The sequence below is a fragment of the Hirundo rustica genome, chromosome 1 (assembly GCF_015227805.2).
Source record: "Hirundo rustica isolate bHirRus1 chromosome 1, bHirRus1.pri.v3, whole genome shotgun sequence".
In the NCBI taxonomy this organism is placed as follows: domain Eukaryota; kingdom Metazoa; phylum Chordata; class Aves; order Passeriformes; family Hirundinidae; genus Hirundo; species Hirundo rustica.
Window position 1 is genome coordinate 96,703,253 of NC_053450.1, and position 105,841 is coordinate 96,809,093.

General features: G+C 40.8%; 2 protein-coding genes across 7 annotated transcripts; one reads left to right on the forward strand and one right to left on the reverse strand.

Moving 5' to 3' along the window:
• Positions 1 to 235: 235 nt before the first annotated feature.
• Positions 236 to 21,079, forward strand: ADNP2 (ADNP homeobox 2). Of its 3 annotated transcripts, none has more exons than XM_040078910.2 (5): positions 236 to 374; positions 5,521 to 5,681; positions 7,545 to 7,664; positions 12,764 to 12,853; positions 15,763 to 21,079. In XM_040078910.2, exons 3-5 carry the CDS (start codon positions 7,557 to 7,559, stop codon positions 18,730 to 18,732), a joined length of 3,168 nt encoding a protein of 1,055 aa, XP_039934844.1. In that variant the 5' UTR covers positions 236 to 374; positions 5,521 to 5,681; positions 7,545 to 7,556; the 3' UTR covers positions 18,733 to 21,079. The 3 variants fall into 3 exon arrangements, with proteins under 3 accessions (XP_039934844.1, XP_039934853.1, XP_039934862.1); XM_040078919.2 differs by having other exon boundaries at positions 5,521 to 5,677; XM_040078928.2 differs by lacking the exon at positions 5,521 to 5,681 and having other exon boundaries at positions 275 to 374.
• A 9,775-nt stretch (positions 21,080 to 30,854) lies between these two features.
• RECK (reversion inducing cysteine rich protein with kazal motifs) lies at positions 30,855 to 81,329 on the reverse strand. 4 transcript variants are annotated; one of them, XM_040073154.1, is made up of 22 exons: positions 81,234 to 81,329; positions 78,974 to 79,032; positions 74,559 to 74,633; positions 72,537 to 72,573; positions 62,274 to 62,359; positions 60,561 to 60,608; positions 59,480 to 59,521; positions 51,605 to 51,638; positions 50,573 to 50,770; positions 49,892 to 50,159; positions 48,286 to 48,465; positions 47,134 to 47,346; positions 46,248 to 46,384; positions 45,636 to 45,776; positions 43,492 to 43,680; positions 39,638 to 39,760; positions 38,996 to 39,167; positions 36,805 to 36,997; positions 35,415 to 35,625; positions 34,097 to 34,170; positions 32,882 to 33,037; positions 30,855 to 32,091 (listed from the first exon to the last, which is right to left on the reverse strand). In XM_040073154.1, exons 1-22 carry the CDS (start codon positions 81,313 to 81,315, stop codon positions 31,873 to 31,875), a joined length of 2,937 nt encoding a protein of 978 aa, XP_039929088.1. In that variant the 5' UTR covers positions 81,316 to 81,329; the 3' UTR covers positions 30,855 to 31,872. The 4 variants fall into 4 exon arrangements, with proteins under 4 accessions (XP_039929088.1, XP_039929096.1, XP_039929113.1 ...); XM_040073162.1 differs by lacking the exon at positions 59,480 to 59,521; XM_040073179.2 differs by lacking the exons at positions 59,480 to 59,521; positions 60,561 to 60,608; positions 62,274 to 62,359; ... (1 more) ...; positions 78,974 to 79,032; positions 81,234 to 81,329 and having other exon boundaries at positions 72,537 to 72,559.
• Between the last annotated feature and the right edge of the window lie 24,512 nt (positions 81,330 to 105,841).

The following is a 105,841-nucleotide window of genomic DNA, read 5'->3' on the forward strand; positions in this document are numbered from 1 at the left end:
CTCTCCCCATTGGCTGGCCACCTGGCATGCAAATGAGTCCCGACGTCACTTCCTCTGCCAGATCAAGCGCCATTTTCTCTTTCTGGTGGTTGATGCCGTGCGGGCGGCAGCGCGGGCGGCAGGCGTTAAGAGACTCGAGCCCTGGGCGAGGCGTGCGCGGGGTGCCCGGGCACGCACTGAGCGGGGCCGGGCTGGGAGGCGGGGCCGCGGGGCGGGACCGCGGGAACGGCGGCAGCTCCGGGGTCAGCGCCGGGGGCAGAGCCGGAGCCGTGAGCGGCGGGTGGTGGCGGCCGCAGAAAGAGGAGGAGGAGGAGCGGGAGCAAAAGCAGCAGAAGGAGCAGCAGCGGCGGAGGTTCCCTCTGCAGCCCGGCTGGGTACGTGCAGCGGGGCGGGGCGGAGGGCGGCGAACGCCGTGGTGGCTACGCGCTTTCGGTGGGCGTCGCGAGCTGGAAGCGGCGTCCCCACGGTCGAGGGGAGGGACGGCGCGGGGCGGGTCGGGTCCGGCCCGGCCCGGCCCCATCGGATGAGGCGTTTTACGCGGGGGCGCTCCCCCGCTGCCTCGCCGCCGCTGCGGGCTGGGGACAGTTCGTTATTACCGCGCTTCTTGAGTGTTGGTTACTTAATTCCAGGTCGCACTTCAGCTTAATAGCTGGCTTTGAAGTCGGTGGATGGATAATTTTAATTACTATTAATTAATTGTTTTAATTTGAAACAGTCCGTAGCAAACTGTAGCATGGGCAGGAATGGCACACTCCAGCGCTTCATCACCAATTAATGGAATAAGTTAATGGAATTGCAGTTAATGGGATGCAAAATTACGTTGAATATCCTTGTGGTGCCTCAACAATTCATACGTTTAGGACAGAAGTTTATGGGTAATGTAAACAAACACAACCCACACAATGCAATCCATGAAAACCATTTGAGTGCACTTGCTTTGTGGTCGAGAGCAGATAATGAGGAGTTCCAGTTGTCCTGGTTTGTAAACGGAATAAAAGATACGTGTCTGACGACTCGTGCAGCGGTTCAGAGTCCTGTGCTGTCAGAGTTATGAACAACTCACTTTCAGCTGATAAAATTCTGACGGGTAAATTACTCGGGAAGAATTGGTTGTTGCCCTTAGCAGTTTTCTGTGTTTGTAAAAACAATTGTAAAGAGCTGTAATGAAATACTTAAAAAGATTCTTGGGATATTGGATCTATGTTCTAGAAATCGTAGTGCTCCTCTTAATAAACTTTCTCTTTAATTTTGATTTAAAAAAGGGAATTTCTTTAGCACAATATTTAGAGGAACTGGATAAGAAATAAAGTATATGATAAGCTGTAATAAGACTTATAATAAGGTACGTTGTATAGCATAAGCTGTAATAATTTCTGTGGTTTGTTTAATGGAAGTTTTGTAAAAAGGAACATCCCGCACAAATTACAGCAAATCTTTAGCAACTAGGAGTGCACACAGTTTTGTCATGCCTTATGTTTTTCCATTGAGAACTCCTGGATTTGAGCTAAGTCTTACTGAGTGCTGGTGGGGCTGGTTTGTGGTTGAACACTTTAGTCTTTCTGAAACTGGTTGCGCAGCGCTGGGGTGGCGGTTTTCAGTTCTGTCCCCTTTCTTATTAGGGTTTTGGATTATTTATGCTGTGGACTGTGCATATGTAAAGTGCAAAGTTTTGGGGTCATGCCGAGGTGATGATTGCAGCACAAATGCAGTGGAATTCTTCCTGGAATAGCTGTGCTCGGGGTGTGACTCTTCTGCTCACATAGATATGCTGCTGACAGATTTTGCAGGATCTGCGTGGGCTCCGTGCAGATGCTTACATCACCTGGGATGAACTTGGAACCCTGCTGGGTTCAGGTTCTGGCCAATGCCTGGAAGGGACTTCCAAAAGAGTCAAAGCATTGTGTGAGTTAGTGCATTAGGAAGGCTCCATGAATTTAAATGGTAGTTTCCCTTCATGGTAGTGTCACTTTGTCTCTTCTCACCAGTCTTGGATAGCAGGAACTTCATTGTGTGTTCATGAGCAATTACAATAGTTTTTTAAACCACAGTAGCTGAAGTTAGTGAAATAAATTTGCTTTGATTTTTTTAGGTAAGATGCAGGTTGTTGTGCTGCATCTTCATCTATGTCATCACATAGATGAAGATCTTCATTGTTTTAGCAGCTGTTGAATGATGGGAATCTTGGTGTTGGGCAAGATGACCTTTTTAACAGATATGTGATTTATAACTGTGAAAAGAGCAGAATTATTGTGACTCTAAGAGATCTGTGATTTGAAATGCCCAGAGGTTTCTGATATAGCTGTACAAAGTAGAGTTAAATTTTTCTGTTACTGAGATTTCTGTTAAGTTGCCCTTGGATAGAAATTTGAATATATGACTACAAGGAGGAACAACTTTATTGATCAGAACTGCTCTTCATAAATTTTATTAAAATATATTTTAAATTGCAACAGATTAAACAATGAACAAGAATAGCATCCATTCTAACCAACTTTTCAACTTTTTTTCTTTGGAAGCTTACTTCTCTCTCCCTCCATAGGTTGGATAGGCTTTGATGGTGCTGACGTACTTGTAAATCTGGTAGATTTCTGTAGATCTCTTTCAGAAGGCAGAGATAAGAGTCCAGGAAGTTGAACTGACTATGTAATGGGTAGTTGAGCACATACTTAGGTGTGATTTCTTAGAGGACTTGTAAGCTTATCAGAAACAAAACAAAATTGATGAGGGTGAAATGTGACATTGCCAAGCCAAATTCGCATTCTCCTAAGGAGTTTCTTAGTGCGCCTGTCCTCTTAGCTGCTTTCTGCCATCCAGTGTTCTTGTTCGTTGTATTAGAAATAGATTACATGCTTTCATTCCGCTTTGAGGAGTGAAGCAGTTTTTCTTGTTTTCTGAACTAATACTGAATTGTCAACCTCTAATGAGTTTACTATCATGAAAATAATTCTTTATCAGTGCTTGTAAGTTCTGATAACCACTGAAATACAAGGTGGTAAGCAGACCTTCAAAATACTCCAACCCAAGTGTTCCAAACCTATAAACTTTTATAAAGGTCCTATAAAAGGTACAAACCTTTTAAAAAGATCAAAGTCTTTACAAAAATATCTTTCTCAGTTACTAATGGCAGTTACTAGATAAAAGTTGAATCTAAGAATAATTCAATTTCCAAGGTGGATACTACGAAAGGACAAAGGTCCATAAGTCTTCCATAATTTCCCTTCTAAAAATAGTTCTTTGAGCAACAGACTAGAGAAGGCTAGCCACTTAGGAACACATCAGGAGATCTTGCTTCCGTACGGATTATCTGGTGTCCAAAAGGGTTACATTACAGCCATTTTCTCTGTGGATCTTCTAACATGCCTCTTTTCCTGAAAACTCTAGAAATGCCTGATTATCTAGTTGACTGGATTTTGCTAGAAGTATTTGCATGCCTATTGAGGGCACATGTGTGCATATTCCTTGTGCCAGCTCCATACCAACTCAATTTTAAGTTGCTTGCAAATGCCTTCTTCCTGTAGGAACACAAAGGAGTGGTGCAGATTTCATGTAAGAAGAGAACCTCTCAGTGTGAACACAGTCTGTCACTGGAGGGGGTTGCCCAGGGAGGCTGCCAAACCTGACAGGCCAAAGCAGAGTGCCCTGGCTGCAACTAATGGTTGAGCCTGCTTAAAGGAAGCTGGACTGGTCCTCTGGAGGCTCCTTCCAAGGTGAATGAGAATGGTTCTAAGAAGTAGAATGAATAGGAATTTGGCATTTTGTGATGACTTCTCACTTTGAAGAGGTGCAGTGTTAGTGTTTTTGCATTTTTTAATGCAGAGAAATGATAGTAAAAGATAGTTTGTAAGATGGTGTCTTTGACTACTTAGATACTGTGCAGACTGTTACTGTCTTTTAGGCTAGTACTGCAGTGGTTTTGGAAGGGGAGAGTTGCATTTGTGATCTTTGAAAAGCCAAATGTTGTTAGTTGGCTGTTACAATCTATGATAACAAATGTAGAAACGCATGGCACCTTTAGTGTTTAATAAAGCTCCACTGTGTATATCATTATGGAGATGTTACCTGAACAAGCAACAAGTGCAGGAATGGCTTGATGGCTAAAATGCCTGAGCAAGAATTGAATGGCCTTCTCAGAACTGAATTTGAGACATCAGCTGCTAAAATTATTCTTTTATTTTGTTAAAAACTTGCATTGCTTCTGTTTATGAAATGGCACTGAGTCTGAAAACTCAGTGGATTATCAGTTTTTTTTGGAAACAACTATTAAAAGCAATGAAGGATAAATTTTTGTCTTTTAGATAGGCAGCACGATAAAATGATCAAGACTCTTGGTAACCCTAGTTCAGTTTTACTGTAGTCCTTTCATGTTGAATTTGCTGGTTAAGAATGGAACATGGACCAACAAATGTGTGGAACCAAAGTGCAAACTAAAGCTAGAAGAATGTCTAAAATATAAGAAAAATAAATTATTAATATGAAAATGTGGATAATAAACTGCATAATAATCAAGAAATTAAACTGAGTGCTTGAGGGAATAAGCTTGGAAGGTTGATCTTTTGTCACCTTTATGGTGGTGCTGTGCTGGTTTAATGGATAGAGAGACTCCAAGAGGGTGGATTTAGATTAGATATTAGGAAGAGATTCTTAACTGTGAGGGTGGTGAGGCACTGTCAGAGTTTTTCCAGAGAAGCTGTGGATGCCCCATCCCTGGAAATGTTCAAGGTCTGTTTGGATGGGGCTTTGAGCAACCCGATCTAGTGGGACGTGTCTCTGCCCATGGGAGGTGGTCTGGAACTAGAATGTCTTTAAGGTCCATTCCAACCCACACTGTTCTGTCATTCTTTGGATTCTGGTGTGAGATCCTTTAGGATCCTTCCTTCCAGGAAGGTTGTTTAAATACCTGCTGAGTAACACTGCACATGATTGCATGTGGTGGCCTTTGGATTGAAGACCAATTGCTTGAAAACTGGAAAATAATTTATATTCAGGTTTTTTCTGTTGTGGTGGGGGTTTTGGTGTGTTTTTCTTTCTCCTAGAATAATCATTTCATGATGAATAATTTTATTTCATTCTTTCTCCTGCATTAATAATTTCAGAATGATTACTGGTTAAGAAAACTGTTGAGGTCCATGAATGTTGCATACTGCACCTTGTAGACTGTTTCTTATTTATGAACTAGACACTCCTCAACAAATGCATGCTTCACCTTCTTCAGTAGCATCTGTTTATAAGTTGAAAGCCTGAGATGGAGGAACTGTTTCCAGTGGAATCTAATGTATTGAACCACATCTTCTGGGTGATCTGGCCATGGTGGTGTCCAGTCAGCTCTGTTGTTAGTTGCGCTGGAATGTGGGGTTGATGTGCATAACCTGTTGTCACAGAGAGACTGATCTTGAAGCTTTAACTAAGAGACTGAGAATTCCTGGTGGACTTCACTTTGAAAAGAGTATTTTATGTCAACTTGCGCATTGCATTTTGAGACAATGCCAAACCAGTTACTCTAACTTACTTCATTCTTTATAGGTTCCTGTTCTACACCCACCCCAATGGTATCAGAATGTCTTCTGGACATCTTGGTGATAAAAACCATTAGAAAACAAGACTAGCATCTGTCAAATGGGGTTCCCTCTCCATTTCTTTCTACACATCTTTCCTTTTGGGGGAGAAGAAGCGAAGAATAGTATGTGAGTTGTTTGAATTTGAATTATAACCCCTTCACTTGCATGTTTGTACATAAATTAAGGTTTAAGGGGGTTACATACGGACCAGAACATTTTTTAATACAGTTGGTGGGGTGTGGTTTTTTTTTTGTTTTTTGTTTTTTGTTTTGTTGGTTGGTTGGTTGGTTGGTTGGTTGTTTTTTTTGGTTTGTGGTTTTTTTGTGTGTGTTTTTTTTGTTTTGTTTTTGGGGGGGAGTTTGAGGCTTAGCTTGTAGCTGATTTCTTGTGTGGAAGTGAATTTTGCAACTATTGCATGAAGGTCTTATGATTCAAAGTAGAGCTTTTGTGTTGGAAAGAAGCTTTCTTTTTTTGGTAAAGTACAGCTTTTCAAGACATTTCAGACTGTCCCTGCTGAAGTACTGTCTGGGGATTTCCTTTATTTCTATTTTTTTCTTTTTACTGTTCAAGCGTGTCCTGGATGGATGTTTAGCAGTAGGGACTAAGGTGCTGTAAATGCTCCTGGATCCTCTGTCAGCTATATAAACACCAAATACTGGAGAAGCTTCCCATGATCTTTTTCAGTGCAGGCTTAGGGTTAGGTTTTGCATTCTGTGTCCATTGTAGTTTCTTAAAGCTCAGTCTAAATTGCATCTTGCTGTAATCTAGGAAGGAGTTGACAAAGGCTGATATTTTTCTAAAGCTGAGCCTGTGGGGATACCTTACAAGTTTACAAAAGTACAAAATTCTGCAGGAAATCTAGATTTTACTAGCAGTCATATTTTAAGCATGTACATCCATGACAGCAAACAAAATTACAAAATTATCAGAGACTTCTCATCTTGATGCTAACATTCAAGTTGAAAGGTGTTGAATTTCTCCTTCCTGAATGATAATGATAGTTATTTTCTGAATAGAACTTAACAAAATTCTGGTGTTCGTGTTCTTTTACAAGAACTCTACAAAAGCAGTGTTTCTGCCATGTAGATACAAGGAGATCTGATAGAAAAGTTTGGAATTTTCTGTAGATGAAAGAAAAATATAAAGGATTTTTTGTCCCCCACATTAGATTCTGTTTCCTTTAAAATCAGTCAAGCTGGGAAATATTCATGAGCCCACTTCTTTGGCTTAAGAATTTTGGGTTTTCATATTTAAGAAATGGCATCCTGGCCCATATCAGCCATAGTGTGTCCAGCAGGACTGGGGCAGTGATCGACCCTGCACTCGGCACTGGTGACGCCTTACCTCAAGTCCTGTATCCAAATTTGTGTCCCTCAGTACAGGAGGGACATTGAGGAGCTGGAATAAGTTCAGAGAAGGGCAGTGAAGCTGGGGAAGGGTCTGGAACACAAGTCCAGTGAGGAGTGACTGAGGAAGCTGGGGGTGTTTAGCCTGGAGCAAAGGAGGCTGGAGACCTTATCACTCTCTACAACTATCTGAAAGGAGAGTGTAGCCTGTTGGGGGTTGGTCTCTTCCGCCAAGTAACAGTTGAGAGCAAGTTGCATCAGGGGAGGTTTAAATTGGATATTAGGAGAAACTTCTTCAGAAAAAAGGTTGCCAAGTGCTAGAATGTGCTGGCAAGGGAAATACTTCAGTCCCCATTCCTGGAGGCATTTAAAAGACACATAGGTGCAAATGAGAGTCATAATTAATGGTGCACTGACTGTGGTGGGTTAATGTTTGGACTCAATGATCTTAGAGGTCTTTTCTAACCGAAATATTTCCATTCTATGACTTTTCAGATTTTAATTCTTATTTTAACACTGTTAAATGCAAATGCCTGTGTTCAAGTATTTCTTCCTTTTTTTTAGTAATTTTTTTTTCTCCTCTTAATTTTTTTTCTTTTTTTTCTTTATCTTTTGGTTGTTGGTTTTTTTTTTTTCTCCCCAGGAAAAGTGCAAAATGTTTCAAATTCCTGTTCAAAACCTTGATAATATAAGGAAGGCTCGAAAAAAGGTGAAGGACATTCTTGTGGATCTTGGGCTTGACAGCTGCAGGCAATTGTTGAAGGTAAAGCATTTGAAAGAGTGTAAACCAATCTGAAATGTAAACTCCTGACAATATTTCACTTTCTGTTGTATATATGATGCTCCATAGATCTTTTGGGGGGGGTCCTTACTTCAGGGGTTACTCATTACTGACTGCTCATAATGAGGACAGGAATTTAGTGTGTTAGTATATAACAGTGCAAGAGGGTGTATTTCTTAAAAAGATGTGTCATGGATGGTGACGCATATTCTCTTAGTAATGTTTCTACTAAAGGAAACAATACAGCTTCAGGAAAAAATACCACAGACTAATGAGTTGTTATTTGTGTGCTATGCAGTAACTTTTTTCAATTCTTTTAAAATTTCAAGCAGATGAGGACTTGAGTCTCCTCAAAGACATCCCATCACATATCAAGGGCAACCTTCTGAGGGGACATACAAATCATCAGCATTTCTGAAAACGAATAAGCCTTTAAACTTTGTGGCAGATGAAAAGTACCAAAATGGTCTTACTGAGTTTTAGTTTGTTCTGCATCTTAAAAAGTCTATGCAGGTGTACTGGGGCAATTAAGATAAACCTAGTAGCACTGTTGCCACTTTCAGAAGAAAATTCTGTGCATCAGTCAGGAAGAATGCACACTGTCAGATTGGCAATCCTTGTACCAGAAAAGGTGCAAACACAGCAATGTAACTCCATTTCTTAACAACAGTGTATTTCAGTGAGCTGCTGCACAGGTGCTTTTTTTTTTTTTTTGCTGTTGAGTGTATTCACAACTGGATGTTGACCAAAGTCAAGAGATTGATTGCTTCTGTATGGCAATACTAAAGTAGGTTTAACACTCTATAAGGGTATTGTTGTGTCTTTTGTGGCGATTTCTTTCTGCAACTCTGTAAGTAATTGGAAAAAAGATAATTCAAGACTACATGCATAACTGATTTTGGAACACTTTGTTATTGCAGTTGAACAGTGTTGTATATATCTAAATGTGATAATAGCTCAAGGAAAAATATAATATCTAGTAATTTCCATTTACTTGCTGTTTTTGTTTTGTTAATACTGTTCTGTAATCACACTTCTAGCCAGAAGCTGGGTTTGTCTTGACCATTTGAAGTTGGAATGTTTTGATGGTGACAGGTTTTTACTATGAAATTGCTTGTATCTCTTTGATTGTTGCATAGACTTCAATGGTAAATAAGTAAAAAGTTGTTTTGTATTTGGTTGGGTTTTGTGGGTACATATAATAAGCATTTAGTTGGTTTAGCTTCATTTTTAATAACTGGTGGTGGTGGGAGACTGGGCAGACATTTCCACTGTGGAAAAACTTCTTTGAGATTTGGGCCAAAAATACTGTATTACCTTTTTCTGGCAAATAATTCTCCCTCATAGAGGGTGGCATCCCTGCCCATAGTGAGGAAGCTGGAACTAGATGATCTGTAGGGTCCTTTCCAACCCAATCCATTCCATGATTCTGTTCTATGATTGTGTCATTGTTTAAACACTCAGCTTTTTGTGGTTTTGTTATGGAAAACAGTGATAGTTTTAATATGGAGGGGAGAACAGTTCTTAGTTTAAAAATGTTTTTCTCTTCAACTTAAAAATATCTATTATGCGTCAGGATTAGTCAGGCTTCTCGGATGGCTTTGTTCCTTTCTTGTTAACTTTCTCTTCTTTGGTTTTCGTCCCCTCCTGGAAGTGAGAAATGTTGGAAGGGCATAACTGATGAGTGGATCTCTGTTTAAAGCAAGTGTTCACAACAGCCATTTGCACCACTGACTAATTGTATTGATAAGAATGGTTATTAGTAGATATTCCTCTGTAGGACATAGCAGTTTCAGCAAAATTATCTAGACATAATTATGTGTATTTTGTGTGTTTGACTTGTGGGAATTTGGTGTTTTAAGTGCAGGAGCCTGTCTCTCAAACCAAAACCAGAACAGATAAGCCATAAACTTTAAGAAGCCTTTTTTAACAGCATGTAATTCACTCCAGCATGTTAAGCTGAAAAAGTTTTAGTAAATCTCAAGTCTCCATTTTCTCTATCAAAAAAAGTTCTCTTAAAGTTCTTGGATTTCTCTTGTTCCATGGAAGAGTCCTGAGATTCCTAGAGTTTTTGTGTGGTTTTGTTTGTTTTTGTGTTTTTTGTTGTTGTTGTTTTTGGTTTTTGTGTAGGTTTTTTGTTTGTTTGGGTGGTTTTTTTAGGATTGGTTGAAGGGAAAATACATGACTCATTCAGTGTCTAGGTGTTGATTAGATTGCAAGGGATTTGTTTATTACTGCCCTGAGCTTTTCTGGATTCTCTTAGCATACTTGACAGTTGAAAAGCTGGACAGCATGTTGCAGACACAGCTGCATTCTTGAATAGTTAAATTAAAATCAGATTATCACTGGCATGATATTCTGGTTTACTGTAATCGGCTGAACACACGGGAATGCTCATATTTGCGTGGTGCAAATGGACAAGAGCCTAGTGTAGACATAGCCTGCATTAAATAGGATTCTGTATTTGTTTGACTGTTGAAGCTTTGTTTCTCCTTGTTGCTGACTATATTGTGTTACTGCTAAATTTCACATTACACGAACTATTAGATTTATGAATTCCACTCCTTTTGTAAGGTTATCTGATCTTAAATGCTATTTATTATCTGCTTCTGCTGTTGCAGTGGGCTTTGGTGCAGAGGTGGAAATCATGCCTTCTCTGAGTATCTACAGAGTTTTTAGTGAAGAGGGATTTGTGAAAGGGAAGAATGTGAGGGGAGAAGAGATGCAAGTTTTCTGTGGGTAAAGCCTGGATTTGTAGCCTGGTTTCATTCAAGGCATTCTGGTGTGCTGTTTAATTTAGTTTAGGGTCTTCAGAAATGCCCAGTAAACAGGCATCTAGTTTGGTGGGTTGGTTTGGTTTTTTGGGGGTGGTTTTTTTTTGGTTTTGTTGTGTGGGTTTTTTAAATTTTTTTTCCTTTGGTCCCATTTAGTTTGTGTTTAAATATGTGTGGGTCTTAGAAATCTGGAGATGAACTTAGTATTTTTGGGATAGCAGCTGTCTTTGACTTGAGGGATGTGAACTGCTCTGATGGGATTAATTAGAAGAAGGCTGTAAGGACAGTTGCTTTCCCTGACGCAGGTGATGCAGACACCGTAATATTGTTGCTTTTGCAGCTTTAGGAAAAGTAGCTCTTGGAAATCAGCTTCTGTGAATGTGTTTTGGTTTTGCAAATTGTAGAGGGGTTTTAGTATTTATTCTTTTTCTGTGGGAGGGAGAGATTAGGAGAAAAAACTAAGTAGGCTTAAGCTTAAAAATGAACAAAAATAGTTTTACTAACACACACTAAAAGAATGAAAAAAGTTGAGAAAAAGAAAACCTAAACTAAAACAGAATGACACTTTAAAACACATTTCTCTCCTCTTACAAACTATTAACTTTCTTATTGAACAACATGGAAAGACACAACTTGAGATTTTCAGTCAGTTTCACTATTTAGACATAATCACTCATTACTTTAGGAGAAGAGTCTAAGATCTTTTATGAAGATGTTTGTCATAAGACGAAATAGTCCAGTGCTCTTAATGTCACGCATCTGCTGCCGCCCGAAGTTTTCGCAGACTGTGATGGTCTGTCAGCAAAGCTTCTCAGTGTGTCTGGGGTACTATTTACAAGTACTTCTTCTAGTCTAAGATCATCTTTGTCTCAAAGGCTGAGACCTCCTTTTGACCCAGGAGTGGGGGCTTTAAGGTTCTCAAATCAGTCTCAATTACTTCAGTCCTCAATTTTGATCATAATTAGCATTCTCCCCAGCAACACTAAAATGCTACAAAGCAGTCCATTTCTCCATAGTTTACCTTAGAGAAGTCCAGTTAAGAATGTCCACTTCTTCAATCCTATTCCAATATTATTAGTTCTTTCACTTCTATTCTACTGACTTCATTTAGTGTTTGTTCTGTGTACCCTCTGTTTTCTTTCTTCTTTCTCTCAAGGAAGAGTTTTGCTTTAAAAGTTCCATGTTGCTAGGAAAGGGTTAAATCTGCCCGGGCCTGCAAGGGTCCAATGCAGGCCCCGGGCTGCATGAGGCTGAAGAAAATGCAAAGCTGTGCTGATGGAGGAAGCTGGTAGATGTCCTTTTTTCCACCCTTCAGTCTCATGCAGGGCGGCTCAGTTTAAAGTTGTTAGGAAGCTGCAGGCTTGCTTTCTCTGCTGCCAGCGGCGATTAAGCCCATGGGCCCTTCTGCCGTGGTCCTGAGCACGTGGTCAGCGCTGCCAAACTGCAGCCGCCCCTCTTCCCTGCCGGCAAGCAGGGGAAAGGGGCTCAGCCGGCCCAGGCCCTCCCCATGCGGGCAGCGGCCCTCAGAGGCCTGGCCGGGCCTGGCCCGGCCCGGCTGCCCAGAGGCGCAGCAGGGCCCGACCTGGGCCAGCCCACCTCCCACAATGTTACCTCATTGCTGATTCCAAAGCGAGAGAGAGACCGATCTGCTACAGATTAGTTTTAAATGTCCTTTTCCAAAGTCACATTGACATTCTTTATTAGTCAACCTAGCTGCCAATATCTTTGCTAGCTTTTTGATAGGTCCCTGTCCTCCCCCCCCAAACCACTCCACGGTCATGGCGAGGAAAAACATTTTACGTTTCTCTATAACCAGAAGACAAAACTGTGCCAACCCATGATACAAGTTAAAAGTATAACAATGCTATGCATATTTAATACTAAAACCTGTTGCAAAGTAAATGGTAGTGGTAAGTTAATAAATGAAATTAAGCAGTGAAATATTACCAGTGAGGGAGGAGGAAGGTAGAGAGGGAAAATACTTTGAGTGTTCACTGTGAATTTGGCTGGAAGCAGTGGAATTCAAGTGTAAATATTTTCACTCCCTATATTATTTTCAGTAACTATGAAATGTTCGCAATTCCTACTCTGTTACCAGGCAGTCATGAACAAATATTTGAGGTAAAATAAATCAAAGATGGCTAAAGAAGTAATTTCTTTTAACAGAGTTTTGGGACTTCCAAGCGTCCTCTCTTTGTGTGGGTTTTTCTTTTTTTTCTTTTTCCTTAATTCCTATTGAGAAATTCTTTATATTCAGAAAAGACTGCAAAAGCCTTGTTTAATTTCTTGTTTTTATTTTACTTTTAGAATCTTAAAAGTTTTGATGCAGGTGAAAACTACTTTTGTAACACTTCATGGAGTGATGTCTCTCCTTGGGAGCCTGTGGGCAGACGGAAGGTACGTATGTTTGTGACACAAATTCTGGGTGAATGTGTCATGTAGAGTTGCTGAATTTCACAGTTTTTAGAAATTGGAATGCAGGATTTTTTATGAAAAAAATAGCTTTAATATTTGTTTTCTAAGTGCTGTTAGTCAGGGAATAATCTTACATTTCCTGCTTGTTTTTCCCTGTAATGCAGCTTGTTATGGGGACTTCAGTTACCATTTGTAGACTTTAAGGATACAACCCTGAACATCAGTGTTTAAGATGTCACACTAATGTTCTGCCTTTTTAGCCTAACCTAATATATAGTCTTAGCATGGTCTTGTGTACACCATGGCTCCTGTTTCATTGGAAGGGTGAAAATTTGATTGTGTAGATGCAAGCAGATTAAGATGAAATTATTATTTGTGGCTTGGTATGGGGTGTCAGTGGAAAACTTTCTGGTTAAATTTGTGTTTGTGAAACAGCTTTTAGTTCTGTATAGCTGGACTCTACAAGAGCAGCAGGATTGAGGTGAACAATTCTATGATTGTATATAGTAGCAAGTTTCTAAGATGCTGTGTATAGAGCAGAGGAGTATGTCCAGAAAAAAAGGTAGACTTGTCGAGTCTTGCTGAAGAGTCTTCGGGCCCCTCATTGCCTCCTTACAGAACACCTGTGAATGAAATTGAGGGTGGAGTTGATAATACGTTGCTGTGGAACATATTTGCCAAACTGTGTCTTTTGGATGCTAACTTTGTGCCTATCTGTTGTCTTCAAACTATTTTGGTTTATTAGTGTATGTCATTCGCATACCATGCTGCCTAGCTTTGGGAGAAAAGAAGTTGGTCCTTCAGGATGTTCTATTCCAAAGTTGTTGCCATGAGGGGAAAATTAATTCTTTCCTCCTGTAAACTCAGTAGGCTAGAGAAGATGTCTATGTAAGTAAAGTTGGTGGTTTCCACTGTTCGTACTATTTTTAGGGAGACATTAACAATTCTGGAAGAACGTTGGTTTTTGGAGGCTGTCCTGTCTTTCTGCATGAATCTAGGTTGTGGGGAGTGTGGAACTACGCAACAGAAAGTGTTACTATGTTCTATGAAGGAGGACTGACTGAGTTTACCACAAAAACAAAGTCTCTAATAAGCCTTTTGGATTCCATTTTTACAGTTGAAGACTGTGTTGGTCAGTCTCCAAGATGCTTTATTTTTCCTGAGTAGCTTGTAATTCTTGTCACATTTTCTATAAAACTGGCACGCCATTGTAGACTGTGGTAGCACTTAGGAACAGAAAAAGCAGATGAGCAGGCAAGGAGAACATGCTGGTGGAATGGTTTGTAATGTGTTTGTGTGGAAGAGCTCTGTTTCATAGAGTATCAAAGCAGCATACTTCCACATGCTTCTGTTCTGCTGAAATTGAATTGTTTGGAATTTTTTTTTTTTTGGTCATTTTACTCTTTCAGAGGTAGTGAGGCATATCTTCTAGTAATGTTCTGTGTGCTTCATTAGTTCATTAGTGTCAGTGGCCTTTCTCCAGGTGGGATACTTCAAGACTGATGTGTCTCTTAATTTGCTTTGTTACTATTTATTAGCTGCTGAGATTAGACACCTAAAGGGTATAAATAGAAGATAATTCAGTGTGCTTCTTTGTCACCTTAGCCAGCCAGTGGCATTGTCTGGCCCAGTCTTTTGAATTTGGAGCTTAGATTTTGGTTATCATCAGGAATCTCTCCTAGTACTGCTAGTACATGGCTGTCTGGGCTGTCTGTTGATGGCTGACTGTAACCTGCATGGTGGGTTTTTTTTTGCATGGCAATGAAAAAAGCCTTCGCGTGTTGTGTTACTGTTCTTCATGGTGTGTCAGTCAGTATGTGGGTGATCTAACTGGGCCAGTTGCTGTAGCGACAGAACAGCTTGTTCCCTTTGGGTTCTGTTTCTCGAGAGCAGAAATCAGTGAGGTGAAAAACATGTCTGAGGAAACAGATTCCACTAGATTTTTGAGAGTGCAGATTTGTTGCATGGATGTTGTGACTGATTCTGTAGTTTTTGGCAGGAGTCAGAGTTAACTTCCTAGGAAGTTGATCAGAAAAAACAGTTGATGGGGCTGCCAGTTTTTCAGAAAGAACAAATAATATTCATATGGATATGAAAAGCAGTGCTGTCATGTGACATATGACTGAGGGAGCTAACCACTGCTTAGAGCAAGGTAGATGTGTTCTTAAACAGTTAAAATGCTTTCCTGAGGAGAATGTGTATGCTCTATACTGAGCTTTTTTGAGGAAGTTTCCTAAAAAATTACTGTGATGGGATGCCCAGTATATGTGAGTTAATACATTGCTGCTTTATCATAAAAGGGGGTTTTACTACTTTCTGATACTATTTTGACTCCAAAAGAATGTTCTTAAAGAAATCAATTGTTTATGGCTTTGCTGGGAAGGTACATCTGGAGAGTTTTCAGTGAAGAATAGGCTGTTGAAATACAGAAAAAAAAAAAAGCCTGTTCTGTCTTTCCTCTATTTCTGCAGTGCATAGGAGCTTGCCCTGAGCTAAAAAAAGCTTTGTAAGTGTCATATTAAAAGGGGTGCATTCCTAATTCCTAAGGCTTAACTTCTGTGTGCATACAAGTAGAAATACAAATTCTTCCTGGCTTGTTCTGTGATTCCTGTGTTTAAAAACAGGCAGGCTTTAGAATTAACTTGTGAGCTAGGGTAGAAGTAAACTCACTTAAGGCTTCTTAGTAAGTTACAATGAAACAGAAAAGGCACAAATGTTTCTCCCCTTAAGTGTGTAATTTTTAAATCTGCTTTTCAAAACCAGAAGAATCTGAGAAGATACATGCTATACATCCAGTGAAGGCATTTTTGACAGGTGATAGTGCAGATTTAAACAAATACCAGTGAGTAGGAACTGGCATTTCTAAGTGGATGTTTTTCTTTTGTTTGCAGAGATACAGAGCAAAGCCATACTGCTGTAGCTTATGCAAGTTCTCGTCCAAATTGCTTACTTCTTTCAAGAATCACTTGCATCGTTATCATGAGGATGAAATGGACCAAGAGATGGTGGTTTCTTGTCCAAAATGTGCGTTTTCTTCTCGTCCCAAAGTAGTGAGAGAACACATCTGGATGTTTCATTCATCTAATAAACGAATACAGAATTATACAGTCAGCATTTTGGATGGCATGAAACAATTTAGGAGTGACATAATAAACTTCACATGTCTAAAATGTCAATTCACAGACACCTTGTATTACAATATGAAGAAACATGTGCTGATGAACCATTTTAAAAACTTATTAAGTGTATATTTCGGCGAGAAATGTGATGAGAGTACACCAAATTCAGTTGAGTTCTACTGTAAAAAATGTAATGCTCCTGCAAACAGCCCAGATTCTTTAATGTACCATATCTTGACAGCTGAAACACACAGAGACCTGGAGAACAAACTTCGATCTCTGATTTCAGAACATATTAAGAAACCTGGATTTGTGAAACAAATGTATATTGCTCCAAAGCCTGTCCCAGGTGTAGCAATGGCTGCTCCATCTGCAGGACCTGCTGCTGTCCCAGCAGGTTCTGTGACAGCTCCAGCTTGCATCCAGGTTGCATTTCCACAGAATAATCAAAACCAGAGCATGGTGCAGACACAAGCAGTTCAGAGCACAGTCCGACCAGTGACCGTCCTAAGTGCCTCTGGCAGCCTCTCCCAAACCACCTGTGCTCCTGCTGCTACATCCTCACACGTCGCTCTTGTACCCAGCAATCCTCCCTTGGCTCAGAACAACCTTGGTATTCAGCCGTCACCTTCGCAGCCTGTCATTGTTTCTCATGGGCTCCCTCTTCATCATTCTGTTGGGACCATAAGTAGAACTGTGGCCCCTGCGGTTCTTCCTCTTAACCAGCCCATCAGGCCTGCGCTCCTTCCTGTTAATCAACCCATTGGTACTATAAACAGTCCGGTTCCAGCTGGAACGCTTCCTGCTACTCAACCTGTTGGCTCTGTGAATCAATCAGTTGCACCAGGAGTCCTCCCTATCAATCAGCCAGTTGCTCCAGGAATTCTGTCTGTCAGCCAGTCACTTGAGAACATGAACAGACCCGTCGATCCCAGGGTTCTTCCTGTGACGCAGACAGTTGGGTCAGGTGTCCTCCAGCTTAACCAGCCTGTTGCCCCTGGGGTGGTTCCTGTCACACAGCCTGTTGGACCTGGGTTCCTTCAGCTTAATCAACCTGTTGCCCCAGCAGTTATCCCAGTAAATCAGCCAGTTCAACCTCCGGTTTCTCAAAGCACAACTTTCGTGGCTTCGGGCTCTATACTGAGGCACTTGATTCCCATTGGCAAGCAGCTTAATGGGGTACCTGCTTTCACACTGGCCCCCATCTCGGTTACTTTGCCTGTACCTCCTGGTGGTGGAGTAGCAACTGTGACACCTCCACAGGTGCCTATCCAGCTCATGCAGTCGGGGTCAGTGCCTCAGCTGTCCCAGTTACCAACCAATGCTCCCTCTCCTCCTGTGGTTCTGACCTCTGAGAATGTATCCTTACAGGCCTCCCCACCTGCTCCTGAAACAAGCCAGGCTGTCAGACAGGCCAAGCAGTGGAAGACTTGCCCTGTTTGTAATGAGCTTTTCCCATCAAATGTCTATGAGGTGCACATGGAGGTGGCCCACAAACCACGTGAAGTAAAAGTAGAAACCTCAGAACCTCACAAACTTGCAGCTTGTGCATCCTTTCTTAGGATGACAGCAACAGCGATCTGGTGTTGCGCTTGTAAATGTTTTCTCTGTGAGGAAGAGATTATGAAGCATATCTTCATGCATGGCTTATCTTGCTTGTTTTGCACAGGTACTTTGTTTGACTTAAAAAGTCTCGTGGAGCACGACAAAACTGCACACAATGGGATAAGGCAGTTGCATGCAAGTTACAGCAACAGAGGAATTCAGTTAGTTAATGATGCTCAGGGTGGCCTTGTGTTTCCACACTTTGATTTCAACACAGTGCTACCGGATGAAGATATGGGTGAAAGAGAAGTACATTTGGCAGTGTTTGTTGGACTAAGTTCAACAATTCTTGTCCCTGTTTACATCAAAGTGAAACCTCAGACAGCACAAGTGAACAGGAGATGCACCAGAAAAATGTTTACCTGTCCCTTTTGCTTAGGTACGTTTGCTGGTAGAGAAACCTATGAAAAGCATTTAAAAGAGAGGCATCATATAATGCCAACTGTGCATACGATTTTAAACTCTCCTGCTTTCAAGTGTATCCACTGTTGTGGTGTGTACACTGGAAATATGACACTGACAGCTATTGCAGTACATTTGCTCCGTTGTAGAAGTGCTCCCAAAGACACCAACTCGAGCCTGAAGATGCAGCTTGAGCGCACTGAGAGGAAAGAGCTGATGTTTGTGAATGGTGAGAAACATGTTCCTGTGGTACTGAAAAGAAAGCAATCAGATTCCTGCTTTGTTGCAGAAGATCAACGGAATAAGGAACAGCAGCCTCTGAGCTTAAATACTGGCATAGCTCTGTCTCAAGAGAATGAAGTGAATTCAGGTGTAGTGCCTTTCAAAAGACAAAAAATCAGGACTGAGATGAGGAAGCTTCCTTCTAGTGAGGATCTCTGCTTTCTAGCGGTTGATCCTAATCAGTATGATCACAATTCATATGAGGCACAGAAACAGTTTTTGTCAGACTACTTTCACAAGAGGCCATATCCTTCTAAAAAAGAGGTGGAATTACTTTCCTTGCTGCTATATGCATGGAAAATTGATGTTATATCATTCTTTGGAAAAATGAGGAATACATGCTTAAAGGCGATAAAACGTCACAAACCATCTGTGCTGATGGGTTTCAGTATGTCTGAACTAAAAAACATTAAGCACAGTTTGAATTTAAAAGATGGACCATTGGATATGTAACCCAGCCTTTTATAACAGCTAAAAGCAATCCATAATTGCATACTTACAATTTAGCAGTTCCTTATATTGTTTGCTTTAATTTGTAGACTGGCCTGTTGAAGGGTGCAGTAATACAAAAAGTATTGTTCACTTGTGTTATTGTGAAGGGCACACGTAGTTGTGTATTTTAAAAGCTAAAACCTTAATATTTAAACATGTGGAAATTGTTTTAGCTTTTTACCTTCCCAGGGGTAGTGTTTTTTTAGTTTGTTTGGTTTTTTGGGGGGGTTTTTTTGGTTTGGTTTGGTTTTGTTCCAGTTCCATTTCTTTTTCTTCCCCTCCATTACATTTTTTATACCACCATGTAAAAACTCTTGTGCTTGTTAAAACCAAATTTTATTTTATTTTATTTCATTATATTTTATTTTATTTTCTCTGTGGTGTTATCTTTTCTGAGTAATAAAATGTGTAATGTTGGTTAAAATAACAAGGTAAACTATGTGAAAAAGATGTATTTGATTATTTGTATTTTTAAGTCCTGATATTTTTGACCTCTCTCTGGTTTATGTACTGAAGAAGTGATTGCGACCATTACATCCATTGCCCTTTCAAACTCCCAGTGCACTGGTAGCAGTGAAATACATGGCATGGTGGTTTTTTTTCTCAGTCAGGATAGCTGTTCCAGTTAAGTCTGGTGATCTGTAGTTCCACTGAGTATTAATATGGTGAGGACTGAGGGTCTTTTGGGTGCCCATTGAAGTATTACAGTGAGCTGACTTGAAATGGTTGTGTTATCTGTTAAATAGATCTTGCTAACCAGAAGTGTTTATCCCTTTCATTTGGTGTTGAACCCTGGTTGTTTACCTATTGTTCAAACCTTGGCAGCAGCATTTGTTTATTGCCTTTTTCGAAAAACCAAGCTGCTTTGGAGAGTGTCAAATTGCTTTGATATGTGGAGTATATGACCTCTGTGCTCGTCACTTATATGTAGAAGCCAAGTATCACCCAAATTTGTTGAAAAATCTGACATTTTAAATTGCTGTTTTATGAGGTAGTAACTGAGCAGAGCCTACTCCCCAGCAAATTAGATCCCCAGCTTGAAGTCCCTTGGGTCAGAAATGGTACAGACTGAACCTGGATGGAGTGGTAGCATCAAGACTTTAAACTGTTGGGTACCTGAGCCAATGATATTCATGTAGTGATTGGTTCTTGTTGGCCTACAGAGAGCATCACAGTAGTATAAAACCCAAACAGACTTACCTTGAGTATGGACCAACATCTCTGTTGCAGATTACAGAAAAGCTGTTGGGAACGTTCACTTGAGTTGAAGCACAAGCTGGTGGCCACATCGGGGTTTCAGTTTATTGAGTACTGTCCTTTTTGGATATCCTTGTTTTTGTCTGGCTTGTCAGAGACTGCCTCCAATATCAACAGCCAGTTAAAGAATAAATAACCTGTAAGAAGCATTGGTTTTATTTCCTCCTCTTCATCCTGCTCTCCCCACCCTCCTTTCTAAGAAGAAAAAAATAGAGTTCACTTGTGCCAGTGTTAGAAGGAAAGGGTAATATGCCCAAGCTTATTTCTATTTTTTAAGGTAGTGTGTTGACTTTTGCCCTGTCCTATAATTTTTAAAGCAGATACAGAATGTTTTATTGCTGTTCCTGAAAGGGCGTCATGTTTTTAGCAGAATTTGGCGACTTCCTGACTGAGGTTCTACAAGGTGTTTGGAGTTATATTTTGGATAAAATCTTAGTATTTTCTTATTGATTGCCTCAAAGAGTTTTAAGGTATATGTAACATACAGTTACTTAAAGAGAACATGCTATTTGGAAAAACCTAGTAATTTAATAGCAGTGTTAAACAAGCATAAACTATATGGGATCAGTAATCACCCCAGAATAATTAAGAAACTCTGTGTTCTTATAGCCTCATAGCTTGTTAAAAATTAAAAAAATAAAATATACTTGGCCATAGCACACAGTTCATGAAACCTTCAGAGGGCTTTGGGGAAGAGGGATGCTCTCTAGAAGTCCTGAAATGGAGGTATTTACTCTTGCTCTTACAGCCTCTCCCCTGTGAGCCCTGTCATCTTTAGGGCAGTACTGCTGGTACTGGTGAGACTCCAGCTTGGGGGTGTTTGGCAGTGTGCATCTGGGGAAGGCTTGCCGTGAATGGGGAAGGATTGTAGAGAGAACAGTGTGGCTGTGGGGAGCTGGGATGTAACTTCATGGTTCATCTGTGGTTGGGGGACCAGGGGAACAATTCAGTCTTACCAGAGTTTTCCTACAGGGTCCAGTGTTGATGTTAAACATTTTATTTATTGGATTTTGATTTCATATTTTAAAATAAAACCAGATTCTTAACTTTCTTCTTAGATGTGTGTGCAAATGATTGCCTATCCTATTTCCTCTTAATACATTCAGAGAACTTCCTGTGAATGTTTCTTTTGGTTCAAAATGGCTGTTGAAAGAGACAAGAGGAAAGTAAGAGAAAGTAAGATGTAGAACTTGGATCTAGATGCTCCACGTAGATCTTAGTGCATTATAGTAAGTATGTATTATCTCAAATATTGATAACTGTGTTTTTTCCTAGAGACTGATATTCCTAAATCTTGGTACTAATTTGCTATCACTAAATGCTTGTGCTCTTGTTAAGTAGGTACTGTAGAAATAAAAACCCGATGAATTTTGAGATGTGAAGATGGTGACTGAGAATTCAGTATGGTTTTCAGGAAAGCCAAGGAGCTTAAAAACAGCTAAGTTAAAAATCAGTGGCTTTGACTTAATCAGGCTTTTTGCTGTAGGTTTTTCACAGGTGAAGTCATTCAGATAGAAAGTGTTAGGAAAGACACTGCTGCCCCTGCTTTGGGCTCCACATGGGCAGTGTGGTAATTGCCTCTCTGCACTTCTCTAATGACAGTGATCCCTTGCACTACTTGGATATGGGAATGGGAAAACAGTGGAGCTGCCCTCTGCAGCAGACTTTACTAATTCAAGTCCTTGAAGCGTGTGAAGGGAGCTCTGGTCCACTGTGAAAGAAGGCCATTTGGGCAGAGTGCAAGTTGGCTTGCAGGATGATTGTTGCAAGCGCTTGTTTCATATGGGACTAAAAAACCCCAGATCTGAGTGTATTCTGCTTCTGAAATACATTGGTGTGGAGAGGTGTCCATGTTTGAGCAATAATACTTTGTTATGGTGCCTTGAGTTTTTTGCCTGTGAAATAGTGTGATAACTTACTACTTGAATATGTAATAGGAAGGATTATTATTATTATTATTATTATTATTATTATTATTATTATTATATTGGTCAGTTTCTTCTGTATATGCTTATGTCTGTATACATGATAACTTACCACATACACATGATAAGTGAATATTGTGTGGTAAACTGACATTTTGGATGGGACCAATAACCAAAACACCTTTGTGGTGGGTTTTCAGTATTGTGTTCCTTTGTGGAATGCTACGTACTTTCACAATCGCATCAAACTTTTTTCCCTTCATTGTTTAAAAATCAGAAAACCTCAGATGCTTATTCAGGTAGTTGTTGAATATAATTTTTGGGTGTGCAGTTCTCAAAATTATCTATAAAGCTATAATTCTACTGCAGCAGGCTGTGCCATTTTGAAACATTTCTCAAACTTGAAAACTTGATTTTGGACACCTTTTTGTGGGAAAGATACTTGATGCTAAGTAGGAAAGTACAGATACATTAAAAAAAAGTTGCAATCTAATAGCAAAGAGGATGCCCACCCCCAAAATTCCCCCAAACAAATAACTGCCCCCCGCCAAAAAAAACCCAACAAAAAGACCCCCAACCCCAAAACCTTAAGAAAATGAAAACATTCATGGCTTTCTTTAAAAGTCAGGCGACCTTTGACTCCTCTGCAGTGTGCGTGTGAAAAGGACAAATTGAATATTCATGAATGAAGGAAGACTTTGTGGTGCTGCATTTAAAGTCTTGACACCTCACTTTAGTGCCTGCTATCTCATTCCGTGTCTCCTGTCTCATTCCAGCTGTTCAGATCTGACAAGCAGCCTGCAGCTGTGACTGTTTCTCTTTCTTGGGTACCAGATCCCAAAACGTGTGCGACATTGTTCTTCTTGCTCGGCACTTGCCCATTTTAACATATTGAGTGCAAGGGGGTGTTTGTGGTGTGTGTGTGCTTACGGTGCTGCCCGGTGTGTTTGAGGAGCATGTTGGTTCACAGATAGCCAGGATTACGTGCGCCGTGTTCCCATCCTAAGTCCACAACAGCTACTGTTCATCAAGGTTTTATCTAGTAGTATGTTTCAGAGCAGCTTGTAATAGAATGAGGGGAAGTAGAAATGTGAAGAATCTTTGCAGATATCATTCTTATTTTATTTTGTCTGCTTGTCCATGAAGCAGGAGTGAGTGCAGTTCCTGCCATCCTTGAAGGCTGAGACTGGCAGGTGGGGTGTGGATTGAACTGCACCAAGTAAGCCAAAGATGGGACAGCTGACTGTGTGTGTTGTTGAAAACCATCAGGCTTGGACATTTCTGGAGAAAGGTCTGATTATTTTTATTAGAGTCAGTCAGTCTGTTTTGGAAATGAGAAATCACTAAATTTTGAGCGGAGTGAGCAGTCTGTAAAGCAGCATTGCTGTCCATTTGCTGCATGGGTGTGAGGTAGAGCCTTGCTGAGGAACACAGCTGCTCCGTGGTTCTCGTACTGCCTGCTGCTGTGTGAATAGCTGAAGAGGAATGCACACTTACGGGTGGATGGGAAAATGCCAAGACACCAACTCAGTCACAGTCCAGAACTGTTAATAAATGCAGCAGAAGAAAGATTACACAAATGTGATACAGATTTTTAGTTGTTCTTTGCAGAAAAATGGTCAAAAGTATGAGAAATTCCCTTGGCAGTTTCCAGTGTCTGCTGAGATGTGGAAGACGCTCTCCTGTGGACTGGGCTCATTAGCTGTGCTGTCACACGAGGTATGTATGCCAGCAGCCTCACCTTTTAGAAAAGGTGATGCAGAAAGGATGCTGTTGAAACCTCTGTGAAATACTAACTTTCGGCACTTTGGCACCTTTTTCATGTGTTGTGAAATTGTTTCCAGGTCATGAGGGACAAGTGCCCATAGCAATTTAATGGAATAAGTCAATTGTGTATCATGTAGATACAATGCCATCCATCTGCCAGAGGGCTGACATCCTACACTATGCTGGAGAGCAAGGGCTGAATTACAAGTTTTTCAGAGCTCTCAGTGTCCCCTCCTGATCTGCTTAAATAATTAAGGTTGTAAGGGCATTATGTGACCCAAACCCTTTCTTTTGAAGGCATTGTCAGTCTGCTGTACATGTGGATCTCTGTGTGCAAAAGTTTGGCATCATCAATCAGATGCTGTGGTGGCTGCACAGGATCTTCAGCAGCGCTGAAGGCGTGAGGTGGGTTGGTCAGCAGCAATCCTGCAGCGCTGTTTTGTTAAGAGTGTGAGTGGTACAACTAAATCTGCCTTGTATTCTTGTGCTTGTTTCCATAGACTCGTAGGCTGGTTTGGGCTGGAAGGGACCTTAAAGACCATCTAGTTCCAATCCCCTGCCATAGACAGGGACACCTTCCACTAGCAGGTTGCTCAAAGCCCCATCCAACTTGGCCATGAATGTTTTCAGGGGTGGGGCATCCACATCTTCTCTGGGCAACATGTTCCAGTGCCTCACAACCCTCACAGTAAAGAACTTCCTCCTGATACCTAATTTCTTTCTGTCTGAATCCATTCCCCCTTCTTCCTTCACTACATGCCCTTTTAAAAGGTCCTACTTCATCTTTCTTTCCACTCCTTTCACGTACTGGAAGGCCACAAATACACCACCCATAAGCTGAACAATCCTCTCAGTCTTTCCTTGTAGAAGAGGTGCTGCATGCCTCTGATCCTTTTGGTGACCCTCTTCATTTTGGAATAAGAATTTATTTTAAGGTAGCTGTCTGGACTGAACTTAGTGATATTAACTAATGCTGTGAAAAGTGAAAGTCTGTTACTTGAAAGAAAAGCTGCTGGGCAGCATTGGTGCAGAGAAGAACCAGTATTGTACGTAAAGAACTTGAGTGGTGGGACTTCATACAACAGCATCATGATTTATAAACTCATGGATAAAGGTAGCCCACTGGTGTTCCAGGCCAGGGATAGCCTTGGTGCAAATGGAGGGTGATGTGTGACCACATGTGTGTTCTGTGAGGGATCGTGCAGACCCAGTGCTGGGGCCGGGGCTGTGAGATTGAGAAGGATCGAGTGTGATTGGAGGACATTTTTGGGTTGAACTTCAGCTGAGGGGAGGTGCGTGAGGTGGCTGCTCTGGGTACAAAGGGACTGCCACCCACCAGCACAGCCCAGTGCTGGGCAGTCTCTGTAGGAGCCTGCCAAGTCCTGCAAAAATTTATGTCCTGGGAGCAGACCAAAAGCCCAGTTAACAGGGTGGGACTCCTGCTGGGTCAGAGCATGGAATGGCGTTTGGAAGTGGAGTGGCTGCTGCCTGTTAAATGCTGCACCAGGAACGGCTGCTGTATGTGAATTCCCAAAACACCTCTCTGTGAGGGCAGTGGCTGTGCCTTGCACTCTGCAGTTTCTTTGTAAAGGCCTGGGTTTTGCCGAAGGTGGCTTTGACCAGGTCCCTGCAGGAGTGAGGAGTGTGAAGAGGATCTTGGAGTCTCTGGATGCTGGGGTGCTGTGGGAGTGGGGTTTGGGGAGCCTCTCCAGAGCCCCTCTGATCATGAGACCACGCTGGTGCTGCTGCACCAAAGAGGCTGGGGCTGGCAGGCCCGTGGAGTGTTGGACAGAGCAAAGGTCCATCTCATAAGTGACACTTCTGCCACTGGATTCTTCAGACACCATTTTTGTTCTTTAACAGATGAATTAGCTTGGCCTGGAGGCTTTCTAATAAAAATTGTTCAACTAAGAAATAAAATGTCAAGTATTTCTAAAATAAAATATTTTTAAAATAGTATAGATACTAAAAAAATTGCACATACTGTTCTGAATGCTTTCATTTTGGAGAAGGGGAGGGAACGAGAACAACAGCAGCAGCAAAGACCTCTTACTAGTGCAAGGCTCTTGTGGAAACAGAACTTAGCAAAATATGATATATTAATAGAAAAAAAAAAATTTCTCAGAGCAGATGCTTCCTACTGTTTCTGTTGCCCTAAGATGCATGTTCCTTTGGGGTCAACTGTCACAGAAATACCCAAAACATTGAAATACCCCACAATCTGCAATTTGTCTAGTTTTGGAGTAGGTGGAAGAGAAATTAAGTGGCAGATTTCTGTTACTTGCACTCTGTGGTTGAGCATTGTTAGATCTGGTTGTGGGTTTACTGGAGTATTTGTGTCATGCTGAGGAACACAGATTTCGCTTTGGCCATAAATCCTTTAAATACAGTGACATTACTATTAGATGTTTAGCTGGTGGGCCCAGTTCCCTGTTCCCGCTCTGTGGGTGGGAGGAGGTGGATTCTTAAGGATATAGGAAGGCAAAAATTTAGACAGGCAGCTTTAGACAAAAGAATTCACAAACCCTATAAGCAGACCCAGCCAAGGGCAGAGGAATGAATTGGGCTTGGAAATACTCTGTTGGTGAGAAGTCCTGTGAAGGGTGATAAACCCTGCAAGCAGGCATTACTGGGGTTTTCCTTTTTTTTTTTTTTTTTTTCCCCTTCTCACTTTCATCCATACTGCTAATTAAAAATACACAATTTTCCTATTCTGCTTTGTATGGTAAGTCAGCTGCAAGGGAGAAGCAGAGCATCAGGGTCAGGCATCAGTCAAGGCTCAGCCCAAAAGCACCCCTGCCTCAGTTTACCTCCTTTTTCTTTTCAATGAGAGATTATATACATTGTGCCTGGGTGGTCACACATCAAGCAAACCAGTATTGCTCTAATTGGAGAGAGGGGCCCTGTGGTGGTCACAGGGTGGTCACTGTGCCCTGATGGTCATTGCTGGGGAGAGGATGGCCGTGTGGTGGACTGGAGGTGGGTCCTGTCTGTGCCTTGGACTACTCGCTGGTTTTCCCAGTTCTCCCCTTGTGGAGGCCCCTGCTTAAAAATGGGGCTGACATCTACTGCTAGTTGTTTGGATATTAATGTACTCATTTACTTTTCCCTCCTCTTCTGAATTAAGACAATAATGCTGAATTTACTGTTGATTATGATAATATCAAGTCTGCACAGGAGTTCTTTGAACTATCTGGGTTTTCTTAAATAATCTTCAAAATAGGAATTTCTTTGTTCACAAGCACTGAAACCTTGAGAGTGTGTCTGTGTATGTGCCTGTGTCTGATTCATCCCTGAAGTACCCAGTTAAATGAACTTTTTTGATTGCTGGTGACAAAAGTTATGGTTGTGGGTTTGACTCATTTCCATGCCAACAATTTAATACATTCATACATGTCCTTGATGTCAAGTATCCTTCTCAACTGGAGAATTACATTCTTGGGGCAGCCCTGGTAATGTTTTGGTAGGCATCTGCAGGAGGAAATAAATTTACATAAAGGAAGAGATACTTAAGCCTGTGCAGATTTGATCTTGAGAATGAAGTGACACAGAAAATAGAACTGAAGTTGCAGGAAAGTGTTAGCTTTAAACAAAAACAACTGAAAAATAAAAATCACAAGGCAGCTGCATTCCTTCTAAATCAAAAGCAGCTGAAATGTAATTTCCTTTGTGCTGTGATGCCACCTGTGGGATTTCTATGGGGAACACAACTCTGGCCACAGTGTTTAGATTTTTAATCTTATTTTAAAACCACAAGAGCCCGATATCCTCCCGAGTTTGTGAAAACAAATATTTCCCACTCTGTACTTAGCTATTTCTGCACTGAATTTCAGGAAAATTGAATTTCTCAGAAACTTTGGTGTCAGCAGTTACAGACCTGAGCCCAACACCTCATATACTTCTGGTCCACAGAGGCATTTCTAAAATGCTTAGTTCTGGTGGTAGGAAACTTCTCTTCTGTTAAAAATCAGAGCATCAAAGGATGGCACATCCATGCTGCCAATGCTTTTAACTCCACCTGGATCAGTTCATGCCTGATGGACAGCACTGCTGTACAAAAGAAACTTGAGTGAACTATTCAGTTTGGGAAACTTGGCACTGAGAACAAGCACTGAACAATTTTTTTATTGCAGAATGTGGTTTAGTGGTCAGTCTGCTTATAATTGTGTGGATTTGCTATTTATTTACTCCTTGAGTGCAAGGGTGCTGCTTCTGACTAAGTAACAGAAAATGAACATAAGATGTGATGGCTCATGGGTGACAAAGTAATGGTTAACCTTTTGTGCGTCTGTGCTGCACCTGCCCTCAATGCAGCAACAATGATGTGAAAAGTTCAAAGAGCATTTCCGAGGCTCTGGCCCTTGCTAACATCCGTGTTTGTCTCTGAAGTTTTTTAAACAGTTGCCAAGAGAAACTTCTCCACATGAACATAACAGATGCTTGATACCGGATTGTAATCAAGCCTTTGCATATTTTTGAGTGTGCTTAAACTTGACTAAAAATCCTTCTCAGAATAATGAAAAGCATCTCAGTTCCAAGTATCACTGATACTACAATCTGGACTGTTTGCTGCTTTGCCATTACTGACCTGGGAGAAGGGTAACTCAGCTCCCCTCCACAGGCCACAGCTGCCTGTTCTGTTCCCAAGCTGTGGTCACAGCACATCCTTATTACATCACTTCTGGATGGAAATAGTTTCCATCTCTCTTTCCTGCTAGTCTATGATAAGCTTTCTGTTACATGGTTTCATTCCTCATGACTCTTTCTGCCTGTATAGTTTCTCCTGTTGAAACCTTCTAAAGCCAGGAAGGAAAATATGATAGACTTAATTTTTTTCTACTTTGGAAATGTGTATTTGCATTTCTCATATCTCTTTTGATTCATCTGGGCCTTGAGTGAGGTCTTAAAGCTGTGGTGCGGGGACACAGTAAGTCCTGCATTAAGGATATGAGCAGCACTTCAGAATGTACTGAGCCATGAGAAGGTGCTGATACAGAGTTTATGTTGCCTCTTCAAGCCTGTTAAAGAAGCAAAACGCACAACCTGCCATATTCAAGACATGCACAGGGAATGTGTGTATGAAAGCGTTTGTTTCCCAGCATGAAAGCCAGTTGGGCTGCTTTGTTGTATCTTGTTTTCTGGCAAGGATCTGTCCCTGCTTCTAATCTGGATGAAGCTGGTGGTGCCCACAGCCACTGCTAATGACAATACAGCCATAGCCTTGTTGGCAGCAGCTCAGTTGCTGCATGGAATTAATGGCAAATATTTAAACTTTGTTATGCCAGAGGTCCCGAACATGATGCAGCGGTTGGGTGTTGATGCCTGCTCCTGACTCATGCCAGCAACTACTCTGGTACTTGGAAGCTGCTCTTACTGCCCTGAGCAGGAACGACCAGAGTGAAAAGACCAGAGGGAACTCAGAGGAAAATGAGCTCCTGCAGCTGAGTGCACTTGAGAATGAAACCATCCAAAGTTACCTTTTTAACCTTTTTGTATGCTTATAGCCAGACAACCTTGTGTATAAATTATGTAATAAGTCAGTGTCATCCTGCATATTTGATTGCCATTTGTACTTGAAATTCAAATCTAAAAGTATTAACCCCTCATATATGGATTCTTGACTAAAATAAATTGCTAAATTCTCTACAATGGCCAAATGTGCTCTTCCTGAAGAGGCTGATATGGAGCCTGATACAGAGCACTCTGATATAAATATATTTATATGCATATATATGTGTGTTATGTGTATACATGCATATATGTACATATGCATATATCTTTATTTATATTTACTGAATGTTGGTCCTGCTGCTGCAGCTTAAAATTTGGCTAAAAAGTAAATTGATACACCAAGCAGTCAGTAGTAACAATCCATCCACTCCTTCCACCGTCAGCAAACAGTGCAGAATCACAGAACACCAAGCTGAAGAGCAGGCTTTAATTTGAAACCTCCCCCATTAGCACTGGTGAGAACTTCTGTTCTGCTGTATATAATAACCCACTGACTGAATCATTTAACCCCCTAGGACTATTCAGCACTGTTGGAGAGAGAGGAATGCTGGCTTAGAAGGAGTCAGAACTGGATAAAACAGATGGAAAGCTTTTGTATATATTGCAGCTCATGCTGAGAACTGAGCACAAAGACGCAAATTGAGAAGCCTTGCCAAGGACAAGAGAAGGCATTTGGAAAAACACAGGGGTGGCTCTTTACAGCAAGAAGCTATGGAATTATGAAGGAGTATCAGAATTACAGAGGCATCAACACCCTTTGACTCAGGTTGCTCTCCTTACTGGACCTGACCAAATGAAACAGAATCCAGCTTTGAGGAAGGCAAATCAGACAATACTTTGGGGGGAAGAATAGATTTATTCTGTTTAAAGAAAGGACTGAGATCTAATTAACAGTTATGTATTACTACAAGGTCAAAAGTAATTCATAAGTTCACAGAGGCAGCTTTTTGTTATAATTTCTCATTAAAAAAAAAATTCAGACTTATAGAAGTAAATTCACTGTATATTCTATTCCACCGAAAGTATGTTTTTAAAGCTCTTTACTAAGTTTTCCAGTGTGGTACATCTATCTATACACATGTATGTATAAATATATATATTTATTTTTTTTCTTAACACATTTATAATTCCTTTCTTTTTACTAGGCATCAGATTTGCTTCAGCTAAATGCTAGGCAAGCTAACAGGCTGCACAGTGAAGAGATATTTGCTAATGATTTGTAAAAAATAAACAATATGAATTGTTTAAGTTTCTGGGGCTATCATCTGAGTAATTTCAGTTCAAAAAGCTTTTCAAAAGTGCATCCATTCTATTTCTGTGTCCAAGTCTAATGAATCCACATAACAAATTTCAGAAACAGATGGATTATCAACATACTCAAGTTTTTTGTTTCAAGGCTTGGATAATTATGTGCATGAGTCTTCCTCAAGGTATGTGGTAAGAACACTTTCACCCTTGAGAGCCCCTTGACATCTCTTTGGGAACATTATCTGTGTGAGTCATGTATGTATGTTAGTGAAGTTAGTTTTAAGTGCTTATTCTGAGAGAGAAAGGAAAAGATATGCAATGTTTCTGAATCCATAAAATTACATGCATTCTACAAAAGGACACAAGACACAAGTGTTTATTAAAATAAAAAGCTTTAATGCTTTTGCATTTAAAAGATTTAGCATAAAATGATTGCTACAAACGTGCTACAACATACATGTTCAAAAAGTTTTCAGTGCTTTCTTTCAAAGATCAGCATTTTGGCAAAATAAGTTTTTCTGTATATACTTCAAAACTTGGCTATCATAATACTGATATAAAATACTTCATGTAGAGTATAGTCAGGTGCATAAAATACAGTAAGTAATAAAACATACTGTTTGTATAAACATTTAAAGTATAAATTTCTTTAGATAACATGCAAATACTGCAATATTTTAAATGGCACTTAAATATAGATACTGAGATTCTTTATAATTTTGCATCCAATATGAGATTCTGAAATGTACAAAACTATAAAAAGAACACATCTCTTCACTGAAGTCAGGTACTAGCATAGAGCTTGATTGTCATTTTACAAGCAGTGAGCCAGAAGTCCTGCAAGTCTTCATTAGTCCAAGGAAAGATGTCTACTGAAATAGACCCAGGGCTAGTTAGTTTTCTTCATAATAAAATATGAAAGTATATTTACATGAGAACAAACTCTTAAATTTTTGGTAAGATAACTAAGTAGCAGCAATCTGTTTCTTCCAAAAATGATATTTAAAATAGGTGCATGCTTTTGTTGTCAGTGATATGCATCTGAAAATATAAAAATAGCATTCTTCAGTAAACTCAAAACACTGTTTAGGTCATTGCTGAAAAAACCCTGTAAGATCCCTTCTCCTCAAAATCATAAATCCGTAATGCCAGAACCTTCCAGAGCATATTTATTTTTCCAAGATCCATGGAAAACAATCTAATTGTGCTGAAATAGTAATCTGACTAGTTATGAACAAGAGAATCATCTTTTCACATTATTCAAATACTTTCAGTCCTTCATTGAAAAATGTAAGTTCATTGAATCTTGTATGTGTTTTGTTTCCTGCTCAGTGACCTCCAAATGTCCTTCACAATACAAATGCCACAATGCTCCTGCATATTTCCCAAGCAGTTACATGTAGCATGTCAGTGCTGATGCCAAGGTGAATAGAAGGCTTATGAACGGGGATGTCAGAGCAGGCACCACTTGAGCAGAAGCAGAAGAAATGCTAAAGGAAACTTGTACTTGAGATGCAATTAGAGCTGACAGTGGCACATGTGATGCTAATGTTGGGCTGTCTGAGTTGATCAAGGACTCGATCTTTTCTGCTTCTTTATTGCAGGCTTCAATCTAAAGGATAAAAAAAAGTTACTGTTTCTCTTCTTACCATGTAAAATGCCAATGCAAAAATATTCCCATTAGCACATAAGATTTAGATACTTTTGGGGAGTACTAGGAAAATAGATCAGATGTCTCATCATAGACTTTGGTACTATGAAAACTCCTGTGGAAGTCCTGAGTAGTAGAAAAGGAAAAGGAAGGAAACTGGAAACTGTATACAAGTTATCGTGGGGTGATGTGTTTTGAATGTTGATGCAAAAAAGCCCACATTGAATTATCACTTATGAAAGTGCCTCTAAAACTGAGGACTTCCTTCCCGATTAAACAACTTATTTCCTTGAAGTCTGCAACAGTGGAAAAATCAAGATTTTCTCCTTCCTGGGCTTTTTCTTCCAAATCAGAGAAAACTGGTTTCACTTATGGGAAAGGGAGAAAAGAATGGAAGTAATAGAACCGGAGAAACTGCAGGTTTCCATTCCCCCACTGGCATGATGATATTAATGAATTTCTGTTAGGAAATTAATTTCTTCCACTTCACTTTCTGCTGCATCTCAGAAAGGAATATAGTAATACCTCTCTTTAAAAGCACTGGAAGCTGTCTCTGGTGAAGTTTAAATTTGACAAACTTAACATCTGGAGGTCCAAAGCTTGGAAAGTTGAGGAGTGTCTAGCTCAGCAATAGGTGCAAACCAGGTAAGCAGTGGTAGCCTCTGATTTCAGAGTCCTCCTCCCCCCAGGAATCTGACAGCACCTGCTGCAGATGGAGTGAGAGCTGACCAGGCATAATAACATCATCTACCTGCAATGGTTTGGGGTTCTGATCCACAGGAATGATGAGAATCACAATTTCTGATTCTATGCTTAAGTATCCAAACACATCACACTGTGGCACTGACACATGCAGGCGGATTTTTTCAAGTATGTCAAGTACTGTTATCGGCTTTTTATTTGTTACCTGGAAGAAAACAAAGAACTCTGCGGATAATGTGATATTACGGAAAATTCTCCTCCTCAGTTTTAATAATGTTACGTGTTTCTGTTTTCAGAAAATGTGTTTCAGCCATTAAACTACTCAGTTCTAAACTCTACTCCAAATGCTAGCAAAAGACCTAAAGGATTCATTCTTTCTAAAACATCATTCTAAGAAATGATTCACTGATCAAAAGGAAGGAAGGCGGAAAAATTTTTACTTCTTAAATTAACCATGGTTTTGATATGAGTTCTCCTTCATGGTTAGCGCGTCTATGTATCATATACCACAAAATAATGTGAATGGTTATCTGTTACAGTGGTTTGCACTTCCACACTGGGAAACAAAGAGGCAGAACAGCCCTAGATTTATGGAACTGTCCAGTATTTGAAGCAGTTTCTTCTTACATGAACCAGCTCTTTGAACTAGAAGAGGCAGACATTACAATCCAGGTATCAGGGTGCTTAGCAGGTGAGAGTAGTTATCAATAACTACTTGAATAAGACCAATAAATTTCTTTAACTAGAATGCCTTCTTCTAACAGAAACTAAAAATTCTTCCTCACGGTCACATTTTGTAATGTATGAACTGAGAAGCTGCAGTAGCCACTGTGTCCTGGATACCATTAGAGGTGACAACTGGACAGCACTCCAGGATGCAGTCATGACCCAACAGACACTGTTACCCAGCAAAATTGGTCAACAGACACACAGAGCACCTACAAACACATAATTTCTGACAGGAAAGCCGTAGAATCATAGATGCTGTTCCTATATAATTTGTCTGCACAAGTCATATAAACTGCAAACCTGAGTCTGCTTGTTTGTGCCTACTGTAATTCTGTTTTGCTTTGCACTCTAATTCAATTTATGACTCAGATAAAGAAATGAAGTGTAAGCAGTATAAGGGAAAAAACCACCCGACAATCACAAGTAACAACTTAAAAATAAGGGCTTTTATAACATGTCAACCTTTCAGGAAGAAGTGCACTGTAACATGACTTTTCATATACCATTTAACATTAGGCATGATTGAACTGTTTACCCTTGCAAAATTATCCAGCTTGTCTTTGTCATATAAGATTCTCAGCATTCCAGCACATAGGGGACAGCAGGCTCCTAGGTGAATTAAAGAAATCTCAGTAATAAAAACAAGTAGTCTTTTCACTTTTAAGTAAGCAAGAGCCAAAATTTGAATATTAACTGAGAATGAAAATAGCAAAATTACAAAAGCAAATGTTTCAATTTGACAGCAGAGTTGCACATTTCTAATACTTTTTTAAGATTTAAAACATAATGCAAAATCAGTCACCTTTCAACACACATTTACTACTATCAGAATGAAGCAACAAGATGAATTTTCATTCGTTTTAAGATCCTTCATTACGTAAGCTAAAAACTGGAGACACTATGTGTACCACAAGCCAAGATTTTGTATGGAGGCATGCATATTAACTACAGAAATTATGGATTTCAAGAGCTGATACAGCTAGGACATGACAGAAGCATTTATGCACATTGCAGGCATTAATTTCTGCAGTTGCACCATGCTCGAGCTTAAAATCTTTAGATAATAAGGGAGAAGTGCTTGTCTGACAGATACAGCATTTCTCCTACTGTTTTTCCTCACCATGTCAGAAACCAAAGGGATAATATTTCAACTTCCTATCCATGCCTGTGTATTTAATCTCCAACTTATATGTAATTCAGATGCAGAGAGTGATGTTTACAGTACTAAATGTTATTACAAAGCATCAAGACCCTTTTTCAAAGGGGGTGAGAAAGGAGAAAAATTAATGAAACTCTTGTTTAAAGAACAAAGCTTTTCTTGCTCTGTGTGTTACCTGTGATTAGTTGTTGTTTCATAAAGAAAGCACTTGTGAACACAATAAAAAACTGGTTCAAACCAGCAACTGCAGAACTACTCCTGATGTCTTCCACAGTACTGTGAATACATACGGTATTTTGCTCTGTCTTCTAACTAAATACCATCTTGTCCTTCTGGAACTCTATACTGATGACAGCTCAGCATTCCGCTGTGGTATCTGTCCTGCCACTTCTGAAAAATTACTGGATTCCTAGAAGCATCCTACCCTGGACACCACAGACCTCATTCATTTCTCCCAAACCCAGCTGCCAGTCTCTAAAATACTGAAAGGAGCATGCCTCCTAAAGCCACAGCCTTTCCAGTTCAGGTTTACTTATCTTAGTCCTGATACTGGCTTGTTCTAGCCCTAAGTAGAGTCATTACTTTATGCTTTCTGTTAATATAACATTTTAAAGCCTATGTTTTGTTCCAAGTATTGCCCTATTTATACCCAGAGCCAGGAGAACTCTCTCGTCCCTGCAGTGAGCTGCCCCACCTGGCGCAAGGAGCGGTTTGCAGCCCATGGCAGAGAGCCGGGGACACTGGACGAAGGCACACTCGGAGTGGAAGCCGTTGTTGGAGAGCACGCCCACAGCCTGGCAGTGCCCGTGGTAGTCCACGGCCACGCGCTGGGCGTAGGCGGCACAGACGCTGCCGTAGGTCTGTCCGTCGTGCCCGCACATGGGCTCCGCCGACCTGCAGAATGGCTGGAACACACAGCAGCCCTGAAACATCACTTCAGCCCTGCTGCACAAACTTCCAAGTAGTTTCAACATGAGGAAACCCAAAATGAATGGGAATTCACTGCTAATATTGTCAAACCTTTGAAAAGGTAGGAAATCCAGAGGAAATAACCTGCCAGTTTATGAATGGGCCATAAATGAAAAGGGTAAGTACTTCAAGAAGGTGACAGAGTCTGAGAAATGCACGGTAAAATATATTTCAGAAACCAAATACTCTTCTTCTGTCCTAATGCTTAAATAAAATGACCATATTTAAATTAACTTATTAAATCAACTAAAATCATTATAGTTTCATTATACCCTAAAATAGTCTACTAATAAAATTAATTTTAAACAACTCATTAGTAAGTTATTAGTTCATCTTAGTGTGGTTTTGTGTGCTTAAAATTTAGTGTGTGTGCACATGTATTTCTAACATGATTCTGTATTTTTATATATCATGTATTTACCTATATTACTTATATTTGTCTATGTGTTACTGTAAGGTGACAAAAGCAGCTTGTCTAACACCACCATAGAAAGTGGTGGGATGCAAAAACTAAACCTAATTTTAATCCTTCTCAAGGATTAATATGAAGACTAATCCAATGCAGACTAACTAGAAAATCATTACAGACTGCTTAGTCTGTAAATAGATCCTGAGCAATGAACTTGGTAAGCCTGGGGTACAATCACACAAAAAGCTAAAGACTTTCTATGACTGGGTATTATTTTATATTTTAACAAGTTAAAATTGGTAAGAATTAGCATTTAAGTAACCAAGGAACTGCACTAATTACTGCAAACACACCTCAGTGTGCAAGCTTTAATAGCATATAAGGAAAGATATAAATATCAAGAGTATTACACCCAAGACAGCATAAGTGGAGCTTTTGATTGCCTTTGAGGCAACTGTTAACTAAAGCAGAGAAACACCTGACAAAATTCTGAAAGTTGTGAGATTATTTTTTATACTAGTTAAAATTAAAAATTCTAAATTACTACTTTCCATTAGAACATTTTATAAGCGATAAACCCCCAAAAGAAAACTTAAAAACGACCCAAACAAACAAACAATATTGAAAAAAAGAAAAAGAAAAATTGTTAAGTTGAACACCAAGAAACAAAGAAGATTTGATACATATTGCTAGAAAAACTTCCTACCTGGCATGGTCCTCGGTATGCCAAACTTTTTCCTTTTTGGTACAAAGTACACAAGTTAGTGTATTCCAGGTTGTCTGTGTCACAAACAGGATCCCGTGTCTGGTCACAGTTTAACTGCCTTGGCACACATTCATGCTGGCTGCATTCAAACTTCTCAAAACTGGTCAAGCAAACTTGTTTCTTTGGTATGCACCTGCAGAAAGTCATAATAATTTCATGTCATGTAAGGGGGGTTTTTTAAGTCTTAAAATATTGAGGGAAAATATTTTCAGTGAAATTTTCTCCAGTGCTTTAGAGCTAACTGTGGTTCAGTAGAGCTGCAGGAAATACAAGTGATAAAACACTCTGAATAGCCCGTTTCAGATCTCATCAACAAACCTGGAACAGTTTCACACCACGTTTACTCAATGTATGTCAACACAACTACAGTTTCCACTAACATTTATCTTTCACCAAGTATTTTTCAATGGATTATTTTCAAAGGCTTGGATAAACTTCCTCCCTACTCCTGTCCTTCATTTTGTAAAGGAATATTTAAGAACAGCTAGGCTAGAGAAAACATGGAAACAGCAAGAAAAAAAGAGTCTATTGCAGAGGTCTAGTCTCACCCTTCTCTGAGGAAGGGGTGAAAACAAGACCCACAAGATTATATGCTTTCAATTACAAATATCTAATTGGATTCTAGCTTTGGAGGTTCAGAATATTGTACGACATCCCATCTAGAGGATGACTGCAAACAAGCAGAAAAATCTTGTGTTTACATTTTCTTGGGATCCTGCATCTCTGCAGCCTTCACTGACAAGTACAGACAGAAAAACAGCACAAATTCTTTTCCCTTTATATTAAACATGTACCTTCTATGATCTTATCTGCAAAACATTTGGCACAGGCCCTGCAAGGCATCCATCTGCTAGAGAAATGCCAGCCAATGCAGTCTGCTGAACAGGCTGATGAAAGGTCTCATGGCCTCTCTGGACAACCCCCTCCTTCCATAAATACAGCAGTACTGCCACCACTGGATAATGCACAATATGTCCTTATTCTCTCTGAGTGCTGCACTCCCATGCATTACAGACATGCCTTTGATATTAGGGAAGGCTCGGAAATTCTGAGATTTAAACACTTCACAAGTGGAATGTAAGATCCTAAATAGATTTCGAGTGCATTGGGAATTTTTAGATGAGCATGTTCAGTTTGGGCTACATTATCAAATGGACCCAGAAAAATGTATTGTGTACGGTCCTTTACTGGAACTACAAGTTGAGGTTCTAAGCATAATGGTATTTTGAAAAACTGGAAAGCTTCTATGTACTCTCCAAATTTCAAACATAAAAAGTAAAAAAATGTTTATCCACAATGCAGCTTTGAAATTCCAATTTTGAATGCCATTGTGGCTGTAACAGCTACAAAACTACAGTGTTTTCTCAGTATTTTTCTGCATCATGGCATTTTAAGTGCAGAAAAAGGAAAAAAACCCTAAAATTGCTACAGTCAGCTTTCATGAGAGCACAATATTACACAACTTATTTTGATGGCTTTCTTTCAAAACAGAAAAATGCATTAACTCAAAGGAGACTGTAGTATTACACAACTCTGAGAAAACTGAAGACAGAGACCAATATTGTGAGCCACATACTTTGATCTCTGTAAGATAGGTCAGATTTTTTTTGCCTGACACTAGTACAAAGCGTATTTTTGTTTTAATGTACTGTCTATGCAGATTTTGCTTTTCTTGATATTGAAAAACGAGATTGTATGGTACAGTTTTCACAAGATTTCAGTCTAGGAAAAAGAAGGGTGATTGATATTTTCCTATTTTAGAGACAAAAGCACAGATTACTTGACTGAATAAGCAAGACTGACTCCACGTCTTGAATTCAGACGTGTAAACTAGTAAAAGGTGTGAAACAAAGTAGTAAAATGACAAGTACTGCCATTTTTGACAAAATCTGATTATCCCACTTTTGTGGGAGCTGAACTGAGATCTGTATAATGAATTTAGCTGACATAGCACTACAAAAATGGAACCAAGAACTGGCAATTTTTACAGTCCAATATTATTATGATAAATAAAAAGCAGCTACTTTTATTGGAATAGCCCCAAAGTAGAACGTTACAATATGCAACACATGTAAATCTGCCTTATGAGTGGACAAAGCCAAAGAAAAGCTGAAAAATGTTCTGCTTTTACCTTTGATTTTTAGTACAAGGGTTTGGCTTGCAAGGATCCTTGGAAATACATGATCCAAATTCAAACTGGTTGTCCTGAAGCCCAACGCAGCGAGCTATGCATGCGCTGGGATATGTGCGCCCGTTCTGGCCACAGACTGGGACAAACTGGTCCACACAGTTACAGGGCAAACCTGCAAGAGCAACACACACAACAGGGGCTGGGTGCACAATCATTTTTCATGACACATGATACAAAAAGGTGTCTCTGCCTTCAGCCCTTTCCTCCCACCTGTCAGTTAGCAATGCTGGAGCACACAGGTACTTAGAAGGAGCTTAGAGGGGAAGTTTGCATCCTGCCTCTTTGCTCATTCTACTCAGCTTTCTCCATTTTCCCCCTAAACTCCTTATCTCTCATCCCTAGTACACCCTGTCTCTACTTATTTTTATGTATTATTGAGGTTTTATTTTTCAGTATTGATTTTCTTTTTTAAAGTATGTGCTTTTCCTACAGCGCAGGTTGGACATGAGAAAAAGAAATAGCTAAAAATCAAAGTAATACAAATTACTGGGTGTTCTCCTTTAATACTGTAGAAAGGATTTAGTTGATAATCCCTGCTCTAAAAAGACTCAACTCACAGTTTCCATGGTTTGGAAAGTTTACCTGTAAACTTCCGACGTTCATCCTCTGAGCTGTGCTCAGTTAGACACTGACGTGTAGAACAAATCAAGTTTCCAGCAAAACAGGAACAGACATTGCAATCTATATTAAAGGATGTTCCATGGCCTTAAAATAAATTAAGTGAATACATACAATTAATGTAAATACACCAGAAGATGACATATTCATATGCACTACATAGATACTACATTCTCATTAATTGTTTCAGTAATTTCCCTTTTCAAATTTTGCTTTATTCTCTTAAAAGAAAAGTCTGTTCACATGTGGTTTCGATTAATTAATTAACCACAGAAGCAAGCACTTTGTCCTTTCAAAGCCTGTATAAATTAGGTTTTCCATTTGGTTTTTTTAAGAACAATAACTTCTGGCAAGCAAGTTTCATGTTTTCTTAAAGGTAATGTGTTGCCATATTCTATTAGCCTTCTGATATATTTATACTTCTGTAGTGTAGTTTCTCACGCTTATAACATTAACAAAGAGTTGTTTTTCATGCTCCTCTCTGATGAAGGAGAATTGATTGACTTCTAGCCTGACCAGTGGGATGGAGAGGTAGTAACCTTGTTCTCCAATCCCTGGTTATTGTCCAGAATCTATATAAACGAGGTAATCAAAATAAAGTAGCCTTCTTTTGTTCTGGACAACTTGAGTATGAGTATCTTTTCTCTTCGTGTCCTCTAGTGACAGTAAAGCTTTTATAAAGACACATTCTTCTAAATTAAATTTACATAATACTCCTAAACTTTTAGTCTTACATGCATAGCATAACTTGTATGTGTTTGTCAAGAGGTAAAAGTGCCAATGCTTCATTCCAGCCTTCATTAGATTGGAATGTATTTTAAAAGTTAGTAACATTTTTACACTTGAATCTAAGAATCAAGTTGCAAACTTAGGGGATTTTTCTTCAATTAAGCAACTCCATTTAGGTTTTCTGAACTGTCCATATGACTGCCCTTCACTGTGATGTACTTTTTGTATCAAATCAATTGATGTTGCTGACAGACTCTGATCTATCCATAACCAAACTGTTATCAAATACTACCAACAAATACACAGCTCCTGAGGAAAACATAATAGTAATCGTGCCTTAGAAAATAAGGCAATTCCCTCTAATCTCTTTTCAAATGGTTGAGATTGAGAATTAGAACTTTTAAGAGAATATTACATAGGCACAAGGAAACCCCTCAGCACTGGAGCAATTCAGAAGAGATGCTCAGAGACAAATGAAGGCAGAACAAGAGAGGGTAGGAGAGAAAGTCTCTGTATCACAAAAAGCTCTCTATACCACAGTACTACTCAAAGGACCAAGGAATTTGCCAGCAGGGAAGAAGAAAAGCTGAAATGGTAATGCCAAACACAGGATCTCAGGTGAAGCTTCAGAGTACCTGACTTAGGATCCACCTGAAAACTGTGCAGGGCTACTGTCTTTCACTGTCAGAGTGCACAGAGCAACCTCTCCTCATCAGTAATCATTTAACTGGCTGGAGTCAACTCACAACACAAAAACCCAGCACCATTCAAAACATTCAGGGTTGTTTTCTTTATAGAGAATAGTTTTAAAAACACAGTTCAGATTTTATGTCTAAATCCTGGCTTTTTACAACTGACATATAAACCAATTAAATACAGTTACTGCAAAATATTTACATGGTGACCATAAACTTTTAATTTTTAGCTTTCTAACATCTAACACATCATCTAACAAATTTGGAACCTAGTAGTTTTTAACTTTTATTACATAATACCTAAAGTCTTAATCACCAGAAATACTTCATGATTCACTATGGCAAAAGAGGAAGCTATCTGGTTTTGGAGCTGTGGTAGTTTGTTTTTAAATGGACAGCACTTACTGAAAACCTACAGCTACACCTATTGTAATGGTTACCGGAACAAGTGAGGGCTGTACACTGTGCAACCATAAAATACAAATACAGCATCAGACATTTTTGTGATTATTTTCACTAATAATCTGAAAAACTAAGTTTCCTGGGATAGAATGATCCACAAAAGTCACCATTTAAAAACTCTTATTTGTTAATAAGGGCATCTTAAAAATATCCACATTCACCCGACACTTTCTACAACTGCCCATCAAATATATTATTAATGTTAAGTTATTTTCAGTGTTCTGCTTCCATGAACAAGTAGTACCAATTCTGGGGGGGAGGGGAAAAGGAAAGGAAAAGAAGAAAAGTTTTAAGTATGTCTGGCTGCCTTTTATAGTCTTTGTACACACAACAACAAAAAACCAAATTCCAAAACTTCCCATTCCATTCCATGGAATACTGCAGGCAGACTTTCCTGAGTGATGAAAATAATTGTACAATTGATTATATAGCTTGACTTAGTATCTTTTGTGAGGAAAAATTATCCAAATTTCCTGCTCTTTCATCATTTAAGGTTTGGTTCCCAATCTGAAAATTATGTTTGTGACAAATGAAACTACAAGAAGTGCCTTGCTTCTTAAGTTTTACTTAGTGTGAAAATAACTCTTACCATATGGTAAAAAAACCCCTTAATTATTTTGGACTCATGAGATATCTTTAACTTGTTTTAGCTTTGCTTGGACAACAGTCTGACAGTAGTTTAAAAGGGCTTTAAGTGATTTACAGTCACTAAACAATGTCCAGTTTATTAACATAAATATTAACATATTTAACTGCTCATTAGCAGAAAATCTCTTGCTTGCTGATTCAGAGACACCAACTTCAGACAGGTCACAGCTCAGCACAGACTCCATTTTATATTTAAGATCTTTCCTAAGTTTTCCCCCACCTTAGTAGAAGCTTTTCTTTCTGTTTTCTTTTTCCAAGATTATAACGCTAGTTTGCATGACAAAAATGCACATTTAAAGCTGTCAAGCAAAAGGTAAATCTGAAAATAAATCAATATAATCTTCTAAGAAGCATCACCTGTCACATCTCCTTGAACTGCTTTGACTGTCAGATTAGGTAGAACCTAATTAATCCTTGTTACCCATGCCAGTTTGAACTCTAAACAGGGAGCTGCCTGGTGAGGAAGACTTGTGTTCAGTACACCTTCATCATTATCAGGTATTTGCTTACATGTTTGTTTTTATGTTAGCGCCATTGATAACTATATTAAACTTATAATTCTTATTTAATGTTGAGACTGTGTAAAACTTATTAGGGGATGTTTAGTGGAAGAGCCAAAGAACAGGAAAAGGAGGAATTAAGATGATTCAAACAGGAGGATGCGTGGAAAAGCAAAGGGAAGAGGGGAAAAAGAGAACGGTTCAGTGTAGACAGATAGCTGGACAGTCTGCCTTTCTCACTTAATCACCACAACCTATCCTGTATTTTTATCCAATCCTATTTTCATACTTTTAAGATGTGTGCTTCCTACTCTGAACACATGCATGAGCACTAACAAACATTAAGCTGGATGAAATCAATAAGTAGGGAAAAGGTCTTTGTGCCAGCCACTGGAGTGGAAACACAAACCTTGTGAGTTCATGAGTCCAGATGCCACAAGCCACTGGAAGGAAGGAAAAAACCCCAAACAAATCCAAAACAACTCCCCACCAACCATTTGGAGCTAGTAAAGAAACCACTCCACACTAAAAAGAAATGGTGTACTGAGAACACCCTTCACACAGGACTGTGATTGACTGAGACTGGCACATTTCAGTACTCATTTCAACAATGGAACCCTCCAGCATATATAACACTTAACCCAGTATTAAATAAAGGGATGCAATCATCAGTTTTTGTATTTTCTGATAAACCCTGAATTCAGATCCTCTGAGTCTTCTCATGTAGCTCAAAATTCATTAGGTAAGGAGCAGGTTCTGGATGCGTCACTGCTCTGTTACTTACTTTTCCTTTGTCCTCCAACAATGCATGACTTCTGGAGGTCAACACAACGCATTTCCATACAGTTCTCCAGCAATCCACTGTGTCCACAGGTACAAATCTTGTAACACCCAACATCACCAGCTGAGGATGGAACCTGAATAAGTGTACCTCGTCGGACAATAAAATCAGAGGCTTCTCCCAGTTTGCAGCCTGCATACAAGAAAAAAAATAAGCTCATAAGTAGTAAACATGTGGGCAACTGCCACTACTGAAATTAATTATTACACTGATTTGCAAAAAACATAAGGTGATCTTGAGCAGCCTTACTCTTGCCCTTAAATTCACCCATTTCACAGAGGCAACAAGCAGCAAAAATAGAAGATAATTGCTTGAGACAAAGTTCTGAAGGACCTGTAAAGATGTTACTTTTGAGAAATAGACTTGAAATTACAATAATTCTCAAGTATTTTAATTTTCCAGCTCTTCAGTAGTATGAAACATGTTATATGACAAATAATACACATGCTTCACTCTCTCCAATACAGAATTGGAATTAAAGGGTCTCACAAGCAAAGCCCAGCCATTTCCCCTCCCTCACATATTTTATTGTGCCTTTCTTCTCTACTTGTACCTTTTAAGTGAACACTGAAGGATTCTTACAAGTAGATGTGAAGAGGGGAGAACTGGAGAAAAAGCAGAAAATTGGATTTAAAAAAGAGGAGAGAGAGGGGAGGGAAGGGAGGGAGGGGAGGAGAGAGGAGAGGGAGAAAAGAAGGTTTTAAGACTTGCAAGGAAAAACAATAAAATAAATAGCAGATTGAAATAACCCTACAAGGGGTGAACTGCAACAAACCTCCTGAAACTTTCAGCCAATAAAAAGACTGAATTGAAACAAGAAAGTCACTTTCCAACCTTCAGAGGAAGCAAATTTTCTCTTCGAAAGCTCTATGTGAGCTTGTTTTCAGATGACTTTGAAAGACTATTGCAGCAAGTGAAGACAATACAACCTCTATAGTAATAAGGCTCAGCTTTCCAGGAAAGCAAAAATATTTGTAAGGGTCATAGAAGCATAACCAAAACAATGTCCCTAGGCTCACACAAAGAATGAGCTGAAGTCTATCCTTTTTTAAAAAAAGCTTTTAACAGAGCACAAGTAGAGCAGAAGTATGAGCGAAGCAAAATCCAGCTTTCCTCTTTTTGATTAGGAGCCACTGGGGAAACTGCTGATCAACCACTGAACTGCTGGAAGAAAAGAGGGTCAGGGAACTAATGTGAGACAGCTACAGCAATGTTCTCTATCACCTCCTCTAGAAAGGAGGCTGCTGCATGCAATTCAGTGTAAAAATCAGTGTTGCTTTCACTTGCTCAGTCACACACGTTCAAGTGGTCACCAAATTCACACTTTCTGCTCTGCTTCAAGAACCACAGCAGACCTATCATGTCACTGAATGGCAGCTTCTGTTTTAAAGGAAAGGGGAAAATTGTTGCAAGCACTACCAGTGCCTAGGGCAGAACAATGACGGGGTTGTAGAAACTGGACATTGCACAATCTCACAGCTCCTTTTGTAGGTTTGATCCTTGTTACTGACACCACCCTGCCATTTCAGTTAGGTACCTGAAACTTATTCTGCATGAGGCTCTCTGCCCAGTCAGCTCTCATTTACACATGGTGCAGAGATTAGACAACACAAGTGTCCTAAAAAAGCAGTTCCCAAATGACCACAAGTGTCTTTCTGGTGAGGTGCAACCACATTAAAAGTGTCACTGAAAGGAGCAGAAACAGAAACTCTGTAAGCTGCACATCCACGTGTCTTTGGAGGGAGGGGCTGGGTGTTGGGTCAGTGGGAGGGGAGGTGTGGCACTGTGCATCTCTTGGTTCCTCTGGATTGTATTCCTCTCTTTTTGTTATCTCACTTTTCATCAGCAGCACCATCACTATTATTATTATTATTATTATTATTATTACTATTATTATTAGCAACTTTATTTCACTGACTAAACTGTTCCTCCCTAGGCTGGAGGGGAAAGTGAGCGAGTGGCTGTGTGGTACTTGGGGGCCAGCTGGGTTAAATCATGGCACAGCAATTCACTTTAAAACCTTCCACAACATTTCAATGACATGTTTACCAGCAAAATTCAGTAAAGAGAAGCTTAAAAAGCCTTACCTGGCACACACAAGTATGGAAGACACAGCTCTCCAGATTGACATCCTTTTCTATTTACTTCACATAGCTGATTAGCTGCACATGGGTTTGGATTACATGGATGTGTAACATCTTCTACAATGTTGCCTAAAGAACTTGGGCCTGAAAACAGAATATACATCATCTACACTGATTTAAATGAGGTTTATTTTTCTTCAGCAAAGCATGGCATATCTTATGTCCAGTAAAATAATATTGTTGACAATTCTATGATTTTTTTTTACTTTAATTATAGATGTAGAAGCTTGATATGACCAGGTAGTTAACTTATTACAATAGTTTAATCCTCAGTCCTGCAAATAATGACCCGGATGATCCTTCACATGAAAAAATATATTTCATTTATGTTGTCTGCCCAATAATTTTCTTGTCACATGTGCCCAACACAAGAAGGAATAGAAGCAATGAAGTATGGCAACTTTAAAATTCCAATTTTCTCTAATATACTAAATAAAATGTCTCAAATTCAATATAATTTTCTTTAAAATAAATAATTAAGATTATTAAAAGTAATGACGAGCATTCAAAATATCCTGGATTCTAATTTTGCTGCATAGGTATGTTAGTACTTACTCAGGTAAGTATCCAAGGGTATACAGTTCTCCAAGTCGTCTGTTGGAGATAAGAGTTCACAAATACTCTCAGCTGAGTGGCCTTCAGGGAACCTATTATGATCTCCACACTTCTTCAGTATTTCCACACAATCTGATCTACAGATAAATAAAGAGACAGAACTTCATGGAGACTACTTGAAGAAAAAAAGGCTTATATGAAAAAGATTTCTTTCTATGTTATTCCTTTCCCTGAATCCACAACTTTCCCATTATGCCTCACAGCAGAGTGTTTATATATATATATATATGCTACATTTCACGTAGGAGGGAGGAAAAAATTTGTGACACAAAGATAGGAACCACTGCTTGTACTACTCCTCTTTGACTTTGGGCTTGGTGATCTTAATTTTCTATGGCATCATATGCATGTGTCTTCTAAGACCAAGCATTTCCTTCATTTACTAATGTCTAATATAGGTTAAACTCTACCTCACTACCTGCACTATTAACGGCTATTTTTTCTACTCAATCACCTACTTTCAAAACTTACTTAAAAAAAAACCCAACTTTTTTTTCAGACCTTTCTGAGAGCTGAAAGTCATCAGTAGATCCAAAAACCAAAAAAGAGGAAAGGTTTAGGATACCACAGAGAGCCAAAAAAACCCTTCAATAAATCTTTTTTCTTTCACTTTACAATGTAAGCATATACACCCATCTCATTAACAAGCAAATATCTTAATTTACAGTAATTCAAGCAATGGTAACCATGCACTTTCATATTCCTTCCATGCTTGCCTTGCCATGTCTTCCTAACACAGTATACACAGTCCTACAGCTTTTTTAGATTTCATTAAAATCCTTAGTAAAACCTCTAAAATGGTTTTTGTTTTCCCCATAGTACTTACTTGCAGATAATACTTCCTCTAGATTTGCTGTGACAAGGTTTAATCTGCAGGGAGCAGGCAATTGCCTTCCACATTTCTGGTTGGCATTTTTTAATATCAAGCACAGGAATATTTATGAATGGCATCTTAATACTCCCTTTTTCCCACAGCTTCATGTCATTCATGGCTCCCTGGTCTGACTGAGTATTACAGCTTCTAAAAAGTTCTGTTGGTCTTAAAAGGAGAAGGTAAGATATAGCACATATAAAAGAAAAAGAAAGTACCATGCATTTTCCCTTTTCATCGTAAGGGCTCTACATCCTTCATATGGGCTTGCTTTTTATGGTATACAAGCAAATAATCTCTCCCACAGTTAAGTAAGAACAGTATCAATTTCAAATCTGTCTTTAAGGAAGACAAGGTCTTTAAGACTCAAGGCTGAAACTTCCTTCACACCTCTATCTCTTAGATCAAATACCACTTTAATACTTCTAATCTGAAGTTGACTTAAAAGCCCAAATATCTATGTAAATGTTTCTTGGTGAATCACTAATGCAAGTTGATTTATCATTTATATTTATTCAGGCCTGGGATTCTCCTACTCATATAACACTCATGCCACTACATACTATTAAAAAAAAAAAAAAAAAAAAAAAAAAAAAAAAAAAAGGCAGCAGCCCAGTGATCTCTAATAGCTAAGAAAATTTAGGGTTTTTTTTTAAATCTAACTGTAACCTTGTAATTACTTTCAGACACCACTTTTAATTAATTTTGTCCTTTAGAGTACAAACCCACAGAAACATCTCTACAAAAAAGGAATTTTGAAAATGAGTACATTTGTAAATTTAACAAATACTTTAACCTTATTTATAATATACAACATTCCAGTAACTTACTTGTCTATGCAGTGGAATATGCAGAGGTAATACACTGTGACATTTTACAAGTTCATGGGTTAACCTTTATTCTTGTAAGTTTTGTTACTTCTGTTGCTAAATACGTTTCCAAAAGTTCATTCTAAAGAAAAACTACTTCTTTTCAAATTAACTAAAACCGTATTTGCAGAAAGAAAGCTACATACAATCTCAAAACAAGTCTTAAAAATATTTCATTTTATTTTTGAAATCAAAGCATAGGAATTCCTTTATAAAATATTCAGTGTCTCTCTCCTACCTGTTATTAAAATTAGTGCAGTAAGTAAGATTTCTACAGCCCAGCTGACAAGGTTCTCGTACATCTGCTAAACAGGTCAACATGGAAACTTCAACTGCATTATACTCACAAAAGCGATCAAATTCTTGCCAGCTTTGTGAATTGCCCCAGCTCGTGCTATAAAGTTTAGTGCAGAGCTCTCTAAAAACAAAAAAGAAATAGAGATGAAGAAAATAAAATTAAAAGAATAACAGCCATTCAGATACAACTCATCACTTCTTTGCTGCTCACAACAGTCTGTGCTCACCACAGAGGATAGAGCCCACAAAGTCTGCAAGGGTACCCAATAGTAGTGCTCAAAGCAAACAACCCATTTTGCTTGAGAATGTCAGCACATTTTTAAGTAAGACTGAAAGACTTCAGGATATAAAACTGCAATATCCAATAAAAATGTAACAGCTGGAAAAATGAAGGTACAACTTTGAGATGAAAACTATCACAGCTAATTTACTGGCAATAAATCTAAATTGACATCCCAATGAACAACTTCTAATCCCATCCTTCAAATCACACTTTCTCCTCCTACAGAAATGACTGTCAAGCAAAATACATTCCTTCTTCCTTCCTCCCTGATGTTTGAAACAGCGATACTGTTTGCTGCTTTTGCTTGAGATGTTTCCTGGTGTGAGTAATACCCAGTTCATTTTGTTCATGGCAATGTCCTACAAACTACAACTGTTCAAATCCCAAGGTATGGAACTTCACTGTACTTCTCCTGCCTGTTGAAAAGTTGATAGAAGGATCCATTTTAGAACTGATTGTCAAAGCAAGGAACTAAAAGATACTTTACTTATTATCCTATGCTACAACATTTTAAGAAATAATGTAACTCCAGGGCTCTACTACTAAACTCATTAGAGATCCTGCTGTATTCATGAGATATCCTTACTGGAAACTTTGATATAAAAGGAAGTAACAGCTTAAAAATGTTTGCCATGTATTCAGACATATTGATGCATTTAAAATGCAATCATCATCTATTTTTAAACTGGACAGAAAACCACACTAGACTAAAAATGCCTCAATAATTTGCAAGCATGCAACCTTTTGCTGAAAAACTTTGTTTTTCTAAATGTCAGAAAGTTAGTTCCCTTATTTAATTACTACATAAGTTATTTTTCACTGAAAAAAACCAGATCATCTAGAAAGGAATACTGCCAAGGTTTTAACATGAAGCAACCAGGCACTTGAGAGTTGGTGGAGTTCATTGTCCTTTTGTCCCTCTTTAGCATCTCGTTAAGACCTCTTAACCAGAGGCAATAGCAATATTGGCTATTATAACCACAAGTATGGTACAAGTTTCATTAACTTGCTGTGTCTGCTACAATAAGCCAGTGTTAAATGTGAGAAAAGGTTGATTCCTCTTATAAAACAGTATGTTTTGAGATACAAAGTATTGGACAGAATAGATTACCCAACAGATTACTATCTGGTTACCTGAATCTGTATTTTTTCTAATTCCAGAACTTCCTATTTGATGTACACAGCAAGATACAGGCAAAGGCCAGAAACAAGACAAATTCCTAAGAACTTTCACAATTGGAAACAAGGTTAGAGAGGTACTGACCTACATGTGGAAGAATTTGCTTTAGAACAGCAATGGAGCTTAGCTCCATCAAGGCCAGTTGAAGGTGGGGGGTGCACAGTGACTCCTGGGTGAACAGATCTTGAACTCTCAAGAAAACATTGCCAAAGTGGGTCCTGAGGGAGAGGCATGGTTTTACAACCTTCTATAAGTCCATCAACAATTTCAAGCTCTGTTTTCATTGACATTAGAATTCTTTTACAAGCAGTCTGACACGCATAGTCTTCTGCTCTATCACAGCAATACAAACCTGTTAACAAAATAGTTAAGGGTCAAGCACAAACAACATTAAAGATGTACAACATAACAGCCCTGAGAAATAAAAGTACTGTAAGGTGCTGTCTCCTCCCCCAAACAATCTCAAATAACATTGCTTCTCCTAAATAGATACAGAATCAACTCTGGAAAAAAACTACAAATCCAATATGTAAAAATAAAAAGTAAATAAAAATTAATAATGCACCTAAACCCAAAAGTTATTATCATATAAACCCATATAATGATTGCACCTAAACCCAAAAGTTATTATCAAATTCATATAATGAGAGTAATCCAATTTATACAATAGACTTCTACAATAACACATTTTATATAAAATGTACATGAAGTACATTTTCAGTATCTTCGATAATTTTCATTAAAGAAGGATTTATTTGTACTTACTGTCTGTAGGGTTTCTCATTGGATATGACTGTGTGTAGTTATTCACACAGTGTATAAGCTGAGGGCTGATAGATGCACAGTAATTTTCAACTGCTTTAATTTGTGACGGACCGGGAGAGGAGTCTGTCCGAAAAATTGCTTGGCAATATTCCCGGCAGTTCGTGTGGTGACCTGCATAACTGCAACAGACTGACCCCACTGGGGAAGCAAACAAACAAACAACATCTATGGGTTCCTACATAGAGAAATGAAGAGACGAGCATGTCTGTATAACACAAAAGGATGCTCAAGGAACCGGAAATCTGCCTCCCCCTCCAAATTTTCTATGCTCTATTGAAATATCGCTGTCTACAGAATGACTGGAAATATCTGTAACTAGCCAAACTACATTTGTTTGTCTGGCAGGAGAAAAAATTCAGTACTAAAGCTGCCTTGAACCCAAGTTCAAAATATGAACAAGCCAGCTGAATTTCATTTTCAGCTGTTTTGTTCTTAATTTATGTAACCAGACATGTCCAATAATTGAATTATCAGAGAAATACTACTAAAACCCAAACAAATATGAGAGTAGTATCATTCAAAAACCCCAGACAGATGGTATTGGCGATTCCCCCATTTTTACTATGTTGTTAAATACATATGGTAGTTCTTGAAAACAACTTCTACTAGAATTAATTCTAAGACATTGATTTCATTTTATATAAACATATCAGGCAACAAAACATTTGCACGGTTCTTCAAAATTTCAACTATGCATTTGATTTTGCTTAGCACACATCAAAGGAACAAGTAGAAGGAAAAGATGACAGAAAAGACAAATACGGATACACAAATTAAAAACTGACATTAATTACACAAATAACCAAATCCCTTTATTATTTGAGTAAGACAGTTTACTCATGTGGCTTATGCTTATATGGGTCTGAAATCCATGTGTTTGTGTATATGTTCACTCACAGAATCTCTTTAGTTTAGAGAAAAAAATGAATGATATAAATGAAAAGCAAAATAAAGTATTTGTTATATACTTACTTTCATTTCTGTTAATACAACTAAAGAGAGCATTCTGAAATCAAAACAAAAGCAGAGTTACAAGTCAGAACACTTCAAATAAATATTTAAGTATCCAGTCATTCGTTATAATGAGCTAATAAACTTTTAGTATTACTTGCTTCAATTAGATTACATTAAAACAAAAACACTATAGAAACAGTGAAACCAAGAATTTAAGAGATCAAGGATCACTAAAGTTCTGTGTGTACTCATAATAAAATAGATAAATATTCAAGCAAACAAGTAAATTGAAAGATTTTCCTGGGCTAACTTAGAAACAGGGTAAACTGCTATAATAGGGTGTCCCAAAATGTTGGGATTTTTTTTAAGGACAATGATTTTAAAAATTCTATTTAGAGAAAAAGAATTCTGCACAGATGTCTACACGCAAATAGTAAATCTCAACAAAATAACTCCATGACAATGTACCTTAAAAGCTAAAGCATGCAACCATCTCCCTCAAACTGCAGCTGAAAGGCACAGCTGGGGGATGTACATCTTAAATGTCAGAAGGGAAACACACACATCCTGCTGCTTTGTTTCAGAGGTCTCTAATCTGCAGACCAGTCATGGAATGGTTTGGGTTGGAAGGGACCTTAAGCTCATCTAGTCCCCAACTCCCTGCCATGGGAAGGACACCTTCCAGTAGACCAAGTTGCTCAGGGCCCCACCCAACCTGGCTTTGAGCACTTCCAGGGATGAGGCAGCCACAGCTTCCCTGGGCAACCTGTTCCAGTGCCTCACCACCCTCATCATAAAAAAAACTTTCTTCTTTGTATCTAATTTGAAACTACCCTCTTTCAGTTTACAATCATTAAGCCTTGCTCCATCATAACAAGCCCTGCCAAAAAGTTTATTCCCAGCTTTCTTGTAGACCCCCTTTGGGCATCAGAAGGTGCTGTAAGGTCTCCCAGGATCCTTTTCTTCTCCAGACTGAACAACCCCAGCTCTCATAGGAGACTGTCTTAGTAGGAGACATGTTCCATCTCTCTTTGTGCCTCTTCTCTGGACTCATTCCAGCAGGTCCATATCTTTCCTGAGCTGAAGACTCCACACCTGTATGTAGCACTCCACACCAGAGCAGAGGGGCAGAATTCCCTCCCTCATGACTACTGAACTCTTGCCAAAAAACCCATAGTCTTCCCAACACTGAATAAGCACATTTCCCATTAAAAAAAATTAGATACTGCTATAAGCTGTCTGGAACTATATGAAAAGGTGAAGTCATGAGGTTGAAATTCCAAAATGCAGTTGCCAGTTATCAAAGACAAAAATCATATGATCATGAGAAAAGAGAATTTGAACCTCCTCCATATCTAACCTCTACAACTGTCAGAACACCAGATTATAGAACATGGTCAAATAAATCAATATGGTGACAAAACACAATCCCAATCTTCAAATAACTCCTGATCTCCATTTCCCTTATCCCTATAATTAGACAAATTTGTATTTCACACAGAAGAGAATATCTAGAGAAGAAAACAGAAACACCATCAGACTGTTCCCAAATCATGTGGGATAGTCTTGCTTCAATACTGGAAAGCAGCAGATGTGCTACTGTCTCTAAGACAAGGAAGAGAGCTCAAAATGCAGCTCTAGTTCAAACTCAGTAGTTCACCAGATTCTTCATCTATCTTAGTTACTAGTTATTTACTGGATACCAGAGAAGTGGGTAACCCAAATAATCTTGGGGCTATTTTTGTGCAGATCTGTACTGCTGCAAACAGATGAAACTACAAATGTGTCAGGAATTAACTTGATTTTATTTTTCCTTTTGTCTTAAATACTGTTTTGTGAGCAGGAATTTGGTTTTCATTCATATTTTCTACTTGCTTTCTTCTGAACGCAAGATTTTAAACAGGACAGTCCTGATACTGTAATGAGCACCATCAAATTCCTTCTGTTAACATTCAGAAATTAATTTCAACCTTGGATAAGCCATGGCAGATGTGGCAACAAAAGACCCTAAGAGAATAAACACAAATCTAACTTGAAAATGTAAGTTATTTTTCCACAAACAGCAACTATTTATAATTCTAGTGATCACAAATAAAGGCACAGATCTCTTGGGACACCTCACACAAAACCTGAAAAATCTGCCTTACGTAAAACAAAGCCCCAAATCTCATAAAGTAGCAATTCACACATTTTATTTTCATGCCAAAAATACCCTCTACAATATTTCAGATATTTTCACCCAAATCCATAGGTACTGCATTATTTCTCTCAGATTAAGATGAATTTGCAGTGACATTCCTCATCCCAGAAGCACGTTTTCACGTGATTAACTTTAGATTCTCCCTTCTTTCCTACACACAAACCAAATCCTGTTACACATCCATTTGTATAATACAGATGAGGGACAAGAGAATTAATGAAGAAAGAACACAGAGATGGGGTCACCATCCCACACCTGTAAAGAATAGATTTATACTGCTGCCTAAAGGCTCATGACATTTTTGTAACACCATATATCCTTCACTGTGGATGCCAGGCACAGGTTACCAGAAAGGCCCTGTTTCCATGTGACCACTCAGTTTCTTTGGGACCTGCCACACACAACACTCTGCCCCTTCCTCAGAAGCTGCTGAAATTTGACTTCTCCAGAGCCACCCTGCATGGACTACTGGAAGGTAGCACACAAACCAACCAGGTAGAATGAACACTGTAACTTTATTAATTAATTCACTGGGACAGCAGAGGCTGCTGGAGAGTCTGAAGTCTGTCTGCCATGGTTATACCCAAGTATTTGACCTTACTGTTAGCACAAACAATACTTAGAATCATACTCTAATGCTGTAATAAACTCAGATAAAAATTGTCACATTATTTAGAAGTTGAATGATACAAAAAAGTGATTGTAAAGCAGTTCATGGATAATAGTGTCACTTGGCCTGCTCAGAGGACACAAAAGGAGAATGTTGAGAGGATTATGGTATCTACTAATATTCCTCCTCTAAAGAAGGGCTCAAATTGAGACAAAGTTATCTTCTTACAGCAATTTCACAAACCAATTTTATACAGGCAGGAACCTAACCTAATAATAAATCTTCCTTCTGTATTTTGAAACTACAGTTCCACAGACTGCTGAATCACTGTAATAATCCTTACATTTCTGTTAAGAGGAGATGGTCTGGCTTCTCTTTTCCATGTTGTCCCTGCTCCCAGCTATATAGTCTTGTGTATGCCCTTACACCATCACCTTGTCATGACCTGATCTTTCTCACTAACCCTGATGAAAACTAATTTTTCTCATCCCCTAGGATTTAAGTCAGTGATATCAACAGGCATAATATTATGTTAGAACAGAATAGAACAAGCATTTTTTTAGATACCATCTTTTAGAAGGACCTGCCAGATGCCAGAGAGAGTGTAAGGCAAGGAGGAGGAGGAAATGTGTGTGGAAAAATGGCAATTGCAGGAAGGCACAGGAAGAACTTTAGCTGCACTGAGCTGCTACAGCAACTCACCATATTTCACAAAACTGTAAGGATCTGTAGCCGCCACAGAATACAGCACTAGTGAGGGTGCTGACTTTGTTTTTTGGGTAGATCTCATTCAGTTGATGTGTATGTATATACCCCTCACACACGAGAGCAGTATAGCTACAGAGATATGAGATAATCTTAAAAAAAATATTACAAATTAGTGCCTAATCACCTCTTCGTAAATAAAGCTGTTAACAGCATTAGACAGTCTGATTTGAATTACTAATGGCAACTTCTTTTCAGAACACAAGGTTCATGTCCATCTCTACCAAATTAACTCCCATATTTAAGAAGTCACCAGCTTTTCTATCCACTCAAGGCTCCTTCTGAATCTTTGAGTGAACTGGCAGTGAAGGAAGACACAGAAAACAAAGCAAAAGGCAAAAGACAGATATAGGTAAGGAAAACCAAAACCAAACCAGCCAACCAACACAAACCAAAAGAGGAGAAAAGTATGAAAAGTATTCTTCTTTAAAGGAATGATCAAGTCATCAAGATTTGGGAGAATGATGGTACAAAGGCAATACTGTGTACACCCACTGTCTGATACTCCATTTTTAACTAGTGTGGAATACTAACTTAAGTGAACAAAGATGGGAATATCAAGAGTTCTGAAACACAAACACAATGATTTGTTTTACTTGTGCACAAGCCTCATCTTTCAAACTTCTCATTTTTTTAAAGCCTGGTGTTTCCAAGCCTGGTGATTAAAGCCAGTGAGACTACAAGCAGGAGGAGTGGAAAGTAGCAGGTGGACACTGGCAACACAACCAAGTACAACTTAAAACAAAGACTCTCAAAGATTTCTTTTTGGTGTTATGGAAATTGAAAAGTCTATTGAGGTTTATGGAGCAGAGAACATTTTTCAATCTTCCTCACCAGAACTCCTGTGAAGGAAGATTTTAGCCAGTACTGCAGGACCTAACTGGTTTCGCTCTTTTTGGAGCTCATCAGCTGCAGGTAACGGCTCAAAACCCAAAAACGCATGCACCCCGACACAAACAGAGCAGAACATTTTGCTCAAGGAAGAAGTCCTCTGCATTTTGAGGCATGCTTTCATATTATAAGCACATTTTTTCTAAATGGCTGCCTCTTGTGTCTTGAATGAAAGGCAACAGTGAAGCTCTTGTTTCACACCAGAAATTAAGAATGTTTTGCAAAAAACCCATAAAAATTATTTTCCTCCCTAAAAATTACCATGGTATCTATAGTCTACTAACTTTGTCAGAAAAATAAGTTCAGTACAATTGTCTTGGGCAGCCCAATCATGACAAGTATTTGAATCTAGATCCTATCCAATTAAGGCCATCTTAATTTACATCTTAATTTACCTACAGTTAAGTAATTTACCTACAGTTAACAAATACAACAGTAAAATGCTTAACTTGGTGCAGTTCAGCACCAAGAGAAAACCTTCTTGATTTCTCCTTGACTTAATTTAATCTTTGAATTTACTGAGAGAAGATAGAAGTCAGAAGGTAACATACTAGTGGAATCAGCTGAAGTGTCAAATGATGGTGCACATCTGTTAAAAACTTGCAGTAATAAACAAGTAAGGTCAAGATTTTCCTCTATTATGTAAACCAGTAAAGAACTGAGAACACTTGCAGAGTGAGGTAGTACAAAATTACTGGAACTCAAATTTTGGCAAGCTCATTTTGAGTGTTCTATCAACCTTCTTTGAACAGTAGAGAATAGAGACAAAAAGCACCAGCAGATGACAATAACATTATCTACAATGTGTAGTGTATGGCCAGAATCCATCCTGAATCATTAAGCAGTACTTCCAGAGGCCACACACAGTCCTGTGCCTTAGGAGTTTATTAAAACTGTTTAAGAACCTTTAGCTAAACAATGTCCTAAACAGTTCCTTGAGTTATTATCTATTGTCTTGGAGTAATCCACACAAACAATTACATAAGAGCTAAAAACTGATGACTGCATTTTTCAGCAGGGGTAATTAATAGACAGCATTCACTAAACTCTCAGCAAAAGCAGGATCATATAACCCTAGAAGAAAAAAAACCCCAAACCTGAATACCACTGCAGAGTGAACACTTTTCTGAATCCCCATTAAAGCACTTGAAGCTGCAGGCACTGCATTTTAAGTTTCTGTGTTTAAAAACTGTAAAATACCACAGTGAGATTAGGCTAAAGAGTGCTCAAATCTGTGATAGCAAAACTACCTTTAAACAGTCCATGCACAGCAAAGATGCTCACTACTGTGCATCCAAAGCAGTAGTAAGAGCAGATGCTAAATAAGTGATGACATTTCCAGTTGTAACTGCTTGCAAGATGTTACTAGTGCTCAGCTGCAGTAAAGCTCTCACAGTGCCAATTAAATAGAGAAGTTTGAACGTCCTGAAGTAAAAACTGGAGTTCTTAATATTCAGAGAGGTGAACTCACAATATGCAGTGCACAGAAATCGAGAGCTGCAACCTAATGGAAACTTTACTACTACCCTTTCCATGCACAGAAGAAAGAAAAGGGATCTTAAACACAGTAATAAAGCCTTTACAGCTTATTTTAAGATTAATCAAGTATCTTAAGTTGCTCCTCCAAGCATGTATTCCATGTGGTCTTTTAAAAAATTAACCCCTACTTTATAAAATGTTTTAAATATATGAAAATAAGAAAATCCTACATATAATCCATACCGTCTCCGCTTCTTTTTTTTTTTCGTGCTTTGACTATTACCTACCTTCTTTCTAGAGGAAGATGAACAGGATAGCAGAAAGCTGGAAGAAGTAGTGAAAGATAAAAGAACTGAGTTGCACAGAACTAGAGGAAAAATGAAGACGACAAAATGAGTATCTGAGAAGCAGAAGATGGAAAAAAGGACTATCAGAATAAAAAAGGAAAAAAAAAAACCCTTTTGGTAACACTCAAAAATACTGAGCAAGTTGTCTTAAATTTATTAATCTCTATATGCAGTGCTACTTGAAAATAAAAATTGTTTAATAGGACACACCATCTTCAAGCACTGATAAAAAATGAGTATCTTATTCCAACACAATACTTTTCTAAAATGTGTAAAATCTCCAAATTAAAATACACATAAATATTTACAGTAAAAGTAATGCAGAAACATATGATCAGCAGAAAAAGCATCTTCTATTAATCTTGTGAAAATCTGGCTCATCAATGCTGAAGTGATTCTGTTACTGCACAACCTAAGACTCCACTTAGTGACTTCAAACTTTGTGACATCTCTTGCATGGAGTTTGGCTTTTTTCCCTGCTCTGAACCCTATGCCTCAGCCCTCAAGATGTATTTCCTTCTTCACACTCACTAATGTAGTAGAGGCTGAAGGGTAACTCACAAAGTTGCTTTCCTGATCTCAAAATATTACCAAAGTGTACTATGCACAGTTCAGACTATTCTAAGCAGCTTGTGAAAATTCTCTAGGAAATCCTCATGTGAGTAAGCTAAGTAAGTTAAGAAGGCTGGTAAGCTCTGAGAGTGTTTACAAAAAAAAGGAATTATATTTTACATCCTTAATTCATCTAGTTTTTATTTTTATGTCATGTAGTTAATTATTAAATACCTCAGCAATAGAATTGAGAGCTGATTACCAAGCACTATGATCTATACTGCAAACTGATTTTCTAATTGGATCCTCATTTTTTGCAAAGTATGAATTCTTAAATGCAAAACCAAACACGGTATGTATGACATTGCATTTATGTGATCACATGCAATTTCTGATCTCATGTTACCTCTTTCACTTTGAAGGAGCCATTCCATCTCCAGGTCAGTGTTTCCCCAGCCAAATGCAAAGTACCGTACAGGACACAAAAGCTACTCACAAACTACAGAGGGAGCAGGACTCATACACCAAAGCAGCAAGAACATTTTTTTTTTTATTTAATGAGAAATAATGACAGGGTGTGGGAAACTGCAAGTTTTATTTGGAATCTTCAATCTTAGCCATAACTTCCTTGAATTTTATGCAACCAATGAGCCTCTTAAGAGAATTTTAAGTATTATTTTCCATGAGCACCTGTAAGTCAGGACACATGTAAAAAATCATTGTCGTACAAAATTCTATCATAACTGAAGATCTAGCACACCAGATACTTAATTTCTGTCCCTGATGCACTATATGTATCTACTACACCTAGTCCTCATCAAAAAAAGTTCTTTCCTTCTTCCCTAATCAGAGGACTGATTCCTTCTACTATGATTTTTCTCCTTCTCTTTTAGTCTTGTACAGATAGCAAGCATTAAGGTTTTCTGTACAATAACAGCAAGATCACTCTTGATTAAGAGTCAGACGCCCATTTTTTTAAAATTTCAGATAAAACCTGGAAAAGTAAATAAGATGACTGACCATTTTGAACTCATTCTTTATTCTCTTACCTTTCCTCTCCCGTTGTTCTTCAACCCATATGGGCCAACCTCCTACAGCAATGCAGAAATCCAGAAAAAAAGAAGGAAACAGACCAGCATAATAGAGGAGAAGCTTGCAGATGTTGACAGTATAGCATATTGTAGCATGAAAGGAGATAGAACTACTTAAAACGAAAATGCATTTTTAAAAGAACAAGTTACAGCAACTTCAACCCATGCTAACTTCCACACAGTCTAGGAAAATACTCTGTAGATTGTTTAGATAAAAGGACAAAAGGGAAAATAAATTTTAAAAAAGTAATTCAATGCTTCCTGGAAGAAACAGGAAAATTGCTCCACTTCTGCCCAAATCAGAAGAATGGAAAATTGTCTGATATCCTGAACTGTTGACTATGAGTAGAAGTGATGCAGGACTACCTAACTTAGGGCAGAAGGAAATGAGAAGAAAGGGGGTAGGAGGAATCTGGCTTTTAATTAAGATGAAGATCAAAAGAAAAGCTGTCCTGGGAGAATAGTGTTTCTACACACTGTGTTAAAAAGAACATAGGTAAAGGCAGATTTCTGAAGATATCCTGATGATTAATTTTGTGAGCAGAACAGTAAAAATAACCGCAAGCATCAGCAGTTTCACTGATGTTACAAAAAATTATACATTTGTAATTATTTATATTCAGATTGGATACTTAAGGCTGTTCTTTCCTAAGTTTATTTCTTTAGGTCACTTTTTTAAGCTGACTCTCACTGTCCAGGCTGAAAGGTTTCTGACAGATTGAATGATCACAACGAATGCCGACTTTGATCGAAACTCCTATGAAATAAACTTTTCGGGAATCCAATTTGAAAGTTGCAACTTTTTTCATTTAAATTAAGGTCTAAAAAAATCCAAAACTTCTTTACAGAAGGTGATTATACTTCTATAAAAACTGCAGAGAGATAATTTACATTCATATGAAAAAGCGCACACTCAGAAATACAGCTATAAAAAGATTGAATGTTCCCTCTTCTACAGGATATTTTTTACAGGACTTTAAGAACTATGGATATAAAAATTGATTTTTTTTCAGATATTTTCAGACACATAAAAACATACCTCGTATTCTTTCCTGCAGACCTTTACAACATCATTTTTTGCAGAAGCCTGAAAGACAGATGAATTTCTCCATTTGTAGTAGAAAATAATAAAATCATGTTGCGAAATAAAGACAGTTCTACTTTTAAATTAACTGCAATAACAATGGATTCCTGATCTATTAAAACACTCCTTTAAGAACCTAAAGAATCCATGTAAAGCTTTAAGGAAAAAAAGCAGACGCCATGATTGTTAACGACATTTAATGAAAACCCAAACCCTCATACTTCTGCACCAAGTTAGTTGATAGCGAAAGCACACAAAGCAACTTTGGTTTTGTGAAAGTTTTGCCAGATTGTGGAATACAGGAAGCATCTGAGAAATGGAAGAGCTTAAGCATAAAGATCTCCCCATTTTATCTGCTAATTAATCACTTGTGCGTCACTTTCCATTCTCCTCCCTCTTGTATGTTCAGTTCTATGGTTCCTATTGTCAAACTGAATTGCAGAAATTCTCCCCTCAAACTGAAGATCCCTTTGTTCTACACAAAATCTCGTGCTCCTTTTTCATATGACAGATACCCAAAACTACAATAACTACTAAGATATTACTTCCCCCTCCAGTAATTTAAAACACTTGGGTAAAGTCTGACCTCAGACCTATTATATTACCATCTTCAAAATGACTCCAAAATCGCCTCAAGTTCCAAGGATCAAAATTAAAATCCAAATATTTCCCATTACCCCTAATATTTGGCAGGTATTTAGATTTTAGTATAAATTTACAAAAACAGGAAATGTTTTAACCAGAGTCTCCTAAAGTACAAAATATAGCTTAGATTCTGAAACAACAGTCTGCTATCAAACATCTGATTTAGAGAATAATGAGAAATGATGTAACAATCACAAGATTAAATTGATAGAATTTAATAAGACTACAATAAACAGAAATGTCTTCATCAGGTCTGGAAGACACAAGCATTAGGACATATTTGAAAACACGGCTAAAAAATGCATTTGAGAATAAACACACATCTTCTTTTCTAAAGATCAAAAGTTTGTTTACTTACTTCTCATCTCTCTCCCACACTACTCTGTACTCATTGCTCATCTCTTGCCACATAGTTAAACTCTTTGCTTTTGGGTGAAAGTAGAATTGTTAAAATTTTTTATGACAGCAGTTTGCAGTAGGCTGCTTGGTCAAGATTAAGACTACACAAGTAACATTCACAAATATGAATATTAAGTACAGCTGTGCTCCACAAATGAATTAAAAGAATGATGATGATGATAAACAAAAATATGCTACTAGATTTTGAAGATGATTTTAAAGCCACAAACACATATTTAGGGGGAAAAAATCACTAAATGCTTCACAGATTTTTAATAAAAAGGTCATTGCTAAATTTATGAATTATGCTTAAAACAGTTACTTGACAAAAACACTGGCTCTATTAATACCAAAAACACCCCCCTCTTTCTTCCATGTGATGAACAAAAACCTCTTTGAAGAGGAACAAAAATCTGTAGCCACAATGTTGTATCACTAAACATGACACTACAAAAAAAAAAAGAGCTTAGGATCAACCACATGTTGCCTTTCACTCAACATTATTTTAAAGTAACCAGTTTTATGTAGAGACTGTGACAAAAAAAAAAGTCAACATTAAGTTTAGCATAACCAAAGAGAGCTGCAGAACCAGTCTGGATTCAGTCAGCAGGGTGAAAGCCTTACCTGCTTACACGCTTGCCGACACTCCACAGCAATAGCCAGCTCACAGCAGCCTAAACCAACCCACCCATCAGACTTCTTCAAAACTCCTTGGGACACAAGATGACAGACTTATTAGAATAGAGAGAGAAACTATGCCACCATTTTCCCTTCCCTCTACTTTTCAAAATTGATAATCCTATTCTCATTCAAGAAGCCTATGTACAGATCACATTTTTACTGGAATTCCAAACCAATAAACTTGAAGCAAAAAGCACAAGTCTGTTTTTATAAATGCCAAAACTAGCAATCAATGAAGTACCTTCCATACACTGAGGTTAAAGATGCTTTATGCAAATTGCTTTGTATGTTCAATGGAAATATTTGATTTTGATAATTATCTAATCTGAAATATAAGAAACAGAAAACATCAGGAAAAAAAAAATCTCATTAAAACTGAGAACATCATCTCTTACACATATACCATATTGTTTGTTTCAACAGCACATTTCTCTACCAACTTTGCCAAGGCAGAAAACGTTATGTGTTTTTTCTCCAAACTTCCTGTAGTGTTTTTGGTCTGGATGCAGTTAAGTTTCTTCAGCTGAGCTGGTATGGGGCTATGTTTTAGACTTCTGATTAAAACAGTGTTGATACCACATGGATGCTATTGCAAACACAGGCACCATACAAGGCTTATTTCCATAGGGACTCACAAGTAGCCCACTGTTGTGGTTCCATGTTCACTAAATTCTGGTCTTAGTACTTACTTTTTCTGTGGGAGAGAGACTAGGAGAAAAAAAAAGCAGGCTCAACTTTAAAATTAACAAATATTCATTAACATACACTAAAAGAATAGGAAAAAGAAAGTTGGAAAAAAACTAAAACAGAATGAAACTTCAAAAACACTCTTCCCTCCCCTTACAAACTATTCATTTTCTTACAAAACAACATAAAGAGACAAAACTTGTAATTTTCAGTCAGTTTCACTATCTGACAATAGTCTTTCATCAATTCTTTAGGGGAAGAGTATCTCTTAGAGTCATGGATCCCACTGACAACTTAGAACAGTTCTCTTGTGGGTTTTAAACTGTCACAAAAACAACAACAGAGAAACTTGCCTTTGTGACCCTCCCAGGAGCAGTTTCCTAAGCTGCTTATGCGTCATGAGTCAGACTTTTGCATACTGGGGTGTCACCTTTTAAAGATTAATAACTCTAAAGCAAAGGATTCTTCACTTCAAGGTACAGAGATACCTTCTCACTTCTTCACTGGCGCAGGGGGCTTCTCATCTTTATCTCTGTTCAAGCATCTTATAGGATTAATATTACTTAGTCTATCATAAACACCTTTGCTCAAATCTACACACAAAACAAACATCTCCCCAAATGCCTATCTTTCTCATGATTTAAAGGAATGATCTAGAGTTCATTTCCATGGCTCAAGTAAGAATGGAACAACTAACTCTTTAACCTCCTGTCCTAATAGTCTTTTCACTCTTGCTCCACTGACTTCATGCTGTTTTTTCTTCTTTATGTTCACTCTGTTCTTTCTTACTCTCTCAGAGAAGGGCTAAGCTCTGGAAGCTTCATGTTGCTAGGAAAGGGTTAAATCTGCTCAGAGTCTTTGTTTCTCTCTCTGTGGCTCACTGTATTAGATGTCCAAGGCCGCGCTGGTGAGGGAGGAAGAACTCACACAAAAACATCAGAGATTAGAGCACCCAGGCAGTCTGGAATCACAAAAACATTAGATAGGATCATAAATGTCTTCTCAGCCTACCCCTCGGTGTAAATCGGGGTGGCCTCGGCTTAAATGGTGCCTATAGCTCTTATCAGGGGCCCGGCAGAGATCTCTCCCTGCTCCAGGGAAGGTTAGAGAAAGTAGTTGTTGCAAAGCAGCAGCCTCTCCCTGCCCCCCCACCTGGGAGCCGATAGAATCCGGCCAGGCCTCAAGCCAGCTCCCCCCCAAAAGGGGGGAGCAGCAGGCCCAGCTCGATGTTATCTGTCTCTCTTTGGCCAAAGGAAATAAGAAAAAGACCCCACCTACAGGAAATTAAGGGGTTTTATATGGTACTTCCCAAAGTCATAGCCAACAATTTTCAGTGGTCAAAACAGATGCCAATATTCCAACTAACCCTCTGATAGGTCCCTGTCTTTTCTAAAGCAATTCCCAGGTCCTGACCTGGAGAATTATTCTACATTCTTCTATAACTAAAAAACCAAACTGTACTAACCCATGACACCCACCAATGCCCAAGGGGTTGGGAGGGGACACTGCCAGGACAGCTGACCCCAGTGACATTCCATACCACATGGCACCATGCTCAGCCATAAAAGCTGGGGGTTGAGGATGGTAGGGGCTGTCCCTGCTTGGGGACCAGCTGTGCATCAGTTGGTTGGTGGTGAGCAATTATTTCCTTTTGCATCACTTGTTTTTCTTGGGTTTGGGTTTTCTCCTCTTTTCTTTCTTGTTTTTCCTTCCATTTTTAATTTATAAACTGTCTTTATCCCAACCTGTGGGTTTTCTCACCACTGATGGGAGAATGAGCAAACACTGTGTGGTAATTAGCAGTCTACTGGGGTTAATCCATAATGCTTCCTCTGTCATTTATCTCCCCAGCAATATGGTTTCATAGCCAGAACTGTCTCCAATAGAAGTTTCCCATCTCTCTGTCTCTCTTAATCCATTTATTTCACTGTTTGCATTATCCTCATTTCTTACTATAATATTACATTGAAATAAAGTAAGAAGCAAATTGCTGCCATAAGTTGTTTCATCTTCTTAATTTAATAATAAATACAGATTTTCTAATTGTTACCCTAGTTTTTCTGAGTTTTTTATAGCCTTTTATTTTTCATAAAATGGAGTCAGATCTTTTTTAGTTACTGTACAATATTAAAAGCAGTTCTACCTTTTTCCCACATATGTAACATAAACAAAACATAGCCACTTGGCGGAAAGGTGAAAAACCCCAGAAGCCAATCTTCTGCTAGACCCACAAATGTATAAAAAGTAAGAAATAAAACAAAGAGGCTCTCTCTCCGCCCTGTCTCAGCTTGAGCTGGACAGAGGAACCTCTGCTCTGTGAAACCTCTTGTCTGCGTGTGGCTGCTTTGCATGTCGTGGTGACATCTAATGTTTTCCAAACACCAGAAATAAAATAAAAGAATGCATATATGTATCTATTTCTCATGTAACTTTAAAGACAGAAATAAAGGGAAGCGGCTGCCCCGCAGCTCTGACACACTTGTTACGTTCTTTTCCTTAGGACAGGCAGTAGAATTATTTAACTCAAATGAACCACTCGTTTTTGCTATGAATATTTAAAAAATAAAGCAGTACTTTATTACATATATAAACTATATTCTTTATGTAGAAATAAAAAAAACAGAAAGCAGAAGAATCAACAACTTAATTTTAAAAAATGCTCTTAAGCCTAGTGGAAATGCCTATTTAGAAGAAACACATGGGATGTCCAGCTTTAAAAAAGGGAAGTGAAAGAGCCAAGTGTAAGATCTTAAATTTAACGCTACAAAAACACTTGGAAAAAAGTAATAAAAAATAATTGCAGTCAATGAAAACAATGGCCAACTGATATCTATCACGAAGAAAGTTGCCTTTAAAACACACTTGGTCTGCTTTACAAATACATGTGGCATAGAAAGTCTTGCCACATCTATCTTTCATGACATTCATTCCAGTGGATAAATGAAGAAAATGCACTAATGGCAAAGGAGGAGCAAAATCGTCACAAACCAAAATGAACACATACCCTGTGGAAATCAAAAGACACATAACAATTATTAAAATACAAATTAAAAGCTTAATGCTTGAAACAAATAAGGTAGCAGCAGGCGGTAACAAGTAATTGCTCAGCAGGTGGATGAAGTAGAGGGCCAAAGGTGCACTACAGCTTCTGGTTGTAGCCTGTATTCTGTCAGTTTGACCATCTGAATGGTTCAGAACCACTGCAGGCACTGCAAGCCAGTGATCCATAGGTATTTCTGGAGACTCTCAAAATCCTCTTGACATCTATTCGGAGTACTGCCTCAGCTTTCCAATTCACACTAGTTCAAAGCAACTGTGAAGGTCACGAACAACTGCAAGTACAGCTCACCTTTCACTTCCACAACTGGGGGGCAGAATTAGTTTTTCAGAGCTTGAGCATCTTTGACAATGTCAAAGAGATCACTGTCGTGCACACATCAGTTGCCTACAATCAGTGGTCAAGAATCTGGCATTTAGGTTTCACTACATATGTACAGTTAATTGCCAAATCAGCCACTCACTATGCTCTGTTTTAGGCATAAAATAGCACATCAGTAATTTCTGCATAAATTCATATGTGGGGATTCCTTTCAATCAGAACAGTAATGTTTGGCAGAACATTTATTAGTAGGATTGAAAACGTAAGGCATAAGCAGTCTAAAAAACATCAAAGAAAAATAATGTGCAATAAGAAAAAAAAAGATTTCCAGAAATCTCTGCTGCAATAACTAGCTGTTATCCAGGAGAAACACATGGTAAATACAGCTGTACAGCTTCAGAGGCAGTGTATCCACTGAGAAGTCACCACTGAGTAATCAGGCATATGTACTTAGTGCAATACAGGGCCTACGGTTTCAGACAGGGCCTATGGTTTCAGACATACTGGAACTAAACTAAACGGTGATAAAAGAATGAAGCAAGCTACAAATACACACCAAATTAAGAAGACTGATAATTTTCAGCTGTTAATATTTTCTTGGCAAGTGGCCCTCTCTCCAGGTTATATCCAGCTAGCAGACAAGCTTGTGAATAAATTGATGTCACACTCTTGAGAAACATTGAACCTCAATCTTAATACAGTAACTCGTAAATTAATTTTGTCATCGAGGTAGTTGTGTGCATTTCTAGATGAAAATACATCTTCAGTGCACAATTAATTGACTGAAGCCCATAGTTATGATAATTAATCAAATTCATCTGCACAATACAGATTCCTGACCCATAACAAACCATCAAGTTGCCTAACACAAACCCTCAGCCTGCCCTCATATATGTTCCAGCTCCTTAATCACCTTACAGCCGCTCTTTGTTGAACTTGCTCCAGAGTATTCACAGCTTTCTTGTCCAAAATGCTCAAAACTGGATACGTATCCCTTGATGTGGTCTCACCAATGTTGAGTAGAGGGGAAGATCAGCTCCCTTGATCTGCAACATTTTCACTGATGCAGTCTAGATGCTACTCGACTTCTTTGTTACAAGGGCACATTGCTGGATCATGCATCACTTGCTGGTCACCAGGATTCCCAGGTATGTTTCTACCCAGCTACTTTCCAGCTGGCCAACCTCCTGTGTGCTGTGGAGTATGGGCCCTTTGCCAAGTACAGGACTTTGCATTTCCTTTTCTGGAATTTCATGAGGTTCCTGTCTGCCTATTCCTTTGGCTAATCAACATCCCTTTGAATGGCATCAAAACCATCTGGTCTAGCAACCTCTCCTTTTACTTTTGTATCACTGGCAAATACACTGAAGGTGTACTCTGTCCCATCATTAACCAAGATGCTAAACAGGACTAGACCCAGCGTCATCCCTTGGGATACTGGCCTACAGCTGCACTCTGTTATGCTGATCAAACCTTCGGGCACAGCAATTTGGCCAGTTTTCACTTCACCTCCACTGCTCACTTCATCCATTTGTCTATAAGCAAGTCATAAAAAGCAGTGACAAAATCCTTACTGAAGCTGAGATATTTGACATGCATTGCCTTCCCCTCTTCTAAAAAAGCAGTCATCTCATCATTAAGGGTTATCACGCTGCTTAAGCACAGTTTCCCCTTCATATATCCATGCTAACTATAAATGATCACCTTATCATCTTCTTGTTCTCGATGTGTCTGAAAATTGTTTGCAGAAGATCTGCTCCATTACCTTCCCAGGGTTTGATGTGAAACTGTCCAAGCCTAGCATTCCTCAGGTCCTCCCTGGCCCTTTCTACAGGCAAGAGTGAACTTGCTTTCTTCCCTTATTCTTCAGCATCCCCTCTCAATACCTAACCCTATCCTCCTCCATCAAGTGCAAGTCTTCCTTGTTCTGCACTTTACAACTGATCTCAGGGACCTGGCATTCCTGCAGGTTCATCTTACTAGTAAAGACTGAGGCAAAAAGACCACAGGCTATTTAGTGTTATCTGCAACCAGGTTTCCTGCCTCATTCAGCAGCAGGCTCTTGGTCTTCCTTTTCTGCTGATGTCACTCAAGAAGCTTTCTGGCTGCCCATCACATAATTCACCAGGATCAATTCCTGACATGCCCCGGCTTTTCTAACCCTACCATGCATTAAGTGGAGGTTGGATAAGGTGATCCTTGAAAGTCAAGCAGCTCTCTTGGACCCTCCTTTTCTCCAGGTCCACGGCCCATGGGATTCTTTCAAGTAGATTGCCTGTGCCCTCATGTGTTTTCTCTTCAAAAGATACAAGGGTGATTAAAGTTGCCCATAAACACCAGGCCTGTGAACACAAGACTTCATCCAGCTGTAGAAAGAAGGCCTCATTTACTACTTCAGCCTGATGAGGCAGCATGCAACAGACACCCATGCTGGGCTCTAAGTACAATGCACTCCAGTGCCCACAGGCTGTACTCAGCTGGCTCAGCATCCATTCCAGGCAGAGCTTCATGCAATCCAGTTAACACTCCTGCTCCTCACCTTCCTGTACCTGTCCCTCACAGCACACTTATTCTGGGAGCCTTCCTGCTGTGTCTCTGTGACTCCAATAGGATGGAAGCTGGGTAACTGCACACAGGTTTCTAACCAATAAGACAAAGTCTGTTTAAAAGTACTGGAATCAACAGTTTGCCTTGAAGGCCTGGTGGGTGGACAAGGAGGGGAGCAGGTGCTGCAAAACTGTTACAGCCTCTTCTTTCCTCACTCCCATTTTCCAACATTTTAATTTTAATTTTGTAATTTCAAAGCCTTTTTGAAATTACACATGATACAATGGACTAGTTAAGTCTGATTTCCTCTGTTTTTGATCTCTCCTTTTAACATTACAGCCTGTCTTGGTTTGAAAGATAGGTATCTCCTGGGGAGGGGTGGGGCCTCTCTAGGAATGGGGGATTCCAATCCCTTCCCTCCAAGTTATTATAATTTAGACAATTAAAGAGGCTTTTCAGTCAGAGCTATGGGGAAAGGAATAACAGTTCTTCACTAGTAAGTATAACAAGGCAAACAAACAACAACTACAGCATTAAAAATAAACAGAACCAGGAACATCGAGGGGCTTTGTCTCACAAAGTCCAGGGCAGTCTGATCTCTTGGGACCCCGAGAGCACCAAGCTGGAACGGTGGAAAACTCCTGGGCTAGTAGCTGGAACGGCAAGGGTCCCCAGCAGGCAGGGGGGTGTCCCGGCAAAGTGAGCAGTACTGAAGAAGCCTTGACAGCTGGACAGGGCTGGCCCAACTCCAGCAGGGCAGGTGAAGGGGCTCAGAATTCCTAGGCACTCCAGCAGATGATGGATGATGGTAGAATTCCCAAGACTGGACTCTCCGTTAACAGCAGACTCCTCATGTAGCAAACAGCTGCCCAACTGTACCTCTCCAATGCCGATGCCGAGAGCAGGAAAAAAGAAACACAGCTCCCCCTAGCCCTGTCCTTTTTCCTCCCCCAAACTTCACACGATAGTTTCCCTCCCAGCCATGTCTTCTGTGTTAGTCAAGTACCCTCCAAGTATCTGCACTTTGTTTCCTAGTAACTTATAGGCAAAAAATTCTTTAAGACAAAAAGGAACAAATCTAATCCCCAATACGGCCCTATACTGTGATTTATGCTTTCACTTTCTATGCTGTTTCGCATTAATTGACTTTTGGTGAGGAGAGAAAGAGTCAGTCACAGAAGTGATTCTCTGTGAGGAGCCGCTAGCAGCTTCCTCTGTGCCTGGCACAACCAATTGCTGGGTGGCTCTGAGAATTGGCACACTGCTTGTTGCTTTGTGTTATTTGTTTTCATACTGTATTTTATGTTGCTTGTTTTCATTGTAATGGTTTGTTCTGTACTCCCCTGTTCTCCTGATGAAGTGTTCTATTCCAAGGTTTGTCCCTGCCCCCCTTCCCTGTCACTCGTCCCAGTCCCCTCCCACAGGCCCTGTCTGTCATTCGGTTGTTCCTCCCAGCTTCTGGTGAGTTCAGGTAAGGATAGGGCAAGAGCCGAGGAGGTTCCTCCCTTTATGTTCCCATTGGTTTCTTTGAATGTCTCTCCAACCCTGTTCCACTCCCACCTTATCCCTCTATTGGGTGTTGGTTTGTCCTCTCCTTTAGCCCGGACTATGAGGCCAGGCAAGGACTTGGGAAGAGCTGTTGAACTGAGGCAGATGTCCGACCAGGACAGGAAAAAGACTGGAATAAAGGCCTTGGACTCGCCCTCTCACCAAGTCTGACTCCTTTCCTCCACCACAGATGTTGTCTCTCTTGTGATAAGGGAAAAAGCACCTTCGCCACTTCCCTGGTTTCTAGGACCCACTGCAGTTTTCCTGTCTTGTTGTAGACTCGAGCTAGCCTGAGCAAAATGGAGCCAGTGGCTCCAATAGAGACAAGCGACACTGCTAAGCCAATCAGAGATGCTAGTAACACCTCTGAAAACATATTTAAGAAAGAAGAAACTGTGGGAAGGTCTCTTTCTGCCCTTGGACGGGTGGCCAGCAGTACGGCTGAGCCCCTTCCCAGCAGGGCCAGGCTGGGCCCCTTCCTGGTGCAGATGCCGAAATCCGGCTGCTGGGGTGGAATTTCAGTGCCACAAGCACCTGTGTGGCACAAGCGTGCAATTCCCTGATGCAAAGCCCGGACAAAATAAAGTTTTCAGTGCTGCAGAACTCTATAAAATCTTTTCAATTAATAAAACTTGGGAACAAACAAACTTAAAAACACCAGTTCTCTCCAGAGTCAGAAAAAACTAAAAAGTGAGGACACGTGAAGAGAACAACATAGCAACACTAAGGTTGGTGCAAAGGAGAGCGGGGGAAGGAGGAGGTGTTCCGAGCATCAGAGCTGAGATTCTTCTGCAAGCTGGGACGAGGAATATAATACAACAAACTGTTCCCCTGTAATTCAAGAAGTGCATGGGAGGATGCAGTATCCACCCACAGCCCATGAGAAAAATGCACTCGTGCTGGAGCATGTGGATCCTGAAAAGTTGTGACTCGGTGAGAGGTTTGAACAGAGTGAGAGAACCCTTGCTTCCAAAGATAGAGGAAGAGGACTCTTGCTTTCATACTAGAACATCTCATCCTTAAAAACTGCACCCCATAAACTAAAAGCAAGCCATGGGAGAGATTTCACATTACAAAGGAAGACTGTAAGCCATGGGAGGGACCTCACCCTGCAAGCAGGTTCTGGGCAGACTGTTAGCCACTAAAATTAAAACCACACTGGAAAAGTTCACAGAGAACTGTTTGCCACAGGAAAGACCCCATGTCAAAGCAAAAGAGACTCCTCTCCCTAAGTGAACTGAAGAAAGATTTTAGAAATGACAAACTGACTAAAAATCCCATGTTTTGTCTCCCTGCACTGTCAGTGGGACGGGAAAATGGCTGGGGTAGGGGGGAAAAGTGTTCTAAAGGCTTATTTTAGTTCTCATTATCCTCCTTTAACTCTGTTAATAATTTTTTTTTATACCTTTCAAAGTTTTGAGCCTGCTTTGTCCTTTAAGTGTTTTTCTCCTAATCCTTATCTCAACCCATAAGTTTTCTTTCCCCCCCTCTGCTTAACTATAGCAGAGGAAAATGAATAAATGATTTCTTGTGGGTGCACTGGCCAGCTTCAACATGTCACACTTTCTAAATCCACCTATACCAAGAAGTTTGGTTCATGATCTGAGCCCCTGCACTTAAATTGTTTGCCTAATTCTTACTATTTCCCTGCATTATTCAGTTTTTGTTCAAATCATGCTGCATGTAGAGTAAATTCATAATTATCAACCATTTTGCAGATCAGGCTAACGTGTACAAAACCAAAAAACCAAAAAAATCTTGAAAAGAAAGAAATGCTGATGTTTCCTGGATTTGTCACAGAAGAACATATTTAATTATGCATTTAATTATACAAACATATTAAATATTTTTTAACTAGAAAAAGAATAGTATTAATAAAATGCACATTATATACTAGAGGAAACTAAACACCACATAGTTTATATTAGATGCATAATGGAAGTTAAATTATCATGAAATCTATAGACGCAGGTGGCAGACACAATATGAAAACACACAGAGGGTGAAAAAGCAACATGATTCAATAGTCAACTGGTATTTCTTACCTGGCAAAGAAGAATTTATACAACCCCACACTTCTCCCTGAAAAGTAAAAATGCAATTAAGCAAAAGCAAGTCTACAGAATAAGCGAGCTTCTAGCAGACTCAAATCAGCAATTTCAGCATTTTTTAAAATATCTGATTAGAAGAATTCTTGTGTTTAAACATCTTTTAAAGAAGTGCTATGATAGAATTTGAGTACCATTTCCTTCAATAAGAGGGCTGCTATGCACAGACAATGGAATCAATTGCAGCATTTTTACAGACGCAGAACATAATGTAGTCATCTGGATTACGCAAGCTAGTCAACTCTCTCCATCAGTGTTCACAGAACTAAACTACAACTTAGACAAAATACAAGATTTGTCTAGGACTATGACCTGTGGAGAAGCTTTTTGCCCTAGCATTCCTTCCCACCAGCTTAATAATACCCTAAACACACTTAACTACTCAGAAAACAAAAAAGAGTTTCAATCACACTGACACAGCAACCCATACTGTCACACTGATACATCTATCATCACGGGAAATGATGATTTTCAAAAGGTGCAATGGATCTGTATTTAATGATCTAACACCGTCCTCCTCTGTATCTGCGGAAGTTTTCTACTTAGACAAGAACCAAAGCAAGATCAAAAGAAGATGGTAAAGAGCTGCTACTTCTGTGAGTTCCATCCCTTTGATTCAGTTGACTTCCTTTATTTCATGAGGAGGTTAATGGTTGGACTCAATGATCTTTAGGGTCTTTTCCAAACTAAATGCATCTATGATTCTAAGAAAAAAATCACAATCTTGTGTTGACAGTTACTTCTTTAATTAATACCAGGCAATACCCTTTCTATCATATTACTTGAAGGAATACACACAACACAATGTCTATAACCAGTGCTCAAGAATATTATTAAATTTAAACTGCTCATCTGTGAAACGGTAGCAGAACACCGGTCCAACAAGACAAGAGATATCTGAGAACAGCAAATACAGTATTAAGTTGAATGGCTAACTGTTTTATATATATAGATATTACCATTTCAGTGATATTAATTTAATATCCACACTGGACAGCTGACTTGTCATTTATAAAGAGTTATAAAAATCGTGTCATTTTCCCCTTTTCAGATAATCTCCAATCCTGTCTTATCAGAAGCACTTCTCTACTATATAGATAAGATTCTACTCATCTTATCAGAGAATGAAAGATAAAAGAAAGCCAGTACCAAACCAAATGCTATTCATCACTTCAATAGGTTTTCATGACAGATTTTACTCATACTAGGAGCTGTCTATAACTTTCTGAGACCTTACAGCTATTGACTCAGAAAAATAAAAAGCTAAAGGAACTTTGAGACACAGAAGGAAAGGATCTTTAAGTGAACACAATCTTGTTGCTTATTAAATGTTATTTCCAGATTTACTACTCCTACTCATTGCCCACTTGAGCTGAGCATATGTTTTAGGCTTGCTGCAAACAGTATTGATACCCTTCAGAAGTAACAGACATTACCAGAAGAAAGCAGGCTTTTCTGACTGCAAAAGGGTGCCAAGAGATAAGACTCTAAAATTTACAATCTGAATGAGCATACTTATCTATTACCTGACTAGATTGTCCTTAGAAGAGGGAGTAGATTACACTCTTTTTTTAGTGAAACGAAAGTACTTTACTGACACTACACAACTTTAAGGAAACCATAATCTGACTCATCCAATAAAAACATTTCTTCAGTTTCTCAGATAAGGTCGTAAACAATTTGGTGCAGCTATCAGGGCCTTCCTGTCTTAGCCCAAGACCTCATGGCTTTGTGCCAAACACATTGGAACATATGATCTAATTTAAGTCACTATCATTAACATTCAAGTGACAATCACCCAGCACAGGTTTTTACAACATAGATAAGATTTTCATTGCATTTTATAGCTTATACATACTACTTTATTGCAAGTAACATAATTTATGATAGCTTTAAAAAAAAAAAAATCCTACTTTGAGGTTCAAATCTCTTATGAAGAGCTTTACTAGCAACTCTTACCATTGATTCTGGACAATAATCAGGTGCTCGCTGAAGTAAGTGCTTCAAACGGGAGTCACTCTTAGAAGACAAAATCTGATAGAAACAGATATTAAAAAAACACATCTTAAAACATAGAGAATGTAATGGAACATCAAATACTTTTTTCAATTGATTTCATTGTTTTTAGTTTCTCTAATATCTACTTGACAACTTTGCCTAACAGTTAGTGTGTGCAGAATTCAAATTTAAGATTTCTTTTTATGTATTTGTAGTTTTTCAAATATGTTCCACTTTTTATAGAGAAGCAATTTTTTCTATTTAGAAGAGAATAAGAACTTCCTCCTCAAACATTTCAATCAGGAAGTTTCTACTGAATGTGGAAGGGCAATGTTAACTAGAGAATTTCTGCTGCACATATCAAAATACTATGTGACTCTATTTAGTTAATTAACCTGCTGCTCCATGTTACATGACCTTAAGCAATTAAAATTAAAAAAAAAAACCCTGAAACAAGTAATTTCTGTGTAACAAGGTAGAACAAAACTGAGACTAGTTAAAGAGACAGTCAAAACCAACAAGGGAATGCATAGTACCCACAGGCGAACAACACCCAAGAGCTCACTAGACTGGATGGAATACAACTGAGGATGTTGAAGATGTTGTTCCTTTAGCAGTCTAATAAAGTTTTACTGATAAATTAAAACAAGAAACTGGTCAACAAGAGGAATGGAAACAGACTTATTAATGTGTGATATGAAACTGGAAATGATATAACTGAAACAGATGAATTTCAGAAGGAAAAGTACATTACAGTTCTATTCTAAATTTGTTCTACTCTGTATTCTAACATGATAAACTTATTGAAAGAAAATCAAGAGAACAATAGCACACGTTTCAGAAATGAGAGCAAAAAAAAAGAACTGCATTAGTATTTCGACTCTTCTGAGGTCATAGAATAATAAAATAATTCAGGTTGGAAAGGATCTCAGAAAATCATTTATTTCAACCTCGTGCTCAAAGAAGGATCAACTATGAGACCAGACCATGGTGTCCATCTGCTTATTCTTTCCATCTGTCCAGGTCTCCCTAGAGGACAGCACTGCCATTAAGATTATCAACACTTCCCTTCAGTTTCATATAACCTGAAGACTCAATGAGAGTCACCTTGTCTAGGTCGTTAACAAAGATCTTAAACAGGACAGGTCCCAGGGCAGACCCCTTTGGTATTCCACTTCTTATTAGCCTCCAGGCAAAGTAGGACCCACCAACCTCTATCTCCGAGCCTGATTTTACAACCGTTTTTTTACTCATCTGATTGTCCATTCCTCAAACCCATATCATCCTAAAATAGATACAAATACATTGAGGGAATTAATGTTTAAAAACTTGATACAGACAACACATGCCAAATGACATCCATGCCTTTCCCTTCACCCAGAAATCCAGTCTTATTATCAAACGAGGTTGGCCAGGAATGATTTACTGACACTAAATCACACGCTGCCTTCAGCAACAGCTTCGAATTTTTCCTTCTTCAGCCTTTAACTACTGCCACAAAAAGTCTTGCTGCCCTTGACATCCTCTACAAGTCTCAATTCTAGCTGAGCTCTGTCTTTCCCTATATAACCTTACTTGCTGTTGTAATGCATTAATTGGGTTTATATTGTGTTTCATCGGATTTGTAATGTTTTTTCTCTGTATCACGTGGTCTGTCCTTGCTCAGCAGTGCCCATCCCCCACACTGGAATGTAACTCAACTCTGTTCCACTCCCACTTTATCCCTCATTGGGTAGTGACTTGTCCCTGCCTGTGGGCCCTGCCCCCTGGGGAAAAAGCCCCAGCATGGGCAGGGCCTCCCTCCCCCTGGCACCAGCGTCCACGAGGAAAGGACTCTAGAATAAAGCTGTTATATCCCACCTGGTGAGAGAGAGCAGACTCTTTCCTTTTGCCATTGGCGGTCGTCTGGTCTCATAAAGAAATACCTCAACTTGCCTTGGCCGAAGGTCTAAATTCCTTTTGTAAAACATTTCTCTGCTTCTACACTCTCTATACTATATCCTTCCTCCACCAAAGCTTGTTCATGACTTCTCTGTTTATCCGAATGAGATTCTTGGAACATTAAGGTGTTTTCTTGGGAGCATGGACAGTCTTTATGTTTGGAGGAGGATATGGATAGAGTCCTCTGGCATACAGATGAATGCTTCCAGGAAACTTATCAGTGTGAAACTTCTCAAAAATAAATTTAGGGAAAAAAAGTCAATTAAAGAAAGAGAGGCCTGGTTATTCCTTGCTACAGTATCTGACACGCTTAATCAAATAATCATGAAAAGGAGATGATACTAAAGCCAAAAGTGGAGTAATAATTAAGAATGCAAAATAATTAGGTGTTTGAATCAAGTTAGTTGACAAACAAATCTGTAATCCATGTTCTCTTTTTCAAAGGTTTCACAGTAGCTGATTTACTGCCCTTAATCAAGCCTTTTTTCCTTAACTGGGAGGATTCAGGACAACATGACTGGGTGTCCTGTGCCTTTCACTCTAGTCCCTGGGCTCCTGTGCAAAGCCTTCAACAATACTATTGCTGATGTCCATATGGATGAGCAGACAGGGTTAATGTGTAACGGTCTGACGGTCAAAAAACCTTGCGATTCCTGCAACATCCTAGATCTGTGTCCCTGAAAACCAAAAAACCCTAGCCAGAAAGTCTCATCTGCAGATGAGTGCCTCCATGCCGTGCAGAAGGGAGTGTTTCTCCAGGTGGTATTGTTTACAATCTGCTGGTTAGGCCAAGATAGCTCCTTAGCAAACCTTGTTCCTCCTCATCTGCTCTGAGGCCCCAAATCTAATCTGCAAGTGCATATCCAAAGGCAGGCCAAGGAACTTCTTCCTCCTGTCAGCTGCATAAAATAGTTGAGCTACAGAAGATGAAAATCAGTAAAATAACAGCAGACAGCTCCTTCAGTCAGTCTGTTGGACCGCATCGAAGGATCACACAGAAAATTATGCCACCAGTCGGATGGGAGGTAGCTAAGCCAGCTCCTTCTAGAATACTTTGAGGGGCACCAGTCCCACTTCAAACTTGTTCTAGACCTCTCACCACTACGATTCTGGATACGCTGATTATTGGAACGGAGAGAGATCGTCCAGATGAGGCCAGATCAGAGTATTTTACAAAACCCACAAAAAACTATGTAATAATTAGAACCAGTACAGCAGAATTGGGATGGAATTTGACAGTAGAAAGCTGGAGGCCTTTCATGAAGAGCCAACAGGAATTCACATGATAAGCTGGAAACTTCAAACCAATGAAACACAAGAAAGAAATGGACTGATGATTCCAAATGCCGTATCAATGCAGCTGCTAAATTCACCATTTTTAAAAATATATACAGGAATGGATATTTCTCTTATATCCATTCTCTTATATCTTATATCAAACATAATTTTTAGGACTGAGTGCCACCCTTTTTTTTTTCTAACACCATGTACAATTTTGCTTACCTGTATTCAAACAGATAAACTTATGCTGGAAGGGCTGCAAGAATTATTATAGGAATTGAGAGACTATTTTATGCAAAGAGACTGTAAAACTTTTCCTTGTTTGGCCTAATAATATGAAAGCTGAAAGAAGATTTGGTTGTATTAGACATACCAGGGAGAGAAAAGTGCAATTTAAAGTGAAAGTTTTGTTAGTACAATCAGAGATAAATATAATCTTAATCATAACCAGGTTTATTGCTCGAACAGCCCCAAAGTGAGCAATGAAAACAAAAGAAAGAGGGCCAATATGATCTAAGAACACAACTTAAATATAAAAAATTTTGTCTACATCTATGTAAGTTTTGCTGATGCAAAATTCTTATGTAGGTAAATAAATGTAACATACACACACAAAGATGTAAAAATTACTACCAACAGGTACAAATCTAAACATAACTTATGGGAAAAAACTTCCCAAGCTTGAATTCAGAACAAACAGCCTTCTGAATACAGTAAGTGAGCAGATTTTTGCTGCATTCACAAAGCCATTTATCATAATGAGATGCTTAGTGGACAAACAAGAACTGGAAGGAAGAAAGAATAATATCAGCATCTTGTTCTTCAGTTTGAACTCCCCAGAACATAGAAACACATAAGATACATAAATTCTGTAAAATACCTTCACCCCTCTCATTTCTCATTGCTTATCGCTTCTTGACCAAATTGTAGCCTCAAGTTGGTATTTCTATTTCTCCTCAACTTCAGCAGAACCCATTTTCCACTACAAAAAGAAAGAGGACTACAGTTCCAAAACTTCTAAGTTCTCCTTTCAATACTATTACATCTCACAATTCATACGTAGCCTCCAGACTAGCTCACAAACTTAATGTTGCTATATCATTGTCTAAAGACACAATTTCAACTCTGATGGAGTTAAATTAAAACAAGCTTACCTGTTCACAGACATCACGGCACATTAAATTGTCCTTTGCATGGTAACAACAAGACAAGCCTATGGAAAGGCAGGGAGAGGGAAAAGGGTATTTAAAAGATCTGAAACACTTAACCATCACTTCTGAACACAAGTGCACACTAGATGTTCTATCAGGACAATTTTCTGGCCCACAGATAACCCTGGGAAATTTTCCTTCCCAAAAAGAACAAGAGAAAGTTTTGCTCTGAAAATGATGAAGATCTTTACAAGAAGTCTCACAGGCACCCTGGAACACTCACTGCCACCAAAATGAGATCTCACCACCTTTCTGCCTCTAGTCACATTTCTGCTACTTAACTTGCACTAGCTTGGCATATGGCAAATTCCTTCACGAGACAATGCAATTTATTAACTCAATGGAAACTAAAAAAAGAATAAATATGAAAAAGTAAACAAAATCCTGCCAAAGATCGCTGCAGAGAATATGTGCCTTTGGAAATTGAATCATCTCACAGAATCTGAAAAGTGCAAGAATCAGTTAGGAACAGGTGGTGAAGGAAATCAGAGCAAGGGCCTCTTTTCAGGCAGCTGCTCATTGAACTCTGGAACAAAACCACAAACTGTTTCACTAGTGATGGATGGTTAAGACTGGATTTGCCTGACTGGAAGGAAGTCATAGAGCAAACACAGATACGAACACATCAAGAGTTAAAAAAACCCCAACAAAACAACAACAGTGAAAAACAAAAACCTGGAGACTAGGAAGTCATGAAACACTAAAGCTCAAATCAGCATTTTTAGCATAATACTCTGCTGTGCTTTGTACCCCCTACCATTCAAATATTTTGTTCATTCATGGTTAAGCTTAGCAAATATAAAAAGAATTGAACAGTGCCTTAATATCCATTTTCATCCTCAGTTTCCTGTGTTTGGATCAGTGTTTTAAAAAACAGACAGAGGTATCCTTCAAAGCTTTTACTTCTACACACAGGATCATTTAATGATTACAAATTTATGCTGATCTGCATCTGAACTATGTATTGCACTAGTACAACAAAAAAAAAGTTTTTCACAACACCTTACTAAACAGATTTTGACTGAACCATCAAGAAGGAACTTGGGCATTAATTCCTTGCAATATTAGTAGGCTCATTAGTGGAAAGCTGGGACAGAGTGTCATATTTCATTCCACTAGCTGTTTACTGCCTCCCTCCTAAAACTAAGCCTCACTAGAAACCAAAACTATAGAACAATGAAATGCCCATAAATGCCTTAGTGACTGCAGTCTTCTGCTTTAAAGTATTGCACGTTTTGTATTTTCCATTCGTATGACAATGTCATCTGTGTATTAGAAGGTGTTTTCCAATATCTGTCTTGTGCTGCTTTCTTTTTCCACCACTCTTTTTTGGTCCTGTCAGGAAGTTACAGACACACAGATGCCTAGAATAGTTTGGGTTGGAAGAGACCTTAAAGATCATCCAAGGGGCTCCAAGCCCCTGCCATGGACAGGGACACCTTCCACTAGAACAGATTGCTTAGAGCCCCATCCAGCCTGGTTTGAAGGGAGCCCCATCCAGGAAGGGATCATCCATCCTCTGGAAAAACTGGACATGACTGATATTCTAGGCTGCGAGCATACATTGCCAGGGCATCTGCGGAGAGCTATTTTACCGCTATCCTTCCCTTTATTAAACGTCTTGCCGTCACTTTTTAAAACACTCAATACCTTGTTCGATACCACTCTTCTACTGAAAGCAAGGAATACGAGCCCTAGAAGACCTAGCCTGCTCTGACAGTGCATACGGCAACCCAAGCATCAGCTTTTACCGATCTGGACCATTTCAAGCCACAATCCTGGGAATTCATTCGCAGGCAGCGTGACAGCAGAAGGCACACATCCCAGCCCCGAGCCACGGAACCCGCTGAGGTGGTCGAGGAGGTCTCTCCGGCATCCCGCCCGTCACACTGCCCTGTAGGCTATGGAAGCGCCTCTCCCCGGCTCCGGTCCTGGCCGGAGGGACTGCGGCGGGCGCTCTCCCTCCCCGGGGAGCTGGCGCAGGCATCAGCCCGGACCAGCACCGGGACGGCGATGCTGCCACTCCCCGGGCACGGGGCAGGTGCAGGGCGTCGTCACCCCTCTTCCCCGGCTCCCGCATCCCGCCCCGACTGCGGTCGGACAGGAGAGTTCCGCGGCGCCGCAGCCCCTCGGGCGACACCGCCCCTGCGCCATGTTGTAGAGAGGGACGCGCAGAACCGCCTCCCCCGCGGTCGCTACTCACCGGCCGCCGCGGGGCACAACAGCGGGGCCGCCGCCAGGCACAGCAAGGCCCAAGGCCACCGAGCGGCCGCCGCCGCCGCCATGGCCGGGTCTCGAACTCGCGCCAACCCCGCCCCGCGACCCCCGCCCGCCGCACTGACGGGCGGACGGACGGGCGGGATCTGCCGACGCCAGCGCCCCCTCCCGCTGACCCCGCGCCGCCGGCCGCTGCGCCCATTGGCTGCGGCGCCCCGCCAGGCCCCGCCCCCGCCCGGCCGCCGAGGACATTCCAGCCGGAGCCGAGGGGGGCGGGGGGGGAGGTGCTGGGCTCGGCTCCTCCTCTTCGTTCTCCTCGTCCCGGCAGCGGGCTGCCTACTGGGAGTCGTGCGCTGCCAGGGCCGAAGGGCCTCGCAGCCTTCCTTCCCCCCGGCCCATGGAGCGGTAGGGCCATGCCCTGCGGGAGGATGGGCCTCGGTCTGAAACGAGGACTGAGGAGAGAAGGGGGCACAGACTCGGTCGAATTAGTTTATTTCTATTTATAGATAGTATTTAAATTATTAACATACTTCTAGACATCCCTTTTAGAGCATTGGTTGCAGCTTTACAGTACTTAAAGTGGGCTTATGAAGAGAAGAGAGAGTGACTTTTTATCCAGGCAAATAGTGGCAGGACAAAGGGGAATAGTTTTTAACTGAAAGAGGAGATAATTAGATTAGATATTCAGAAGAAATTCTTTACTCAGAAGGTGGTGCATTACTGGCACAGGTTGTCCAGAGGAGCTGTGGATACCCTATCCCTGGTAGTATTTAAGGCCAGATTGGATGGGGCTCTCAGCAACCCGGTCTAGTGAAAGGTGTCCCTGCCTGTGGCGCAAGACGGTCTTTAAGGTCCTTTTCAACCCAAACCATTCTGTGATTTCTATGATTGTAAGGCAACTTTGTAGCAATGTTTTCTGCTTGAAATTACTTTGTGTATCTAGTGACTGTGAGGGAGAAGGGGCCTCCCTGGCCCTAAGCGTGGGCTATGAAGGGCTGGGAGAACAGAGGTGAGGAGGCTGCAGTGGCTACACCTTGATGCTGATCCATCATCAGTGTCAGATTCAGTCCACAGGGTGTACACGGTAAAGGGTCCATAGCTGAAGAAACCTCTGTACAGTAGGGCCACGCCACCACTGCAGATTATTTAACATGTAGAGATCAAGCTGCTGTGTCCCCGTCCCCACTCCCCCCCTCCTTTTTTTTTTTTTTTTTTGGTAAGAATTAAAGGGAATTGAAATGTAAGCTGTCCAATGAAGCTAAAATGATCTGAAGTTACTGCTCATTTCATACTGTTCATGTGGTTATTTTGCTTTGGTTGTTCCAAGGTGGAATGGATCAGCTTCTGATAACTCCTGTCTTTTTGGATGAGCACCTTAGCATCCCACTATCAGATTTTCTGGCAGTAGTAAAACAGGGGGAATTTTAAGAACCCATGGAATTCAGTGTCCTATTATCTGCTTTTCCTTTTTCCAACCTAATATCCCAGCGACCTCCTTCTCCAAAGACAAACTACCAAGCTATTAATGACTCCATGGTCTTATATAGCCTGGAGAACCTGTAGAAACTCTTTAATTCCAATATCAAACTATAAATGGTCATTGGAAAAGTTTTCTCTCTCTCTCTACACCAGTATAGAGTGATTAAAGTGTATTACTTCTTTGTCAACCAAAGCCATAAAAAAATAACAGTACTACAGCTGTATTTTAATTTTAATTGTTTTATTGCTATAATTGTGAATTCAAGAAAGTGAAAAGTCTCAACTGTAACCTGTCGGGGGCTCCTTTTTAGGAGCTTAAATTCCCCGGCATTCAGGTGGTTTTAGAGTTCCGGCCCTCTGCAAAGCTCTGTGCCAAACGCAGGAAAAGACGGAGTCTTCAAGGTTACATGCTTCATTTATTAGTTCTTATCTTACAATTTTCTCAGTGTCCAAAAGATGTTTGCCGCGGCTTGGACATCTGGTGACTCCCCCTGTCTCTGGGCTGTCCTTATCTTTTATACTAATTGCTACGTATTCTTTATTTACTATTTATTACCAATGTCTATCACTATTACTAAAAAGGTCATCTTTACTCTGACCCAATCCTCACTAACTACTTTGTGCCAACGTCACTGCAGAAATGGAGTGAGGGAACAAGAAGGAAGAAGAAAGAGACAACGCCCTAAATTCTCCATCTTGCCCCATTCACTTCAATGCCAAGAATCCCAAACTCACTGTTTTTTCACCCTGTGATATACTAAACTACTATTTTTACACTCTTGTGGCCTGTGATGCTTCCTGCAGTGCAAGAAGCCTCTCCCATGGACTGAAATCAAATCCAGTGTCTCTCTGAGCTCTGGGCTCTGGGATGGTGTCCCAGACCCCCCTGTCCAGGTCCCTGACCCTCCAGGGCAACCAAAGGAATGCCCTGGACTCCAACAGTAACCTGATTACACAAAAGTCTTTTCAAACCGGGACAGAAATGATGCTGGTATGTAAGTGAGGTTATGTATCAGTTAAATACCTGGGCTTCCTCCCACAGTCCAAGGTTAATTTCTGTTAATTTTCTATCTTGAGGCTTAAAATTCACTGCGGACCCACAAGGCGGCAGCAGATCCCAAAGGAAAATCAGCCCGATGGCTGAATTTGTGGGCTAGCTTAATTTCTCCGAAAATACCGGCGCCCTGAACAGTTTAGATGCATTTCCCACCCCCCCCCCCCACCCCCCCGTAACGCTAAATGGTTTAATCTGCCTTGATTTTGGATGAGGGTGAACTGCTGTGCATCCCACTTCCCCTGAGTACCACTTATGTGCCAAGTCATTAGCAGCAATTTGTCCCCCAAGAAAACAGGCAGGGAAAGGATGTGGGTAAATCTGACAATTCAAAGGTCGTTCATTGTCACTCTAAGTCACCTCTTCAGTTCTAGATGAAATATTTGAGACCACTGAAAGTACTTCTTTCAGTTTAAAGCAGCAAAGTGAACTTTGAAATAATACCAGCTTCTAAAATTTGGTTTTCTGTAAAGGTGTTATGAAGTTTAAACTAAATGTTCTAGAAAGCAAGGACTTTTGTCCTTGGGAGTTTGGATGCTGAATCCACAGGCTACTGTTTTCCAGTTAAAACATGTGCATTGGCCTTTTCAAAGTGGCATCTGTTTGAAATTGATTCCTACCCAATATTTAAGAATGAGAAGTGGAATTCTGGGACTTGAAATAATTAAATGCCTCAGTGTAAACCAGTTTGCTACAAATATGCTGACAGCATAATTTTATAGTCTGGTGGTAAGACAGAAACTTCTTCAAGTGTTACGTTGTTTTTTGCTGCTCCTGTCAGCTGCTAAGGGAAAAGGAATACTATATTCTGTATGCTGGATTTCCTCTTGCCTAGAGTATAATGATGTCTGCTCATTCAGCTACACTTTTTGTATTACCTTAAATAATTAGTTCATGATATTTTGTGCTGATTAGCATTTGATCCTGCCTTCTTATCCTAAAAATTGCTGAATATTACTCCATAGTTAATGTTGAAGTCTCCCTCAGCAATAGGTAAAGATTCTGATACAGTTGCATTCTGAGTTACTGGTCCAAAACCACGTTCTACTGAGAGAGATTTGACATGATCAGGAAAGTAAAATGATGCCACATTTTTCTTAAATCCAAGTTGTCAATGTGACAAATCTCTGTTTCGGCAGAGTACTTAGTGGACAGAAAAGAATGTTCTGTATTTCACTGTTGCACATTGTATTTCATTTGAGATGGGAAGTGTTGCTTTGCTGTAATTCTCAGGCTATCTAAATCTTGCAATTGGAAAGATGCTTATAATGACTTATTAAAGAAATATGGGTATTGATCTAGTATCGATACCCAACTCTAACAGTTTAAAGTTAGAAAGTGTATGTTTATTACGGCCGGGCAGCACGCGGGATAGTTCCCTAATTCGCACTGCGAAATTCACAGGTAATTACAAAGTCTTTTATTTACAAAAGTGTTGAATATCCAAAATACAAATGCATATTCATACCCCTGTCACCTCCCATTCCTCGCTTCATATGCTAATTGGCAAAAAGGCTTTTAAGCATGCGTACTTTGTTTCTTAAAATACGTCGGGGGTCTATTTTGGGGAGGGGTCACCCAAAATGAGGAAGTAAGATGAGTCTTCCTCGTCCTGACCTTTCTACCTTTTCAATGCATTCGTGACAAACGATTCCTTGGTAGAACTTACAGTTTCCTGTATTCAATGGGTCCTTTAAGCAGGAAATCTGCAGCTATCTTATGTCCTATTTACCACATTTTGTTTTTCATTACAAGGACAACTACATAAACACAAACCTGACAAGAAATGAGTTACAAGATCCGGGGTAGCTTATCTAAGATCCGGCTTCTGTTAACTGCAAACAAAAATTACCTATCTACTTCAGCTAATTCAGCAACTTATTATCTTAACTTTCCTAAGAATCCTTAGTTCCTCAAAATTAACGTCTCAATAACACCTTGTGAACTTACCCTAATTAGCATTTATTTGCCTAATCTATGTATCAACAACTAGATACCTACATAATAAACCAGTGCCTGTTTCCTAGTGTGAGTTGAATCATTTTCCTGTGCTGGGGCTTGTTTGGTTTCATCTCCAGGTTGGAACCAAGGCAGGGCTTTACAGCTGCCTCAGATGTCTCTCTGGGCAAACTGAGAGGGACTGTGGAACCAGTCCTGGGGCTGTCCCTAAAAAGCTGCTAGCTAGTAGGTGAGGCTGTTGCCGCTTTCTTTGGGCTAAGCATGGATTTTCATAACAAAGCCTCTTTCAAGGAGATCTTTTTCTTAAACAGGCAAACTTTCTTGTTCAGGCGAAGCTTAGCGACTTTATATTTTCTCTGTTAGATCTCAGCCAGCATTTTCCACCTGACTTTCCAAATAATTCATATGAATAAGAAAGATCATTTTCAAATTACTTCTTCATCTTATTTTTTTTTAAACCTGGAAAACTAGATTTATATTAAAAAGAAAAAATGTTAATACAAAAGGTGGGTTTGGTGGCTGCTATTACAGAAGCAGTTTGCATTTATGCTGATAAAGAATGCTGTATATAAAACAATGCAGATATGTGGTATTTCTTTATTAAACCAGACAACTGCTGGTGGCAAAAGGAAAAGAGTGCTCTCTCTCACTGGGGGAATATTAGCTTTATTCTGGAGTCCTGCCCTTCCTTGGCTGGAGCTCTTTCCCGGTGGCTCACCGGTGCCAGAGAGACCTAGGCCCTGCCCATGCTGGGGCTTTTTCCCCAGGGGGCAGGGCCCAGAGGCAGGGACAAACCACCAGCCAATCCGGGATAAAGTGGGCGTGGAACAGAGTTGGGTTACAGCTGAGCAAGGACAAACCATGTGATACAGATTACAAATCCAATGAAACACAATATAAACCAAATTAATGCGTTACAACACAGATGTGAAATTAAAGCCAATAAAGATGTACATTAATGCCGAATACAATATCTGTTATTAATTTTGAGCAAGTTGAACATGTGGTGCATATTAGAGTTCATAAAATCTTACCATAGGCAAATAATTAACATTGCATACATCAAGTCTGGAAGCATAGCCAATTGAAAGTGATTAAATCATTGAATGATATATAATTAATTAAAATTTTCTTTGGTGGTAATAAAGAAGTAAATAAGATTCTGTCATCATCAGTGAGCATAAGTTAAGAAACTATTCTATTTTAGAAAGGAATTTGAAATCGATCTCACGTTTTGCTCAGAGACAGTTTTGATGATCATAAATCTACTATAAGATATCTGACTCGGCTTCACATTGCATAACTTTTCTCAGCAGAGCAAACCTCCTGAAGCTAAAGTTACCTGTCAGTCTAAATGTTAAGCTCCTGAAATCAGTTATTGGGTAAGAGCCATATCTGCTTCTCTTGAAATGAGAATGCTGAGTGAAGTGAATATACTTCTGATAACAAAACTTAAGAAATGGATAATTTAAAACAAGGCTGTGCACTGATGGGAGCATCAAGACTATTCATTCTCTTTGACAGAGAAGAACTTCATTGGTGAAGTGTAATTACTATGTCCTTCCATGCTAAAGAAGGTAATGCTAAAAATAATATCCAAATAAATCACTAAGATACATGTCTGCTATTTGGCCACATGCTTCTTGCTCTCTGTCCTGCTTTGTATGCTCTGCAGTCTCTGTGTTGTGAGTTATAAAGAGTGCTGTGTACTCTTTGTAATAGAAATATATATTAATGGATCTCTATCAATTTGCTGCCTTCAAGACAATTGCATGAGTGCCGGGGTTGCTAGACACTGTCTGGAGTACCTTCATGTAAAAGACCCTCTAATTGGACAGATTTTCTAGAAAAACACTGAGAGATTGATAGAAAAAAAAAAGTTGATTTGCAGTTTGAGAAGTTGGAAATGAGGGGAATTACACTGGCAGGTCCTGGAGTTTGGGAATGTGGGAAAAGAGTGTTTCAAACACAATCATTTTCAGTGATTCTGTCAAATCCTTCAACCATCCTAATGATCTAAATCTGAATCTAAACTCAACCCTGGCACACCTGTAGCATAGCAGAGATAGGCTGTGCTTATATCAGTTGAAATCCTATCTTCTTGCTGGCCTTGACTCACCATCCAACAGGACAAATAACAGCATTTAGCTGGTGATGACACATCCATGTGTCATCTGTGTCTTCGGATACAGATAAAATGGATATTCATTTTGCTTCTCAACTTGGGCTTCTGTAGCAGCAGTGCATCTGACAGCATTTCATAAGCATGGGCTGGAGATAGAAAAGGATGTGTTGAAGAACACTGAGAATGCCATATGGAAATTCTTCTGTGGATTATCCCACTGAATTGTCACAGTGTCCAATTCGCGCTGACCTGCGCGACCACAGGCTAGCTCAGAGTTTCACTGGGGCAATGTGGTAAATTCGGAGCAGCGGACGAAGCACGCCGCTTCCTCCCTGTGGGACTTGGATCCCACCGTCAGCGACGGGCACGTAGATGACGTAAGCGACCTCGGCAGCTGAATGGAAGGCAGACTCTCCCGAGCAGGATGTAACGTAGGTTTATTGAGGCAGAGGAAGCGCGGGGCTCTGCACGCTGCGCCTGCTGCCCAGGAGAGACCCTGAGGCCAGGCGTGCAGCAGGTTTTAAGGGGGGGTGGAAACGGGGGTGGCAACAACCGGTCAGCCAGTCACAAGAATCGGGGGGTTAACCGGGGGTGTGAACCATAGAACTGGGGACCAACCACAAAATGATGGGAGGGGGTCTCCTGGGCCCCAGCCTATCACTCGACACCCCTCCTGGAGTTTTCTAGAAGCCAGGGAAGGGTCTCTGAGTGACAGACAGGCGACCACGAGGAGAGAAGGGGGGGGGGGGGTTGACAGTGACAGGTGCAGGGAAAGGATGAATGACAGAAAACATCTGGTTTTACAGTAGACAAAACAACCAATGCAGAAGGGAAAACCAATGCAGAACACAGGGGTATACAGTGGACTCAGCCATTATAAAAATAACTTAAAAATCTTGCAAAAATAACTTAATAACTTAATAAAAACAATACTCACACCACCACATCTCCCCCTTTTTTGTTTTTTCAAGAGGAGTGGGACTGGAACGGAGGAGGGAGGTCAGTGATGCTGCGTTGGGTACCCCAGTCCATGCTCTTCTTCATCCGGATCTTCTCCATCATCTTCCGGGGCCTCTTCCAGCACCTCCTCCAACTCCAGTCTTTCCTCCTCAGGGCTCTCCTCAGTCTGCACGATGATATGGTTGACTGAGGGGGAGTGTGTGGTGGCAGAAATTAAATTATACAACATCCTTTTAAGTAAACCAAACGCAAGCATAATTAATAACAAAACAAACAAACACAGCAACACAGTCTTTATGATGGATGAAGCCCAGCCAGAGATTCCCCAGTTAGTAAAGCGTCCGCTCAGCCAGTCGTCGGTCTCCCTTTTGATGTTTCCCACCATCTCTCGCATCTTTTGGATGGTGGCGTGGACATCCTCGGCTTTCGATGTTAGGTTAAAACAGCACAGCCCCTCGAATTCCTCGCACCGGTGGCCATGCAAGAGAAGGAGGTAATCGATGGCCGCCCGGTTCTGGAGTGTCGCCTGCCTTGTAATTTCCTCTTCACTTAGGAGGTTTGACAGGGCCTCTGAAGTCAGATTGGCTTGTCTTGCCACCCAGCACTCTAGGTGGGCCAATTCACCTAGAGCCTTGGCAATGGCAACCCACAGTAAAAAGATTGTGATAGCTACTCCTTTCGATTTGGTCCAATGTACAATTTCTGAATCACAATCGGGGTCCATTGCCTTCAAGTCTCTCTTTTGCACTGCCGAATCAGAAGAAATTTTTCTCTGCCAATTAGCAAGCGTAGTTTTGTTGGGGGAAAACAAGCCTAGTTTGCCCAGTGTACAAGGTCCTCCTAAGTGACAAGGGGGGGATGCCAGCCCATGCCCGGTCACAACAAATAAGAAAAACACCCTTTGGGAGGGACCAGGGTTTATTATCGAAAATGGTGGGCCGGACGACTTCCACTGTTTCCTCACACCAGTTGTCCGGCATGTTGTTACTTGGGTGGATCTGTCGATAATTTTGTTCCCGTCCCTTAGGGGGAGTGTAAATAAACTTAATACAAAATGACGCGTTAACAGAACCCAACAATTCCAACTCAGGAGGATCAGAACTTAATGGGGGAAGGGTACTATAATACTGGTGCCAAAGGTAAAACGGATTTTTAATGGGGTAGGTAACTTCTTTAACGACATTAAAATTAAAAGACAAATCCTAATAGGTAGACCGGACCTGGTTTACTGATTTTACAAGTTGGAGGAGCTTTTGTGGGAACTCCTCAGGCTTAAACGGGATCCCCACAAGGCAGGTCGACAAGGGGCTGTCTGCCGAGGTGGCCGACAAGCAGATGTGGTCCTGCCCCATCGCTTTGGCCAGGGTGGTCCAGATGTTGGCTTTCAGCTGGGGCACCAACCATCCAACGACTGAGAGACACAAGCTGAGCGATATCAGGACTCCGAGGTTTAGGTGGAATTTCCTCGGAGTGGGGAATCCGGTCTGGGTGGTTGCCATGTTACAACTAAAAAACACTAAACACAAAATTATTCAGGGTAGGAACAGTAGGGGAAAGGAAACTCCGCCCAATGATGTTGACTCTGTTTCCTCTTCCGCCTCCACGCTGCGTCTGCCACCTGCGGACTGATGACTGTTTTGGATCCTGAGCCCTTAGGGACGTAGGGCCTCACCCACTTGGATGGAATCCACCTTGGTCCCGTGGGGGTGGACACGCAAGCGTATCCACGTCCCCACGTGACCAGGTCATGTGGCCCTTCCGTCCTTCCGGACTCAGGATCCCTGACCATGACCGGGGGCCTTTCTCTGATGGAGAACAAGGAGCTTGCCCTGAAGTGCCTTATGATCGGTGGATTGAGACCTTCAAAGGAACAATTCAAAAAGTTGATGGTGAAAAGTGCCCTGGCCAGTCTGACTGCTGGTGTTTCTACTTTGAGGAGCCGCTGCTGTTGATGTAGAACTCTTTTGATGGTACCATGGGTCCTCTCGACCATGGCTTGACCTGTGGGGGAGTGGGGGATGCCAGTCTTGTGCTCCACCCCCCATTGCTGCAGGAAGCTGCAGAGCTCCCTGGACTTGAACGCCGAGCCGTTGTCAGTTTTGAGTTCCTTCGGGATGCCCAGGAAGGAGAAAGCGTGGATGAGGTGTTTAATGACATCCCCCGCTTTCTCCCCTGTGTGGGCAGAAGCGAACACAGCTCCGGAGAATGTGTCGATAGACACATGTATATACTTTTGGCGGCCAAATTCAGGGAAATGAATGACATCGGTTTGCCACACCTCACAGCTTCTCAGCCCCCCGGGGTTAACCCCCGCATGCAAGGTTGGCACTGCATGCTGGGAGCAGGATGGACACGCGGCCACAACTGCCTTGGCCTGTTCCCGTGTTAGGTGGAAACAGCGAACAAGGCCAGGCGCATTTTGATGGAACAGTTGATGACTGAGTTTTGCCTGCTCAAAGATGTTCGGCAGGGGGGCCATCTCGGCAGGGGCAGCGAGGGCATCTGCCTTCCTGTTTCCCTCCATGATGAACCCTGGCAATTCGGTGTGTGACCTAGTGTGCATCACAAAGAAAGGTTGCTCTCAGTGGGAGACTAACTTAACTAATTTCGAGAGCAAATCGTACAATGCAATGTTGGACACTTCTTGAAGGATGGCCTGTTCCGCTCTGGACACCACCCCTGCTACATATGCGGAGTCTGTAACCAAATTGAAAGGTTCGGGAAACCTCTCAAAGGCCCTAACGACTGCGGCCAACTCAGCAACCTGAGGTGATCCTTCCACCTCAGCTACATCAGCCTCCCACTGCTGAGTTTGAGGGTCTTTCCAAGTCAAAACTGACTTGTGGGACCTTCCGGACGCGTCAGTGAAAACGGTTAAGGCTTTGAGTGGCCTTCGGCTGCGAACCTCTTTTAATGATAATACAAATTTGACGTCCTGATTAAAAATTTTGTGGGCAGGCCGATGAATTGAAATTTGCCCAGTAAAGGAATCCAGTGCGAACTGTAAAGCTTCATTTTCTTGAAGCAGGTGTTCCAATATTGACTTCGAAATTTGGCCCGATCTCAACCCGATTGGGATGTGAATACACACAAAGTCACAACCGGCCAATTCTCTGATCCAGAACCTTGCCTTCCGGATCAGCTCATCCACCAAATCCTGTGGCCGGGTTATCCTTTTGGACCTCTGATGGCTCAGGAAGACCCACTCTATGATGGAGAGTGGATCTTTCCTGTCTCGGTCCTTTTTCGGGATGTCTTTCCACTGAAAGATCATCCCGTGGAGGTGCGGCAACTTTCCCAATATAATAAATTTGAAAGGCAGCTCGGGGTCAAATCGATGAGCTTGCCTTGAGGACATAGCGTCCTGAATTCTTTCCAGAGCCTTTTTCGCTTCTGGGGTAAGGGCCCTAGGAGAACTGAGCTCCTTTCCCCCTTTCAGTAAATTGAAAAGGGGGGCTAGGTCTTCGGTGGTCAAACCTAGCCAGGGCCTTACCCAATTCAAAGCCCCACACAGCTGGTGGACATCCGCGAGGGAACTTACCTTTGTTTTGATGGCCAATTTCTGCGGAACAATGGTCCGCTTGCCAATTTCCAGCCCGAGGCACTTAGGGTGGCATCCGTTGAACCTTCTCCTCCTGCAGCTCGAAACCTGCAGCAATCAATGCATCGATTGTCAGGTCAAGCGCACGTGTGAGCACATCGTCAGTCGGGGCGCACACCAGGACATCATCCATATAATGATGGATGATGGCCTGTCCTGTGGCTGCGCAGACAGGGGACAACAAGGAGGCAACATACCACTGGCAGATGACTGGGCTGTTTTTCATCCCCTGAGGGAGTACCCGCCAGTGATAGCGCTTCCTTGGGGCTTCTCGGTTGATGGTGGGAACCGAGAATGCAAAATGTGGGGCATCATCTGGGTGAAGAGGAATTTGGAAAAAGCAATCCTTGATGTCAATGATAGCTAATTTCCAATTTTCGGGGAGCATAGTTGGGGAAGGCATTCCCGGTTGGAGAGATCCCATGTCCTCAATCACATTGTTAATTTGACGGAGGTCCTGGAGGAGGCGCCACTTGCCTTTCCCCGGCTTTTGGATCACAAAAACCGGAGAATTCCAAGGGCTATCTGTTTCCACAATGTGTCCTTTTCGTAACTGCTCCTCCACGAGCTCCTCGAGCACTTTTAATTTTTGTTTTGAAAGCGGCCATTGCTCCACCCAAACTGGATTATCAGTGAGCCAATTAAGTTTTTTGGTGGGATGCTCTTCAATGGTCGCTGTGGAAATATCCACTGAGGGGTCGGGTATGTCAATCTTGACCCCCCATTGAGCCATGAGATCCCTTCCAAGCAAGGCTTCCTTATAATTTAAAACAAAAGGGCAAATATTTGCCAATTGCCCTTTTGGCCCCTTAATTTGTACCACGCTCTTTGATTGTCTTGCCAATTGAAGCCCTCCAACACCCTGGACGTGTCCAGCTACGTCCTGCAAAGCCCAATGTGACAGCCAATCCTGGGCTGGCACAATCGTCACATATGCCCCAGTGTCCAAAAGAGCTGTGATGTTCATTGTCTCCCCACCCACCATGAACTCGCATTCTACCCGGGGCCTTTCTTCAGTGATGGCTTGCACAGGGCAAGCCACCGGGACCGTTGATGTGTTCCTCGGTCCCCGGGTAGCGATGATCTGTGCGATTACTTGACCTTTTGGGAGAAAGGTCGGTGGATGGGTGCATCGCAGCCAGAGAACGAGATTCTCAGGGTTGTTGGTTAAAATCCCTGGGAGAATCTCGATCTCTTGCGGGGTATACTTACAATCCCCGATAACGACAAGTTCCTTCCCTCGGACTGGCCAGGTGCTTTGTTCCTTTAGGTTTACCGATAGGAAGGTCCAATCCACGCTTTTCAGGTGCAAGGTTTTGGTGAGCTCCAACCTGAAAGGTTCCTTATTCGAAGATGTTGTTAGAATATGTTTTGACAAGTCATGGTCAGTTTTGAAAGTCACATCAGGTGTGTCACGTCCGGTAAGAATGTCATTTTCGGTTTTGGGCAGCGTATCATTGGTGCTTGTTCTTTCTTTCCCCCCTCCCACTGCCTGGTCCGCCCTATTTGCGTCACCGCGCCGGGCGGACCTGCGCTCCTCCCTCAGTTTAACTGACGGGAGTTATCTCCTGTCCCTCCCACTCTCCCACTTCCCCCGCCTCCCCCTCTTTTCCTTTTTAACAGTTCGATATCGTCCCTCAGTGGGCAATTATTGGCCCAGTGTCCCGGCTCCCAACAGATGATACACTTGTTTCTTTGGGGAGCATACGGCCTGCAAATGTGTTCTTGCTGGGTGCCAGATATTGCAGCCACTCTTGGTGTTGTTGATTTGGCGTCCCGGTCATTACCCTGCATGTAGGGGACCTTGAGCTGGCACACCCAGAGCATATCCTGGATGGTCGGAGGAGGGTCTAAAGGGAGGCGAAGAATTGCAGTCCTGCTCAAATTGTTCGCATTTGCGAACACCATCTCCCTTAGGATCCCTTCTCTCACGGCCACTTCTGATACTTGGACTTCAATTGCTCGGGTGAGCCGCTCCACATACTTAGTAAAAGCCTCTTTGGTCCCCTGCACGATCTTATAATATGGAATGATGGGGCAATCTGGCACCATATTGAAAAAGGCTGTGACCACATGTTCCCTGATGGTCTGGAGGGCTTTGGTTGGGATGCTCAACGCTTGGTCTGTTGGATCTGTCCACGTTCCCTCACCCATGAGCTGTTCCAGGGTGAGGGCATTCCCATTTTCATCCACTGCAGTCTCTGGATCTGTGAGGAGACTCGGCAAGGCCTCCCTAAGCAGCTGTCTCCATGCTGCCTCCCATGGCTTGAACTCTGTGGAGTCCAGGAGGCAAGAGAACAGCTGCCTAAGGTCAGCTGGGATGACAACAGCAGCTTCGAGATTAGAGCGGAGCAAACCCCTAAAATCCTGCCCATAATCCCGATGAGCCTTGCAGAGGTCTCTGATGGTGGCCTGAGAAAATGGGTGGTGGACTGCTCGAACATTGTGCCCTCCTCGGAGCCCCTGTAGACAACTGGGGACACTGAGGGAACAGGGGAAGGCTGATGCATCCCTGCAGACTCAGGCCCTGGCCCCGCCCCCTCCGGGCCCAGACCGTGGGAACCGGAAGGGGGAGCATGGGAACCAGCAGGGGGAGTGTGGGAACCGGAAGCCCAGGAGGCAGGTCTTCCGGCAGGGGGCGTGGTTTGGGAACTCGCTGATGTCATGTGGGCGTTCCCGTGGGAGGAGTAGCTGGGAGGAGCTGAGGGTGGAGTCCTTGAAGAGGGAGGAGACATGGGCAGAGTCTTTTGGGGGATAGGAGGGGCTGAGGAGAGGAAGGGGTTGGGCTGATCAAGGGCGGGAAGAAAGGGATTGAAGGAAGGAGGACAGGGGGATGGGGAGGACTGTGCCATGCAGTCTCCTCCATCTTGGGGATAGGGGGTAGGGGAGCCATTTTGTGGTGTGGAATCCTCAGCTAAAGTAAATCGAACTCAGGGTCTGTTCACTGGGGAAAATGGGGACGGGTGGGATTCTCGAGCAGCCCGGCCAGGGCTGTCTGAGAAGCCCCGAGCAGTCTGGCTAGGACTGCCCGGGCAGGGGGATTGGGTGGTCCTTAAGGGGCCTGAGCTGGCAGGCTGAACCTCTGCTGCTCCCTTAAGGACTCCCTTCTGGGGACGAGGAGAAAGGGCAGGGGGACAAGGAGAACAGGGGGCAGTTTGTCTTGGGGCTGGCTGTTTCTGCACTTTCTTATTCATTTTTGTAACAGCAGCTGAAAGCTGCGAAGCCAAATTAAGAAATTTGGAGGCATGTTTGTCCCCAGAGAGAGCCAAATTATTAATTTTATTAATCACAGCTTGCCAAAATTTGGAGCTGTAAATTTGCTCCGGGGACGTGTGAGGAAAGTGCAGGAACACCCACCTGACAAACGTTTTGAGCTCGCCCTTCAAAATTTTTAATTGGGCAAGTTCAACAACAGAATTAAAACTATAATACAATCCTTTCTGAGCGGCTGAGAGGCTACCACCCATGTCTCTCACAATTCGTTTCTGCCGCTCACCGACTAACACCCAGGCAAAATCAAAATGAAACTTAAAACAAACCGCGGGTTAAACCTCCTAAAACCGGGTAATTTTTCCCAAAACCAGTCCTGGGGAGCCGTGATGAAATCAAAATGCAGTGTCCTAAAACTCTCGGGAATCGCCGCCCACCCGACTACTGCTTTTAACTTAAAATTTAAAAACGAAAGAGAAAGTAAAAGTGTTCCGAGGAAGGTTCCCGCGGGGGAATGAGGCAAACCACCACCCCCCCGAGCCGCACGGCTTGGGATCCCCCCCACTCCTGGGGGATCCCTTTCTGAAATAGGGTCTTCTTCCTGAAGCACCCTTCCCAAAAAGTAAGTGCCCTCACGAAGAGCAACTTACCCCCTCCTGGAACAAGACGTAACCTGGGGTTGTCGGTATCAGCTGCCTGAAGTGGACCCGGTGGGTGCTCCAGGTTGACCACTTCTCCCCCGGGAGCGTGATCTCTGAGAGCCGCTGCAGCCAGGGGTAGCGGAGCGTCCAAAGATTTCTTCGGCTGTCCGACAGCCTAAATCCGTGCCGCGGGGTCCGCCTCGTGTCCTGAGGGTGGGGGCCCCACGTTGGGTGCCAGACCGCTGTCACAGTGTCCAATTCGCGCTGACCCGCGCGACCACAGGCTAGCTCAGAGTTTCACTGTGGCAATGTGGTAAATTCGGAGCGGCGGACGAAGCGCGCCGCTTCCTCCCTGTGGGAACTTGGATCCCACTGTCAGCGACGGGCACGTAGATGATGTAAGCGACCTCGGTAGCTGAATGAAAGGCGGACTCTCCCGAGCAGGATGTAACGTAGGTTTATTGAGGCAGAGGAAGCGCGGGGCTCTGCACGCTGCGCCTGCTGCCCAGGAGAGACCCTGAGGCCAGGCATGCGGCAGGTTTTAAGGGGGGGTGGAAACGGGGGTGGTGACAACCGGTCAGCCAGTCACAGGAATCGGGGGGTTAACCGGGGGTGTGAACCATAGAACTGGGGACCAACCACAAAATGATGGGAGGGGGTCTCCTGGGCCCCAGCCTATCACTCGACACCCCTCCTGGAGTTTTCTAGAAGCCAGGGAAGGGTCTCTGAGTGACAGGCAGGCGACCACGAGGAGAGAAGAGGGGGGGGTGTTGACAGCGACAGGTACAGGGAAGGGAGGAATGACAGAAAACGTCTGGTTTTATAGTAGACAAAACAACCAATGCAGAAGGGAAAACCAATGCAGAACACAGGGGTATACAGTGGACTCAGCCATTATAAAAATAACTTAAAAATCTTACAAAAATAACTTAATAACTTAATAAAAACAATTCTCACACCACCACACTGAATCATCTAGTTGTGTATAGGATTAGTTACTTCTCCATATGGTGTTTAAGGACCAAATTGCTGCTGGAATGTTTTCCAAAGGTTATTTTTGTGTTTTTCTGTACTGTGGAATTGTGCTCGAAATTACATCATAACCTGCACCTACAGTGAGATATTTTAGAGAATCCAAAGAGCCTTATTCATTTCCTTCCATGCTTTAGCAGCTATATTCTCTCTCAATTAGTAATCTTTGAAGGACTGTATATAATACATTCACTGCTATACATTTATTTCCATATGAACACAGTCTGCAAATTGTGCAGAAAGGGGTTTGGGCGGTATGAAATCATTTGTGCCGCTAATTGACAATTGTGCAGTTGCTTCTATTTTCAAACAGAAAAAAAAAATCAATGTAGACTGGTAGACTGGCAGGTTAAATAAAAAAGGAAGGGGAAGGCATAAAATTCCATTTTTTTGCAACCAGTTTGTGTTATATTGTTTAAATCAGTCCTAGTTAAACTTGCCAAAACTAATCATTTTAGCTACAATGAAATTGTTTTATTCTTGTTATTCCATAAATTAGCCATCAGGTTCTATCAAGATGACATTATAATTACACAAATTACAGATCTGTGCCTATTCCCATTTGTACCTATGCTTGAGTGACATGAATGAATTAGGGTAGAACTTTGGTAGTATGCATTAATCCTGAATACTTTTCAAAATGTTTTAATAAAAATGTTGAAAGATGCCTTATTTATCCCAGCTTATGTAGCTGTTTGTAATAAAAATACATATAAATATGCATAATTTACATATTAAGAGCAAAGACAGTTATTTTGAGAACTCTGATGTCTTTGCTGGGGAAGGAGAAACAATGTGTCTGAGAAAAATGGAGAGAGGGAATCATGCACACGGACAAGGCAGTGATGTAGTGAGATCAAGAGCTGTATAAAGAAACATAAAATTTAAATTGAAATTTACTGCTTGGAGGCACTGCATATACTTCATGCTTCAGCTGCCCAAGTTCCTTCACCAGACACTTCTTCCTACATCCTTAGCTGGGCCATCCTCCAAAGCTCAGCTCCTCCAGTAGAACAGAGGCAGATGTGAGTATGACATCTCAGACAAAAGCTGTGAGCCTCTCACCCTTCTGTGTGACCACTCTCTTCTCATGGAAAGCCTGAGAATAAGCAGCCTCTCAAAACGATGATGGAGCCCATCACATAGCATCTTAAAAGGACAAAATTAAAGATTAGTTTCATTTAAAAGTGTTCTTACTAATGCCAAGAAGGAAAATCAAGTAATAATTTACTATGTCACAAATGAAATAAGTGATGTTCTTTATGTATGCCTGTATACCTTACATACACTATTTGTTGTTTTAATTCAGCACATATGGAAGACACATTAATGAAATGAAACCTGGGGAAGGGGGAATGTTATTACTTACATCTTGTACATGTAGACATGCCAGAGCATTTTCAAAAACAGAACCAAAATTTTCTCTTTAAAGCAACTTTGAGGATCTGAAAGCCCTCTAGTGTGTTGTTTGCTGTTCTGTACCTCCTAGATTTAAATATATGGGAAAAATAGAGAAACATAGTCCTAAGTGGTACTTTAAATTCTTCAGTGATTCCTAAAGAAAAAGCTTTAAATGAAAGTGTATTTATAGAAGTTAGAAGTGGAGTTTCATGATGGAACCAAATGTGCAAATGCAGCAGAGGGTGCAGCCCTAATGTAATGACCAAAGCATAATGACCTTAAGGGTAATGGCAGCCACCTATTTGCACACAATCAGCCCCTCTTATCCCCTTTCCCCTCTTTTTTCCTATGCTTGTTCCTTCCCTTCCCCCCTTTCCCACCTTTGGTTCCTCCCCTAAACGTGTTGTGGCAAGTCCAGCTGGAAGCTGGATGCAGAGAGCCTCTCCAGCAGCAGGATTATCAGCAGGGACTCAGCTGGACAGCAAGGCTGATGGCTTTCCCCGGGCAGCTTTGGGGCAAGGGCTTCATTCCTCTTACTGGATTACAGGGGTTCCCCATCCCGCCTTTGTGCTTCTTGTATTTGTGGGGATGAACTGTTCCTCACTTCAGCCAATACTGAACCAAATAATACAATCCACTTTTTTAATCTCAGAGTGTGTTACCTGCAGGCCCAAGAAAACCAGGACACATAACCAGGTAGTTGTCTGTGATAACCAGCATTGTGGTAACCAGGCTGAGGTCCTCTTCTTTGTAAAGGGCATGGGGGATTTTATAGTTATGCTAGGAAACCAAAATGGGGAAAAAATAAACTATCATAACTATTAAAAACCACTCAGAATATAACTCGAGGGACTTTTGCAACAATGGAAGTAAAACAAATTAAGAAGACCCCCAATGAACACAAAAAACCCAACAGCTGAAAGCGGACCACATGTCGAGAGCTAGTACACTTTCAGGGATTTTGCATTCCTTAACCTTCCTCTTGCCTTCTCTGAATTTTTCACTAAGGAGCATATTATCAGTCATGTATCCCTGTGAAGCTTATGCAGCTTCTGAATATCCTACCTATGAGCAAAACACAATGTGTTAAAGAACAGTGTGAGATTTTGAAGGTACTGTTTCTACAAAAGGCCTAAAGAGTCCATCTTGCTCCTAAAAAGATGCAAAAGCGGCAAACAAAGTGAATTAATTCTTTCCAGAAGGCACTAAGGGCATGCTTCCAGGTGCAGTGCAGGTAAGGGAACATGGATTTTCTGGCTGGTGAAGTTAATGTTTGTTATTTTTGTCCTGTTTATTTTTGTGACAAAATGGTTTTTAGTAGTAGTGCAATTCTAGTATTGCTAGTTAGTCACTAGAGCATTGACTCATTGGGAAGGCATCTCTAGTTCTATTTACAGATCTAGAAAATCTCTAATTTTCCTTTTTCTTTTTGACTCACCATTACTAAGTGTTCTTGTTACTGCTCATAGAATAAAAGCAAATGCTCACGTCAATGCGCTCACGTGCATCAAAGCCATCAGACAAAATTGAGTTGTCCAGAAGTTTTGCCATGTACTATTTTGTGCCAAGTCTAGGATTGTTTCCAACATCTGATCAGTTCTTTCCAGGAATGTGTAAATGCAAGGCCTAAAATTAAGGTAAGAGTACTTCAAAATGAAAGTTTAATTCATTTAGATTTGAAGTTAGCATTATCACATTCAGTTGATCAGTATTATCTATTTAATACCAAATCGGGGACACAGAAAGGCTGAAGTGCTACAGCAAAACAGAAATGCTCCCACAGGAAGTGGCAGATTATCTGTGTTAATTAAACTGTGACATTATAACAGAATGCCTTGGGCTGAAAAGGACCATAAGGATTATCTAGCTCCAACTCCCAAACTACTAGAAATCATTTATTCCAAACTGTTCAAAGTAATTAATTCCAAACTTCTAGAAGTTGATAGCTATCTTGTTGGAGTCCAGGGCATTCCTCTGGCTGCCCTGGAAGGTCGGAGACCTGGACAGGGGGGTCTGGAACCCTGGCACAGAGCCCAGAAGGACACTGGCTTTGATCCCAGTCCATGGGAAAGGCTTCCTGCACTGCGGGATGGATTGCATGCCACAAGAGTGTGAAAGATAGTAGTTTAGCTTATTACAAGGTGAAAAACAGTAGGTTTGGGGTTTTAGTATGGAAGTGGATGGGAGCAAGATGGAGGATTTTGGGCATTGTCTCCTGGTTCTTCTTTCTTCTTCATTCATTCCATTTTCTGCAGTGATGGTGGCACAAAGTAGTTTAAAGAGATTGGGTCAAAGTAGGAATGACCTGTTTAGTATAAGTGATAGGTATTGGCAAATAATGATAAATAAATAACATGTAACAATTAGTATAAAAGATAGTGACGTCCCAGTGCGGGGGGAGTTGTCAGATGACTGAGCAGCTGCACAGATCTTAGTTGGGCACTGAGAAAATTGTAAGATAAGAAACAATAAACAAAGCACGCAACCTTGAAAAATCAGAACCTGAAGACTCCGTCTCTTTCTTGCATCTGGCTCAAGGCTTTGCAGGAGGCAAAAAGACTCTAAAACCACCTGAATCTTGGAAGAGAAACCGAGACTATCTGACTGTATCACTCGGTGAGAAAAAGTGAGACAAGTAGAATATTGCCTTCAGATTAGTTCAAGGTGGGTTGCTCACCACAGGAATTAAAACAAAAACAAAAAACACCTGAAGTAGTTGGGACTTGGTGTTATTTTGGCAGCTTGTGAAGGATTTGGAATGTATTGAAAGATTGGGATTGTGGACAGTGATTCTTTTGAAGAGGAGCAAAGGAAAGAAGAATTTTTATACCAATCATTTTATTTTGATTGTTTGGGGAAAAAAAATCCACCCTGAATGAGTCATCCAACATTATTTTTGAGGACCACCATGACAGCAAGAAAAAGTCAACAGGTATTTTTTCACAGACAGGTTCTGGCAAACATAAGTTATTTTCCTTCACTAGAACAGAGGCAAGGAAACTTGGATTGGACATAAAAAACCCTTTCTAAAGATAGGGCTAGTTAAGTATTAGATTGTATTGCCTAGGGAAGTTGTAGAATATCCACCAGAAACAGTCTAGCAAATCTTTCAGAAATAGTCTATGCAAATGTTTATCAAATACATGGATATGGCTTATCTCCCTTGGGAGGAGTGTGAGAGACTTGATGATTTCCAGAATCCTTCTCAGGCCCTTTTTCCCCTGAATCTCCACACAGTCCTACAGGCTTTTGTTGTAATGCATTAATTGGGTTTATATTGTGTTTCATTGGATTTGTAATGTTTTTTCTCTGTATCATGTGGTCTGTCCCTGCTCAGCAGTGCCCATCCCCCACACTGGAATGTAACCCAACTCTGTTCCACTCCCACCTAGTCCCTAATTGGGCAGTGGCTTGTCCCTGCCTCTAGGCCCGTCTCCCCTGGGTAAAAGCCCCGGGACGAGGGGGTTGGGGCTCTCTGGCACTGGCGTTCATGGGGAAAGGACTTAAGAATAAAGCTGTTATATCCCACCTGGTGAGAGAGAGCAGGCTCTTTCCTTTTGCCATCGGCAGTCATCTGGTCTCATAAAGAAATACCTCATCCCACATCTGGCGCCAAACATGTGGCTCAAAGCCACAAGAGGTTCCCAAAAAGCTGTAAGAACCACTCGGGAAGCACGTGGCTGAAGAATCTCACGCAGGTATGTGAGTCACGAAACACGAAACGTAGCCCACCTACCCAGTGAGACAGACCTGTCAGGCTTGGCGTTCACTGTGGAGTCTCCGAAACACGGGACTCTACAGGCCAGGACTGCAGTTTTCTCCTTTGGACCCAAAAATCCCATCAGAGTACTGCAAAGAAGCCCCCGACTGGCAAGTTTCTCCCAGAGAGAGTGATCACATGTTCGTGGAAAACTGATCCTGGGATCAGAGACTGGAAGCTCTTTTTGCACCAAAAAGGGTCAGTCTCGGGCAAAAGGAGTGATTGGGAAAGAAAGGAAAGGAACGCTGGAATTTTGGTGAGTACCACTTTCGGTTTTCTAAGGGAAAATTTTTTTAAGAGGCATTGATCCTCAGGGAAAAGGGTTTTTCCTTTGGGGGAAGGTTTTTGCTTTCAGAGTAAACCTTCAAGGTGCTTTAATAGCACGTTTCTTTTGGCAGCCTGAGGGGGGAGGGGGATGGAAAAGGAAACTGTTTCCCACTTTTAGCTTTTTTTCTCTCCAGCGAGGTTTTTTAACTTTCAGTTTCCCAGCCACAGTTAAAGGGGACACAGAAACTTAAAATCTGAGCCAAAAATGGGTGCTAGACTGTCTGTGTCTCAAAAAAGGGTCTATTATCAAATTTTAAGTTCCTCAGATGATGGGAAAACCCATTTTTCCAAGAAGCAATTAAAAAATTTCCTTCAGTGGTTATTTGCTTAATTTCCAGATGTATCATCTGAGCAAATAAGCTCCCCAGCATCTTGGGAAGCTGTTGCAAAAAAATTGTCTCAATCAAGCTCCCTAATGATAAAGAAAAAGCAAATTTTTCTCTTTGGGGCTTGCAGATTTTATTTGCAATGCAAAAACAAAATGAAAAAGAAAAAAACCCCATCCTTGTGGACTTTCCCCAGTGTCCTCAGTTTCTCCCTATCCTGACCCCAAAATCCCTTCCCCAAAATCAGATATTCCTCGAGAAACCCCTAAACTTTCCCCAAAACTCCCTTCTTCCCCAGTTTGTAAACCCCGGGTTCGCTTTACTTCTGCAGGCAGTTTGAGTGCTCAAAAGCCCCATCTTAGTGATCCCCAGGCTGGTCTCAGTTCTGTGGGGGGATCATAAGATGGAGGGGACTCCTTTGTTCAAAATGGCCAAAGCCATGTGCTCTTGAGTCACGAGGAGCCTCTCCCTTTGTCTGTCCCTCCTTCCCACAATCCCTTTCACAATCCCTTCTTTTCCCCAGACCTCTCCTTCCCTTCGGTGCCACCCCTGACACTGCCCTCTCCTCTAACTCTGCCACCTACCCTCAAACCTCCACCCTCCAACTCCTTCCCGTGTGACTCAAGCCTTCAGCCCCTCCCTGCCCCTGGTTCCCACGGTTTTCCTGCCCACAGTCCCAGTTCCCACAGCCCAGGTTGGGGGAGGGAACCCAAAAGCAGGAAGTGATCCCAGCTTTTCTGCCACCCCTGTCACATACCGATGGTCAAAAAGGGGGGATGCTGTCCACAGTAATTGGGACCCCTTCCCCCAACAAGTGATTCAGGATTTATGCAAAGCTCAGGCCAATTTTGGATGCGAAAGTGAATGCTTTCGCAGCCGTTTAAAAGCAAATTTAGCAGGGAATCCTATTGTTCCCTTTGACCTCCAGCAGTTTTTTTCTGCCCTCCTTTCATCCACACAGTTCAGGCTTTGGGACTCCACGTGGAAAAGATTAAGAGATTTACTCCCAGAGCTTTGGCAAAATCCTGAAATGGCTGTTGATAATAATAATTTGCCAATTCGGTTAGAACATCTATGTGGTGATGGTGAATGGGTTTCTGCCCTTAAGCAAGCTCAGGAAATTCCTTTACCTGTTTTAGAATGCATTAAAGAGACTGCTTTCAAAACATTCTTTTCAAACCAGCCTGATGGGTCCTTCCAACCTAACAGTAAAATAAAGCAGCTTCCATCAGAACCTTTTGTAACATTTGTTGAGCGATTAACCCAAGCTATCGAGTTACAGGTTAAAATAGAAGGAGCCCAAGAACAGGTCCTGGAGGAGAAGGCGCTGACCAATGCAAACGAACAGTGCAAGGCAGCTATCCTCAGCCTGCCCTTGGAACCAGTGCCAACCTCCACGTGTGTACCCAGAAGGTTCCCTTCATGACAGACGCCTTAATCACAGTTCCAGAAATGCATTCAGACCACTGCAAAGAGCTGCCGCAGCAGACGCCATGGCCCGTGTGCCTGTGCCACAGCCACCACCCAAGAGAACAACAACGTGTCTCCTGTGCGATCAGGCTGGACATTTGGCATCTCAATGCCCTTTTAAGGAGCAATTTCTGGACTTTTGGGACAATGGGGGTGGGAGGTCTCAAGGGTTCAAAGGGAATTTTTCAAAAAACTAAAATGTGAGTGCCTGCTTGCCCAGCGTGCCGACATAAAAGGGGCAAGTCCAAGGAAGGGGGATAAAAAACCTAGAAAATGCAAATGTTAAATTAAATAATCTTGCTATAACCAGTTCTACCTTTCAACAGAAGTCACCAGATATGACCCTTTCAGATCATGATGTGAACAGACCCTGTCTAACCACACAATGTCTCCAAAAGCCTTTTAGGTTGCAACTGACACAGTCCTTGCACTTAAGTGACACAGACTGGCATTTAGGTTCATTGGATCTACATGTGCTAGGCCCCTGGCAACATGTTGGCAGTAAGTATGTCATCCTTAGGGACACCAAGTACACATCAAGAGAGACCGAGATCCTTCCAGGTCTTGTCTCATCAAACCCTAAACAACTAGTTCTCTGGCTGCGCTGTGTCCGCCCACCTTTGTTTCTGCCTAAGGGGCAGATAATAGCTCAGGCAATTCCAGCACCTGACCCGTTCCCTGAAAAAGACATCACAAGGAACAAACACCTTGATGTTTGCCCCACACGAGTTATTGGGAGGGACAAACTCATAACAGGGTGTGAGATCTGTCACGGTGGTGAAGTAATAAACCTCAAAGGGGGTTTGGACATGGGCATGGATATAACGATTGTACCGGAAAGGACGTGGCCCTTGTATTGGGAACTGCAAAATGTGGCTGGGCACGTAGAAGGTATAGGGGGTATGAAATGGGCAAAACAATCAAAAAGTGTGCAAATTAAGGGGCCAAACAGACAATTAGCTACACTGCGTCCATTTGTTTTAGATTATTCAGAGCCCTTGTGGGGGAGAGACCTGATGGCCCAGTGGGGCATCACGACTGGCATTCCAGATGCCCCCCCAGTTTTTCAGGCTGCAGCCACTGAAGAGTGCCCTACCCAGAAACTCAATTGGAAAACTGATTCACCAGTCTGGGTAGAGCAGCGGCCGCTCAGTAAAGAAAAATTGAAGGTGCTTCAGGTGCTAGTGGATGAACAGCTAGCTAAAGGCCACATTGTAGAAACCACATCTCCGTGGAATTCCCCAGTCTT

Excerpts from the sequence above, each read along its gene's own strand:
- ADNP2 (XM_040078910.2), top strand. The coding sequence starts at position 7,557 with ATGTTTCAAATTCCTGTTCAAAACCTTGATAATATAAGGAAGGCTCGA. Across the intron at positions 7,665-12,763 it reads GCTGCAGGCAATTGTTGAAG|AATCTTAAAAGTTTTGATGC; the intron begins GTAAAGCATTTG and ends TTTTACTTTTAG. Across the intron at positions 12,854-15,762 it reads AGCCTGTGGGCAGACGGAAG|AGATACAGAGCAAAGCCATA; the intron begins GTACGTATGTTT and ends TTTTGTTTGCAG.
- RECK (XM_040073154.1), bottom strand. The coding sequence starts at position 81,315 with ATGGCGGCGGCGGCGGCCGCTCGGTGGCCTTGGGCCTTGCTGTGCCTG. Across the intron at positions 79,033-81,233 it reads GTTGTGCCCCGCGGCGGCCG|GCTTGTCTTGTTGTTACCAT; the intron begins GTGAGTAGCGAC and ends GCCTTTCCATAG. Across the intron at positions 46,385-47,133 it reads AGAGGAAGTATTATCTGCAA|ATCAGATTGTGTGGAAATAC; the intron begins GTAAGTACTATG and ends ATTTATCTGTAG.